General features: G+C 44.7%; 1 protein-coding gene across 1 annotated transcript; it reads right to left on the bottom strand.

Moving 5' to 3' along the window:
- Positions 1-6,267: 6,267 nt before the first annotated feature.
- On the bottom strand, positions 6,268-113,178 carry LOC115093265 (diamine acetyltransferase 1-like). The gene is made up of 6 exons (XM_029604930.1): positions 112,989-113,178; positions 95,058-95,109; positions 78,119-78,199; positions 42,437-42,535; positions 39,079-39,119; positions 6,268-6,509 (listed from the first exon to the last, which is right to left on the bottom strand). The coding sequence occupies exons 1-6, from the start codon at positions 113,076-113,078 to the stop codon at positions 6,486-6,488; spliced, it is 387 nt and encodes a 128-aa protein (XP_029460790.1). The 5' UTR covers positions 113,079-113,178; the 3' UTR covers positions 6,268-6,485.
- Positions 113,179-125,667: the final 12,489 nt, after the last annotated feature.

Raw genomic sequence — 125,667 nt, forward strand, 5'->3', positions numbered from 1 at the left:
AATATCTCAGTGCTTGGCGGAGTTGGATATTTCAGGGCCCAGCACTACGGTGCCATCTACACAGAACCCTCTGCTGGAAGGTCTTCGTCCTACAGCCCGCCATTTTCCCTTCTTGCAAGCCGCACAGCAACTGATAGATCTGGAATGGGCTGCACCAGCGGCCTCATTCAAAGGGGGGCGGGGCCTGATAGGCATGTACCCCCTGGATCCAGCTATCAAGGAGATGCTGGCGTGCCCTCAGGTGGACGCCTTGGTTAGCGCGGTGGTCAAGCGCACTACCATTCCAGTTGAGGGGGGGGGCGGCCCTCAAGGAACCTCACGACCGGTGACTGGACGCCATCCTGAAACAGATATTTGAGGTGGCAGCCCTGTCTTTGCGAATTGCAACCTGCTGCACAGTGGTGACGCGTTCCTGTTTGTCACAGGTCAGGAACAATGCTCCGGCGGCAGACATGGAGTCCGCTCTCTCGTTCCTCACGGATGCTGCATCCGACCTCGTCCGTACAACAGCCAAGGGGATCTCATCTTCTGTGGCTGCCAGGAGGCAGCTCTGGATACGGAATTGGGCAGCGGATGCTCCTTCGAAGACACGCCTCACCAGAATGCCCTTTAGGGGTTCTTTCCTGTTCGGCAGCAACCTTGATAAACTAGTCAGCACATGGGGTGCCTCTCCTATACCTCGACTGCCGGAAGACAGGTTCAAAAGGAATCAGCGCACCTTTCCTAGGCCTTCCAGAGGCAGAAGCTCCCAACGCTTCATTCCCTATAGGGGTCGCTATCAGGCACCCCGACCTCAGGCCAGGTACCAGTCCTTTCGGCCCAAGCAGCAGAAGAGGGGAGCTGGCTCGGGTTCAGGCCCCGGCCGCGCCTCCCAATGAGATTCAGCCGATCCATCTGGGGGACGGGGCCATAGGGGGCAGGTTAACCCTCTTCTACCCCAGATGGGTCAAGATTACGTCGGACCAGTGGGTCCTCGCCATCATCCGAGAGGGTTACTTTCTGGACTTCCATCATCTACCTCCGGACAGGTTTGTGGAATCTTCGTGTCCGATCCACAAGAAGGCAGCATTGGAAGCTACCTTGGCGAAGCTCCTGTCCTTGAAAGCCATAATCCCGGTACCTGCACGGGAAATGAATTCTGGGCATTATTCCATTTATTTCATGGTACCCAAGAAAGAGGGCACTTTCCGGCCCGTATTGGACCTCAAGTCAGTCAATCGATACTTACGGGTCCCGAGGTTTCGCATGGAAACTCTGCGCTCAGTCAAGAACGCAGTACAGCCAGGAGAATTCCTCACGGCCTTGGATTTATCAGAAGCCTACCTGCATATCCCGATTCACCAGGATCATCAGCGCTACCTACGCTTCAAGGTGCTGGGACGCCACTTCCAGTTCCGGGCGTTGCCCTTCGGGCTGGCCACGTCGCCGCGGACCTTAATCAAGGTGATCGTAGTGGTAGCAGCGGCGCTCAGACGGGAAGGAATCCTTGTCCATCCCTACCTAGACGATTGGCTGATCAGGACGAAATCGCGAGAGGAGAGCCATCGGGCAACCAACAGAGTGATCGCCCTTCTGGAAAGCCTGGGATGGGTAGTCAACCTAAACAAGAGTTGCCTACAACTTTCCCAATCTCTGGAATATCTGGGAGTCCAGTTCGACACCCAGGCAGACACAGTCAGTCTCACCACCAAGAGAAGATTAAAACTTCAGACGCGTCTTCGGTCCTTGATGGGAACCAGTCGGCCCACGGCTTGGGATTACCTGCAGGTTCTCGGTCTCATGGCATCCCCCTGGAAGTGGTACCCTGGGCAAGGGCCCATATGAGACCTCTACAACGCTCCCTGCTCTCTCGATGGAGCCCCCGCTTCCGGCATTACTCCATGCATCTACCTCTACCGGCCAGAGTGCGGACTCAGCTACGGTGGTGGTTGCAGTCCAACCACACGAGCAGGGGGTCAAGGATGTCCTCCCCCACGTGGACTCTGCTCACCACAGATGCCAGCCTGAGCGGATGGGGAGCACATTGCGAAGAACTCACCGCCCAAGGACGGTGGAGCATGGAAGAGTCAGGGTGGAACATCAACCGACTAGAGGCACGGGCAGTCCGGTTAGCCTGCCTGCAATTTGCTCACAGACTGAGGAACAGAGCAGTCAGAGTGATGTCTGACAATGCCACCACGGTGGCATACATCAACCGACAGGGCGGAACCAGAAGCCAACAGGTGTCCCTCGAGATAGCCCCGCTGATGGCTTGGGCAGAGGTGAATCTTCAGGACATCTCCGCCGTCCACATTGCCGGAAGGGACAACACCATGGCAGACTTCCTCAGCAGAGAAAGCCTAAATCCAGGGGAATGGCAGCTGTCCCCCACAGCCTTCCAGATGATTGTGGATCACTGGGGGATTCCGGACATGGACCTACTAGAGGACAGGTCCAATGCTCAAGTACCCAGATACTTCAGCCGCAAGCGAGATCCGTTCTCTCAAGGGATCGACGCCCTGGTTCAGCCATGGCCTCCAGGGGCCCTGCTATATGCCTTTCCTCCGTGGCCCCTGCTGGGCACCCTTATCCACAAGATTCAGAAGTACCGGGGCCTAGTTCTTCTAGTGGCACCAGACTGGCCAAGAAGACCCTGGTACGCGGACATGAGAAGACTACTGGCAGGGGAGCCCCTTCCCCTGCCTCCTCTCAGGGACCTGCTACGTCAGGGTCCCATCGTCCATGAGGATCCGGCTCAATTCTCTCTTACGGTCTGGCCATTGAGAGGGCTAGGCTGATGAAAAGAGATTACTCGGAGCCAGTGATAGATACACTCCTCCGAGCTCGCAGGTTTTCCACATCCCTCACCTACGTAAGGATCTGGAGAGTGTTTGAAGCCTGGTGCGACACTCATGGCACCAATCCACATGCGACTACTATCCCTATTGTTTTGGATTTCCTGCAGGATGGACTTCAGAAGGGTCTCTCCCTCAGCTCCATCAAGGTTCAGGTGGCTGCGCTGTCTTGCTATGGTCCCAGGAGGGATGGCAAGACCATTGCCACGCATCCGGGATGTTTCTCGCTTCCTGAAGGAGTCAAGCACATTCATCCGCCACTGAAGTGGCCAGTGCCTTTGTGGAACCTCAACATAGTTTTGGATTTCCTCGCGGGATCCACCTTCGGGGCCTGTCTCTCAGTTCTCTCACTTTGAAGATGGTGTTCTTGCTGGCTGTATGTTCAGCACGCCGCATCTCAGAGCTACAAGCACTGTCCTGCCGTGATCCCTTTCTCAGAATCACTCCTGAGGCTATCCATCTTCGCACGGTTCCATCCTTCTTGCCTAAGGTAGTCTCACAATTTCACCTCAACCAAACCATATCTTTGCCAACCACGGCAGGTCTGAAGAAATCTGAAGACGGGCGTTTGCTATGCCATCTTGACATTGGCAGATTGCTGCCCAGATATCTGGACATGACAGAAACAGTAACGAAAGACTGACCATCTGCTCGTCCTTCACAGCGGGAAGAAACAAGGTGAAGCAACCTCTCGGCCCACCATCGCCCGCTGGATTAAAGAAGTCATCAGAGCGGCCTACATAGAGGCCGGGAAGTCACCGCCTCTACAAGGCCCATTCTACCAGAGCCCAAGCAGCATCTTGGGCGGAATCTAGGATGCTGTCGCCTGCAGAAATATGTAAAGCGGCGACATGGTCCTCCCTCCATACCTTCTCCAGGTTTTACCGTCTGGGTGTCCAGGCCAGGGAGGATACAGCATTTGTCGAGGGCGGTCTTACACGGCCCTCAGGCAGCCTCCCGCCCAGTCCGGGAGTAAAGCTTTTGTACATCCCACTTGTTCTGAGTCCATCTGGCTAACGACAGGAAATGTGGAGATTACTTACCTGATAATCTCGTTTTCCTTAGTGTAGACAGATGGACTCAGCATCCCGCCCAGCTGCCTGTAGTCATTGGGTTCACCGATTCAAGGTAAGCCTTATCACTTCTTACATGAGTGCGTCCACTCTGCCAGGTGTCGACGCCTTCCGGTTGGGAATGCTGGCGGTCTCCAGCTACTATCAATCGGTCAAGGGAATCCTGTTTTCACTATTTTTCTTTGATCGTCAGTACACATATATCCATAACAGCTTTTGCAAGGAAGATTACTGAAGAGCTTCACTTCCTGTGGGGGTATATGTACCTGTGCTGACGTCAGATCCATCTCCAACTGCTAGCACGAGCACACTATACCCACTTGTTCTGAGTCCATCTGTCTACACTAAGGAAAACGAGATTATCAGGTAAGTAATCTCCACATTTTTTAAATACAGCTATACTAACTGCACTAACCACATCTTCTGGCAACAAATTCCAGAGTTTAATTGTGCGTTGAGTGAAAAAGAACTTTCTCCGATTAGTTTTAAATGTGCCACATGCTAACTTCATGGATTGCCCCCTAGTTTTTCTATTATCCGAAAGAGTAAAAAACCAATTTACATCTACCCTTTCTAGACCTCTCATGATTTTAAACATCTCTATCATATCCCCCCTCAGCCGTCTCTTCTCCAAGCTGAAAAGTCCTAACCTCTTTAGTCTTTCCTCATAGGGGAGCTGTTCCATTCCCTTTATCATTTTGGTCGCCCTTCTCTGTTATATCAAATTAGTAGGGCAGGATTGTTGTGGGGCTAAACTGTACCAGAGGTAGTTGAGATAGGGAACCCTCTCTGATAATGCAACTTGCCAGTCAGTCCTCTTCCTATGACTCAGGAGCAGGACCAGCCAGCAGCAGAACATGTCTGACACTGGCGCAACAGTGGTGCTATAATATGCTGGCACCCATTTGCCCTTCCCTTCCAACAGCTCTGTATTAGAAGAATACATGGTCAGCACATAAGTTAAGACAATGAGGGTAGAAAAAAACACTGATGATGGAAGCTCACAAAATCTAAACCGCATACAACCAAAGAAGTACAGTGACCCAATTTTGGCTATATGGCCCTTTAATTTCTTCCACCGAAGACTTCTTCAATCTAAAGTAACACTGGGTTGTAAAAGTGAATTGCTATTATAAAAACAAAGAGCTGTATTCTGATTTCTGTGCACAGTTTTGATAAACAAATTGAAATAACTCAAATGTATGGAGCAACATAACAAAAGTTTCCCATTCAGTACATCAGTAATAAATTCAAACACCAAATCTGGCCCTTTCCTAAGTTAAATGCCAACAGGAACACTGAAGACCTATTGAAAATGCTATTTATATCCATTGCCCTCAGTTTTTCAGCAGTGGCTCAGGGATAATTTCTACATTAGCTGCTACAGGAAGTACTCAGTACCACCAAACTAACAGTATATTGAACAAGCAGGGAAAGCATAAAGAGGCGTGGCTTTGGAAATGCTTTCCAAAATAGAAGGGAATGTGGGTTTCTTACATAATTACTATGTCTTAGTATGGCTTTTCCACTTGTTGCAACTTGTGTGTCTGTGTAATTGGAATACTGTTCTGGGTCAAGCTGCCACAGTAAGGTTTTTTTAATGGAGAGCTCCCAACATTGTGCAGCCTCTATTTCTATATTAAACCAATGAGGATTTTTTTAATGCATCTGTTCTCCAAAAATACTGACCCAATGCTTTGTTTTCTATCTCTTCTAAGACAGTGATCCCAAACCTGTCCTGGAGAAAACTACAACCAGTTGGATTTTTGGGGATATCTACAATGAATATGCATGAGAATTTACAATACTGCCTCCACAGTTGCAAATTTTTATCTCCTACATATTTATTGTAGATATACTGAAAACCTGACTGGGTGGGGGTCCCGCAGAATAGATTTAAGAACCTCTGGTCTAAGATATTCTTCCACTGTGCTAAATTTGGTGACTTTGTTTCTCCTTTGAAGAGTTATTTTATACCCAGATGGATGGACAAACAGACATGGATCCTTTTATATAATTATTTTTCAACTCTTTATTGGTTGGAAAGTGTAAAAAATGTAATCCTGTATTTTATATGTGGCATAATATACCTGATTACTGCATTTCAACCTGTTTTCTGCCTGCAGTATTTTAAACCATCAATAATATAAAGTGCTGTTTTATGTTGTGAAGCCATTGAAAGGAAAAATGTAAAGAAACCACACTTGATAGACTTTACTGCATCTTGGAAAAACATTTCTGGTTTTCATGTTGGCTTTTAAAGATCTAGTGTCCAAGGGACACGTAATAAGTGAACTAAGAAAGATTAAGCAAACTGCTTCTATACGTAGTAAATAAATGCCTTCAACATAAACTAGAAATAGTTTGTAATCAGTGGATTTTGTATTGAGCAAAACAAAAGCTGTACAACATGCTGATGCCACATTTATGTTCCAGTCTTGAACAAAGCTTTGGGGAGATTGCTAGAGTCTCCTTTACTCTTCAGCTGCCATTTGGATGAGATTGTCTTTGGTAAACCTGAAGAGATGCCAGCCCTCCTCAGCAGAAAGATCTATAGCTCCTCGGTGCTTGTAGTACTCTATAGATGGCTTGTTCCAAAAAGCTACAAGGAAATGCATACAGCTACAGTGGGTCTGAACTGCTACCCTGGTGAAAAGCAAACATACCACTTAGATTGTACTTACAATTTTTTAGATTGTAACCAATAAAACCAGTGAATTTAAAATCTGTGCAAATGTTTAATTTAAAAAAATACATCAAATGTTTGCAGTCCTGACAAATCGACTACTAACTGGAATATAATGCCCAATTTCATGTGCTCTGATATCATATAAGATGTTTTATTTATAAAAATACCGAAATAATTTATACCCAGAAATTCAACACTAAATGATACTAGTTTCAATTAAATATTAAATGTGAAATACAAGAAAGGAACATTAAAACATTGATAAAAAAATATAATGTTCAAAACAGATACTGAAATCAGAAAAACTATATAAATAGAAAGCAACAACATAATTCAACTTAACTCTCTGATGTAACCCTCTTCTGCATTGGTATTTTGGTATCAAAGGATGCCTAAGTTATTAACTTTTCAGATATCCTTACTGACCAGTTCTTTGGTGTCACTTAACAAATACTGGATAATTAATGCATGACTTCTTTTTTCTCACTATTAGTGCTTTTCTTTATACTTGGGTTGTGCCAAAGAGAGCTTTCCAGTCTATCCATTTCTCTTCCTCTCTGGTTTTCTATCACTTTGAATAAATAAGCATATAAATTCCCATACATTCCAAACACAGAACAAGGTTACCTAGATGCATGGTCACACATCTTTTATTTTTATACTCAAAAGATAATGTTAGAGAACTCCAGTTTAAGCACAATTCTTGTATGATTCTTATTAATCATATAAATGGACTAGATCCATGTCACCTATCTTATACCTTATATTATTTAAATATGTACTGACACTGAAATGGCACTTTCATAGATACTTCTGTAACCAAACTAAATATATGTGCCTCTATGTAAACCATTGTGATGGTGCATTACTAAACGACAGTATAGAAAAGGTTTTTAAATAAAAATAAATAAAAAACATAAACCAAAACAAGTTCCCACCCACGTCTTTTACCATCTTTTCAACACTATTCCTAACACTGTCTTCTATATCTGTCCCAAGCATAGTCACTGATATTAGGGTTGTAAGCATGGCTGCTCCCAGCTTTTTTGAAAGTCTGATGCAGTCAGCTACCACTCTGCTCACTGGCTTGTACTTTCCCTTCATTATCCTTCTACAATTTCATATGACTTAGTAAATATTCAAGCCCCTCTTTCATTTCTTCTACCTGTTAGCATCCACCTGCCTTTACCAATGCACTCTGTCTCGAGCATGTTTAAATTCTGTCATGGTTTTGGATGCCCTTAACTCTGCCAGTAGGCTATTCCAAGCATCTACCACTCTCTAAGTAAAGAAAGTTATTATCATGAAACTTCATTTCATGAGTCATTCTCCTTGAATTTCCTATTTATGGAAAATTTAACCTCCCATACTTTATTGAAGCTTGACAATTAATTGCTTCTATCATGTCACCCCCATCCCTTTTTTCCTTTGGCAAGTATATTTTGAGTATCTTAGCTTTTCTTTGTAATGATTGTGCTGCAATCCTAGTAAGAATTTTAGTAGCTCTTTCCTAATTGCTTCCTTCATCCCAATATCCTTGCAAAGTTTAGCCTTCATAACTGAACAAAATACTAAAGATGGGATCTTGCTGGTGCCTGAAACAAAGGACTCCATTTCATGCTGCTGATACCACTATTTACGCAATTGAATGGTACTGTTAGTTTTTCCAGTTGCTTTAATTCATTGACTGGCTACCTTGAGCCATCTGAGATCATTATTCCTAGTTCTTTTTTTTTATTGACAATTTCCAGTTCTTGACCTTCTGATATGTGACTAATGGATTTTTGTTCCACATTCATAATTCCACACCTTTTTCCCCACAGCTGTAAGGTTCCTGTAAGTTTATATGGTTTAATATATAAAGACAACATATCAAGGTGCACTTAGATTTCCTAGCTTAGGTCTGATAGCACCTAAGGCAACTGAGACTATTTCTGTATCTTTCTGTACATTTTTCTGATTGGCATCTCTTGGTGCTTGATGATCTGCTTTTCCAATAGTAGTACAGAATAGTCCACTTTATTTATTTATTTATTTATTTTTGGTTTTTATATACCGGAAGTTCCTGTATACAATACATATCACGCCGGGTCACATTTAAACATGGATAACTATCGCAGGGGAGGCGGTTTACATGGAACATATTGTGAATAATGAACGGGTACTAACATTTCAATTGGTACTAACATTTCAATTAGTAATGCCATGCTTGTATTTTAGTTCTTTTATCACTACATCTGGTTGCCTATTCTTGAGATAGTGTTTCCAAATGGTTTATTTTGCACATAGCATGACAGGAATGAACCTCAACCGTTAAGCCATGATATGTTGATTACCAGTCTCTAAAATTAAGGCTAATGCTCTTTTAAATATTGCATTGTGCCAAGAGAGTTCCCTTCTGGGGCTCACATGATGTATATATACTGACAGAAAAATCAAGGTGCACGTGGAAGTTCTTTTTAATCAGGCTAGAAGTGCCCAATACAATTGGAATTATTTCTGTAACCTTTTGCCACATTTTCTTGGTCTCTGATTGCAATTGTCAGTTCTTAATGATCTCTCTTCATAGTACAGCGTAGTCCATTGGTACTGACACTGCTGTTAATAATGTTGTTCCTCTACTTTTCTCCTTAAACAAAATGTCTGATTTTCTAGCATCAAGCTTTTTATTGGTTGGATTGGGAATGTTCCAAGTGATCACAACTTCTTCATTCTGTGCAGTTCTGTCATGGTCATGATCCCTGTGCTTTTCTGGTTCTGCTATGTTATAGTGTTTCCAGTTTTCAGTAGATGAGTCATACTACCTTACAGGCCGATGCAAAAAGATGTGTTCTGGCCAATGCATAGCTTTGCCCGCATTTGAACATTCATTGTGTGAGCGTAAACTTTACTGCTAATGCAGCAAGGGATTTTACGCTCACAAAATGGGCGTTCTAAAATGGGAGTACTACTAAGTGCCCTCACATGGAAATTCCATGCAAATGAGGGCATTAAGCATTACTCTCCAATGCAGAGACGTGTGTTATCCCAGCCAGGAGATTTTTAGTGCTGGAAACATAGCTCCAAGGTCAGAGATGCAGTTAAGTTTCCAATGCTACGGCGCTGGCACTTAAAACCATTTAAAAAAATGGAAAAAAGTCAAAAATACTTTGCGGATAAGTACTGACTTATCTGGGTAAGTGGCAATGAACCGCGCCAGGTAGAGCCACTTACCCAGACCCAATCCTCCTGTCAGGGACGCCCCCCTCCCCTTCGCAAGTGAAAATGTGCATTCGACCTGGTACCGAACACACATTATACAGGCAGCCCCACTTTTTTTTTTTTTAAACTCCCAATGTATTAACATAGTGTTAGTTGCTACACTGAGAGTTAAAAATAAATTAGCTAAGAGGTTAAAACTGTGCCGAAATCCAGTGCACAGTGTTTTACACCCAGATTGCTGAATCAGCCTGTTAGTGTCTTTCTGTATATAGGCCTTTTGACAATCAATACATTGTATCTGGCAAGTAGATGTGAAATCATTTCCAGCTCTGTGCTACAGAACCTGCATTTGTCTGTTTTTGCCTTATTTCTCAATGCTGGCTGTAAACCATTTTGTATGTAGTCCTTACTATCTTGTGTTGCCAATAATCAATCTCATCTAATAAGGTGAAGTTTAAAAGTCCTATGCACACCAAAGCTGGGATATATGCACAGAAGTCGGGCTGGGCGCACGCCACACAGATTATAAAAAGGTGTGAGTACACAGGTTATCTTCACCTACGTGCACACATTTTTTTTTCTCAAAAGGGGTGGTGGGGGATTGGTCTGAGTGGGGCATGGGCGTTCCTAGATTTGTCAACTAAATCTGCGCGTGAGTATTTATGTGGACAAGCGTGCGCCAGAGTCCCCATCCCGTAACTTTACTTCTGCTATGGATGGCCTGTAAGTCCTGAAATAAAAACTAAAGAGGTTAGCGGGGGTTTTAAGAGTTGGGGGCTAACAGGATAAAAGGCAGGCTAGTAAACTAGGGAGGTTTAGAAGTCCTAACCTTTACTTGGGTGAACTGGGAATGAACTCAAGAAACTGGTAATTGCAATCGGTGCACGTCTACTAAAAATCCCCCCTCTTGCGCGGTAGAGGTGGCATTTGTTTCACACAAGCACAGTGGCCGTAGCTAGACAATTTGGCGCCCAGGGCAAGAGACTTCTTCGGCGCCCCCTCCCTCCATCAATGATTTGCATCTTGCGTAAAAATTGAACGGTAACATTGATTCGCTCTGGTCCGCCTTCTAGTATGTGATCCTGAATTTAGGGAACCGATCCGCTCTCCTTTTTATATTCTTTGTAAAACTGGCAGACCGGAGTGCGATGGATCCCTGGTTTTGGGTCGGCTGAGGCTTAAGTAACAGAAAACCGATTTTTCTACTGACCACCCTGCAACCTGAAATAGGGTCAGGGCTGCTCCTACCCCTCGTTTTCCTAAGTTTCATGCTTGCTAAGTGGAACATGGATTGGGGCGTGGGCTAGAGCACAGGCGCCCCTAGTAATTGAATTACCATTACCAGGGACGGATTGAGGGAAAATAGTGGCCCGGGGGATTTTTCTCCATACTGGCCCATGGGTATCCAATTACATATACAATATAATTTACATATAATTTACATATATATGTACACACCCCTATATTCAGCATGGTCCTCCCGTATCAACATAGTACTATTGCCAAAACTCAAAGAATAACAACCCCACATATGAAAAAGAATACCACAATTATTACACCAGAATCTAAAATATCAATACACCTCCTATCAGGAAAACAGAACAGGCCAGCTACTACAGATCCTACAGAGAAAACCACTTGCTAAAAGAATGCTTCATCTCAGTCTTTCCATGCAGAACACAAACTCTCACCAAAAAAACGAATAAAGCCACATAAAGTCTAAATAGAAATGTGCAGACAAAACTAAAACTGTAAACATATCATGCCAGACTCTATACAGTGCAACAATGAAAAACAAAAATGTCACCATTCCTCATGAAACAATCAATAAATCAAGATATATAAATCATGAATCATAATTATAAAATCATACTAATAAAATAATTTCAAAACAGCTAATGAATAGAATATCCAATAATTAAAGACTCAAGGAAATTTTGATGAACCTTTACCAAACACCAATAAAATATTTCAAACAGCCAGACACATCACATACTACCCAATAATTAAAATGGTAATCAAGAAAAATGACTTAAAAAGGCCACCTTTACTTACCTCTCCAGCAGTTTCTCCTACTCCTTTCCCTTGCAGGCAACGCCAGAAGCAGCAGTAGCTGCTGAAGCTGTCCTCATGGTCCTCTTCCTTAGGGACCACAACCAATTCTCTCTCTCTCTCTCACACACACACCAGTCATACCCTCAAGACCAGTTTCTGTCTCTCACACACCAATCATCTCCCCAACCAGTCTCTCTCTCTCACACACACACACACACACACAACCAGTCATCTCCCTGATCAGTCTCACACATACACATGTCACCTCTCTGGCCAGTCTCTCTCAATCACACAATGTTCTCGCTCTCTCTTACTTACACAAAGGCTTTCAATCACACACATGCTCTCTCTATTTCACTTACACACAAGCTCTCAATTACACACATGTTCTATCTCACAGCCACAGGCCAGCCAAAAACATGCTCCATCTCTCTTGCACACACACACAGAAGCACCCTCCCCTGTCTCACACACATTACACTCACAGAAGCACCTTGCTTTCAGACTTGCAGCATTTTTCACTTTTACTAAAGTGAAAGTGATGATCCCCAACCATTAAATAAGAAAACCACATTCCTATCAGAAGGCGAAATGAACACCCTTCCTTCAGGTTCTGTCCTCCCACGGGACAGCCACCCACACAGTACCAAGCTTCTCTTGTTTTACGCTTCCAGGCAATAAGCAAGTGTCTTTCTTCAAACTATCAGTCATATGATTATTCATGTGGGAGATATGGAACCGAAAGACATCCTTAGTCAACTTCCCTTTTAAATGGGAAGATTCCAGTCTTAGTCATTTAAAAATATACATTTTCTAAAGGCTTAAAAAAAATAGCAAAACCATTTCAGATTGGTTGTTTAATCAAGCATTCTCCTAATCCCAATAACTATTCGGAACTTTTCAACAATCGACCTCAGGCCCGACACAGTCAATTCCGAAAATATATTCTCCTATTTTATATTGTATTTAAATTGTACTCTCCTTGCTCCGTTGAAATTATTTATTGCTTTCATTAAGTTATTTTATTTATTTCCAAGTTCAATCTTCCCTGTTCTCTGTAAGACATTATTCTATATACTGGTCAATTTTATTGTTATAATGTAAACCGAATTGATTAGTAACTTTTGTTACTAGAACTTCGGTATATAAAACTGTTTAAATAAATAATATAACTATTCTAGTCTTCATGCTTAAATTATGCTAAAAAAAAAACAAAACCTGGCATCAGTATCTTAAATTTGTGATTTTGCTGAGATGAACATTTTAAATAGTTTAATTTTTTTTGCTTTAGTATTTGTCTCTACCCACTTTGCTAAATTTTATTTTCTAGAAGAGGGATGCTTAACATCAGTAATTTAATCTTTCATCCAACTTTTCAAAAGTTTGCACTACCAGCACAAATTTTTTTTTTAAACTGGCAGATTCCTCTCTCACATACATACCATATATACACATACAGAAGCACCATTCCTTTCTCATACACACACACCGCTCCTTTCTCACATACACACAGAAGCACCCTTCCGATCCAAGGGTTGAACAGCTGGTCTCCGGCGGCGGTTAGCAGACCGGTGTTCACTTCTTCGGGCCCCCGCCGGCCTCGATTTTAATGTCATCGGCCCCCCGCCGGCCTCGATTTTAATGTCTTCGCCCTCTTGGTCTCCAGCGGGGGCCGAAGACATTAAAATCGAGGCCGGCGGGGGCCGAAGAAAAGAAGATGGGGGCCGCCCCAGTCGGCCCCCGCTTGAGGCTGGCTGGGAGGCACCCATCTTCTTTTCTTCGGCCTCCGCCACCCGCCGGCCTCGATTTTAATTTATTCGGCCCCCGCCGGCCTTTGGGGGCCGGCTGTCTCTGGCGGAGGCAGAAGAAATTAAATCAAAGCCGCGGAGGCCGAAGAAAAGAAGATGGGCGCCTCCCAGCCAGCCCCGCTTGAGGCTGGCTGGGAGGCGCCTATCTTTCTTTTCTTCGGCCGCCGCCGGCCCTCTCGATTTTAATTTCTCCAGCGGGGGCTGGCTGGGAGGTTCCCATCTTCATTTCTTCTTCATTTCTTCGGCCCGCGTGCCACTGGCTGATCTTCTTTTCTTCGGCCCCCGCCGGCCTCTATTTGTATTTCTTCGGCCCCTGCCGGCTTGGCAAAGGCGTTGAGGCTGGCTGAAGAAGAGCCTCGCGGTCGAGACCACGTGACCAGGTAGACCGGCCCACCGGGGATGCCCGATCCCCCAATAGGTCAATCCGCCCCTGACCATTACTATAAATCTCTCATAACAAAAAAAAAAAAAAAGACGCTCTGCCAGTATTCAACAACACTTACATCTGGCCTTAAAATACTAATTTCTTTTTTATTTAAATAGCTTTTTGGAGCCCCCTTAGACCCGGCGCCCGGGGCGGCCGCCCACACCCCTTGCTATGCCACTGCACAAGCATGCGTCTGTATAAAGTGTGTGCACATGTATGTGTATGCAGCCTGTTTTATACCATATATGCACTTTTGTTACAACATAGCTGCATCCATTAGCATGAGCCAGCATATGTGCATACATATGTGCCCGTGCGGCTATTTAAAGTTACCGTCATTTACTTTTAGGTAATTTCTCTCTAATCATTCCTGCAACAGGTTTGATCTACATGTGGTTGCGAAGTAAATACTTCCTTGTACATTAACACTTGATTGTCTTTGTTTGCTAATCCAACCTTTTTCATTTATTTTTATTTACATATAACCAAAAAATCATGTATATCAAGAAATATACATCAATGTAAATATACATCATGTAAATCAAGAAATATACATCAATGAAAAATTATACAAATTCACAGCTAACCAAGACCCCAAAGAGGATGGTTCAAAAGAGAGCCTAAGAGGGCAGCCATAGGTATATCAAAGAAAAAATCATGAAGAAATTTTTCATAAGAAAGTATATTACTGAGTATAATATAACAACCCATCGCCTTGCACAAGTACTTTCTAAAATTAAGCCTATTTCTTAAACCCCAAAAAAACTCCAAGCTGAGAGGTTCAAAGAAGATATATTTGATAAAAGCTAATACAACAATATATCAACAGGGAAAATCAATCAAATAAGTTCTGCCCAAAGCCAGCATTTCAGAGTGCATACCAGCAATTGTTTTCTACGACTTTGAGTTACCCCTGTCAAATCTGGAAAATCTGAATCTCAAACTTTTAAATAGTACAAGCCTATTCAAAAAATATATTCTCATAACAAAACTGTGATCTTGTGAAAAAACTAAAGTAACCAACAGAGTAACACGTTTAGGGGCAGATTTTAAAAAGGGTTACACGTGTAACTCTTTTGAAAGCCTCCTGCGTGCGCCGAGCCTATTTTGCATAGGCTCGGCGACGTGCGCAAGCCCCGGACACATGTATGTCCCAGGGCTTGAAAACGTGGGTGGGTAGGGGGCGGGGCCGGAGCCTCCAGACACAGCGGCCATTTGCTGCTGTGCCTGGGATCGCGGGCCAGCCGTCGCCAGCGCACTCAACCTACACTTGCCCAGAGGAAGGCGCAACTTAAAAATTTAAGGTAAGGGGGGGTTTAGGTAGGGCTGGGGGGCGGGTTAGGTAGGGGAAGGGAGGGGAAGGTGGGGGGAGCGGAAGGAAAGTTCCCTCCAAGGCCGCTCCAATTTCGGAGGAAGGCTGCGTGGCTCGGCACGCGCAAGGTGCACAATTTATTTATTTATTTAACACTTTTCTATACCGACCTTCATAGATAAAAACCATATCGGATCGGTTTACATTGAACAGGGTAAAAGAACTGTAGTGACAACTAACGTAAATCAACAAAAGGTGTGGAAGAGGCAAAGTTACAATCAACAGGGAGTAAGAACTTGGGGGCTTAATCAGCTGGAAAGATAGGATAGAGCAGGCAGCAATTATAAATATAAACCATTGATAAGATAGATCAGGCATAATGTGCTTAGGAGAGGTCAGGGTCTATCGTACAGGCAGAAATAAGGCCATCATTCAGGCATAGAGTAAGGGCAAACTAGTGAATGTCAGGGGGTTCGGAGAAGGCTTGACTGAAGAGCCATGTCTTGAGTTTTTTTCTAAATGTTAAGAGGCAGGGATCCAATCTGAGGTCTGCAGGGATGTTATTCCAGATATCTGGGCCTGCTATCAAGAAGGCTCGATCTTTAGTCGAGGTGAGGCGTGTGGCTTTAGTTGGGGGAAATTGCAGGGTTCCTTTGTGAATTTCTCTTGTTGGTCTATTGGAGGAATGTAGTTTGAAGGGGATTTCGAGATCGAGTTGAAGTTGGTGGTGGATGGATTTGTGTATTAACGTGATTGATTTGTGCAGGATTCTGAAATTCACTGGTAACCAGTGTAGGTTTCTGAGGATGGGTGAGATGTGGTCTCCACGATTGGTGTTGGTCAGTAATCTCGCTGCGGCGTTCTGTATCATCTGTAGTGGCTTGGTGGTAGATTTAGGGAGGCCTAGGAGGAGGGCGCTGCAGTAATCAATTTTGGCAAACAACAAAGGACTGGAGAACCGTCCTGAAGTCCTGGAAAAATAGGAGAGGTTTTGATTCGTTTTAGAACCTGGAGTCTGTAGAAGCAGTCTTTGGTTGTGGTATTGACCATTTTCTTCAGGTTTAGGCGATTGTCAAGAATTACCCCAAGGTCTCTTACATGTTGATGGGTGAAGTGTGTATTGTGGGTGACGGTGGGAGTATGTTATCTTGGTTTGAGGAGATGAGGAGGAGCTCTGTCTTCGAGGCATTGAGGACCAGGTTTAAGCTGTTGAGAAGGTTGGTAATGGATAGAAGGCAGTTGTTCCAGTGAGTGATAGCTTTTGAGATGGAATCTGTTATAGGGATCAGAATCTGCACGTCGTCTGCATAGAGGTAATGGATTAGATTGAGATCGGTTAGCAGTTGGCAGAGGGGGAGGAGGTAGATGTTGAACAGCGTAGGAGATAAGGAAGATCCTTGAGGTACACCAAGTGGGGATTTTGTCAGGGGTGATTCTTTATTATTGATTTTGACTTTGAAGGTTCTATTGCAGAGGAAGGACTTGAACCAATTGTGGGCTGAACCGGAGATACCAATGTCTGTTAGACGCTCCAGGAGGATGGAATGGTTGACGGTGTCAAATGCCGCCGAGATGTCAAGCAGGGCTAGTAAAAAGGAGTGGCCCTTGTCTAGTCCCATAATAATATGGTCTGTAAGTGATATGAGGAGAGTTTCCGTGTTGCGTGATTTTCGGAAGCCGTATTGCGATGGGTAAAGGATATTGTGGTCTTCTAGATATTCTGAAAGCTGGGTGTTTACCAATTTCTTCGTTAGTTTGGCTAAGAAGGGGAGATTGGAGATGGGTCGGAAATTGGATAATTTGTTGGGGTCTAGGTTGTGTTTCTTAAGGAGGGGTTTGAGGGAAGCGGTTTTAGTCTGTCTGGGTAAGTCCCTTGAGTTAGGAGGCAGTTTATGATACTTGTCAACGGCCCAGAAATCGTGTTTGGGATAAGTAGCAGGAGTTTTGAAGGAATATTGTCTGCTGGGTGGCTGGTTGGTTTCTGTCTTTTTAGAAGAGAGTCAATCTCCTTGGAGGAGATTGGTTCGAAAGTAGTCGAGCTTGGCTCTTGTGAGGGAGTGAGGATTCTTGCCTGACGTGAGAGGTGTAGTTGTAGAAGGGAGGAGGGCGAGCGTATTCGAGATCTTCTGTTGAAAGAATGATGCGAGCTCATTAGCCTTGGAAAGTGCTTGTTCATCTGGTATTGAAGGGGGGGCTGATTTAGTGATTTGTACTACATTTGAGAAAAGGGCCTGGGCATCATACTGAAGATGGTGGATTTTATTGGCGTAGTATTCCCTTTTTTTTTTCTTAGAATAGATGATCTGTAATGATGTAAAGTTCCTTTATATGCTAAGATGGTGGATGAATTAGGAGTTTTGCGCCATCTATTTTCCTTGTGCCTTAGGTCTTGTTTCATCTGTTTAAGTTCAGAGGTGAACCAGGGTTGATTTCTTTTTTTGTTGGATTAATTGTTTTGGAGACTACTGGGCACAGATTGTGCACGCCGACCCTAGATTTTATAACAAATCGCGCATAGTTTTTTAAAAATCTGGCCCTTAACTTTCTCTTGGGGGGGTGATCCTATTGCCTTCTTTTCAAGTAGGGAGATAAAAGCCTTACTGATAGATGGCAAACTTCCCCTAGGCACCTGCAAAGTCTCTTTAAGGTAAGTCTTAAAACGTTCCACAGGAGAGATAAATGGAATTATAGGAAAATTCAAAACATACAAATTTAAGCTCCTGGTCAACTTTTCCAAGTTCTCCAGTCTTCTGTGAACTACACTCTGATCTTGTACCAGGTGATATTATACAGATTTAACTTGCTCAAAGGAAGCCTCCATCTCCCAGTCTCTTTTCCAAAGAAACAATTTTAGATTACTGAGACTGTACAAGAATGAATGTCAAGGCAAATACAACAAAAGGACGAACGTATGCCGTGGAAAAATTTTTTTATTAATATAATTTGTTAAAACGACCGACTCTGACATATACGAATTCTGAGTGGCAAGTTGTTTCTTTTGAGAACTCCTATGCACCAAGGGACTTGAAAAAATTTAGAACTGAGATGGTACGGCTCCAGTCTTTTGTCTGAGAGCGACTGGCACAATAAGTCTGTGCAGCGGCAAAATTTACTCATTACACAGATTAAGGTCTCTCTGCGTTTATTGCTACATATAAGAACATTTATGTAGTTCTATATACAAAACAAAGAAAAACTGAGCCTCTGATGCAGCCAATTTGGCGAAACTCGGCCGGAGTCGGGCGTTTTAACAAATTATATTAATAAAAAAATGTTTCCACAACATAGTCATCCTTTTATTGTATTGCCTTGGCTACGTTGGACCGCCTTCCAGTTTGTTTTATTGGACCAAGAATAAATGTCTACAGTTAATAATGTCAGTGAAGAAATCACTTGTTCAAGAAAGACTAGTACATTCCAAATACCACGATCTTTGGGATTGAGAGATACCTCAGTGTCCTGCAGGTCAGATACTACTGCCCCCACAATGCAGGTATCCATCAACCTTTCACTCAGTAAAGCAAGAATGTGTTCTGCAATGGTAGTCTTGACACAACAGTGTTTTAGGGGGCTCCGAAGGCTTCCCCCTAACAAATCCTTTGCATTTGCCCATAACTTCTAGGCAAAATAAATAGAGCTAACCATTTGTGCATCTATTCAAGCCACCATCTTAAACCAAAACCGCTGTTCTGCTTCAATTCTTTCAAGTGCTTTTTCTCTTGTTTTTAAAATTTCATCACCTCTTTCCCCATGTGTTCTACTGGATTCTCCTTCCTTCTGTTCTTCAGTGTGCTTGTCCAAGTTAGAAAGATGGAGATTGTGGTCAGTCATATATTTTCACACTTCAGCACTTTTAGAGTATTTGGGTTTGTTGATGTTGTTAAGTAAGCTTGGAGGCCTATGATAGTAGCTCTTTATGTGTAATCTATTTGTATAAGAGCGATACTTCCTTCAACTTTGGAAATGTACAGTCTTGGCATGCACTGGTTCTTATAGATTAGCTGGTGGGAATGGAAGAGTTTTTTTGTTCTTACATCCAACTGGTTGAGGTACTTCTGAGGCCACTCTACGATTCCAACACTGTATGAGAGTGCAAATTGAATGTTGACTTGTATATTATTTCTTGCAGTTAAAGCACTTTTAAGTGTTAGATTGTTTCCTGTAGCACTCTTTTCTGATCTCATCTCTGTGTTTTATGCTGTTTTGTTGCATCATCATATACTCTTAAATTTTATATACATTCTCTGCTCAAATTCCTTTATATTATCTTAAAATCAGAAATATGCTTTCAGCATTTCTCTAATGAAAACCATATTAGCACATTTGTCCAAGTCAAATGCCATTCTTTTGTCATCTGAGAAGATTTTCATTACTCCAAGTTGTTGTGCTAAATGATAATCACAGGGGCTGTAAAACTTCAAATAATCTACAAACAGTAGATGCAATGTTATCTGTGGATTTTCTTAGCATTTAGTCAGATGAACCCAGAAGAAGTGGGTTTATGCTCCCCTACCAGCAGATGGAGACAGACCCAAACTGACATCACATTACATACACCTCTCTAGTGACACCAGCTTGCCAGTATTCTCTTCAAAAGCAATTGTGGACAGACTAGCAAAAAACTTGATTAAATACAGATAAGCATTTCAGTACTCAGCCAACAGACAACAAACACTGAGCTCAGACAAGAATGTACTAACACTGGTCTAGGGACTGGACTAACACCAGTAACCCTGTAACCACACAGAAGGACTATAATACAATCATTTGGCAGCCAAGGGAGGGAAGCTGGATTCATCTGACTGTGCTAAAGAAAAAGAAATTATCAGGTAAGTAGTAATTGGAATATCGCCCCGTATTTTCCTGAGACGTGGGAACTGGGACCACAGCCCTCAGACTGAGGAGCCTTGTAAACGTCTTTCCACTGCATGCTTCTTCTGCAGGGAATGGCAGGGAGACTCCATGAACACTGCAGAACTCCATCGCATATCCTTCTTGTATCGCTTCCAGGACCCACTGATCCAATATATCCTCCTATCCAGAGATGGGTTGGCAAACCTTCACTGCGAGGCTCGGGAGTTTCCACTATGCGAGCCTCGCAGTGAAGGACTTTCGGTAGGTCTCAGTCAAAAGACTGAGACCTACCGAAAGTCCAAGTCCTCTCAAAGATGGCTCCTCTATAGGGTCTAAAACACCTGGACACTCTAGCACGACCCCCTCATGGTAAAGGAGTGCTGCATCTGCTTTTTTTTTTTTATCAGTTTTTCAAATTACATAAATCAAGAACTTCTTGACATATTTCACATCATATGTTTGAACTGAAAACAATTGTTTAAATTAGACACATTTTTATAAAGAAAATAACTCCAAACCATAATTTCCAAAGTCCTCAATAAAGAAGGGGTATTACCATAAACATTTGAAGGTATTTAACTTCAACACTGTATTTTAAGAAATACTATACAAACCTAACCGAGGAGTTTCCTTTATACGTAGAGAACATATCCGTAGTACTCTAGGAGACTGTTATAACCAAACTTTCATCTTTAGTTCTGTCTGTAATAAATTTAGTCAATTGTGAAGGTTGATAGAAGCAGTACCTAACATTTTGAGCAAGAGGATACTACCCCGAGGAGCGGGGGAGTGCGGTACAGTCTCAGAGATAGGCAGGACGCTACCCCAAGGAGCGGGGAGCAGAACGTAGTAACAGTAGTATACAAGGCGCTGCCCCAAGGAGAGGGGGAGCGCGGCACAGTCCCAAGTTCACAACGCGCTACCCCGAGGAGCGGGGGGTGTGGCTTAGTTACAAGCGATGGCAAAGGCCCGTACAGCGGGGTACACCAGCACTAGGTCCCCACGAAGCAGAGTAGTGAGGCAGTGGCCCGCAAGGCGGGGTACACCTATGTTGGTGTCCACGAAGTAAAGTTGTATGGCAATGGTCCACAGACCGGGGTGCACCAAAGTAGAGTCTAACGGGAAGAGTAGTCCTGGAGGCAACCCCGAGGAGCGGGGAGATGGCAGACAGCGTGCGAGGCGCAGGGCCCTCTGAGGAACGGATAGTCAGAGACAGGAGTAGGGCCCTCAAGTAGCGGGTACCCAAGAGTGTCTCACGCCAAGAGGAGCAGGAACCAGCATCTGTAACGAGAACAGCAGGATTCAGCAAGGAGGAGACTTGTTGCCAAGTCGATTAGAGCCTGGCCCCAATGGTGCTTAAGAGTCCAAGGCTAGTGATGTCATCAAGGGAAGAAGCCCCTGAGGTTCCTGCTCTGGTGTCCTTAAGGAGAGCCATGGAGTGCACACGCCTAGGAAGGCTCGGGAGAGACATGGCGGTCGGCAGCGTCCTCGCCGCCCTGGGGAGTCCTGGAACGAAGCCATGAGTGTCTGAAGCGGCTAGCCACAGCCGCGAGTCTTCCCAAAGGAGAGAGGGCAGCCACACATGAAGTAAGTAATAGCAGTCGAAGCCGTCTGCGACTGACGGTCATAACAGTACCCTCTCTCTTAAGGCCCCCCCCCCCCCCAGGGGTTTGGGTTTTCTAGGATGTGTGGCATGAAACTGCCTGATTAGATCCTTGTCAAGGATGTTGGCCGCAGGCTCCCAGCTGTTTTCTTCAGGCCCAAAGCCCTCCCACGAGAGGAGATATTCCCACCTCTTTCCACGCTTTCTGACGTCCAAGACATCTTGCACCTGATAGGTAACGTCCGCCTCCGAAAACAGAGTTTGGGGCTCAGGTGGGTTTTTTGAAAAATCGGACAGTACCAGAGGTTTAAGAGGCGAGATATGGAAAGCATTATGGATTTTAAAAAATTCAGGCAGTCAAAAAATGTAGGTAACTGGGCCCAGCTGGCGAAGCATGGGAAAAGACCCAATGTATCTGGGGGCGAAGCAGGCCGATGGAAGTTTAAAATGAATAAAACGAGTGCTGAGCCACACTTTGTCTCCTGGGTTAAATTACGGAGCTTCTCGATGATGGGCATCGTAGAACCTTTCAGACCTTTGAGTGGCTTGCTGAAGGAGTTGTTTGGTGTGGTCCCAGAGTCGATGCAACTCCTGCGCGGTAGCCTGAGCCGCTGGGATGGCACTGACAGCATGAGTGGAAGAGGAGGCAGCAGCTGGCGTCTGTAGACCATCTGAAAGGGGTGATGACCCAGTGGATGTGGACTGGTGGGAATTTAGAGCAAACAGCCCACGGCCGAAGGTCGGACCAATCATTCTGCCAGGAATTTACATAGGCTCGAACGAACTGTTTCAAGGTCCTGTTGTTCTTTCAGTCTGACCATTGGCTTGGGGATGGTAAGCCGATGTGAGGTCCAATGCGATGTCAAACTTTTTTGCAGAGGGATTTCAAAAACCGGGCGGTGAATTGTTCTCCCCCGATCAGAGAGAATGTGTCTTGGGAGACCGTAGAGGCGGAATATGTGTCGGATGAACAGATTTGCTAGTTCCGAAGCCAAGGGAAGGCCAGGTAACGCCACAAATCGGTCCACGGTGACCCAAATTGTATTATTGCCACTTGAAGGAGGAAGGTTCACAATGAAATCTGTGGCTATGTGCGTCCACGGCTCACTGGACATGGGAAGAGGTTGCATGAGACCCCAAGGACGACCAGCCGGAGGCTTATGACGCGCGCATGTGGGGCAAGACTCAACATAAGCTTGTGTGTCCTTCTTCATGGTGGGCCACCAATAGAATTGTTGGAGAGTGGAAAGGGTTCTAAGACTGTCCCAGGTGTCCTGCTGTTAGGGAGTCGTGAGCCCAGCGGAGTATCTTCCATCAGAATTGTCGGGGAACTACCGTTTTCCCAGGCAACTCAGTGAACGTGGCAGAAAGGAGGACTTTAGAGGGATCAATGATGTGCCATGGAACGTCGGGTACATCTTCAGTGACAAAAGAGTGGGAGAGGGCATCGGCATGGCAGTTTTTATTGGCTGGACGGTATCATAACAGGTGTTGCGCACAGTGCAAATACTTGAGGTTCTTGTGGTCGGTATATACTGTAATCTGATGCTGTGCCCCCTCGAGCAGGATGCCACTCCTCAAAAGCCAGTTTAAATGCCAACAACTCCTTATCCCCGATTGCATAATTACGTTCACTGGAGAAAAGCGTTTTGAAAAAATGAGCAAGGGTGTAAGGTATGGGTGGCCGAATACTGGCTGAGTACTGCTCCTACGCCGACATCAGAGGCGTTGACCTCGACGATGAAGGATCGTCAGGGGTCTGGATGGCGTAGGCATGGCTCCTGAAGGAAGGTGGCCTTGAGGTCCTGGAAGGCGGTCATGGCCTCGGGCGACTACTGAGATGGATTGGAACCCTTGCGCGTCATGGCCGTGAGCGGGCATCCGCTTAGAATAGTGATGAATAAACGATCTGTAGTAAGTGGTGAAACCTCCACAAGGCCTTGAGGTCTGTAGGTTGAGGCCAATCGTGGATACTTTTGGATTTTTGATGATCCATTTGAAAGCCTTGGCTAGAGACCACATAGCCCAGGAAGGGAACAGACTCTTGTTCAAAAGAGCATGTCTCCAGCTTGGCATACAACTGGTTGTCTCACAAACGCTGAAGAACACTGCAGACGTCCTGGTGATGGCTCTGAAGATCTTAAGAAAAAACTGAGATGTCATCCAGGTAGACTGCAACACATTGGTAAAGCATGTCTCTGAAGACCTCATTCATCATATTCTGAAAAACTGCTGGAGAGTTACAGAGGCCAAACAGGTATTCAAAGTGACCATCACACGTGTTAAACGCGGGTTTCCATTCATCGCCCTGGCGGATTAGGACCAAGTTGTAGGCTCCTCTAAGATCTAATCTGGTGAAGATCTTAGCACCTTGAAGTCTGCCAAAGAGTTCTAAAATTAACGGTAGAGGGTAGCAATCTTTCAGAGTGATCTCGTTTAAGCCATGGCCGTCGATGCACGGCCGGAGAGAGCTGTCTTTCTTCCCCATGAAGAAAAAGCCCACTCCACGGGAGACTTGGAGGGCCGGATGAAACCCTTGGCTAGATTTCACGTATATATTCCAACATGGATTGCATTTCAATCAAGGGACAATGGGTAAATCCAACCCCGAGGAGGTTCTGTGTTTGGCAGCAAATTTATTGCACAGTCAAAAGAACAATGTGGGGGTAGGGTGTCCACAGCCTTTTTGGAGACGACATCCGCATATGAGGAATACTGTGACGGAAGGCCTGGAAGAGAAGCACAGGTGATACGACCTCCAAGCATTTGTCGTGGCAGGAGCTACCCCATTGAGATAATTGTAATGTGACCCAATCAAACTGCGGGGTATGCAGCTTTAACCACAGCAGTCCCAGGACCATGGGGTGTATAGCTTTTTTTTTTTAATTTTATTTTTTAATCATTTTAAACTTTACAGCAAGTCAACAAACTTACTTACAGAAAATGGAAATGCAATTATACATACATTAAACAAGGTAATTTCCAAATATTCATCCAAGAAATGAACACAAGTATAATTCAATTCCTCTTAAAGAAACTTGTGGAACAGGAGGCAGTAAATAGGAAGAACATAACACGAAACATTAATGCTAAATTGGCAATAACGTAGATTAAGACCTCTAATTTATTTGGATCCTTCTTTTGGCTTTACTCCGGGGGTAACAATTACCCTCCTAGCATTTAGGAAAGATTTTAATTGCTCAGGGTAGAAAAAAATATAACATTCTTTTAGAGCTTTTACGACACATTTGCACGGATACTTTAACACATAGGAAAAACCTAATGCAAGCACTTGTGGTCTCATTGCAATAAATTCATGTCTTCTTTCCTGAGTAACAGGAGCAAAATCTGGAAATGCACGTATCAGAGAACCTCTGAAGTGCATATCTACATTTCTAAAATATCTTTTCATAATCTCCGTTATATCTTTCTCAATTATGAAAGATACCATAGAGTGGCACATTCATAATATTCACTAGCAGAGTCCTCTAGAAACTGTGTCAAGTTCCCTTTGTTCGTATCCAGTTGTTGCAGTTCTCTATTCCTTGCGGTCACTGGCATATAGTATAATTTATTTACAGAGGGTAATTTTTCCTCCTGGAATTTCAAGACTTCTTTGAAATCTTCTTGAGGGTATGTAAGGGAGCTCTCCTACAATTTTTGGAAAGTTCAAAAATCTCAGGTTTAGATGACGAGAATAATTTTCTAAATGTTCCAGTCTTCTAGATACCATATTTAAATCCTTTATAATTTTAACATTACATTCTCTAGATTTTCCTATTTCAGCTCTACTGTTTCCAGTCTTGGCTTCAATTCCTGAATCTGAGTGTCTAAAACCTCCACCTTATGCTCAACACTTTCCAAATTATCTTGAAACTGCCCTATCGATTCCACCAATGCAGCCATAATGTCCCAAATCGCTTCCAAAGTTATTTTCTCTGGCCTGCCAGGCATCCAAAAACAGGGTTTATGAGTTGACTCGCCCGCCTTCGTTACTGGAGAAAATCCCGCCAGCGTACCTTCCTGTCCAGGGGCACCCATTGCTCCGTCGTTCCCTTCTGTTACTCTCTCCAGAGTCGGAGCAGTCGCCGGAGGTAGCAGATTCAGATGGTCAACACCTGAAAAATCCAGGCGTTCTGTGGATCGCAACGGAGATTCAGCGTCCTCCGCCCTCTGGTCTCCTCCTGCAGAAGTCGCACCAACCGCATCACGAATGTGCGACTCTGCGACCTGAGGGCTCGCGGGAAGTGGAGTCATTTCGGGTCTACACGGATCCGGGGGAGTAAGAGTGATTTCTCCAGGTGGAGCCGCCGCTTCCTCGGTGGACCCCGCAGCAGAGTTTTCTCCTCCCAATTCTCCAGTCTTACCGGGTACGTACGAGGTTATCAAACGCTGAGTGGCCATAACTTCCGAATCCGAGGGAAAGATTTGGAGTTTTCCCTTCCTTTTTGCGGGCATTGTAAGAAATTTTTGCAGAAATCAGGAGCTCAGCGCGTCCGTGCCTGGCTACGCCGCCATCTTGCCTCCCTTCCTCCAAAGTGTCGGGGTGTATAGCTTTATCCAGCACGAGAATTATATGGTCTCTACATACAGAGAGCCAGTACAGAGCTAGATACGGACCGTGGAGTGAGTAACCTCACCTGCTAGAGGTTCGCCATGAATAGAGGAGAGTAGTAAGGGCCCTGGGGAGCGGATGGTGGGGATTCAGAGATGTTCCACAAGTTGCCGCAGAATAAAATTCCCACCGGCCCCAGAGTCCACCAAAGCCAGTGTATGAAACTCTTGAGCGTCAAGTTTGATGGAAACTGGCAAGGTTAATGGAGGAAAGGGCGAAGTCAGGACTAGGAGCAGTCCTCCGGCAGAACCTAGGCCTGGGAGTTTCCCGGATAGACGGGGAATGAGGCTATGGCATGTCCGAGTTGGCCACAATACAAGCAGAGACATGATTGTTGGCGATGGCGTTTCTCTTTCGGAAAAAGCCTACTTGACCCATCTGCATAGGTTCTTCCACTTCTTTATTCTGAGCGATGTTGGGCTTAGGAGAGGGCATATGTCAAATTCATGGTGTGCTTGGAGCCATCCTTCTGGACACTGTAGCCTCTTGAGAATGTTCTCGAAGGCAGCAATCGATGCGACCGGCAAGGTCTATCAAGGAATCCAGGGATTCAGGAAGTTCCCAGGCCGCTAGTTTGTCCTTGATCCGCGGACTTAGGCCTTCGAGGAAGACAGCACGTAGGCAGTCCGAATTCCAGTGCAGTTCAGCGGGTCCTGAACTCAATGACGTATTCGGTCAAAGACCTGGAGCCTTGTTGGAGATATAGAAGGGAAGACCTGGATATGGTTTTCCGACCTGGATCATCAAAGACAGAGCGAATTAAGGTGATAAAGCCAGGCAGATCTCGAAGAACCAGGTCAGCTCGCCAAGGCCTTACCGTCCAGAGTGTGATGTAACTCGTCTTGGTGATCACATCTGGGAAATATGCTGGTTGTAGGCAAAAGTGCATATTACATTGATTCAGGAAACCCCTGCACATAAGAGGGTCTCCTGAAAAATGTGGGGGTACTGGCAAGGGTACAGTAGACCGGAGGATCAGTGTGTGTGTAGCAGGATTAGATTTGGCAGACGTCGAGGCGGAGTCCAACCGGGTACTCAGGTTATCTATGGCTGCTGACAGAGTTTGCAAGAATTTTTGTTGTTCAGAAATTCATTGCGCCAAGCCACGAATGGCCTGGAGAGCCGAGACCTCTGCCAGGTCCATGGATTTGGCAATCTGTTAGAATTCGTAGGTTATTGGGCCCTTGGCCTGAGGTGAGAGATGGTACCGCCCACGGGAAGAAGCCCCACTGAGCCTCACCGTTGGGAGACGAGGTCTGAGCAATAGGTGACACGCCCAGCGAGTACAGGAAGAACAGGAGGCTGGGGTGTGGATGGTTGCCAGAATAGGTCCCCTTAGTAGTGAAGTGCTGAACAGGCCCCGGGAAGCGGGGAATGCAGGCAGGGTATGGAAGAGTGCTTGCGAGGGCGACCCAAGTGGTTGAAGCCACAGAGAAAGTCAGCACAGGAGGTATGACATAGGCTTACCCAAGACATGGGAAGCCCAAGGGTTTCCTGGCAGTACAAGCGGACACTACCCCGAGGAGCAGGGGAGTGCGGTACAGTCTCAGAGATAGGCAGGATGCTACCCAGAGGAGTGGTGTACCCCGCGGAGCAGGGTACACCAGCGCTAGGTCTCCATGAAGCAGAGTAGTGAGGCAGTAGCCCGCAGGGCAGAGTACAACTACGTTGGTCTCCACAAAGTAGCGTCATATGCAGTGGTCCACAGAGCGGGGCACACCATGCTGAGTCTCCACGAAGCAGAGTAGAACGGCAATGGTCCGCAGAGCGAGGTACACCGAAGAGAGGGGGCAGGAACACGAAGTTAGAAATAGTGGTCGCAGCCATCTCACGGGTAGAGTAATTCCTGGAGCAATCCTGAGGAGCGAGGGAGATGGCAGACAGCGTCCGAGGCGCAGGGCCCTCCGAGGAGCGGATAGCCAGAGACAGGAGCAGGGCCCTCAAGGAGCGGGTACCCAAGAGTGTCTCACTCCCCAAGAGGAGCAGGAACCAGGAACCAGTGTCCGTAGTGAGAACAGCAGGATTCAGCAAGGAGGGGACTCGTTGCCAAGTCTATTAGAGCCAGGCCCTGATGGTGCTTAAGCCCAGGGCTAGTGATGTCATCAAGGGGAGACGCCCCTGAGGTTCCCGCCCTGGCATCCTTAAGGAGGCCATGGAGCATGCCCGTGCGCCTAGGAAGGATTAGATGATCAAGGAGTAAAAGGAGCACTTAGGCATGACAAAGCCATAGTAGAGAGACTAAATGAATTATTTGCTTCAGTATTCATGAGGAAAATGTAAGAGATATACCCATGCTAGAAACGATATTCAAAGGTAATGATTCAGAGGAACTGAAACAAATCTCAGTGAACCTGGAAGATGTACTAGGCAAATTGACAAATTAAAGAGTAGCAAATCACCTGGACCAGATAGTATACATCCCAGAGTGCTGAAAGAACTGAGAAATGAAAATGCAGACCTGCTATTGGAAAGTGTGAATAGAATCATCTATGGTACCTGAAGACTGTAGGGTTGCCAATGTAATGCCAATGATTAAAAAGGGATCAAGGAATTTATAGACCAATGAATCTGACGTCTAGAATGGTAGAAACAATCATAAAGAATAAAATTGCTGAACATATAAGCACAGTTTAATAGGACAAAGCCAACATGGATTTAGCCAAGGGAAGTTTTGCCTCACAAATTTGCTACATTTTTTTGACTGTGTAAATAAACATATGGCTAAAGGTGAGCCAGTTGATATATTGTATCTGGATTCCAGAAAGCATTTGACAAAGTCCTTCATGAAAGACTTCTTAGGAAATTAAATAGTCATGGGATAGGTGGCAGTGTCCTATTGTCGAATGCCAACTGGTTAAGAGAGTACAGCTAAATGGTAAATTTTCCCAATGGAAAAAGGTGAATAGTAGACTGCCCCAGGGATCTATTCTGGGACCAATGGTTTTTAATATATTTATAAATGACCTGGAAATGGGAACAACAAATGAGATGATCAAATTTACAGATGACACAAAATTGTTCAAAGTTCTTAAATCACAAGAGGACTGTGAGAAATTGCAAGAGTACACTGCAAAACTGGAGATTGGACATGCAAATGGAAATGAAATTTAATGTGGACAATGCAAACTGATGCACTTAGGGAAGAGTAACCTAAATTATACACACAATGCAAGGTTCCACAGTAGGATTCATCATTCAGGAAAAGCATCTAGGCATCATTGTTGATAATACGTTGAAATCTGCTCAGTGTGCAGAAGCAGCCAAGAAAGCAAATAGAATGCTAGGGATTATTAAAGGAAAGGAGAATAAAATGAAGAATATCATACTGTTAGGAACCCCAGCCACACTGGCCTGTGACCGGGTCCCCTCGCCTGCACCAGCGGACTCCTGGCTTAGCCGCTGCTGCTCCTGGCTGCCGACTCTGCTCGCGGCCTCCCGAACACCACTGACACCAGCTCCTCGTGGTCTCTTCTCTAGGCGCGCGCCGAGTCATGGGATTTAAAGGGCCAGCAGCAGGAAAGTTCCCTGCAGCCCGGCTGATAATGTCAGGCTAGGCGGGTATTTAAACCCAGCCTCTCTGCTCCCAATTCGCCTCAGCAACAGGTCCTGCTCTCCTGAGAGTGTGACTTGTCTGCGATCCTGATCCCTGCGTTCCTGACTCTGGCTTGCTTTGTTCCTGATCCCTGATTCTAGTGTTCCTGTTCCCTGCCTCCGGTTCCTGCCTTGCTCCTCATCCCTTGGATTGCTTTCTCGGTTCTGACTCCTTGCCTGGTACTTGATTCTGCTTGATCTCTGCCTGCCCTGACTCCGCTTGATCTCCACCTGCCCTGACTCCCTGCCTGGTACTTGACTCTGCTTGATCTCTGCCTGCCCTGACTCCTTGCCTGGTACTCGATTCTGCTTGATCACCGCCGGCCTCTACACCTGGACTCCTCCGACGCTGTCTCTATCCTCGCCTACTGATTCCATTCCTGGGAAGACCCGCACCTATGTCCTGCTGGCCCTGGTAACCAAGGGCTCAACCTGTGGGGAACGAGGGCTGGTATAGGTGGTCTTGTTGGGTCTTCGCTCCCAGAACTGCCGCCTGACGACGAGGATCTCCACAGGCCACCCCCTGGGGGTAGCAACAACCTCGTCTCGGCTCAAAGTTCCATTTTCCCAACATATAATGCCTCTGTATCACTCTATGGTGCAATCTTAGCTTGAGTATTATGTCACCACCTCTTAAAAAAGATAAAGCAGAATTAGAAAAGGTATAGAGAAGGATGAACAAAATTATAAAGGGGATGGAATGCTTCCCCTTGAGAAAGTCTAAGAGGTTAGGACCATTCAGCTTGGAGAAGAGACAGCTGAGAGGATATAATAGAGGTTTATAAAATAATGAGTGGAATGAATAAACATTAATCAGCTGTTTACTCTTTCAAAAAATACAACAACTAGGGGACACACAATGAAGTTACTAGTAATACATTTACAACTAATATGAGAAAATATTTTTTACTCAGCTCATAATGAAGCTCGAATTCCTTGCCAGAGAATATGCTGAAAGCTCCATATCCATTAAGGTGGAGTTGCAGATATCCACTGCCTTTTCTTGGGATAAGCAGCTTGGAATCTATCTACCCCTTGGGATCCTGCCAAGTGCTTGTGACCTGGATTGCTCTTTGTTGGAAACAGGATACTGGGCTTGATGGACCCTTGGTCTGACTCAGTATGGCAAGTCTTATGTTCTTATGTTTGAGTCAAAAACTGGATACTTCTAATTTGTGGCTGTTCTTATTCTGGTTTTCAGCTTTTTCTGTTACATCCAGCCTCTCCATAATTTTGATATTTGTCTTATTACATATTCTTCTGTATGCTGGGTAGCCATTCTGTTTCTCTACTGTGCTCTACAGGATCGTCATATAAATGTCTCCAGAAATTTTCTGTTTCAGATTTCTTTGGTCATTTTTTAACTGCACTTATGCTCTTCCCCAATGCCCTGTATAATTGCTTTGGGTTCAATCTAAACATTTATTTCATCTCTGTTTCTTTGTATCACCACAGGTTTTTGAATTTTAATGTTTTAATTTATTTGAGCACATGAACTGAAGATCTTCCTATTTTAGAGCATCATCCTTCATCTTGACGTTCTAGATCTTTCTTAGAATTTTTGATGTCATGGATCTTCTAAGATATTCGTCTACCATAACAATTCTGCATACAGTGATTTAATTTTTCCTCTGTATGTTGTTTCCAGGAAGGAGGCGGTTTTTTTTTCTTCTAGTCTTTGTTGTTAACATTTTCTAGATAATTTTTGCTGTTCAATATTGAATAGTTTTTAATTCTGTAATATCATTGATGGATTTTATTAATGCAGGTTATGGCCTTGTTACTGATCATACATTTATACCTATTCATCTTCATACAACCCAAAAGCTCAGCTACAAGTTCTTCCATCTCCTAGTCTTTTATTTGCCTTCCTGCTTGACACCTTTTCCTGACAACAAAACACTTCCAATCCACAAAAAGTGGGGGTAATTACAATAAACTCACTTCAACAGAACCCACACTGCAAACAAATTGATTACTTAACACTTAACCAATTTTTATCACTTTTTTGTATATTTTTAAGAATTTTTGGAACACTCAATAATTAATTTTCAAAAAAAAAAATTTCTTTAATCGCATTCATCACATTCATTTATTAATCTCCCTCAAACTTGAAAAATGTTTATATATAAAAATGTTTGTTTTAAGGAAAAAATGATGCTTCATAAATTTTCAGGGCACCATCCTGGTGTACCATGCTTGTTCTCTGTTTAATCATAAGCACCAAACTCTACCCTTTCACACACTGTAATCCAGCGTAATTTATATGTGAACCCACAGAACCAAAAACAACTGTTACACTGGTAGTCAATTCATATATATTAATTTCGCCAAATATATGTAGGCCCCTCACTCAAAGGGTCTGTCAAAATCATACAGACTCCTAATTAGGTATAGGGCCACCTTATATATAGGTGGCCCTATACCTAATTAGGAGTCTGTATGATTTTGACAGACCCTTTGAGTGAGGGGCCTACATATATTTGGCGAAATTAATATATATGAATTGACTACCAGTGTAACAGTTGTTTTTGGTTCTGTGGGTAATCATAAGCACCACCATCCACCCAATAGTCCTTTTATTATTAATTTAAAAAAAACATTTTTTAATGTCATTTAGCTTGAAATCCAAATCCTGAAGATGCCTGATGAAGATGAACTTCGAAACTGGGCCTTGTCGGGGATAGTTTTGCCAATGGGTACACTGGATCTTCAGGATTTGGATTTCAAGCTAAGTGACATTTTCTAACTATGCTCCATGTTTGATGTGGGCTTGGTGAACCGCATTTCTTTGTCATAGCGCTTTTCACACTTGCATGTGAGGATCATTCGTTTAACAAGCGCAAAAAGTATATATAAATTAAAACATTTTTTTTGAAAATTAATTATTGAGTGTTCCAAACTTTCTTAAAAATATACAAAAAAAAGTGATAAAAATTGACACCTTTTCCTGGCATATCCTACACTGCTCTCATTCTCCTCTCATCAGTGTCTTACCTATGATCAACTCCAATTGCTCTGGCTGTTCTGGCATCTCTCTTCCATCATCTCTCTCTGCAGCATCACTCGTTTGTTTTAAGATGACATCATTTATGTATCTTTTTATTTCTATTTGTCCAATCATAGTTATTAAATTAGCATTAATTACTTTTCCTTTGATAGTATTGTTCACTCTCCCAGTTTTTTGCAGATTATCTTGTGTACCCTCTAGATTTAAATATAGGGTTTATTAGATAAAATATCAGTACACTATTTCCTTTCAATCTCCAGGAATCAATGTGACTATATTCAGTCCTCTTAATTTTGTCATCAGCTGTTGTGGTCTGTTTACAACTGTAAGTGGGTCCATGAACAGATTTACCATGCCCTGTAACAGGGATAGTATTCTCACCTGAAGATTCTGCACTATTGCTATCACCATCATTGACCCTAATGCAGAGACTACAGATGGGCTCTTTTCAATCCTGGGCAAAATGTGGCCATTATGAATTGTATCTTTTTCCTTCTTTTCTTACTTAAATAGTAGTGGTCATTTTGCTGAGTTTTGTTCTAGACATTATTCAATGAAGTCACCATGTGACGGTACCCAGCAGGGTAAATTTACTCTATTCAATTATCCTCTGTCTCACAGGTCAATGCAATAAGGTGTGCACAGCCTAGCGCCCAGGTTTACTTGCAGTTGGGCATGCGTTTCATGCACATAATAATAGCATCGGAGGCAGAAAGATTAGCATGTCTGAAATGTGTGCCCTAGCAAAAGCATACTGGATAGCATCCATCGCATTTAAATTCCATGTAGATGAAGACAATAGCTATTATCGTCCGATGAAGGAAAGCACACCCAAAGGCTGGTCAACCCAATACACATTTTTTAACACTGGGAATTTAACTCCTGCTCTGGAAGTGAAGTACGTTAACTTGCAGTCAAGGGCTCTTGAGAAACATAAAAAATATGGTGCTCTGTGTTGCAATAATATGTCCTCCTTAATATCATCCTGACTCTTGAATTTACTGCTTTCAGTGGAGAAAAATATATATACATTGATTTGATTTCAAAAAAAGTGCACCTTGTATGACTGCAAAATTTAGACACATGAAGCAAAGGACACCTGATATAATAAACTTCAGCATTAAACTCAGCAAAAGTCTATGAACTCAGCAAATAATCAAAAAGAGAGTGCGCTCAAAACGGAGGCTTGCATTGAGCAGCCCATTGCAATAAACTTCTTTAAGTGCCAGAAACCCAAAATTCTCCCCTCAGCGTGGCCCTTTTCTACAGTGCCCTAATTTCACTCTCATTTAAATACTGCATCAGGCACACAAGGGATGTGGATATGCTCGCATTACAAAAACGGCCACTCAGTATGCATCTTATTGCATCAACTCTCAGTTTCATCCTAAGTGATTAGAACAAGCTAGAGCAGCAGTATTATTTTGATTACTCTAAACATCAACTTGCTTCTTGGTTTGCTTGCTTCTTTCTTAAGTTTAAGTCTTAGGTCTCTTCTTTCCTTTTGTCCTAATCTACTTTTTTCTTATGATTTTACAGTTTGGGGGGGAAAACTGTGAACTACTTTTATGGTCACTTCTCTGCTAAATCAACAACACACTGAAAAAACACCCCAGTGATAAACATAAGAAAATCCTAAGAAAAAGACTGTTGCACAAATTTTTATTTTTTTTCAATTTATAAATATATTGCTCTTTATTCATAACAGCAAAGCATAGAAAATTAATTCTGCACAAAATAAAAAGAAAGGGAAAGACCCTCAGGCAGTTAATGCTGGACTAACTTAATTCACCAGTGTCAAACAAGAGTTCTGGTATGTCATCATGAGCAAAAAACCCTTTCATATGTAAAATTCAAACAAGTCAACAATTCCAAATTCTAAATTAACAACTTTACTAAACTACAATGATACAATTGTATTATTTGCAGTACTTATCTGAAAAAAAAATGCTGATATGGGCCACATTTCCCTGAGGCTGCTTCAGGGCAAATGTGTTGTATAACTCAACAGGGTTTTGCAGTATTAATTTTGTGTTGTGTTGTTATGAATAAAAGCAACATATTTATAAACTTGAAAATAAAAATTGTTGAACCAGTGCGTATTTGGGAATTTTTTTGCACTCCTCTGATAAGACAGTTTGCATTTGTTTTCAACAGTCCTATAAGGAACAATTATGTTAATATGCAACAGTTTCTTATTGAAGGGACTGAAATTTGGTGTTACAGTTTTACTGTTAGGTTTTTAGACTTTGTTTTAATTTCTGTCTGATAAGGTGAGCAGCTAGGACAGCCTTTCTCAACCAGGGACTCTGATGTTCCTCAAGAGGTTGCTAGGAGTTCCACGAGAGATCATAATTGAACACTTTGGCTGCAGTTTTCAGCTTCTTAAATGTGTGAGCAAGCTTTTTCTTGTTTAACAAGCATCACGAGTAAGGACAGAAATTATTTCATTTCAGTTGAAGATTAAATCCATGTGTGCTTATCTCAAGTTCGACACAAAATTAAGTATTTGTTGTAGCAACAAACAAGCATGGTTTTGCATTAATGAGGTAAATTTCACTCTTTATTTTTAGTTTCAAAAATAACACTTTTCAGGCATATATAGGCTATAAAAGAGATCAAGAGTTTTTTTAAAATTTATGGAGGCGGAAACTAAACAAAAGAGTAAGCTAATAAGTTGGCCAAAATAAAAAGATCCATCGAAAATATTCTCTACTCAAAAGAGCATTGACACTTACTGTATTTATTTATTTATTTGGAACTTTTATATACCGACATTCATGTACAAGATTACATATCACATCGGTTTACATCGAAACGAGAATCGCATGGAAGAATTACATTAAACAAGGGATACAAGAACTGGGATCAACATTGTAGTAAATGCCGCGCTCATCCTGCGAGCAGAAACGAAAAAACGCACGCTATCACATTTCCTGGCAATACGTAACAGGGGATCTAATCAAACTTTGCTAGAATCTGAAGAATGAGAAGACGAAAGGGGCAAAAACATGTGAACTGGGTAGGAATGGACAAAAAGGTAAATTAACAGGGGTGATGGGAAAAAGGTGGAGACAATAGGCCAGAGGATGATAGCAGATTTACTAACATGGGGGATAGAAGGATGCATAGCCTGCCAGCAAGTTATGCTTGATCAGAGCATGAACAGCTTGATTAAATAAGTCAGTCCAATTGTTAGGGGTAGAGGTGGTTCATCTGAGTTAGGGAAAAGCTTGACCAAACAGCCATGTTTTGAGTCTTTTTTTTGAAGGTTGTCGGGCATCTTTCTTGCTGGAGATCCGGGGGGGAGAGCATTCCATTGCGGAGGGCCAGCTGTGGAAAGAGCTCGTTTCCTTAAAGAAGATTGGCAGGTGGAGCGTAGAGAGTGTCTTTATGAGCAAATCTAACAGGTCTAGAAGGTTTGTGGAAACGAAGAGGGATCTTTAGATCTAGTGGTGAGATTGTGCAGGGCTTTGTGTATTAACGTTAGGACTTTGTACTGGATTCTAAGAGTACTGAGAGTGAATTTGTAATCGGGATGAGAATTTGCATGTCATCAGCGTATATGTAGTGATTTAACTTTAGATTTGCGAGGAGCTGGCGAGCGCGGGAGAAGGTAAATGTTGAAGAAGGTTGGGTAGAGAGAGGAACCTTGAGGGACTCCCAGGGTGGAGCTAACAGGGAGGGATTCTTTGTTATTGATTTTGACCTTGTAGGACCTGTTGCTAAGGAAGGACTTGAACCAACTAGTGACAGTACCCTTGATGCCTATGTCAGCTAGCCGATCCACGAGAATTGAATGATTCACTGTGTCGAAGGCGGCTGATAAGTCAAGGAGTGCGAGAAGACAAGGTTGTTTATTTCCAGACTCAGGAGTATGGTGTCTGAGAGTGAAATTAAGAGGGATTCTGTATTTAGAGATTTGCGGGAACTGAGCTGGGCTAGGGATTTTGTTTTCGTCCAGATATTCGGAAAGTTGCTTATTAACAATTTTTTCCAAGAGTTTAGAGATGAATGGTAGGTTGGCTATAGGGCGGAAGTTAGCCGGATCCGCAGGAGACAAATTGGGTTTCTTCAAGTAGCAGTTTGAGAATGGCAAGTTTTAGAGCGTCCGGTACTAGACCCTGTGATAAAGAGTGGGTTTATGATTTCCGCAATGGGCTTGGCGATGGTTTTGGGATGGAGATGAGTAGGTTTGAAGGAATCGAGTCCGATGGGTGTGAGGAAGGTTTGTACTTCTTGAGCAAGGTTTCTATCTCTAGGGAAGAGGTAGGCTCAAAAGATTCGAGACTTGTGCTTTGTTGTAGAGAGCCGGAGTAGGGGGGAGGGGCTGTCCATTGTTAGAGTTTAGCGGGGATATCATATTGTTGATTTTTTTCTCAAAGTAGGAGGCGAGCTCTGAGGCTTTGCTGAATGCTTGGTCGTCCGGAATAGTTTGGAGGAGAAGGTTTGGTGAGGGCCCGAGAACATATGAAAACACTGCTTTAGAGTCGAAGATGAAGTGATGGATTTCTGGGTGAAGAAATCTCTCTTTGTTCGGAGGATAGAGGTCCTGTAGCAGTGCATGAGGGATTTATACGCAGCCTGAGTCGTTGAAGAAGGGTTTTTTCGCCATATGTGTTCTCTGCTTCTTAGTTCTTGCTTGAGAGTTTTCATTCAGGTGTGTACAAAGGTTTCTTGTTATCTGAGTTAGTGTGTTGAACTTTAGTGGTTATGGGGCAAGTTAGGTCAGCTACTTTATTGGTAATCTTGAACAGGAGGAGGTAGCTGCAACTGCATCAGAAAGGTCCAGATGATCTAGTTCTTTGGATAGAAGGGAGCTGAGGTTGTCCGTGTTGCACAATTTCCTAATTGGACCGTGGATTTATGGGGAGATGGGGTGTGGACTGATTGATTTTCAGGACTGTGGTGATCATCCTATGATCGGACCAGGGGACCGGTGAGCATGTAGGTGTGGAGCAAGGAGTGAGACCTTCATTTAAGAAAATTAGGTCAGTGTGTGTCCTGCTTTATGAGTAGGGCTGTTAATGATTTGTTTGAATCCCATGTAAGCTAAGCGTAGAGAGAAACGTATCACAGTTGGAAGAGAGAGGAGTTGTGTCAACGTGAAGGTTGAAGTCTCCCAAGATTATAGCAGGGGCGTCAGTGTTGATATATTTGGCTATGTGTTCAATTAGAGGGGGGCGGGTCTGATTCTAGAAGCCCTGGAGGGGGCGTAAATTAGACAGATTTGAAGATGATTAGATTTAAATACGGAGAATTCAAGAGTGGAATTTGAGTTGGAATGTTGTAGGGATAATCCTAGCTCTTTTTTGCAGCTAAAGAAGACCGCCACCTCTTTTTTTAAGTCTGTTGGATTACTATATCTACAATTTACTGATCACACTAACGTACCATGAATTGTAGATATAATACATTTATGCAGGGGTTCCCTAAGACCTGAAAATTATTTCAAGGGTTCCTACATTGTGAAAAAGTTGAGAAAGGCTGAGCTAGAAGGCGAGTTAACCTGTAAATCATGCACAGAAAAGGTGTTACCCTTGGTAAGCAGTTATTACCTGATGTTTACATTACTATGTTTATCAAAACTCCCAAATTATGTATCTTTGGATCAAGTTTCTATCCTCAATGTCACAAACCAACTAATTTTATGAAAGCAATTAACACTGCTTGCAAACTGAATTAGACAGTGTTATATAAATGTACATTTTTGTGGTGTCAGAATGATCCTTGCAGCATTCCAGCGCTATTTCCTTATAGGGCTATTGTGGAAAATTGTTCCATAATATTTTGTAGGACTCACTCTGATCCCCATGTTGATCCTCTTGCAGAGGTTTGTAAACAAAGTACAAGCAGGAAGGAGAGTTGACAGGAGGATTTCACACAAAATATTTAATACTTCTTTTTCACACTTTCTGAGTATTCCTGGCCTTATTATATCTTATTTTCAAAGCAAGGTCCCACTGACAGACCTGTGATATTTTAATAAAATCAAGTAATACGTACCTGGCTTAGCCTCTTCAGAATTTCAGAACCAATACCTAAACCTGTTAAAATTTTTCAAAATGGAAAATTACATCACCATGTTTAATAAAACACTTTACAGAACTGCTTTCACTTCTTATTCCTCACTAGCATACATAATGAACATCTGTACAAACATATGGCCTGAATTATGAACCTCGGCTTTAAAATCAAGAGAAATTCTTATCAGTAACCTTCAGCTCATATACAACTAATTTATGCACAAATGCTAATGAATTGAATGCCTGTGTGAAGCCAAATAATGTAGACAAGGATTGAGACGACATTAGACAGTAAGTTAGTTTCATTTAACATGAGAAATGCCTGCTAATCTCTGTGGGGGCAATTTTCAAAACTGTATGCTTTGTTGCACAGTGTGAACTTTGCACCAGATTTCCTTGGAAAACTGCCACAGATACTTGACATTTGCACCTACTTCTTATGCAGGTACAGTTTGTATAGAAAATATCATATGTAGATTTTAAAATGCAATCTATGCACAGTATTTTCTGATGCTGCCAAGGCCCAGAGAACCACCTTCCCCAAATGTTACTAAAATTTCAGAAGTTGTGTAAGACATTTTCTCTATGAATGCTGTGAGAGAATACAAATTCCCCTGACACAGGATGATCTCTGAAATGCGGCCCGTATTGGAACTTTAAGTTTTGAAAGATAGCTGCTTTTGGAATGAACATTAAGAAAAGAGATTGGGACTTCTAAGTTCTGAAAAATAACTGCTTTTGGAGCATTCACTATGGGGTAGATTTTAAAAAATAGCGCGATCGCGTACTTTTGTTCGCGCACCAGGCGCAAACAAAAGTACGCTGGATTTTATAAGATAGCGCGTAGCCGCGCGTATCTTATAAAATCCAGGATCGGCGCGCGCAAGGCTGCTGATTTTGGGCAGCCTGTGCGCGCCGAGCCGCGCAGCCTGCCTCCGTTCCCTCCGAGGCCGCTCCGAAATCGAAGCAGCCTCGGAGGGAACTTTCTTTCGCCCTCCCCTCACCTTCCCCTACCTAACCCACCGCCCCGGCCCTATCTAAACCCCCCCCCCTACCTTTATCCATGGATTTACGCCTACCGGAGGCAGACGTAAATCCACGCGCCAAGACTCGACCCGGGGGCTGTTCCGCAGGGCACGGCCACGCCCCCGGAACACCCCCGGGCCGGCGCCACGCCCCCGGGCCCGCCCCCAAATGCCGCGTCACGCCCCCGAAACGCCACGTCATTTGGCGACGCCCCTGACACGCCCCTTTTTAAAAGCCCATGGACTTACGCGCGTCCCGGGGCTCTGCGCGCGCCGGCGGCCTATGCAAAATAGGCGTGCCGGCACGCGAGGGCCCTGCTCGCGTAAATCCGGCCGGATTTACGCGGGCAGGGCATTTAAAATCCACCCGAGCATCATTTAATAGGGGGGTGATTTAAATGCATAAAAAATTCTATCAAAATGGACAGTGGACCAATGACGAAAGTTCCAGTGAGTAAAGAGGTGTAAACGAGTTGTATACTTGAAGCACACTTGCCAGTTCTGAAGATAAAAAAAAATAATTTAAAATCCAAAAAATTAATTAAATTATTTTTAAAACTTTTAAAAACATTATTAAAAAATTATCAAAATATAAATCCCAATTCAGTACAGTGTGATGGTAATCTCTGCAAGATATAAAAAAAATTGTGACCGGAAGGAGTACTTCTGCTTTTGACTTTCTTTATTTAAATAATCTAGTTCCGTCATGTGCTCCCGTACCTGCATCTATAATGCTAAAGAAGTGTATATTGCTCAGTTCAAAGTAGAAGTTTCACAAGGAAAGCTGCAGTTCAGCCCCATCCAAGTCATTTAATAAAGCAATCCATAAATGATCCAAGTCATTCTGAAGAAGGCAGCTCATTGTAAAAGACACTGTTGCAGTAACATGCATTGGTTCCAAAAAGCAGTTTATTCTAAAAAAATAAAAGGGTCCCCAAACTATGGTCCATCAAGCTTCTTTTAGTAGTCCATCATGTTTTTCCATTAAAAGAAAGTATTTTTAACATGTGATGGCAGCAGTAGAAAGGCTGGGAGGGATAACCCAGCCTTGCCTACAAGGAAAAACACAGCCTGGCCTGCCAGTGAAGACAGCTGCTGGTGCTGAGGCAAGGCTCTACCAGCAGCTGGACCAGCTAGGTAAGGGAGGGTGGCTAGAAGGAGAGGGAGGCAGGTGAGAGTGAAGTGAAAGGAGTGGAGGGGAAAGGGGAAAGAAATGAAGGAAGAAAGAGGTGAGTAAGAAGGAAGGGAATGAATGAAAAAAGTGGGGGAAGGAAGAGAAGAAGAGTGGGTGAGAGGGAAAGGGGTGTACCATACACCCTTACCTACCTATCTCAGTAGGCAGGGAGCTGGTTCCTGGGGTTCTGGCAGGGTTGCCAACTTCCGAGAAATTTAGAAATAAACTGGCACACCCCATGAAACCTTGTCCCCTTCTTTTCCCAGCATTTCAAATCATCCAAAGGACCAGACATTCCCCCTGTCCACAAACTTTGAGTGGGAGCACCCTCCCATCCCTTGTGGCCCTCTTGGTGTTTTGAAATGTCCTATGTGGCCCTTCCATTGAAATATTTGGGGACCCTTGTTCTGAAAGCATAATACTATCACTGCATTTGCTTACTGCAGAATTATTTAAAAGACCTGATTCGTTCAGAATATGTTACAGCTCTACCAGTCAAAACCAGATTTATCATACAAGAAATATGTGCCCTATAACAGTGCTTCCCAACCCTCTTCTGGAGGCACACCTAACCAGTTAGGTGTTCAGGATTGGCACAATTAATATGCTTGAAATAGATTTGCATTCCCTGGGTCTGCAATGGATGCAAATCTATCTCATGCATATTCATTATGGATATCCTGAAAACGGGACTGGTTAAGTGTTCCTCCAGGAAAGGGTTGGAAAACGGCCTTATAAATAAGGTTATATACATAACAAGGGACTGAACTAGCGCGAGTCTGAAACTTGTATATAACAGCCCCAGTCAACAAGTCTTCAACATAGTTATTAACCACTCATGCATCTTTCATCAGTATTCATTAATCAATTACTTTAAAATAATACAAATAAATATATCAAAAGAACAAGCTTATATTAAAGCTTTAAAACAGGAGTAGGCTATAAACAGGTCTGGTTTTCAGGAAATCCACAATGAATATGCACGAGATACATTTGCATACAATGGAGGCCACGCATGCAAATGTACCTCATGCATATTCATTATGAATATCCTGAAAATCAGACCTGTTTGTGGCACTCGAGGCTTGAAGTTGCCTATCCTGCTTTAAAACATGGTGCTTAGCTGTTCAGTGCATTACCTCGATATTGTTCCATGACAAAGAAATCCTCCAGGTACAGTACTTTGCCAACCCATGGGTCATAGGTGAAATAATACATAGCAAAGCCTACAGTGTTTCCTAAAAATAAATAAACAGAAAATACTTAAAGGTCTGTCATCATGTGAAAAACAATTTTTTTTATTTTTTATTTATAGTTTATTGAATTTCATAACATTTACAATGAAAAGAAATTAGGATTTTTAGGGATTACATATCACTTTGTACAAGAAAAAGAAAATTACAAGGAAACATTATATGTTTCCCTAATTTTTAGTCCACTTTATCTGGGAAGCTACATAAGAAAATATAAAGATAATACGTCTAATCATAGAACATGTGAGTGAGATCCTAATTTGATCAATCAATTAATTAACCCAACATGTAGGCTGTTCATGAACCCCAAATCCCTCCTTATCTGAAAGAAATACCTCCAGGTGATCGGGTTGCTGAAAAACAAATTTGTTTTTTTGATGAAAAATAATACATTTGCATGGGAATTTGAGGAAGAATGTAGCACCAATAGCTAGAACTCTTCCTCGCATTGCCAAAAACTGTTTCCTCCTCAGCTGGGTAGGTCTAGAGACATCGGGAAAGACCTGGACAGTTTTACCACAGAATAAGAAATTTTTATTCCTGAAATATTTCTGTAGAACAATATTCTTTTCGATTTCTAATCCAAAGACTACTATTAATGTTGCTCTAGTTGCTATATCATCCCCAGATGCTTCTAAAAAAGATGTCAAATTAGGGCTTTTATCATTTATTACATCCATCTCACCCTCTTTTACTTCCCCATTTCTCTTATAACTAGATATATAATAAATATTCGATATCAATAAATCATTACTTATACCCAATACTTCCTTAGTATATTTTTGAATAACTCTTGCGGTGAGAGCAATCTAGTATAAGGGAAATTTAGGAACCTTAAGTTCTTACTTCGTATATTATTTTCCAACGTTTCAAGATTTCTATAATCATTAAAGAGTCTTTGATAAATGCATTCCCACTCGCTTGTAAAGAGGTAATTTGATTACTCATCATTTTATCTACAGTTTCCAAACTCTCTATCCTCTTCCTGTGGTCGTCCACCTTTCCCTTGATCTCAGCTGCAAAAACAGTGGATTGAGTCATGGATTGAGAAAGTCTCTTTTCCATTTTCATTACAGCCTTCCATATATCTGCCAAGGAGATATTTCAGGGTCTGCCAGTTCAGCTTCCCCTTCCATTATTTCAGCATATGGCCTAGGCCTCCAAGTCTTTGGTGCCTCCTTCTGCTGAAATTGGCATTTCAGTAATAGCGGTGGTATTCAAGTTACTTACCACCCCATTACTGTGGTCCATGATGGGTCTTTGATCCTGGACGGGACTAGCGCTCATCCAGAAGAGAAAGATAATTCCTGGGCAGTCTCTCCAGTTTGCTGATTCCCTCTACGGATAATATGACTATCCATAGGGCCTTTCATCTCTTTAGAGGCTGGGGTAGACGTTATTGGTTTTATCTTCCTTTTCTTCCCCATTTGGAGCTCTCCTCAGATCTTCCTCCAGGGCGCGCCCCTTTGGCGCGTGGCTTCAGCGCGCCGGCGACTGCGCGCCGCTGTGCTGGTCTTTTGTAGCACAGCCTCGTCAGCTGTTAATGACGTCGGCGTTAGGAGGCGGGTTCAGCGTCTCGCCGGTACGGTCCCCCCACGTCCTCTCTCGGGTCTCTCTCACCAGGTAGGCTTCCAGTTTCTCCGGGGCTGTGCTGGTCTTTTATAGCACAGCCTCGTCAGCTGTTAATGACGTCGGCGTTAGGAGGCGGGTTCAGCGTCTCGCCGGTGCGGTCCCCCCCGTCCTCTCTCGGGTCTCTCTCACCAGGTAGGCTTCCCGTGAAAAAACAATTTTGATATAAACTTATGTAGATACATATATATATAGAAACCCAAAATTCAGGCAGTATCCTTGTTCCTTCATGCTTAACAAAAGCTGTGAGAATGATCAATGGAGGGTTGAAGGAGTAAGCGTTCTGAGGAGAAACCGCTGTGGAGAATAAGCAATGGAAACATGAAGTTTTTGCAAGATGTGGAGGATGTCGGCAGTAGCCATATGAAAAAAGGCATTAGGTGATAATCAAATTAAAGAGAGAAAAATTATGCATTTTTTGATGATGATTTGAGGTTTGAAGATAGCGGTCGGTGATTAGCAGTGCAGATAAGTGAATTGATTTTCAATCAAGTGAAGTTGGAGCCTCAAGAAAGACCAGTGGTGTATCTACAAAACGATTATATTGAGAACTACTGTACGCTAATAACTGTTTTCAAATTCCCCTGACGAAGCCAGGTGAAATTAGGACCCTGTTGGGATTGGTGGAAAGATCAAGGGATTGATGTAAAGAAAAGAGTGAGAAAAAAGTGTACGATGGTTAGATTTGGTGGGTTCTAATGTAATGGGATTTTCTAACTTTAAAAAAACATTAAAAAAAATGTTATGAGTGGATTATGTGTGTTTGAGTGTGAATGAGTATGAGTGGGAATGTTTTTTATCTAATATGTGTTGTGAAAAATATACAAGTATAAATTACATATTTTATAATTGGTAAAAGTTACATGAATGTTTTTGGATATTTTTTCAAAAAATAAAGAGAATTCATTGTTAAATATTGATATGTGCTTGTATTCCACTCCAGTAGGAGTGTTTTTTTGATAATCATATATATTTATTTATTTATTTATTTATTTATAGATTTTTCTATACCGGGGTACGTAAATAACATCACCTCGGTTTACATTCAAACAGTAATTCAGCATTGCGCTTTACAATATAACAAGGTAACTAAACGAAAAACAATACAGTATATAACTTTATATTATCAGCAATAAATGAGAGATTGTGGCAGTTAGGAAGAGTAGTTGAGGATTTAGATCATTGATAGTAGGCTTTTTTAAATAGCCAGGTTTTAAGGTTTGTTTAAATTTTTTGTAACAGAGTTCCTGGCGTAATTCAGAGGGCATGGTGTTCCATATTGTTGATCCAGCAATGATGAAAGATCGTTCTTTTGTACTAGAGAGTTTAGTCAGATTGGGTGCTGGGATATTTAGTTTGGCTAAATTCTGGAATCTCGTTGGGCGGGAAGACGTTTTGAATTGTAGTTGATCTGTAAACCAGAGCATTTCTCTGTTTTGAATGGCTTTGTGTATCAGCGACATAGATTTATAAATTATCCTGTAAGCCACAGGTAGCCAGTGCAAAGACTGAAGAGCTGGAGTGATGTGATCATGGCGGCTTGTGTCGGTGATAATGCGGGCAGCTGCATTTGCAGCATTTATATTAAGCCTTTCAAAATGTTCAAATAATTTCACATAAGCAACTTTCTGTGGGTATTTGTGTATTAAGGCTGTTTTATACAAATGCAGGAAATGATTTAATACTTACTTTTTTGGGGCAAAACTAGTAATCACAATTAATCCCTGGGTTGGGTTTGTGGCATATTGTGGACTCTTGGTCAAAGTGGCGATGACTCCTCCCATGGGGAGGAGCCCCGTGGGGAACCACAACGATTGGCTAGACTCTAGTAAGCAGACACTGAGGAAAGAAAGCTTTATTATACTGCAGTTGATGAATAGAATCTTGCCCAAGGAATGGACAGTGCTTGGTCCAGAGATATCACAGTGCTCAGACAGTCTCTGTAGCTGATGGTCTCACCCAGATGTAGCAAAGGTCCGGTAGTGTTCCGCAGCGCGGGATAGGCTGTGAACCTGAAGGGTGGAATGAGGAGAGCTGGAGCGTAGCGATACTCACAGAGTAGCAGTGCTGATAACTTCCTTTGGTAGATAGATGGGAAGAGGGACCCGAGGTCCGAGGTGCAGGATATCCTGAGCAGAACAGGCCCTCGAGGAGCGAGTACCTAGGAGTGCCGAAGGGTTCCTGAAAAGAAAGCAGAAAGGACCCCTGAGGAGCGGGTGTCCTTAGGTTAGGCAGATTAACCCCAAAGGGTGAGTAGAAGCGAGAGGCCCCCGAGGAGCGGGTACCCAGAGCTTCCATGGTAGCAAGATACCCTGGAGGTTAGTGAGGAATCCAAGCGAGCAGCTTAGAAGCGGGTCAGAGTAGCAAAACCGTAATCCTTGCTAACTCGTTGAATTGGAGCGGAGCAGAAGTTTAAATAACCGGAGGTACTGACGTCATGCGGTAGAGCCGTCCCCAAGGTTCCTGCCATGACATATTCAAAAACATAGGCAGCGTGCGTGCGCGTGCCCTAGGAGCACGCACACGCACGCTGGCTCGGAGACGCCGAGGGTTTTGGCAAACAGCAACAGAGGCAGCCATCCTTCCAAGGGAGGAGGAAAAGGGTAGAAGAGAGGTGAGGCAGAGTGGTCACAGCCATCTGCGACCAACACCCTGAGGGCATACATAAGAAAATGGATATTTACTTGGAAAGACAAGTAAGGAAATCACTTGTAAAAGACATGTAGAGGAGGTCTGAGGTATGGTCAGTAAACAATACAAAGCATACATCTGAGTCTTGAAAGTAGTGCTCAGTGTGGAACAGGATCCGCAGTCTATCTAGATACAGCAGGATATACTAATACAGTGTAAGAGAGAGACAGTGCGGCATTTCAGTGGAGTGCTTGGTTTTCCTTTCATTACTAGCAAAATTCTTGGTGAAAACAGCAAATGTAGACATGTTAAATATGCCAAAGAAACACAAGAGTGAACTAAATCTGGCTAGTACAAGCAATAATATTTAAAACAAAAACCAGGAGTGTAAGGGCTGCTCATTCATTGTGGTGTCATGGATTGTGAAGTACTGTGATATTTTGGTCTATACTTTGCCATCCACATTTTACCGGCTGTTTGAGCTGGTATAATATACTGTATAGTGCTGAGTTGCTACAAGAGCATCCAAGAAAAGTCTAAACCTCAAACCTATCCCTATAGCCACCCCACCCAGGCTAGAAATAGGCCTCTTCAGGTCAGCCACCTTGCAAATTTGTTTGATATATGCCCCTCCCACTTGCCTAGAAGCTAACCCTTCTCCCCTAATCGAATTCATCGTAGATTGGATAAAACCTGACATCCCCTCCTTTATCCTTGGAGATTTTAACCTCCATGTGGACTCCCTCCCTCAAACTGCTTCTTGTGAATCCTTACTACAATCCTTATATGCTTTAGGATTCCGGCAAATCATAACATCGCCCACACACAAAGCCGGACACACCTTAGACTTAATGTTTATCAACTCCGCTATCAGAGCCACCAACCAACCTACTTCCACCCCTATACCATGGTCTGACCACTTCCTGATAGAAGACCTTTTCTCTATCAACACCCCTCCACCCAGCAACAACAACAACAGTAAGACCATAACATTCAGAAAATTCTCCCCTAGCACTGACCTAGCGAATGCACTGGCCACGTCACTATCCAACCTAAATTGCTCAGATCCGGATACAGCACTTGCATCCTGGAACAACCTCACAGGCGACATCGCCAATAAACTCTGCCCATTCTCCAAAAAAGTTATAAGGAGCTCACCTAAACCTTCCAACCCATGGTACACTCCAGAACTTAGAAGCCTAAAAACGACTTTAAGGCAAAAGGAGAGACAATGGCGCAAAGACCAGACCCCTCAAAACTCCGCCATCTTCAAATCAGCTCTCCACAGCTACAGAATCTCCACCCAAAAACATAAACGAGATTATTACGCTAAAAAAATCCACGACCTCAGATTCAATCCCAATGTACTATTCTCATATGTCTCAAGTCTCACCACCCCTATTCCTCCCACTATTCCTGACCATGATGCCTCTGCCAAATGCGAGGAACTGGCCAACTACTTCTTCAACAAAATCGCAACCCTCCTAAAGAAATTCCCCCCCCTCTTTGAACAGTCCCTCACCCATCCTGCCTGCTCCTCCCATCCCCACCCAACCAGCTATGCCCGCTCTTGACTTTACCTCCACCGTAGAAATCCATTCGATCCTCAAAAAGATCAAACCTTCTTCCCATCCTGAAGACCTTATACCTTCCAAAGCATTACTAGCTGTTCCTGACGCAATAGTCAAAGCCATAGCAGACATCATCAACTGCTCTATTGCACACGGATCTGTCCCAGATTCACTCAAGCACGCAGTAGTCAGACCTCTCCTCAAGAAACCTTCACTTGACCCTAAAGATCCTTCTAACTTCTGCCCAATCTCCAACCTCCCCTTCATTGCCAAACTATTGGAAAGAGTTGTCAACTCACAGCTCATGGATTATCTTGAAGAACATCTGATCCTCCACCCGGCACAATTTGGATTCCGGAAACACTTTAACACTGAATCCCTCCTCCTCTCCCTTTCTGACCATCTCCTCCGAGACATGGGTCAAGGCCACAGCTACCTCCTTGCCCTCCTTGACATTTCATCAGCCTTCGACACCATTAGCCACCATCACCTACTAACACGCCTGGAAAACATTGGCATCTCGAATCTGGCTCTTGCCTGGTTTAAATCCTTCCTCTCTAACAGAAAGTTCTCTGTTAAAATCGGGAACTCCACATCCACCCCACAGCCCCTCCAGCAGGGAGTCCCCCAAGGCTCTTCACTCTCTTCCACCCTCTTCAACATCTACATCACCCCTCTATGCCACCTCCTCTCTGACCTCAAACTTAAGTTCTACCTTTACGCTGATGACGTCCAGATCGTCATCCCTATACAGAACTCTATCTCTGATGCCCTAGAACATTGGGAGAAATGCCTCACAGCTATTAACTCTCTCCTCTCTAACCTCCATCTTGCCCTCAATACGAACAAAACTGAAATTCTGCTCATCTCCCCCCACTCATCCTCTTCCCCCCTCCCGTCTAATACTACCAAACTCAACCTTCCCTCAACACAACCCTTTGTGAGAGACCTTGAAGTTATCCTTGACCACCAATTAAGTATGAAGAACTACGTAAACTCCATACTCAAAGCCTGCTTTTTCAAACTTAATGTGCTTAAAAAACTCAGACCTCTCTTACACACCCAAGATTTCCGTACTGTTATCCAGGCCACCATCACATCCAAAATAGACTACTGCAAAGCTTTACTCATAGGGCTCCCCCACTCTACCATTAAACCTCTTCAAATGTTGCAACATGTGGCAGCAAGGCTCATTGCAAACTCCCGCAAATATGATCACATCACCCCTGTCCTCAGAGACTTACACTGGCTCCCCATAGCATCACGCATTATCTACAAAACCCTCACCATAATCCACAAAGCAATTCACACTCACAACTGCAACTGGTTAGATTTCCCATTTACAACTCCTAAGGCCAATCGACCCACCAGAACAGCCAACTCAGGCACCCTACTTGTGCCCTCCCTGAAAACAGCCCATCTCTCCTCCACACGCGATCGTGCCCTTTCAATTGCAGGTCCTACTCATTGGAACACGCTACCGCCTGACATACGCCTTGAACCATGTATGAACAACTTCAAAAAGAAATTAAAAACATGGTTATTCAACCAAGCCTACCCAGAATAAAAAGCTATCCCTCCGTGCCAAAGTAGACCACAATACGTCTACTCCTTTCCTCATATTGAGGAACTATATTTTGTTATACTCCCTTTCCTCATCTTGAGGAACCATGTTTTGTTATCCTATCTTTTCTCAGCTATCTTTCACTATCCCCTCTCCCAGTTTGACTTCCCTGTTAAAATGTAATTTCCAAGCTTAACCTGTTTATTGTAAACCGACATGATGTCCACAACTAATGCCGGTATATAAAAATGTTTAAATAAAATAAATAAAATAAATAAATAATACTGAGCAGACATTATTTCACAAGCTTTATCAACAAAGGAGCCGCTTCAGCAGCAAGGCCAGTCTCAAAGACCCACAAATATTAATATTTTTTTTTAATCTTAAAATTTAAACATGGGTTCCGATTGATTTAGCGAAGATTTGAAAATGTAGCCGAGTACTATTGTTTAATGAAATACCACACTGAAAGGTGAATTTTAAAAGCCCAATGCGTGCCAAAACCAGGAGGTACGTGAATATGTTGGGCAAGCAAATTTTAAAAGCCACCCAAGTACGCACGAATGAAAAGTTCCAAAGAAAGGCGGGGAGTGGGCTTTCCTGGATTTCAACTTCAAATTAGTGCATAAATACTTACGTGCACAAGTGCGTGCTGAGGTCCCCTGCTAGGTAACTTTACTTCTGCTATGGAGGATTTGTAAGTAATAAAATAAAGATAAATTGATAAGATTGGTGGGGTTTTAAGGGACAGGGTTAACAGGGGAGAAAGGAGGCTACTAAACAAAGGGGGTTTGGAAGTCTATCCCTTATCTGGGTGAACTGGGAAATCTGATAATGGCATCAGCGCACATGTCGTTTAAAATCCCCCCCACTTACGCAGTAGAAAAGAAAATTAGGTCTTACCTTAGTTAATTTTCGTTCCCGTAGTACCACGGATCAGTCCAGACTCCTGGGTTTTGCCCCCCCTCTAGCAGATGGAGACAGAAGTTTACAAACAAAACTCCGCCTTATCTAGGCTGGTGCCACCTACAGTCTGGCAGTCTTACTTAATGTCAAAGCAGATGAAGCCCTAATACAAACGAACTATATACAGTAACCTAACAACTAAAACCACTGGCTCAACGACCCCCCAAATGGGACCAGAACCCGAGCCAACGATAACGAATAGAGAGAACAGACTCAGAAAAGGACAGAGAGAAAGCCGCAACCACACCGGACTCTCCCTCCTCACAGCAGAACCAACGGGTGGGACTCTGGACTGATCCGTGGTACTACAGGAACGAAAATTAACTAAGGTAAGACCTAATTTTCTTTTCCCTGTACGTACCCGGATCAGTCCAGACTCCTGGGATGTACCAGAGCTACCTTATATGGGCTGGGATCCGGAGAGTCCCGCTCTGAGCACCCCTGTCCTGAAATTCCCGCTGCCTGAAGCCTGGACATCCAGGCGGTAATGTCGGGCAAAAGTATGCAACGACTTCCATGTTGCCGCCCTACAAATCTCTTCCGCCGATATCCGGTTGCACTCCGCCCAGGAGGTAGCCTGGGAACGCGTAGAATGGGCCTTTAGACCCACAGGGGTAGATCTGCCCTGTAGCAGATACGCCGAATTAATTGCCTCTTTCAACCAACGGGCAATAGTAGTCTTTGACGCCGCATGACCGCGACAAGGACGTCCCCACAACACAAAGAGATGGTCAGACACCCGAAAGGCATTCGTAACCTCCAGATAGTACAACAGCGCCCTTCTCACATCCAAACGACGCAAATCTCGATGACCAGGAATCGACTTATCCACCTCCGGAAACGAAGGCAATTCCACCGTCTGATTAAGATGAAACGCAGACACCACTTTAGGTAAGAAGGAAGGAACAGTACGAATCGAAACTCCCGATAATCCTTAAGAAGGGTTCCCGACAAGACAAGGCTTGAAGTTCCGACACCCGTCTCGCCGAGACAATCGCCACCAAAAAGACCACCTTCAGAGTTAAATCCTTAACGGTAGAATTGCGAATAGGCTTGAAAGGAGCGGCGCACAACGCCTTCAAAACCAAATTCAGGTTCCATGACGGACAAGGAGTACGGAATGGCGGACACAAGTGTTTAGCACCTCGACGAAAACGAACGACATCTGGATGTGAAGACAATGATACTCCTTGAATCTGGCCCCGCAACAAGGCCAGAGCCGCTACCTGCACTCAAAGGGAACTACAAGACAACCCCTTAGCCAATCCATCCTGGAGAAAACGTAAAACCTCCGGCACCGAAGTCCGCGTGGGCCTTGGATTCTGCGCAAGGCACCACGACTCAAACACTTTCCAGACGCGCACATACGCCAGGGATGTAGACGCCTTGCGAGACCTCAAAAGAGTCGCGACGACCGCGTCCGAATAGCCTCGTGCTTTCAGCCTATGCTTCTCAAAAGCCATGCCGCTAGACAAAAGCATTCGACCCGGTCGAAACAAACGGGACTCTGATGGAGCAGGTCCAGCACATACGGAAACCGGATGGGGTCCTCCAACGCCAGGTTCTGGAGATCCACGAACCACGGCCGCCGCGGCCACTCGGGTGCGACGAGCACCACGGGCGACGGATGTAGCTCTATGCGCCGTAGCATCCGGCCGATGAGCGGCCACAGAGGGAAAACATAAAGGAGTACCTCCGTCGGCCAGGGTAACGCCAGGGCGTCGACGCCTTCCGCCCCCGTTTCCCGGTGGCGAGCGAAGAATCGCGGAGCTTTGGCATTCTTGAATGTCGCCATCAGATCTAGGACCAGTGTCCCCCACCGAGCACAAATGAGCTGAAACGCCACGTCCGCGAGCTCCCACTTGCCGGGATCGATTGCGACTGAGAAAATCCGCCTGAACGTTCTCTACTCTGGCAATGTGCGACGCCGCTATGCCTTGTAGGTGCCCATCGGCCCAGGCCATCAGCTGTCGAGCTTCGGCGGCCACAGGTTGACTCCTGGTTCCGCCCTGTCGGTTGATGTAGGCCACTGTTGTCGCATTGTCCGACAGAACTCTGACCGACTTGCCTCGGACCAGCGGGAGGAAAGCCCGGAGAGCCAAGCGCACTGCCCTGGTCTCCAACCGATTGATGGACCAAGACGCTTCCTTTGGGGACCACATGCCCTGTACCGACTTTCGGAGACACACCACGCCCCAGCCATACAGGCTGGCATCTGTGGTGATCACTGTCCAAGACGGAACCGCCAACGAAATTCCACGGGCCAAGTTGACTGGACAAAGCCACCAATCCATGCTGGAGTGCGCCGACTGTGGTAGAGGCAAAGGGAGATGGAACTGCTCCGACACCGGTTTCCATCGGGAGAGTAATGCCAATTGTAAAGGTCGCATATGAGCGAACGCCCAGGGAACCAGTTCCCGCGTGGAAGTCATAGACCCCACCATTTGCAGATAGTCCCAGACTATTGGCATTGGTTTGCTTAACAACCGCCTGGCCTGAACCTGCAACTTGTCCATGCGCTCCCGCATAAGGTACACCATGCCCTTCCGAGTGTCGAACAAAGCTCCCAAAAACTCCAGAGATTGCGAGGGCACCAGGTGACTTTTGGCCAGATTGATCACCCAGCCAAGCCTTTGCAACAAGCCGACCACCCGCTGGACTGCTAACTGGCACAGGCGTTCGGACTTCGCCCGGATCAGCCAATCGTCCAGATACGGATGGACCAGAAACCCTTCCTTGCGAAGGTGGGCCGCTACCACCACCATGATCTTGGTGAACATCCGCGGGGCTGTGGCCAACCCGAATGGTAGGGCTTGAAACTGGAAATGCTGCCCCAACACGGCGAACCTGAGGTAACATTGGTGCTCCACGCGGATCCCGATATGCAGATACGCCTCCGTGAGGTCCAGGGACACGAGAAACTCCCCTTGTCTCACCGAGGCAATGACCGACCACAGGGTTTCCATACGAAACCGGGGAACCCGCAGGCACCTGTTGACGCTTTTGAGGTCGAGGATCGGGCGAAACGTGCCTTCTTTCTTTGGCACCAGGAAGTAAATGGAATACCGGCCACTGCGTACCTTGTGGGACGGCACCGGAACAATCGCGCCTAGCTCCCGCAAATGACGAATCGTTTCCCGCAGCGCCCGCCGTTTTTCCGAGAAGCCACACGGCGACACCAGGAAACACGGCAGGGGCCGCTGTACAAAATCTAACGCGTAACCTTGACTTATCACCTCCAGGACCCACTGATCCGAGGTGATTCTGGCCCACTCCCCGTAAAATCGCGCCAGCCTGCCGCCGATCACCGGAACGAGGAGGACCGGCAGCCCATCATTTGGAAGGCTTACCAACCGGCACACCCGTACCGGTCCCTGGCCTGCCAAAACGGCACCCGTGAAAGAACTGAGCGTACGACTGCTGCCGAGTGGCACTGTGCCGAAATGAGGAGGCCGACCCCCGGGAATTACGAGGTCTGCGACCCCCCCGAAAACGGAATCTCGAGGATGGAGCCCCTCTAGGCCGCGGTCTATCCTCCGGCAAGCAATGTACCTTGTTCTCACCTAGCGACTCAATCAAATCCTCCAGCTCCTTCCCAAAGAGCAACTTTCCTTTAAATGGCAGTGATCCTAAACGAGCTTTAGATGACACGTCTGCCGCCCAATGACGCAGCCATAGCAAACGGCGCGCTGACACCGCCGAAACCATAGCACGCGCCGAGGTGCGAAGCAAATCATAGAAAGCATCGGCACTATAGGCTATCACCGCCTCCAAGCGACCTGCCTGCAGCACTTCTTCTGCGAGAGAGCTTCATTAGCGGATATTTGCTGAGCCCACCAAAGTTCTGCCCGCAAGGAGAAATTGCTACAGACAGCCGCTCGAACCCCGAGAGCGGAGACTTCGAAGATTTTCTTAAGCTGTATCTCCAGCTTGCGATCCTGCAAATCCTTAAGAGCCGTCCCACCCGTCACCGGGATGGTGGTCCTCTTCGTAACGGCCGCCACCGCCGAATCTATTTTCGGAACCTTGAACAACTCAAGCGCATCCTCCGTCAGGGGGTATAGCTTATCCATGGCCTTGGCCACCTTCAGCCCCAAATCTGGGGTGTCCCATTCCTTGAAAAGGAGATCCGACGCCGAAAAATGTAAGGGAAACGCCGACGGGGGTCCCCTAAGACCCAACACTACGGGGTCCGTGCGCCCGAGGCGGGACTCCTGCTGTGGTAAGTTTATGGCCAACTCCCCGAGAATGGCTGGAATCAAGGGCGCCAACTCGTCCCGGCGAAACAAGCGCACTACCTTGGGGTCGTCCCCGTCCGCCGCATGGGAGCCGCTCGGACCAGTTGCCCCCTGCTCTCCGTCCCCTTCAAGGCCTCTTGGCTGGGACGGCGGATCCTGCTCCTCCGGATCATCAGATTCCGTTTCGGTATCGGGATCCCCCCGAGGTGTCCCCAACCTGAGAGGGCGGACCCCCTTCCCGGGGGATCCGAGACCGGAGCGGGCCTAGCCTGCTTTCTGGGCTCCAACCCCCGCTCCACATCCTGCGGACCCTGCGCTCTTTTTCTGGCCAGACGGCGCGCCTTAAACGCTTTGTGCATCACCAGCACAAAGTCAGAAGAAAAAGAATCAGAGGAGCTGTGATCCGGATCCTCTTCCGGATCACTTTCCAAGTCTGGCCGCGGAGACTTGTCCCCCTCAGGGACTGTCCGCTGAGGGGACAGCGCAGGAGACAAATCCTCCCCACCCCTCGCTGCCGGGGGCGCCGAAATCCCGGGCCCTGAAGAAAACAAAATGGCGGACGTTCCCGCCGCCGGCTCCAGGGCACTCAAAATGGCGCCCGTTCCCGCGCTTCTCGGAGACGGGCCAGCCATTACCCCCGACTTGCTCCCCGGAGCCGCGGTCCACACCTGCCGGGCCTCCCGTGATGCCTCCTGAAAGGCCGAAACTCCTTCCCCTCCCGAGACGCAGCCAGAACACAGGCTGTCGCGGGAGAGACGTCGGGCCGCCCCGCAGGCCCTGCAGACCGGCCGCCGTGGCATGCCTCCCTCAGAAAACGGCACACTAAAACCAAGTTCACGCCGCCGCCCGTGTCCCCCCCCCCACAAACGAAACGCCCGACAAAGGAAGGGACAGGAGAGAGAAGAAAGAGAGACAGCCAAAAAAAACAAAACTTTTTTTTTTTTCCTTTACCGTTCGCCGCCGGCTCCGGGTCCACCTGGGGGGAGTGAACCGAGCTCCCCGGTGTCACCCCCAGGACAGGAACAAACAACCAACGCTGGCAAGGGCCCCCAGCCCACTTTCAGCGAGCTCAACTCCTAGGAGGGATGGTCCCAACAGAACCTCACCTCTTCCTGGGAGGAGATAAGGCCGGACCTGCAGGAACCCAACTGCGGTCTCAGCCTCCTACCCACCTACCTACCACTCCTGAAAATCCCTTCTCTTTACTTTCTATTTTTTTTTTTAACTAGGCCTCAGCTCAGACTGTAGGTTTTGCACCCTCTCCACCTGCTAGGAGACAGAAGAAGACTGCCAGACTGTAGGTGGCACCAGCCTAGATAAGGCGGAGTTTTGTTTGTAAACTTCTGTCTCCATCTGCTAGAGGGGGGGGCAAAACCCAGGAGTCTGGACTGATCCGGGTACGTACAGGAAAGCAGGATTTGCATGCACAAGTGCGCTTCCACTTAAAATTGCACGCATATGTGTGCACGGTCAGGCTATTTTATAATGTGTGCATATACACGCGTATGTTATAAAATGGCTGTGTCCCTGGGCGCAGGCTGATGAACACATGTACATGTATGCCTGCGCGTCAGTTTAAAAGTTACCATCATAGTTGGGAGGAAAATTCCACAAAGCACACAAAGCAATTAAAGGGTAGTCATAACACACCCACTTATAGTTCTCTCATGAAAGGAAAAGGGAATTAAACAAGTTTGTCTACTGTAAACAGTGTTTTCCATAGATATCAGGATGAATTAGCCATTATCTGTGGATGACGTCATCTAACAGCACTGAACAGACTTGTCTTTGAGCTCAACTGAACATGTGAGGGAACTCCTGCATAGTTGTTGCCTCAGGAGCCTCCTTATCTATTTCAAAGCTAATCAGCTACATAGTTGACTCTCCAGAGAGGGCGAGCATCTCATGGCTGATTCATCCTGCCATCTATGGAAAACACTTTACAGAAAGCAAACTTGCTTTTTACATCAATAAGCAGGCTGAATTAGCCATGGTCTGTGTAGTAGACTACTGCAAAAATAGATTATGCCAAACTGCTTGTTCAACACTACTGTGAGCCCTACAGAGGATGTCCAGACAATAATGGAACATAAAGGTATGAACTGATAACCAAGTGGCAGCTTTGCAAATGTCCTCGAAAAGTATTTCTCTAAGGTGAGCAACAACAGAAGCCATAGCTCTGATTTGATGAGCTTGGACAGAGTCTGTGATCTGCAAGCTTCCTAAGATGAAGAAGCACTGAATGCAATCCGCTATCCGGGTAGACAATGTACGTTTGGCGACTGTGATACCAAGTTTGTTAGAGCCATATGTGATGAATAATTGCAAAACCTGGCAATGCAGTTGAATTCACTTCTTATACTATGTGAAGGCTCTTTTATTGAATAGCGTATAGTAAACACGAACCTGGAGCTTTCTAACTCTCATAGGTGAGGTAATTGCGATAAGGAATGCTGCTTTCCATGTCAGAAGAATAAGAGAATCTGCCTATAGTGGCCCGAAAGGCAGCTTCATGAGTTGAGAATGGACAACATTCAAGTTCCACAGGTTTCTGTGTCAGGAGCTTAATGCGGCACAAACCTTTCATAAATCTCAATATCAGTAGATGAATAGAGATGGGTTTATGAGTACCTGAACATGGTAAGCTGCTAAGGCACTGAGTTGTACTTTCACCAACTATGTGGCGAAGGCCTGAGTCAGAAAAAAAGAACAAGTACTTGAGTGAGTGCTTGGGCTCACAAGAAAATGGGTCCAAGATTTTCTGCTTATACCATTTGGAAAAACCGATCTAGCTCATTCTTGTGGATGGTTTTCTGGCTGGAGCCAAAATATCTGTGATAGCTCTACAGAAATCAAGATGAGCAACTACTGAGAGTTCAACATCTATGCCATGAGATTGATGAACAGAAGATGTGGACGATAGGGCATGCTTCCGTCCTGAGTCTACAACATAGGTTCAGTCCCCAGATATTCGGGGGGACTGCTGGGAAGCCATATGAGACATCCAAATCATGTGTATCTGGGCCATACTGGAGCTATAAGAGTCAATCGAGCATGGTCTTGCAGCAGATTTTGCATTGCCCCAGCATTGAGCGATATTGGTGAAAAGCATCTATGAGGCTTGTGCCCTGGTCAAGGAGGAAGACACACTGAGCCAATCTGAGATCACTGGATAGAATTAAGGAAAAAAATTGATCTAGTTTTCTGCTCTGCTCCAAAGACGGCCAGTCACCCAGTTGACAGTCAAATGCCCAGTGCAATAATCTATCGGCTGTTGACTGTCGCAAAGATCACTTATGCAGTCAGAATACTCTGCTGAAGTGAACCACCAGCATGCTTGACTTCTGGAAGATAGATGGCTCATAAGATAGGCCAATGTCTGGTGCACACTGCCAAACCTTTAACACTTTCTTGCAGTGAGGCCATAATACTGTATCTCCCTGTATGCTGATAAAAAATATAGCAACCTGGTAGAACTCATCTTGGTTGCTACTTCCTCTGTGCCACATCACACACCAAGCTCCAATTGAAGCTAAGAAAGTTCTTGCAAATGGAATCAAAGAAAAAACTCAAACAGAATGGAGAGAGTGACAAATACACTCTTTTGCCTTTAAAAGCGGCTATGAGTCCAGAGGTTGTAAAAAAAACAACAAAACAGAATCTGAATATAGCCACAAGGATATTGTACTCTCTGATTCATAGAAACCTGGGCAGTAAGCATGGTGCTTTGGAAGATTTTCTTGGCAAAATTTATAGCAGTCTTTTCCAAGATGGACTCTAGGGAGGTGGATGACTCCGGCCCTCTGAGATATTTGGATTCTGTATTTGAAATTTGGCTCCCTAGCCATAAGAACTCCAGTAATGGGTGTTTCCCACATTCTTATGTACAATTAATCTAGAATGTTGTGGACTGTGAATGCTGCTGAGTCATACATGGTATCCAATATTTGGAGAGACCCAAAGACTTCTATGAAGGGGGCTTCAACACCAAGCATTGTCCCCACCTTTTCCATGAACTTTGATTATGCTATGTGTTCTGGAGTGATGTATGGTGGAATATCTGAGAATAGGGTAGAAGCTCATCTTGCAAATGTGAGGGTTTACTAGTCAAAGACGCCAAGGATGACAAGCACAAATCAGGGTTATACTAATTGTCTCGGAGGGGAAAAAGGAAAAAATCCCAGTGAACCAGCTCTGAGCATCCTGACTCTTCTGTCATTGAGTGGAAAGATGAAGAACCACATAATAAGGGTTCTGATGATGTGTCCACCCCAATGGGTGACTATGGAACATCCATCTGAGATACTGAGGCAGCAATACTGGTGAGGAGACAGTCACTTGACCTGCAATATGGTCAAGTTACTGTTGTGACTTCTGTCTTGGTGTGATGGAACATCCTTTTCAGGGACAAGGATAAGTTCCCACAACTCATTAGGAGGTTTCCTCTTTTTATTCTTTTTTTATTTTTTGTGGAAGCAAGTGACAATATGGAGCACACTAGAGCTGAAGTCTCTAATGGAGCGCAGAGTGACGATGTGTTTCTTAAAGCAAGCATCAGTTGCATTGAAGTGACAAGCATTAAATAGGCAAACATGCTTGTTTTTGTGCTGTGCTTCAGCCCCTTTTGGTGTGCTTACTGCACACTATCGGTGTGCCGAGTGCTTCCGCGTGTTTCCTCATGCTTCCGCATACTTAGCACACACTTGCTGCACACTTAGCACGTGCTTACTGCACACATACTATGTGTTTCCATGTGTTTCCAGCACGCTTAGTACATTTTTCCAGCATACTACTGGCACACTTCTTTCGTGCTTACGGCTCACATCAACACTTCCTTTCTGCAACGAATGCATCAGGGGTCCTCCACATCAACCACATTGAAAGTTCCTCTGCATGAAGTGCATCAAAGGTTCCACTGCATCAATACTTCCTGTGCATCAGTTGCATGCATCAACCTACAGTGCATCATAGGCATTGGCTTCAGTGCACCATGCGACAGCATCGGCACAATGTATCCTGAGTGCATTGGTACATTGGTACACCAAGTGCACCGATATGCTTTGCGCTGATGGGTGTTTCTTCGAGGCAGGCTCCGGTTCAATACAAGGCAATTGCACTACTCAACCCCGTGGCTTCAATTTGGGCTGATGGGGGATAGTTCCTGCTCAACTCATTTCCCAGCAAAGTGGGTAAACACTGCACTGTGGGAGAAGGATCTACTGCAGCTTCTGAAAGACTTACGCAGTTCTTCTGCCCTGGAGCATTGAGAGCACTGGACCTCTGTCTACACGCATAAAGTTTGCCTGACTATGGTCTGAGCAAAATGTGGATAATCTTTGGTAAGGAAAGCTCCTTACCATAAATGCAGATCTTGTCCTCATGCTACCATTTTGAAAAGACAAAAGTCCAGATCTTTTTTGAAGCACCAAAAGGTGCTGCTGTAAATGCTGCAGTGTAGCAAGGCAACTATAAACTATAACTAAAACATATCTGGAGAGACCGAGTACATGTCCATGCAGGAGTTTCCACACATGCTCAGTAGAACTCAAAGCTTTATTACCCGTGCTTCTCCGAAAATAAGACAGGTCTTATATTCTTTTTTAGCTCCGAAAAAATGGTTAGGGCTTATTTTCAGGAGATGTCTTTTTTTTTCCATGATTGGTGAATGAGGACAAGGCTAAGCCCGCCTCCTCTTTCATTCACCAATCAGATTCAATTCGTTATCGGCGCGCCGCAGGAAATTTTGTTTTCCCACGGTTCGGGCCGATTTTATTTCGTCTCCCCCCCCCCCCCCCCCCCCCAAAACCCGGGGCAGCCGATGGGGGTTGTAAAAAAAAAAAAAACCCAAACCCACCCCAACCCTTCAAATTTAATTCATTGCAACCCTCCCCCCCAAAAAAACTTGCCAAAATTCCCTGGTGGTCCAATGGGGGTCCCGGGAGCGATCTCCCGCTCTTGAGCCGTTGGCTGCCAGTAATCAAAATGGCGCCGATGGCCCTTTGCCCTTACCATGTGACAGGCTATCTGTGCCATTGGCCGGCCTCTGTCACATGGTAGGAGCAATGTGCCGTCCATCCCAATTCCTGGTGTTACCTCTGTTTCCAGGTGGACAACCGGCATTTCCAATACAAGGTACTACCATTTGGCCTCTCCTCTGCCCCCAGGGTATTCACCAAATGTCTGGCAGTAGCAGTGGCACACCTTCATCATCAGAGGGTGCAAATATTTCCTTACCTGGACGACTCGCTTTTAGTAGCACCCAACCAGTCTCTCCTGCAAAAGAATTTACTTTGCACCATTTCTTGCCTCGATAATCTGGGTCTCCTGATCAACTACTAGAAGTCAAACCTTTAACCAACACAAACCTTGCAGTTCATCGGAGCCTACATAGACACAATTCAAGACAAAGCATTCATACTGCACCTGTGGGCACTCGCTATTCGCACGCTGTCTTCACTTCTTCTGCAAACCATGACTGTTCCAGCCCGCCAATTATGACCATCCTAGGACACATGGTAGCTTCTATCTATGTGATCCCGCACATACGTCTACACATGCATCGCCTCCAATGGGGCCTCAAACAATAATGGACTCAGTTCCTATATCCATTATCGACCCCTGTACACATAACGTTCAGCATGAAGAAAGACCTACAATGGTGGCTACTTCCATCCACACTATCCACGGGATCACCTCTGCGACCCCCTCGACACCAGGTAATACCACAGATGCCTCTCCCACAGGATGGGGAGCTCACCTACACCATCTTCAGATTCAGGGGTTATGGTCCATGACGGTTCACAACCAACACATAAACCTGCTGGAATTCCGAGCGGTACGAAATGCCCTTCGAGCCTTCAAACACTTCTTGCAAGGACAAACGGTCATGATTCACACAGACAACCAAGTCACAATGTTTTACATAAACAAAGAAGGAAGGTCAGGTTCTTGGAACCTCTGCAAGGAAACAATCCAGATCCTGGAATGGGCAAAAAGCAGGTCCATCCACCTACAAGCAACTTACTTGCCCGGAGTCAACAATTCCAGAGCAGACAAATTGAGCAGAATATTTCACCCCCACGAATGGGAACTACATCAGGAGACAGCGCATCACATATTCTCCAATTGGGGTCTTCCCTGAATCGATCTGTTTGCGACGGAATGCAACAGAAAAGTAGACACATTTTGTTCAGTGTACCCAAGCACTCTCCGACTAGCTCCAGATGCTTTCCTCACAGACTGATCTCAAGGTCTACTGTACGCTTTTCCTCCGAAACCACTCATTTCTCGCACAGTCCAACGATGCATCGAAGACAAAGCGGATTTGATTCTCATAGCGCCAGCTTGGCCACAACAAACCTGATACAGCCACCTCATACAACTATCAATAAGGGACCCTGTTCCTCTGGGCAACAGCCCTCAACTACTTACCCAGGAGAACGGATCACTCCTTCATCCTCTACATTCCTCCCTGCACCTCATGGCATGGAGATTGAAAGGCTCGCTTTCCAAAACTTAAACATTGCTCCTCCACTCCAAAACATCTTAGTCTCCTCTAGAAAACCGTCCGCTAGACTCAACTACCAAAGAAAGTGGTCACGCTATACTTCCTGGTGCTCAACTACAGGTACTTATCCACTTACCTGCCCACCAGAATGCCTTCTCTCCTACCTTCATCTACTCAACACAGAAGGCCTAGCGACAGCCTCTCTACGAGTACATTTAAGTGCTAAAGCAGCTTATCATACTCCCCTGAACAGTGAACCCATATCCTGTCACTCTCTCGTATCCAGATTCATGAAAGGGGTATTACGCTTCCACCCCCCGACCAAAAAACCGCCAGTGTCTTGGGACATCAACATAGTCCTAGAGCAACTAATGCTACTGCCCTTTGAACCGATGGATACTTGTCACCTAAGATACCTCTCCTGGAAAGTACTCTTCTTGACTGCCCTAACATCAGCTAGATGGGTTAGTGAGCTTCAAGCCGTAGTTTACTACCCTCCTTACTTACAATTTTATCATGACAAAGTGACATTACGCACACACCCAAGTTTTCTACCGAAGGTGGTTTCCAGTTTTCACTTAAACCAAAACATCACGTTACCCATTTTTTATCCAAAATCTCACACCGATGACATTGAGCGAAAACTTCACACACTTGACAGTAAGCGTGCGCTTGCCTATTACAAACAGCACACCCACATACCTAACAGACCCTCACAACTCCTCCTTTCATTTAACCCAAACGCTACAGGATTTCCAGTGACAAAACTAACTTTATCTTCCTGGATATCCAATTGCATACAGTTCTGCTATCAAAAACGTTCAGAACATCTATCAACAACACCTAAGGCGCATCAAGTTCGTGCAATGGCCGCATCGATCGTCCACTTCCATGAAATGCCTCTCATAGACATCTGTAAGGCAGCGACGTGGTCATCTCTCCATACTTTCACATTCTATTACTGTTTAGGCAAACAGACTGCGGACGATGCATACATGGGCCGGACTATACTATAGAAGAGCACATGTTCTACACATAAAACGCCTTCATGAGAACTGTCCACTATAATTAACGTATTGATCAAAAAATAAAAAAATAAACTACACTTATATCTCTGCTCAATACGACAACTGGGGACTCCCAGACAGCATGGCTAATTCAGCTGCTTATCTATGTGAGAAAAGCAGGTTTGCTTACCATAAATGGTGTTTTCCGTAGATAGCAGATGAATTAGCCATGCTAACCCGCCCGGCTCCCCAGACAGTTCCGACATAGCATACTAACTTGCTTTCATATGGACTGAGGAGCCTCAGGCAAGCCCGGGAAGATACAAGAGGGAGCACCTAGCTGAAAGACTTTACTAGACTTAGAGAGCTCCGCCACCTAGTGGCACGGAAGACGTACCCAGACAGCATGGCTAATTCATCTTCTATCTACGGAAAACACCGTTTACGGTAAGCAAACCTGCTTTTATCCTTGCTTCAAGGAAATACTGTACCAAGGCACACACTATCGTCCCCCCATAGCGCCTCTGCAAAAGGTGTAGTTATTTCCAGCTCTACTGTCGGCGATAATGTGTAAACCATTATCGCTCGCAGCGCAACCGGGCCCAAAATTTTTCAAATCCCGCCTAAACCCCTCCCCTTTCCCTCATTTAAATTTTGTCATGATGCGGTCGTTATTGAGTGCGTTAGGGCGTTATCACACGCGATAAGGGTCCATCACATTTTGAAAAATGACCCTGTAACTCTGGTGTAAAAAATAACTTCATCAGAGTTCATCTTAGTGCTATAGCAGCATACCATGAAGACTGTGATGATGCTCTTATTTCATATCAGCCTACAGTTGTTAGATTCACGTGTAAAGAAAAGCAACCTAAGATCCCAAACTATCCAGAAATTGGGATTTCTCCTTATAAAACAAAGGCTGGAATCTTGTTCTTGGGCCTTTCTTTCCCTGTACTGAGCTAGCAAAGAATCACACCCCTATATTTATGAGCCACAGAGGAACTCTAGTTCATTATGTGACCTTCAAAATCAGAGAGGGGTGTGAATGTGCTGGTAATGATAAAGACCTGATGAACATGAAGTACTGTCTTAGCAAATGATGAAGTCATGGGAACTAGCAAGAGAGTATCTACGCGACTGCATATATGAAACAATTAGAATGACTCTACTGTGCTAGCAATAAACTAGATATAGCTGCTACCCCAAGAAGGGGAGTCTGCAGCAGGACAGGAGGGAACATCTGTCCGTAAAGAAAACGAACTCCTGCAAATTCCACCTTTGTCTGGAAAGGTAATGCTTGAAGCGATATGGCAAGCAGTTAACAACTTAAATACAGCTGTGGCTAGATTGGAAGGAAAGATTGATTGTGTGTCCTCAGATTTTCAAGGAAAATTAGTGACTGTCCAAAATCAAAGTCATGAATTATTACATAGAGTAAATGAGAATGTAAAAGATATACAATCTTTGCAGAAAGTTAATGTTTGTCTAATTAAAGATCAGATGGCTAGTGCAAGGCGCTTGGAGATGTTAGAGAACCGTGCACGACAACTAAATGTAAGGATAACTAATTTTCCTCAGGTCCTGGGGGAAATTCCATTTATTTCTCTAAAAAAGTATTTTAGAGAAATATTATCAATTTCTGAGGAAGAAATTCCTCCAATTAATACATGCTATTTCCCAACACAGAGACCCCCAGTACCTGTAGATCTTACCAATTTCTTAGAAGATTCAAATTTAGATGTCCTGCATAGGAATACACTGATTGTATCATTTATAACAACTAAAGATATAAACAGTATAATGAAAACATATTTTAAGAAATTTCCTACAAGCTTTCATGGCCAAGTAGTAAAACTGTATCCGGATCTAGCGCCAATCACTAGAACTAGGCGAAGAGAATTTTTAGCCTTACGGCAACAGATTATTTCACTGGGATTTACATTCTTTTTACGGTATCCTTGTAGGTGCGAAGTAAAGAAGGGAGAACATGCATATGTATTTTTTCACATAGATCCGATTCAACAATTCATAGAGGCCCAACAATCTATGGTTTCAGCAGTAGTACCTATAGCAGAGTCATCTCCTTCAAATGTAATACCAAATAGTGAGTAACTTAACAGGGCATATGTATGTAAGTAGTCCAATTGACTAGGTTATGGTTTACATATTATTATATTTTCAGATAAATATCTCCATATGTTACTTTAGTTCCTAAATCAGCCTCTTTTTTTGTCCTAATGAAAGTTGATATTTTGTTTTAGGAGTTCAGATGCACAATTTAAGATGGATTTCTTAATTGAAATTACTTTTGAGAATTATCGATGTATTTGTTATGATCTGAATTGTTTATGTTTTTCTGTACATGTGAAATGAAAATAACATAAATAAAGAATTATAAAAAATAAACTAGATATAGGTGAAAGGTATTTGCTGGATGGCAATATATACCAAGTAATTCTGGGATGATTTTTCCAATCAATATAACAATGTAGATAGTGATATCACCAGATATGGGTGTAGATGTTATGTTAGTTTGTTACTATAAATGGAACATTAGAATAGTAAGCATATATATATGTAAATGTATGATTCATCTCCTTCATAATGTATAATGCAAAAAAGATTTCAGCTTGCTTTTTCTCTCTCCCTCTTGGCATGCTTTTACAATAAAACTCTATCATATAGTAAAGTATATGTACTAAAATATACACTAATTATTCTATGGAGAACATCTTCTTGTGATATCTAAGGAAGAGAGGGGACCTTGCAGACAGAAACCATATTTTCAGGGGATTCACAATTTACACAAGAAAGGTCTCATGCATCTGAAACCTCCAATAAAAGATCCTCCTGTTCCTTGGGATCTAAACATAGTCCTTGCTCAGCACATGAAATCATCATTCAAACCCTTGGCAACAACTAAAATTCCTTTCTTGGAATTGTTGGCTATTACTTTTGCTCGAAGAATAGGTCATTTGCAATTTTTGTCTCATACTCTCCTTATACACCATTTTTTCACAACAGAGTAGTTTTGAAAACTCATTTCTCCCGGAAGTGGTTTCTCAATTTCAATTAAATCCATTCATTGTGAAATCTGTCCATTGTGTTGCCAAATTTTTTTTCATGATCATGAACTCATAAGGGATGAGCAGGATCTTCATACACTGGACTGCAGAAGAGCTTCACTTTTCTATTTACAAAGAACAAATCCCACAGAAGGTCCTCACAGCTGTTTCTTTTAATCCATGCAATGGGGGATTTTTTTTCATTTACTCTTTGGATTTGATCTCTGATTGCATCACTTATTGCTATAATCAAGCAGGACTATATCTTGAAAGTAAAATGAAAGCCCATCAGGTTAGGGCTACAGCAGCTTCTTTAACCTATCTTTGCTCTGCTTCCATACAAGATATTTGCAAGGCTGCTACATGGTCTTCCATTCATACCTTCACTGCTCATTACTGCCTGGAAAATGCTTCACATCAAAAAAGCAGTTTGGGACCAGCAGTTTTTCAAAGTTTGTAGAATTAATTCCTTCAGCACTTCCCTCAAATGATAGACAATAAACACGGGTTGCAATAATCCACTGCTAACATGAAAAAAACAACAAATTATATGCAACCTTTGGCTTGCGAGTCCCCACTTGTGTGGTTAATATTATCTTGCTTATTCATAAAAAAAGCTAATTTGCTCATCTGTAATAGGTGTTCTCCATAAACAGCAAGATAAATTGGCTACACAATCTTTCCCTTCTCCCATTTAGCTTTCCATAAAGACTGAAGAGACTCACTAACAGGCCGATACACGTTTGTCCGCGTGTTTTCGACGCGCTATTTTTACCCCTTATACAGTAAGGGGTAATAGCGCGTCGAAAACGCGCAGCCAACCCCACCAAAACTAATCATGCCCACAACATGCAAATGCATGTTGATGGGCCTATTAGTTATTCCCGCGCGATACAGAAAGTAAAATGTGCAGCCAAGCCGCACAATTTACTTTCAGAAATTAACGCCTGCCAAAGGCTGGCGTTAATTTTGGCCGGCACCGGGAAAGTGTACAGAAAAGCAGAAAAAACTGCTTTTCTGTACACCCTCAGACTTAATATCATAGCGATATTAAGTCGGAGGCTCCAAAATTTAAAAAAAAAAAAAAAAAGACGCCGGTAAAATTGAGCGTCGGCTGTCAAACCCGCTGACAGCCAATGCTTCTGTCAAAAAGGAAGCGCTAGGGACGCGCTAGTGTCCCTAGCGCCTCCTTTTACTGCTGGCCCTAATTTACATATCTGGGCTTTCTGAATCACGCGCCCAGAAGAGTGGCCTGTGCACGTCGGGAGAGTGGGCGCTCGCCGGCTCTCCCGCGCGTTTTTCTGTATCGGCCTGTCAGTAGGCAGCTACATAGGAAGATCCACACTTGCTCAGAAAAACCTTGAGCTTTTCTGAGCTCTAAGAGAGCTTTTCCATCTTGGTAATGGCATATGATGTCACCCATCTGTTTGGCAGATTTATCCTGCTGTCTACAGAAAACACCTGTTAGAGGTGAGCAACTTAGCTATATGTGTATTGTGTCTGTTTAAGAAGAAGTAAAGATTTACTGAATACCTACACCCTGGATCAGATTTATGGAACAGTTAAAGCCTTGCCCCATAACATAAGTTGTGTAACTGAAGCCTGATTTGTATTCATGAATAGCCTGCAATATACACCAGGTCCTGCCTGAGTTCGACTTATATTAAAATAAATCCTTACTTGAAATGGTACTAGTGTTACTTATCATTATGGGCCCCAACCTGACAATGGCACATACAATCTGCCTCAGAATGAAAGAAAATAACTTCAAGTTATGTTGAAGTACTATTCTAAACTTTCTTCTCAACGTTCATCACATGCAGGCTGATACAGAAAGAAACGCAGGAAAGCGGGTAATCCATATTGAATGCCTGCTCTTCCGATGCTCACCCAGCCACCTCTCCTGGGCACGCGATTCAGTATTTAAATGAGGGGTCGTGCTAATAAGGAGGCGCTAGGGCCAATAAGGCGTCCCTAGAACCTCCTTATTAGTAGTAGAGGCGGCTGTCAGCAGGTCCAGATAACTGATGCTCAATTTTACTGGTGTCGGTTTCCAAACCCGCTGACAGCCACAGGTTAGGAAAACGGTCACCGGTAAAACTGAGCATCCGTTTTGCTAACCGCTGACTGGCGGGCAGATTTTTTTTACTTTTTTTTTATTTTATTTTTTTTACTTTTGGTTCCTCCAACTTAATATCGCTAGGATATTAAGTCAGAGGGTGTACAGAAAAGCAGTAGCTGGAAGATTACACTCAACCTCTGAATTCTCTATACAGCTTTCTTGCTGTACAGTAAGTGGAAATCACATACCAGACACCAAGTAAACAAAAGTTGCTGGGGCCAAGCAACATCGAGGTTGTGCCGTAAATGTCATTTAAATAAAACATTTTCAAATTTTCTGGGACTGAATTTAGAAAAAAAGACAGCATGAACTGACATCATATGCTGACTGACAAAGGGGCACAGAAAACATTATAAGCCTGCTTAACAAAATTAAGAGGAAATGAAAAACAAACTAATATTGTGAGGATCCAGCAAGAGAAAGAAGTCTAGTTTCAGAATTCATTGTTATGTGTGTGTGATGAACTGGTATTAACTGCTCACAGAATTTATTAAACTGATTTCCAAGCTGTGTAGACAGGGAAGTGTATGCATGCCCTGCTCAAAGAGTTATTGCATTGTTAGGTCACCACCTGAAGATTGTCAGGTGTCCTCTTGATGAGGAACTTCACACTAAACACTTGATTATAAATGCGCAATAAAGAAACAATCACAGATACCTCCTATTATGTAGACAGCAAAGCAGAACAAAATAATGGGGAACTCAATATCAACAATATAATACTAATTCAGAAAACCAGTGTACCAAGTCCAATTTCACACACCAATAACTTGGAGCACCATGATACAGAAACCCTCACCTTAATAGCTATTTATTTGCTTGGTGCAGAGTAAATCCAGACACAGTAAACGGAGTTATGCACATTTTATGCTTCTTCTATTTCTCCTATCCTGTAAAGTTTCTCACTTTTCTGCTCTATCATCTGGTTCTCCTTGGGTCAATCAAGCACTGTGTCCATACTAATCTCACATTTACACACTAGGTACCTGTGTGTGAAAAGAATGAATCTGCTTGACCTTGAGTTAAGTGACTATAGATGTTAAGTTCCCAAACTTTCCTGCACTCATAATTATCCATGCACTTTACATGTATGATAGCCGAAGATTCTTTTCAAATACACTTCAAGTTTACGATCCTGGATGTCTTTTAACGCGGTACCACCAGTAACCGGAATAGTAGTTCTCTTGGTGACTGCGGACACCGAAGAATCAACGCTGGGTACCTTGAGGAATTCCAAAGATTCCTCCGGGAGTGTATAGACCTTGTCCATGGCTCTGCGATCTTGAGAGAACCATCAGGAGCATCCCACTCTTTGGACAACAGTTGAAGCAGTCTGTGATGAAAAGGAAAAGTTTTCGCCGGCGGACGGAGACCCACAGAACAGGATCCCCCTTCCTACCAGTGGTATCGGGAACAGCAGGCTCCTGAGGAGCCTCAATGTCTAATTCCTCGAGGACCTGGGGGATGAGAAGATCCAATTCCTCCCTCTGAAAAAGTCGTAAGACACGGGGATCATCCCCCTCCAGTAGTGGGGTCGGTTCGCCCGGATCCACGTCAGGATTCTGAGGAGGTGGGGAGTCTGCATTGGGTGGGTGTGAGGTCACCCTTACCCTAGAGGCGCCAGACGGCGGCAAGTGAGGGACCCCTGTCCCTGGGATTGCCAGGAACTGGGATAGTATCCGGAGAATCTCCACTCCCTTCAATCCTTGGAATTTTGGGTGGAGGTAGGAGCCCTGCTGCATCTTGAGAGAGGAGATATGCATTATGAATTAATAAAATGAACTCCGGGGTGAAGGGCCCCAGGGGGGCCACGGGGGGGGGGTCATATTTAACTGCCCCGATGTTGAAGGGACCTCCGGTGGGACCGCAGGAGTTAAAAGAATCGGAGCCGGCAGGGAGATTGGGATGCAAAGAAGCAGGCAGCTGTAAATCCAAGATGGCCGCTGTTCCCGCCTCTGACGGGAACGGGGCCGATGTGCCAGCAGGTGGACGCGCTGAAGTGCGCAAAACTGAACGTCCCCCCTGCCTTGAGGAGCCCTCCCCACCGGGGAGGCATCGGAGACAGAGGCCCTCGCGGGAGAGTCGGGACCCAGACTCCCCGCAGGCCAAACATCGAGAAGTTCGCGGCATGGGAGAGGTAAACTACCTCTAACACTCTCCCGAAGCTGTCAGCAGCAAGAAACAGGGGACAGAGGATTGGCGCTTCTCTGTCCCAACTGCCCCGAGGAAGCGACTTCTCAGGGCGGGCTGTAGGGGGGGGGGGGAGAGATCGGATCCACCAACTTACACCCCAGGACAGCAAGGTAAGCTAACTGAAAGGGAAAAAGACAAAAATCTTACCCCAAAGGAGAAAACAAGTAAACAACTGTCCCTGACAGTTCAGCCTGCAAGCTCAAGTGTGAGCAAGGAAAGGAAATACATAATTTATTTATTTATTTATTTTTTAAATTTGATCCATACCAAGAAATTAAAACTAGAGAAGGAGAGGAAAAAAATCCCAACCCCTTAACCAAGATCTAATGGGGGACCACAGGTGCCACCTTTCATCTGCTGGAGTCAGAGTAATACTGAAGGGACGCAGGGGGCGCTCCAACCTATTAGGAGCTGTCCTTACAGTTTTTGCTCTGACTCCATCTGCTGGAAGGGGGACATAACCCACTGTCTGGACTGATCCAGGTATGTACAGGGAACTTGTAAAATACTTGCTTTATCACTAATCACTGCTTAAAATCCTCCCAACAGAGGAAGTGACGTCATCCCGGGGCAATGGCAGCTTGATCTCTTTGCTCGCTGTAGCAGGGAGGGGAAAAAGCATGTAAAATTAGCGAATCGGCACCCCGACGGCTAAGACGAGCAGGGCAAGCAGGGGGAAATGCCGGGCTATGAGCAGGATCAATTGTAGGCAGAGAGAGGCAGCCGGCAGTGAGAACGGAGCAGAGGAGGAGGGAGCCCCGCGGGAGATGAAGACCGCAAGTATGGCGCCGGACCACGTGGTGGGGTCCGGGATCTCGGCGAACTAACTCCCCAGCGCCCCCAAAAAGGAATGGTACTTGCAGGGAAACGGCACCCCCACGACCACGACGAGCAGGGTGAACAATTTAAAGACGAAATCGGCTGCTGGCAGTGAAAGCGTGGCGGAGGAGGAGAGAGCCCCGCGGGAGGTGAAGGAAGCTAAAATGGCGCCGGGCCACGTGGTAGAGCCGCGGCGAAATAATATCCCAGAGTCCCCGAAGTGCAGCGGGAACAGTGGGGAAGCAACAGCTCGATATATTGGGCAGTTTCAACAGCTGGCTCTGCGCTGGACTGGAGTGGGTGCGAGTATGCCGGTAAGAGAACCCCCTGGGGGGCGGGCAGATTTTTTTTACTTTTTTTTTATTTTATTTTTTTTACTTTTGGTTCCTCCAACTTAATATCGCTAGGATATTAAGTCAGAGGGTGTACAGAAAAGCAGTAGCTGGAAGATTACACTCAATCTCTGAATTCTCTATACAGCTTTCTTGCTGTACAGTAAGTGGAAATCACATACCAGACACCAAGTAAACAAAAGTTGCTGGGGCCAAGCAACATCGAGGTTGTGCCGTAAATGTCATTTAAATAAAACATTTTCAAATTTTCTGGGACTGAATTTAGAAAAAAAGACAGCATGAACTGACATCATATGCTGACTATCAAAGGGGCACAGAAAACATTATAAGCCTGCTTAACAAAATTAAGAGGAAATGAAAAACAAACTAATATTGTGAGGATCCAGCAAGAGAAAGAAGTCTAGTTTCAGAATTCATTGTTATGTGTGTGTGATGAACTGGTATTAACTGCTCACAGTTAATACCAGTTCATCACACACTGATAAGACACTGATAAGACAGGCTAAGAGAGACTTTGAAAAGAAGTTGGCCGTAGAGGCAAAAACACACAGTAAAAACTTTTTAAAATATATCCAAAGCAGAAAATCTGTGAGGGAGTCAGTTGGACCGTTAGATGATCGAGGGGTTAAAGGGGCAATTAGAGAAGATAAGGCCATCGCGGAAAGATTAAATGATTTTTTTGCTTCAGTGTTTACTGAAGAGGATGTTGGGGAGATACCCGTATCGGAGAAGATTTTCATGGGTAATGATTCAGATGGACTGAACCAAATCACGGTGAACCTAGAAGATGTGATAGGCCTGATTGACTAACTGAAGAGTAGTAAATCACCTGGACCAGATGGTATACACCCCAGGGTTCTGAAGGAACTAAAAAATGAAATTTCAGACCTATTAGTAAAAATTTATAACCTATCATTAAAATCATCCATTGTACCTGAAGACTGGAGGGTGGCTAATGTAACCCCAATATTTAAAAAAGGCTCCAGGGGCGATAAGGGAAACTACAGACCAGTTAGCCTGACTTCAATGCCAGGAAAAATAGTGGAAATTGATCTAAATATCAAAATCACAGAACATATAGAAAGACATGGTTTAATGGAACAAAGTCGGCATGGCTTTACCCAAATAAGTCTTGCCTCACAAATCTGCTTCACTTTTTTGAAGTAGTTAATAAACAAGTGGATAAAGGTGAACCGGTAGATGTGGTATATTTGGATTTTCAGAAGGCGTTTGACAAAGTTCCTCATTAGAGACTTCTAGGAAAAAGAAAGAGTCATGGGATAGGTGGCGATGTCCTTTCGTGGATTACAAACTAGCTAAAAGACAAGAAACAGAGAGTAAGATTAAATGGACAATTTTCTCCATGGAAGGGAGTGGGCAGTAGAGTGCCTCAGGGATCTGTATTGAGACGCTTACTTTTCAATATATTTATAAATGATCTGGAAAGAAATACGACGAGTGAGGTAATCAAATTTGCAGATGATACAAAATTGTTCAGAGTAGTTAAATCACAAGCAGATTGTGATAAATTGCAGGAAGACCTTCTGAGACTGGAAAATTGGGCATCCAAATGGCAGATGAAATTTAATGTGGATAAGTGCAAGGTGATGCATATAGGGAAAAATAACCCATGCTATAGTTACACAATGTTGTGTTCCATATTAGCAGCTACTACCCAAGAAAGAGATTTGGGCGTCATAGTGGATAACACATTGAACTCATCGGTTCAGTGTGCTGCGGCAGTCAAGAAAGCAAACAGAATGTTGGGAATTATTAGAAAGGGAATGGTGAATAAAACAGAAAATATCATAATGCCTCTGTATCTCTCCATGGTGAGACTGCACCTTGAATACTGTGTAATTCTGGTCGCCGTATCTCAAAAAAGATATAGTTACGATGGAGAAGGTACAGAGAAGGGCGACCAAAATGATAAAGGGAATGAACAGCTCCCCTATGAGGAAAGACTAAAGAGGTTAGGACTTTTCACTTGGAGAAGAGACGGCTGAGGGGGGATATGATAGAGGTGTTTAAAATCATGAGAGGTCTAGAACAGGTTAATGTGAAAGTTATTTACTCTTTCGGATAATAGCAAGACTAGGGGGCACTCCATGAAGTTAGCATGTGGCACATTTAAAACTAATCGGAGAAAGTTCTTTTTCACTCAACGCATAATTAAACTCTGGAATTTGTTGCCAGAGGATGTGGTTAGTGCAGTTAGTGTAGCTGGGTTTAAAAAAGGATTGGATAAGTTCTTGGAGGAGAAGTCCATTACCTGCTACTAATTAAGTTGACTTAGAAAATAGCCACTGCTATTACTAGCAACAGTAGCATGGGATCTTCTTAGTGTTTGGGTACTTGCCAGGTTCTTATGGCCTGGATTGGCCACAGTTGGAAACAGGATGCTGGGCTTGATGGATCCTTGGTCTGACCCAGTATGGCATGTTCTTATAAGAAACTCCCTCAGATCACCTTAAAGAATCAGCTGCAGCTATCTGGACCGTCCTGTTTAAGAGCCAGCCTAGCAAGGGATACTGGGCCAGAGAGGATCTTTGCAGCCTTGGATAAGAAGGCAGCCTTGGATAAGAGAGAAGACAGAAAGCCAGCCTAGGCAAGGACTGCATATATTTGATTGCTGTGAGATTGCTGAGGTAAGCGGCCTCTACACTGTACTCTGGGTTTTGTTTGTGAATAAAGAGATTGTGTGGAACCAGTCAGAATTTAGCCTCTTTTTTGTACTCCTGGCTGTTGAGAAACACTCCTGAGCAAGCACATATGCTGGTAGCAGTGGGACCCCTATTCTAAGTGGGGAGCAAAGACAGGAGCACACAGAGACAAGAAATAACATTTTTTATAGTGCCTGATAGCAGGGATAGCACAGGACTTTGTTATATCAGGCCAAGGGGGCTAGCCCTGCCTGAAGCAGCTAGTGAAATAACCAGTTAGTAAGAGCCGGACAGGTGAGAAAAGTTTTTTGTTTTCCTGCAACTCTCGTACTCACCAAGTGTGTGGCTTGTTCAAAATCTATCTGAACAGTTCATCCAACTGCAAGCTGCCACAACCCAGATGAATCCACCACCTCCCGTCCTGTTTAAGTTGAAGGCAGGGGACCCAGAGATATTCTTGAGAAATTTTGAAAGGACTGCCTGCATGACAGGTTGGCCAGTAGCTAACTGGAACACTTACCTGGCAAAATTGCTTCAGGCAAAAACCAAGTGGCCTTCCAAGCAGCCACTTCAGAAGGGCCACCTAAGGGGAAGTCAAGACCACCATCTTAGAAAGGGCAAGATATACTTCCTTCCAACAACAGTTTCGGTAGGGCATTATGCAGCTTGGGGAAAGTCCCCGAAATCTATTTCACCGACTGAAAGACGCCGGGTGAAAATGGCTGCAGTCCAAAGCATAGTCCAGCCTCAAGGTAACCAGCCACGTGCTTCTGGAACAGTTCCTAGACATGCTTGACCGGCCCATGCAGAACTGGAGTCTGTCGGCACCCCAGGTTCACTTTGGAAAAAGCGCTAGAAATAGTGGACACCTTCCACCAAGCACAATTAATGCCCGACATGGCACAGAGGCTAGAAAGACAGCCCACACAGCCTCCTTGGTGCAGCAATGAGAATGGAGGACCCCCAGCAACAACCCTCTGAGGCAGACAGCTCATCTTCTGCACCCAGACCTCCAGCCACAGTTTCTCCCACATGCTTTAACTGTGGAAGGAGAAGTCATTTGGCAAAGGACTGTTGTATGAGGGAAACAAAGTTATGGACATTAGCTTAGTGATGCAGCCAGCACTAGAGGTAAAGTTCACTTGGATAAAAGTGAATCTCCAAAGCAGGGACGATCCTCAAATCAAAGGTAAAAAGGAATTTTGAGATACTGGCACAACCAAGGAACAAAGCTACGGATATTTTTTCCTTCTGTGCAAGGAATGGACATGAGGAAGACCACTGTCCATATGGAAAAGCTAAGAATGAAGAGCCTTTGAGAGGAACAGGTAAAGCCAAGAGGAAACTGCCCCACCAGCATGCTCTTTTTGTAAGACAGAGAACCTATGGCTTGAAGACATGGAATGGGAATGCAAGCTGGTGGAACAGCACAAAAAGGAGCAGGGGGCAGAGACAGAGCCCCAGAATAAGAATGGAAAGTGGGAACACAAATGGATGATTAGTATTGCAAAACTTCAAAACCATAATTTGGTGGATATTCCATATTGGGATCTTAAGGAATTTGTGATCTAGGTGGAGCTGGATAAAGTTCCTACCCAAGCTTTGTTGGATTCAGGGTCTGGCAAGACTCTCATTTGTGAATATCTGCTCTAAAAAGACCTCATCAGTCATAAGAGGAAAGAGACACTTGCCTGTATACATGGGGACAAACAGAAATATTCAATTAGTCAGGTCCTACTGATTACCACAGCAGGACAAGCCATTATGGAAACAGGAGTCTTTACCAAGCTCCCATACCTGGTTGTTCTGGGCCGTGTCTGCCCCAGTTTGCAACCTTATGGGGCCAGCTTACAGGTAGCTAGGGCTGGACATCCTTGAGGAGGAACCATAAATTAGCCTAGGCACAGCTGGACACTCGACCTGACAAGGCTGAATTGAGGGGGAGGATATGTGAGGGCTTATGTAAGAAATTTCCTCAGACCACATTAAAGGATCGGCCACAGCTATCTTGCTCGGTCCTCTTTAAGAGCCAACCCAGAAAGGGATTCTGGGCAAGGGAGGATTCCTGCAGCCTTGGATAAGAAGGCAGGGCCCAGAAGGCTGGGAAGAGCCCCAGAGAGAAGACAGAAAGCCAGCCTAAGCAAGGACTGCATATATTTGATTGTTGTGAGACTGCTGAGGTAAGCAACCTCTACTCTGTACTTTAGGTTTTACATGTGAAAAAAGAATTTGTGTGGAACCAGAGTTTGGCCTCCTTTTTGTACTCCTGGCTGTTTTCCAACTTGTGGCTGCTCCCAAGCGACCACACAGGGGTAATACTTGCACAAATGGTAGTCTTGTGCAAGGGTAATAAAATTTTTGAAGTATGTTGAGCTGTTGAGCATAAGATATTAAGCATATTGGGGAACGAAAACTTTCTTGACACTGGACTTATGCTTGCTCGGATGGTGGAGGAACAGGCCCTGAGTTTGATTAAGAGGCTATTGGCCAATGAAATAATACACACAGCATGATTTACTTTTGTGATAATACGGAAAACATCCTTTACAATGGAATATTGATACAAACAAGCTCATGAGATGGCTGAGTTGGGGTGAGGATACTCTGGAATGAAGTAATTTTGAGCAGGAATTTTTATTGTTGCTCATACAGGTGATTGTATCTTGAGTTGTTGAGTTTATAATTTACTGTTTCAATTGTGTATGTTTTCCCTATGTTCTCCGCCTAAGGCCTTGGTATGGGCAGTTTATAAATACCAAATAAATAAAATAAATGACATAGCCCTGATTGAAAATCTAACACATCTGACGAAAAATTAGGGAGGTATTCATAGTACTATAGGAGAAATTTTGAAGAAATGTAGTCTGTATCATAACAATTGTGTTTATTGTTGACACTAAAGCTATTATACAGTATTTGCAATAGTGTTTGTACTTGGTGTGAAAAATGATGAGAGAAATGATGGAAATTGACCTTTGAGAGGTTCATTTGTTCAAATGCCTTTGTTCTGGTTTAAAAGGAATAAAAAGTTAAAAAAAGGTACTGTGCCAACTTTTTTTTCTGCTTCTTATAATAACTATGATAAACATTGAACCTTGAATTCCTAAAGGGAAAAAATTATTCATCCACAGCCACTAAATATTAAAACACACTTTGGCATTCTGTTTAACATTCAGAAAGACAAGGCATTAAAAGTAAGGGAGATGTCAGTAAGCAAATATTTAAAAAAAAATAACCTACCTTTTGTTTCTTTCTCTTTCGACATCTCTGCAAGTAGACAGTGATAGAAAGGGTGCTCTCCAAACCCATCTTCTAGTAAATCTAAAAATAAAACTAATGAGCATATGCCAAGCTGCAAGTATAAAGCTGTAGTCAGGAGAATATTTTGATTTGCTTAGAAAGGGCATACTAACCAAGCTGGCCCAGAAGTCAACTGGGTGTAATGCCCTCAACAGTATATGTAACAAAAATGAGGATCAAAAAATAAATGAAAGTCATGCAGTAAAAAATTGGGACACACAGGATCAAAGCAGACATCAAAAGATAAGGCTCAATTGATTCTATTTGGCACTAGTTAAAGATATACCCTGGCTATCAGCCATACAAGCTTGATCAACTGCAGAATATTTACCAATATTTATTTGCTGTCTTCCCTTTTTAATCCTCCAACATCCTGGGTACAGGACGGTGTATACAAGTTTCCATATTTAAACTCGTAGGCCCCGTTTTTATACCCAGCTTCTCAACCTTGCTCCTACCACTAACCTCTATATACTGTATATTGATAAAGCACAGTAGAAATTTTATATAAACCCAAAAGGAAACTGTAGTATAGAACTAACATAAACCCAACACATGTTTCAGTCTTACATGTCTCAAGGATGATGGACATCAGATAATGAGAGAATTGTAAAATATCTTTTTCTCAGTTTAGTGAACCAATATGGAGATGATGCTGAGTGTGTGTTATGATTCTACCAGCGGCCGGAGCCGCGGGTAGCCTCTCACCTCTTTTTTTTCAGCTCCTTTAAGGCCCAGAGGCCGCTGATGTCCTCTCCATGTGGCTAGAGCCACCCGGGTGCTGCCCTTGCAGCCAGGATGCCGCCGACAGCGTTCCTACGCGGCCTGGAGGCCACCGACATCATCTTCTCCCCTCCGGGGGGGGGGGGGGGGGGGAAGGCCTCCACCGTCGGCTTCTTTCCTGCGGCAGAGACCGCTCCCAGCTTCTTCTTTGCGGCTTGCACGCCGCCGCTCCACCGTCGGGGCCTGTTCCGCGGCCCAGCCCTGCTCCTGCTCTGTGCTGCGGCAGGGACGCTGCTCACCAAGGTCCTGCCCCTTCCACCTTAGGCGCGAGGCCGCGCCTCTCTTCATTTCTTAAAGTGCCCACGGTGGGAGGATCCTGCGGCCCCTCCTGATGACTTCATCTTGGGTGTGCCTTTTCAGCCCTATAAGAAGAGCCTGTCTTCATTGCTTCGGTGCCTTCACAAGGAGCCAGTCCTCCTTAGGACTTCTCTTCAATCCAGCTTCTCCTAGGCACTCTGTTCCATTTTGGAATTCCATGTCTTCGTCTTCATCTTCGTCAAGGTCTCTCGTCGGATCCCGTGTCTTCGTCCGTCCAGTTCCTGATGTTCCAACGTCCTTCTCTTCAGATCTCCTGATGTTCCTGATGTTTCTGTTATGGTTAAGCGGTGTTTGGGTGGATCCTTGGGTACTGTGGCAGATGACCACACCCACGGGGAGGAGCCCCGTGAGGAGCCACAATACTAGGCTAGACTCAGAACGCACAAACACAGTTAGTTCTTTATTATACAGCTTGAAGAGTACCACCAGAGGTGGCAGTAGTGAGGCAGTCTGATGGTAGCAGTCTCAGGGACCTCAGCAGAGGGAGCCCTTCTCACCCCCTTGGTACAGGAATGTTCCAAAGCAGGTTTCCCAGCTAGGTAGCACTGTGGATGAGACAGACTGAAAATTAGAGTACTCACTAGGTGTTTGCTGTAGATATGCGATTCCACCAGGTTGAAGTAGAAAGTGCAGGCACCGGGGCAGGGAGAGCAGGCCCTCAAGGAACGAGTACCTGTTCCCTGTAAGGCACCTGAAATAAAGCAGAGGGCCCCCGAGGAGCGGGTACCCAGGTTAGCAGTTACCCTGAAAGGCAGAGAGAGAGCTTCCAGCGGCAGCACAGAAGCGGCAGAGTAGTGTAGACAGGAATGGATATGAGTCCAGATTCAAGTCCTTGCTAACTCGATGAGCTAGCAAATTAGAATAGGTTATATACCCGGATGGCGTGACGTCAGCAAGGGGTAACGCCCTCGAGGTTCGCGCCAAGGTTGGAATAAAGACATGGGTGACTCGCGCGCACCCTAGTAGGTACCTGGAAGGAGCATGGCGGGAGGCTGCACCATAGCCATTCTGGGGATGCCGGAGAGGTCGGCTTGTAGACGCAGTGGTAGCCATCTTTCCTAGGTAAGCGGGAGGAGCCGTGAACAAGGTGAGGCAAACGGGGTGAAGCCGTCTAGCACCGACGGACGCAACAGTTTCGACCTTCAGATCCCCTGAAGTCCTGATATCCTCTTCTCCGGATGTCTTCACGTCCTGATCTTCTTTTATCCAGATATCCTTCACCACAGCAGCATAAGCCTCCAGAAGATCCCAGCTTTTAATGTTCCTTGCACTGAGTCCCGACTGGTTTCCTTGCTCTGAGTCCCATCTCCAAGCTCCTACTCCAAATCCTGAATCCTGTCCGGGTCTCCGGAATCCCTTGCGTCTGCCTCTATCTTTGACTAAGAACTCTGCCTAAACCTGTTCCATGCCAGCGTGGTCCATGCCTTGCCTTGACTGGCTGTGGAGGGTGTGCCTCGGTGCAGGCCTCGCCGAAGTCTTCATCTTGAAACCTCCAAGCAACCTGAGTCGGGAACCACCAGCGTGGTCCGTAAACTGCCTTGACTGGCTGTGTACTGCGCGTGGTGTGGCAGTACCAATTCAGAATTCTTGATTTGTGACTCCGTCTGAGTTCTTCAAGCAATCTCCCAAGTTCTTTCTCAGGCTTCAAACCTCCTGAGTTCCGTCTCATCCTTCAAACCTCCTGAGTCTCGTCTCATCCTTCAAGTATCGTGAGTCTCGTCTCATCCTTCAAACCTCCTGAGTCTCGTCTCATCCTTCAAGTATCAGTGGCATCCGTCGGTGCTAGACGGCTTCGCCCCGTTTGCCTCACCTTGTTCCGGCTCCTCCCGCGTACCTAGGAAAGATGGCTACCACTGCTTCTACAAGCCGACCTCTCCGGCGTCCCCAGAACGGCCATGGTGCAGCCTCCCGCCATGCTCCTCCCAGGTACCTACTAGGGTGCGCGCGCGTCACCCACGTCTTTATTCCAACCTTGGCGCGAACCTCGGGGGTGTTCCCCCTTGCTGACGTCACACCATCCGGATATATAACCTATTCTAATTTGCTGGCTCACTGAGTTAGCAAGGACTCGAATCCGTTCCTGTCTACGCTACTCTGCCGCTTCCGTGCTGCCACTGGAAGCTCTCTTTCTGCCATTTGGGGTAACTGCTAACCTGGGTAACCGCTCCTCGGGGGCCCTCTGCTTTATTTCAGGTGCCTTACAGGGAACAGGTACTTGCTCCTCGAGGGCCTGCTCTTCCTGCCTCGGTGCCTGCACTTTCTACTTCAACCTGGTGGAATCGCATACCTACAGCAAACACCTAATGAGTACTCTAACTCTCAGTCTGTCTCATCCACAGTACTACCTAGCTGGGAAACCTGCTTCGGAACATTCCTGTACCAACAGCGTGAGAAGGGCTCCCTCTGCCAACGTCCCTGAGACTGCTACTACCAGACTGCCTCACTACTGCCACCTCTGGTGGTACTCTTCAAGCTGTATAATAAAGAACGTTTGTGCGTTCTGAGTCTAGCCTAGTACTGTGGCTCCTCACGGGGCTCCTCCCTGTGGGCGTAGTCATCTGCCACAGTACCCAAGGATCCACCCAAACACCGCTTAACCATAACAGATTGCTAACTCCATGGATCCAGCTCAGCTCACCGCATTGCAGGCCATTCCAGCCCTGGCCCAGCGAATCTCCGAACAGCAGAATGCGCTGGAGGGTTTGACCGCTGCATTCAATCTACTGCACACACAGATGAACTTACCTACCACCACAGGTAAAGAAGCTACACCGTCTGAAGTGACGGTCAAGACTATTGCACCTCTATCTGCTCCTAGCCTCTTCTCAGGGGAAGTTTGGAGATGCAGAGGTTTCATTAACCAGTGCTGCATGCACTATTCCCTGCAACCCAGCCATTTTCCCACAGCTTATGCCAAGACCACCTATATCCTGTCGTATCTAGACGGACGAGCATTGTCTTGGGCCTCTTCGCTGTGGGAGCAGGAGGATCCAATTCTTCACGACCTTGAAGGATTCCTCGAACTGTTTAAATCAGTTTTCGATGACCCTGCCCGGTATACCACTGCAGGATCGTCCTTGGTTCACATGATCAAGGTAATAAACCATTAGCTGACTTCGCTATCGCGTTCAAGACACTGGCGTCTGAACTATCCTGGGACCCGAAGTGCCTGAAGACCCTCTTATTTGAAGGACTGAACTCTCTTCTCAAGGAAAAGCTTGCCACTCGTGAGATGCCTGAGACCTTGGCTGAACTAGTGAAGTTGGCAACAAGGATTGACCGCCGACTTCGTGACAAGGTTCAAGAGACCAAGACTCCCAGAAAACCCTTTCAGGGTGAAGCTCGAGTTAAGTCCACACCCAGGCCTGTTCCTTTGGTCCCAGTTGCTGGCGAAGATGAACCTATGCAAGTAGGCCGCAGCCATCTGACATCCAAAGAGAGAAGAACACGGAAGAAATTGGGGCTGTGCATGTACTGTGGACAAGCTGGCTATACTGTTCAAACATGCCCTATATGTCCGGGAAACTGGCAGACCTAAGTCCTGCGGGAGGACTCTTCTTAGGTCTTACTGCTCCTTCTCCTCCACTCTCTCTTCCTGTATCCTTGATCTGCGGACCCTTAGAGTATCAGACTCTTGCCCTAGTGGACTCAGGGGCAGGAAGCAATTTCATTCTACAACGATTAGTGGGGCACCTACGGATCCCCACTACCACTATGAAGTCTCCACTACTTCCTTCGTCCATTCATGGAGAGCCCTTACCGGGTGAAGTAACCCAACTCACCGAACCAGTATGTCTACAGACCAGTGCTCTCCATTCTGAAACTATCTCCTTCTTTGTTTTAGAGAAGGCCATGCACCCTATTGTACTGGGATTACCGTGGCTGCAGCAGCATATGCCTCATTTCAATTGGGCTACACTGGAACTTTCACTTTGGGGTCCAGACTGCCATGGGAAATGCCTGATGGAGGTTGCTCCGTTACCCTGCATGCCAACCATCCCAGTAATGCCGGGGTTGCCGCCTCAATATGCATTATTCCAAGATGTCTTTTCAAAAGAAGCTGCGGAAGTACTACTACCTCACAGACCTTATGACTGCGCTATTATTCTGAAGCCGAACACTGAACCACCCAAGGGATGGGTGTACCCCCTCTCCATGGCAGAGAATAAAGCCATGTCCGAATATATTCAGGAAAACCTCCAAAAGGGCTTCAAAAGACCCTCCAAGTCTCCTGCTGGCGCAGGCTTCTTCTTTGTGGAGAAGAAGGACGGAACATTGTGTCCATGTATAGATTACAGGGGTCTCAACGAGATAACAGTGAAAGATCGTTATCCCCTGCCTCTGATTTCAGAGCTATTCGACAGACTACAGGGAGTCAAGATATTCTCCAAGCTTGATCTGAAAGGACCCTACAACTTACTTCACATTCGCGCTGGCGATGAGTGGAAAACTGCCTTCAACACCCGGGACGGTCACTTTGAATATTTAGTGATGCCCTTCGGCCTATGCAACGCCCCGGCTGTCTTTCAAAATTTAATGAATGACATTTTCCGGGATCTCCTCTATAAGAGTGTCGTTATCTACCTAGATGACATCTTGATATTCTCTCAAGACATGACTACTCATTTTGAGGATGTCAAAAGAGTGCTGCAAAGACTCCACGAGAATCATTTATATACCAAGCTATCCAAGTGCGAATTCCACAAGGAATCAGTGCCTTTCTTGGGCTACACTGTTTCCAACCAAGGCTTTCAAATGGACCCACAAAAGCTGGAGAGTATTAAAAAATGGGCACAACCCACCGCTCTAAAGGCTCTCAGACGTTTCTTAGGTTTCTTAGGTTTCACCAACTATTACAGGACTTTCATCAAGAACTACTCCTCACTTACGGGTGAGGAGTAGTTCTTTGTCATAGCTTACAGCTATGACAAAGAAAGGTGCCAATGTTGCAAATTGGTCTCCGGAGGCAATAGCTGCATTCCAGAAGTTAAAAGATGCCTTTTCGAGCAAGCCGTGTCTCTGACACCCGGATCCCACCAAGCCCTTTATCGTTGAGGTCGATGCCTCAGATGTTGGCGTAGGGGCCGTACTAAGCCAGGCCAGTGATTCAAAAGCCTTACAACCATGCTCATTCTTCTCCCGTCGCTTCTCTCCAGCAGAGAAAAATTACGGAATAGGAGATAAAGAGCTCCTGGCTATAAATATGGCATTCAAAGAATGGCCCCCTTGGCTCAAACAAGTGCAACATCAAGTCACTGTCTTTACAGACCATAAGAACCTGGAGTACCTCTGCCATGCACAGCGCCTAAATCATAGACAAGCGAGATGGTCTCTGTTTTTCAACAGATTCAACTTTGTGCTAAAATACTGCCCTGGAGATAAGAATATCAGAGCAGATGCCCTATCTCGCTCATTCCTCTCTGAGGACATTCCAGAGGAACTGCAACAGTATCCTGAGTCTTCGTCTGAATCTATTTGTTCCAGCCCTCAGCCTCTGTTCATCCTGTCGCATCTGCCATTCCATACGGCAGGTGGCCGGAGAGCTACTCCAGAGACCAACATTGCATTGCTGGGTCTCTTCGATGCGATCAAGTTCGGCATAGGCCAGGGTCCTGCATCTCCAGCCTGTGCTTGGACACTCCTCGCCTGCCTCAGCGCTTCCTGGAGCTCCTCTGCGGTCGCGACGTGGCCCAAGGGTACACAATCTCCTCAGAAATGGGACCGCTCCCAGCGTTCCCGTAACAGCGTGGAAAAAGAAGTAGGGGGCCAGAGTGGCAGAATTGTATACTGCCTTGCGTAAGGACCTAGGCTTGATTCCCAGCTCAGACCTTCTGCTCCCTGGGTTGGCTGAGGCTAGAGATGTCATGGTGCACCAGTGACACCTAATTATGCATTCTGGTTCATTATAATTATTTTTTATTTTAATTTAAAAATTTGTATCTTGCACATAGCTATTGTTCAAGGTGGGGAAAGTCAATAGCACACACAGAAATTAAAACAGTTAGCATGGCTTAGCACCAATGTATCACAATAAAATTCCTAGATCTTAATATCAAAAACTACATGGACATAATGACCCAGATACCTCCTTACGAACTGTAATAAATCCTAGACTCTATAATATGTCCATTTAATTTATCTATTAATGTTCTAGAATAAAAGCCTACTGAAATAAGAATGTCTTTAATGCTTTTTTAAAGGACTGGGTGTCCTCAAGCATCCATAAAGAATCTGGGAGACCATTCCAAAAAAACAGGGCCTTAGATAAGGCTTTGTTGTGAATCTCTGCTAGACAGGCAGAGCGGGTGGAGGGTATCTCCAATAGCCCTTACTGCATAAATCTATAAGTGCATGATGTTTGTATATACAGAGCACAGCATTAGCCCAGGAAAAAGAGTTTAAGTTCAAACATTCATGGGTTAGCACTGTCATTTTGTACTTAATCCTCCACTGGACTGGTAGCCAGTGGAGGGAACTAAGTATTGGAGTAATGTGTTCATGAACAGCTGCAACTGTCAAAATTCACGCAGCTGAATTTTGTACAGTTTAAAGTGCATGGGGGGAAGTTGCTGGTAAATGCTCATTTCTTACTCAGGACATATATGTCATAGATCCTATTGCCTAACAAAACATCTATGTATCTTCTTTCACAAATTTGCAGATAATGGGCATTTTCTATTGTACAATAGCTGTCTCAAGGTGCTATTGCTAACTCCAACTTCCTTTTCCACAATCAGCACCCTTCCCTTACTATAGCTCTAAAATTGGAATGAGAAATAAAACACGTTACAGTTCTTTCACCATCTGGCACAAATATTCAATTACTTACCCTTGAGACAGGCTGAGGTTATGTGAGCTCTGTACTTTATACTTTCATGGTTTTATGCACATTCTGTACCTTCTGTCATTTCACCAGACTTTCTTCTATCTTACGCTTTATCTTGCTATCTCATATCCTTTATTTCTGACTCATAAGATATATCACATTAAAATATAGCATTATATATTCTTTATAGAAGAAAATACCAAGAACTCATTTTCTCCCCAGCATCATTCTATACTTTACCAAGCCTAGCAAATGGTCTTGTTCTACAGCAGCTCTCTGATGAGACCAGATCTAATATCTATCATCTCTCTCAGCGCCAACCGGAGGAAGCAGCAGCGCCGAACGGAGGAAGCAGCAGCGATCGGGGTGCAGCTAGGCCTGCGCGATCGGCGCCGGAGTCCCGCCGGGGTAAGGCCAGACTAATCCTCACTCACCTCCAGCTGCTCCAGCGCCGACCACGAGGCAGCTCGGTCCAGGAAGCCGAGCCCTCCTCCTCTTCACTCCTGATCCTATCAGGAGACGCTCCGACCAGCAGCCAATTGGGGGACAGCCCCAATTGGTCTTTAAATCCAGCGCGGCAGCTCGGCGTCGCGCGCCGAGCGCCGAAGGAGCGCGACAAAGGGGCCCGCCCCTTCGTGCAGCCCCAGAGGGCAGGCTATACACCTCATTACAGCCGCACTTCAGCCTCTTCCCTCAGACTCCCTGCAGTGCTCTCATGCAACTATAAATCTTCACATCAGCTCCACTTACCCCTGCCAGTAAACTTTAGCGGCGTTTCTCCCCTCAACTTCTATATCTACACGGGGCCAACCCCTTTCATCCAACACAACAACATCCACCATAACAGACCAACAACCTCACTACAACAGCTCTTCAACAGTCTCACATCATCAGTCCCTGAGGACATACTCTCTTCCTATTCTCAGCCAATTCTCTACCATCCCCCTCCTGCTACCTCTATATACCTCCATTCTGGTCCACCACTCTTGCCAGATCGACTACCCAGAATGCATCCAGTTTTCACAATCCCTATTCTCCAACACTGCCTACCATCAATAGGAAAATCAACCAGGCAAGCCCAACACCGCAACATAAAATCCCTCACTCCAATTCTTTTTTTTTTTTTTTTTTATTGTTTTTTAAATTATTTACACAACATATCATTGTGAATGAAAATTAGAATGATACATAACATTTATACTAGCAACTTAGAAATATATCCCCAATAAGGTAAATAAACTATGTTTATATCATCCTGCTAATAAGAAATTATGGGGGCAGATACATATACATCTTTCTCTGAGCGAGAGAATCTTAGGCAATTTGAAACAGGGATTTAATAGCGAATGTGAGGACGCCTACTTCATTCCTACTGTACTGCTGATGCAGCTGTCTTATGTGAGTCAATAAAGAATCGTAATTGAGAAGGTTCAAAAAATACATAAACCAAGTTTTGAAAGTTAACTACACATTTACATGGATAGCGTATAACAATTTTAGAGCAAACGGTTAAAGCTTCATTTCTTAGTTCAATGAACTTTTTCCTCCTCTCCTGGGTTGACCGGGTAATGTCGGGGAAAATCCAAATTTTTTTTTTTTTTGTCCATAGTATTTTTCATGTCTTTTCCGGAAGAAAATTTTCATCACATTGTTTTTTTCCGAAGCAAAAGCGAAGGTCACAAATAGTACACCTCTATTTGTAACTGTGTCCTCAGTTGATAATTCTAACAAGTCCGAAATATTCATCTGTGCTAGGGGCTCTTCTTTCTCCTGGCCAACCTCACTTTTTTTCTTTGGGGGTAAATAATAAGCTTTAACAATCAACGGCAAAGCTTCCAATGGTATTTTCAGTATCTCTGTCAGATATTTCTTAAATAAATCAAGAGGAGGCATTATAGGTATAACCGGGAAATTTAGTACCCTCACATTTAAACTTCTAAGAGAGTTCTCAATATTTTCCACCTTTTTATTTAGCACAGTCTCATATTGCATCATAGTTAGCTGTTGTTTCTCTATATTTTTCATCTTATTTTCTATTTCACACATTTTATTTTCTTGCACCTCCATCTTTTTCTCATTCTCAATGCATCTTTTATTTGAGTCCATACATACTTTGGACAGTTTCACAATGGCAGACTCGATGGCTGCCATTGCTTCCCAAAGGCTTTCCAGCGTAATTACCTCAGGTTTCACCAGGAAGGGAGTTATTTCTGGGTTTGACTCACCCTTTTCAGCTGCTGCAGATACAGTGTCCCTTGTAGTACTCTGCGATAGAGTCTCGGGGCTATCTCTCAATATCGGAGGTATGTACCCTCCTAACTGAGTAGTTCCTTTCGTTTCTGCCAGGACCTCTCCTCCTGCTACTTCCTGGTTCAGCGATGAACTTTTGGGTGTTGACTCCCGATATTCGCCCTCTCGCAGAGGCGGGGACGGCATCTCAGGCGCGCCGGGGCTAAGCGATATCTCTTCTGCCTGGGCAGGGGACGCTCGCTCCTCACCCCATACCGTCGTGGCACTCGCTCCCGGCTGGTTCGGCGTCGCGGCAAAGAAGGTTGGGATGACACTCTGTCGAGCCTCCATGTCTGCCTGGCTCTCTTGGAGTCGGGCCTTCCGTTTCGTGTGCGGCATTCTTACGGAAAGAAACAAATTCAAGGCTGAAAAATACAGGCTCTGCAGCACGACTTCCTCTGCTGCTCACTCAGATGCCATCTTGGACTCCGCCCCTCACTCCAATTCTGATTGCACCGATCACCCAATTCCTAGGCCTTACTCTATTTTCTCTATCATTATTCAACGCGCAATCACTAACCAAGAAATCACTGATCCTCACCGATTATCTCACCGACGCTAAGCCCGATATATGCGCAATAACGGAAACATGGCTTAAGCCCTCAGACACAGCCATAATAAACCAACTACCGACACTGACCTATGACATCTTCTCCCTCCCCAGACAGAAAAAAAGGGGAGGGGGAATTCTTTTAGCAACTAAAAAAAACTTAAGATTCTCTCAACACCCATTCAATTCAGACTCTAAACTAGAAATCGGCTTTTTCACATCAGACCAACTTCAAATTCTACTTGTCTACGCCCCTCCGGGCCTCCTGGAAACAGATGCCTCCCCTATGGTGGAAATAGTCACATCTCTCCTCAACTTGGACGCCCCAGCCATTATCCTAGGTGACTTTAACCTGCATGTAGACAACCCCACACTTTCATCCAGTTGTGAAGCCTTTCTCACAGCCCTTTCAGCAATGGGATTCAAACAGATAGTGAACAAACCTACACACAAAGCCGGTCACACTCTGGACCTTATCTCTGTCAACAAAGACATCAAGCCTGAATCTCCCCTCAATTGCAAGAAAGTACCGTGGTCAGACCACACTCTTATTTCGACTTCATTCTCACTGAAAGAATCCAGCACCCCCCACGTTCCCTCACCCACATTTCATTACAGAAAATCATGCTCCTCAGAAGACCTTAATATTCTCCTGACCTCACAACTTCCCTTTATAGACCTCACCATTTCGAACACTGCTCTTCGTTCCTGGAACAAAATCACAGAATCTATAGCTAACAAGCTCTGTCCTCTAGCAACAAAAAGAGCCCACTCAAACGCTTCCAAAAGACAACCTTGGTTCACCAATGAACGTAGAAAGCTAAAACAATGTTTAAGGCAGAAAGAGAACAAATGGCGCAAAGCCCCATGCGCCAGCACACTTTCCGCCTACAAATTCACACTACACCAGTACAAGTCCTCTACCTTAAAATCAAAAAGGGATTTTTACGCGTCCAAGATCCATGACCTGGTCTTCGATGCCAAAGCACTCTTTGCTTATGTATCTAGCCTTACTCAAATCAACCCCCCGGAAGTTCCCAGCAACCTAGCACAAGCTAAAGCGGAAGAACTGGCTCTATTTTTCCAAAACAGAATTATCAGCCTTCTAACACAGTTGCCCTCCAATACCTCCTCACACTCGACTTCATTTAATCCCTCCATCAATAGCATCCGTCTTGAAGCTTTCAAACCCATCTCCTCCACTGAGATACAAGTAGCATTAAGGAGAATGAAACCTTCCTCTCATCCTGCGGACCACATCCCCACTAAACTCCTCTTGACAATTCCTGACTCCATCTCCAAAACACTGGCGGACATCATTAATTGCTCTCTATCCCAAGGATTCTACCCAGATGACCTCAAACTGGCTTCACTCAAACCACTCCTAAAAAAACCTAATCTGGATCCTAAAGACCCCAATAACTTCCGCCCGATTGCCAACCTGCCCTTCATAGCAAAGGTTATGGAAAAATTAGTGAACACTCAACTATCAGACTACATAGAAGATAACAAACTCCTATTCCCATCCTAACACGGGTTCCGCAAAGCCTTAAGCACAGAATCACTCCTCATTTCCCTGACAGACTACCTCATCACGGGCCTCGACAAAGGCCAATCATTCTTATTGATTCTACTGGACCTCTCGGCAGCTTTTGACACTGTCAATCACTCCATCCTCATAAACCAGTTAGCTGCCATAGGAATTACTGGCGCCGCACTTAATTGGTTCAAAACTTTTCTCAACAATAGAGGCTACAAGGTTAAAATCCAAAACAAAGAATCATCACGATATGACTCAACCGTAGGAGTCCCACAGGGTTCCTCTCTGTCTCCTACGCTCTTTAACATCTATCTTTTACTGCTATGCCAGCTCCTCTCCAGCCTCAATCTAAAACATTTTCTTTATGCAGATGATATTCAGATATTGATCCCCGTTAAAGACACATACTCGAAAACACTAGATCACTGGGAAAACTGCCACCAAGAAATCAAACGCCTCCTCACCAGCCTAAACCTAGTATTAAATTCCACCAAAACCGAATTCCTGGTCATCTCTCCAGAGAACAGTAACATCACCTCTACTCATCCAGGCAACCCACAATCCACACAAGTGAGAGACCTAGGAGTGTTAATTGAAAATCGGTTGAACTTGAAAGCCTCTATTAACAAAACTACCAAAGACTGTTTTCACAAACTCCAAGTTCTGAAAAGGATAAGACCTCTCTTTCACTTTCAGGACTTTAGAACAATCCTTCAGGCAATAGTTTTCTCAAAGTTAGATTATTGCAATTCCATCTTATTGGGCCTCCCTTTCTCTTATACCAAACCGCTTCAGATGGTACAAAATGTGGCAGCACGAATATTAACAAACACTAGGAGGCGAGATCACATCTCCCCAATCCTAAAAAGCCTTCATTGGCTGCCAATTCACTTCAGAATCCTCTACAAATCTATTTCCTTTATTTACAAAATCATCCATCAACATACTACAATCGACCTGCAAATACCTCTCCTCTTACACAACTCTTCAAGACCTACCAGAGACGCATACAGAGGATCACTCCAGGTACCTCCAACCAAAGCCACTAGACATATTACCTTGAGGGATCGGGCACTCTCTACAGCCAGTCCCCCTTTATGGAATTCCATCCCCCCCAATCTCAGACAGGAGCCCTGCCTCCCAACCTTCAGGAAGAGACTTAAGACTTGGCTGTTTAAACAAGCTTTCCCGGACTCCAACTAATGTCCCACAACTTCAAGATCCATAACACAGCCAGCTCAATTTTCCGTTCACTGTAAATATTTTTACTGCTATTAACCTTTTCTTTATTTCCCTTCTCTCCCAGTTTAAGCATCCTTGTTTTTTGTAACTGCTTTCTTCCGCACTATAGTTCCTGTTTGTATTTTTATGCAGCCCTGTTTAACTGTAAACCAGCATGATGTGATTATATCATGAATGCCGGTATATAAAAACCTTAAATAAATAAATCTATTACCATCTGAAGTTCTGTCATAAGCTTTATTTAACTTTTATCAACCACTGTATATTAGAGGGCAGATAGGTGTGCAGAAATTGGAACTGTCAAAAAAATTATAGAGAAAATAATTATCTCTGAAACATTGTTTCTTTCCTGTTCATAGGGTACTGTTCTGTAATTTAACATCATGTTACTGCATGAAGCATTTTGTTGGTGTTGTTTCAAGCTTTTGAAAGTGATAGGAATTCAGGGGGAAGTTTGGAGCCTTGAGAAAGAGGAGTGGTGATTGGAGCCAGCTGCATATTTCTGGCTATGGACTGTGAGTGTTGGTGTGCTTCCTTTCTCCTCCCCTCCCCCATGCAAAACAACGTCAACAATCTGGCACACAGCGCGTTGCCAAAGCTGTGCTCCAAAGGGTTCACCCCTAGGCTTCGATGGCAAGGAACAGAAAAAACAAAGCCCTGGACATCTTCGCCAGCTCCTCTACCAGCAACCCATGGTCCCATGGATGACCATGTTCATTGATTGGGTGAGACCTAATAGGAGATCTACATAGAGTTCTTTGTCTGGAATCTCTCTAAGTCCCGGTACTAACCAGCCACCTTCCCAACCTGCTGCTTTGCTATTTGGTGAAACCCAACAGTACATATTAATCTTTAAGAAGCAGTTATGGTTCCCATACATTTTGAACAGGCTGTAGGGACACTGATACCTACCTTAAGCCTGAAAGACTCTTTAGTTAATCTAGTGAGACTTCGCTTCCTATGGTTATACCCAATATGACTAGAATGGTTGAAGAGACTGAGGAGCCCACTGAGGTTAATTGTTGAATGTATGGAGATTGATTGCTAAACTTGAGAAAAATCTATCTCTCTCTGTTTTTCAAATGCATACATTTTCATCAGAAGTGAGATCTAAGATGGAAGAACAGGAGACTAGAATATTAGAAATGGAAGGAACTTGTCAGGTTCTTGTTATGATCCTACCCGCGGAGTACCCTGCGAGCAGGTCTCTTACCTCCCATGCTGCCTTCCCCAACACGGCATGGAGCCGCTGATGTTCTCCACGGCATGAAGCCCCTCTTGGGGCCTTGCCCGTGCGGCCTGAAGCCGCGCTCTCAACCACCCATGCGGCCGGAGCCGCTGACATCAAGCCGCGTTCCGCGGCAGCCGGAGCCCGCCTCCTTGTTACTTGCGGCAGAGAGCCATGAGTCTTCATCCTTGTCTTTAGCGGCATGGAGCCACCACCGCTGGGGCCTGTTCTGCTGCCTGGGCCGCCCCTGAAGGAGTCCTTGCAGCAGGGACGCTGCCATCAGGCTTTCCCTGCTCCTGCCTGTGTCTCTGCGGCAGCATGGCTGCTCTCTTGGTCCTGCCCCCTTCCTAAGGGGCAGGCCCATGTCTTCTTCCCCTTCTTAAAGGGGCAGCGTAGGTGGGGTCCACCTGGCCCCACCGGAAGTCAGCTCTCCTGATTTCCTGTGCCAGCCCTATTTAAGGGCTTCTCCTGCACTTCAGCTTTGCCTTGTATTGGAGTTACTTGTCTCTGGAAGTCTCGTCTTCCAGCGCTCCGTCAGGTCTTTGTTCTCCGTTGGAGCTCCATGTCTCGTCCTGCTTCCAGTGTCTCCTGTGACTTCCTGTGACTTCCTGATGTTCCATGTCTTCATGTTTCAAGGTTCCTAGTCCAGGCTTCCTGATGTTTCACTTCCTGATGTTCCAGGTTTCCTGTTGTTCCATTTCCTGTGTTTTCAAGTTCTCCTGGATCCGCCAGCTCCTGTGGTTCTCCAGATGACACCTTGCTTCGTCATTGGAGTCTCGTCTCAGCTGGAGCCCTTCCTGTGTTTCCTAGATCTCTTGACCTTCCAGCTCCGGCTGGAAGGTCAAGAGAACTTCCAGCCGGACCTTCCAGCCGGACCTTCCAGCTCCGGCTGGAAGGTCCGGCTTCGTCATTGGAGTTTCATCTCAGGTGGATTCCCTTCCTGCGCTTGTCCCACTCTCCGCATGGTCTGTGACCAGCCTCTTCAGGTTGTGTAGGGCGCGCAGTGGGACAGGGTGGTCCACGACCAGTCCCACGGGTGGACTGTGTAGGGCGCCCTGAGAGACAGAGCCAATGTCTAACCTTCCCAGCTTCTCATCTCGTCCAAGAGTCTTCCAAGTTCTTCGTCTCGTCGAGAGTCTTCCAAGATCCTCATCTCCTTCCAGTGTCTTCTCGTCTCGTCTTGAGTCTTCTGTGTCACAAGGCCTCCGTCTACCCTCATCCTCAGTCCGGCCTGCAGCTTCTTGCCGACACCTAGCAGCAGGTCTGAAAGGGCTGGGAACGGTCGGAGGACTGTTCAACAACCAACATAATGTTGTTGGCTTTCCAGGAGCATGCAGGTCCGGCGGAGGGTCAGACTTTGTCTTCTCCCATGCTAGGACATGCCTCACCAACCCTCGGTGCTGTCTTGGATTCGTCTGGGATCGTGCCGAGGTCCAAGGGCACACATATCCCCTCAAGTTGGGATCGCTCTCCGAGTGTTCCCGTAATATAACAGAATACAAGACCTCTCATGGCCTCCCGTCTATAACAGTTCTTTCTTCTCAAATGACGTTAATTGAAGCTTCTTGTTCTTCCTTTATTAACAATAATCTCATTATTCATAATCAGCAGAATGTGATGGGAGATGTTAGCAACCTTATTTAACTTAGCTGGTATAGATGATAAATAGCTGGTATCCTCAGGTCTTTGTTCGGATATAATATTCTTGTGTAATTTTGCCATTTTTATTCTCCCTCATTTTTCCTCTTAATGTGGTCCAATACAAATATTTGATTCTGTTTCCTTTGTTTATTATTTCTTATGTTATTTTTCTGTAATTCCTGGTTATACATTTTCATTAAATATAAATGAGATAATTAATAAAGAAATAATTGAAAATGATAGTAATTCAAGATATGACAAAATTAAAATATTGTAAAAATATTAAGGCAACTCTGATTTGATAAGTATAGAGGAAAAAGAGCAAGATACATCAGCATCTGTTAAATCACTGATAACTTCAAGTAGATGAAAATATACATGGAAAACCTATCTTTGGGAAATCTATGTGGCTTTGCGCATGCTTTGTTACTCCACCCTTGCTAACAAAATTTCTGCTCTCACCTTTTTCTGTCAGTTTAACAGCTTGGGCCATGTTTTCATAAGCAGCTAGTTCCTAGGAAATAAGGAAACCAGTTTTAATTCATATCAGTAATTCTTCAAACATTATGCAAAAGATTACTGAGTTCTTTGTCTCTGAAATACAGCATCACAGACAATATTTACGTCACATGATCTTTTTCTGCCTATCTCCTATCATTGCTAGAAAGCTTTGGGGCGGATTTTAAAAGGGTTACGGGCATAATATACGCTCGTAACCCTTTAAAACCACTCCTGCATGCGCCGAGCCTATTTTGCACAAGCTCGGCGACCCGTGCAAGCCCCGGGACGCGCGAATGTCCCGGGGCTTGGAAAAAGGGGTGGGGCGTAGATGGGGCGGGGCCGGAGACTCCAGGCACAGCGGCCATTTGCTGCTGTACCCGGGATCACGGGCCGGCTGTTGGCTGGCGTGTGCAACCTATGCCTGCCCAGAGGCAGGCGCAACTTATAGGATAAAGGTAAGGGGGGGGTTAGGTAGGGCTGGGGGGCGGGTTAGGTAGGGGAAGGTGGGGGGGCGGAAGGAACGGAGGAAGGCTGCGCAGCTCAGTGCGCGCAAGTTGCACAAAACAACGACCCAGTTGACATCCCCCCTCCCATCCACACATGGTCACAATTCACACCCGTTGCTTCCACAGAAATCGAGCCTATCATCAGAAAAACCAACCCTGCATCCCACCCTCTAGACCCCATCCCCATCAAAACCCTAAAACTCATCAGAGAGATTATTGTCAAACCAATAACCTACATCATTAACTTATCCCTAGAACAAGGAATCTTCCCAGAAAAACTCAAAAACGCCATCATCAAACCTATCATCAAAAAACCTCAACTCGACAAATCCGACCCAGCAAATTACAGACCAGTCTCCAACCTCCCATTCCTAGCAAAAATCATCGAAAAAACAGTCAACAATCAACTCACAGAACACCTTGAAACCTATAATGTTCTACAGCCTGCACAACATGGTTTCAGAAAATTCTTCAGCACTGAAACCCTCCTCCTCTCTCTCACTGATACCATCCTCAGAGGCCGCGACAAAGGCAAATCTTTCCTCCTGATACTTCTTGATATATCTGCCGCCTTTGACACCATCAATCACAGAACTCTCCTCACCAGACTTAAAGAAATTGGTCTCCAAGACACCACAATCAAATGGTTCAACTCCTACCTCTCAAACAGATCCTACATCGTCAAAACGAACTCATCTGAATCCTCTCAAGTGCCCCTCACTCATGGAGTCCCACAAGGTTCTTCACTATCCTCAACCCTATTTAACATTTACCTCATCCCACTATGCAAATACCTTTCAGAGGCAAACCTCACCTACTTCATCTATGCAGACGACATACAAATATTACTCCCCATAAACAAGTCCATCCAACTAACCATGGAAAAATGGAACAAACTCAGCTCAAATCTATCCCACTTGCTATCTCAATTATCACTATGCCTCAACCAAGCCAAAACAGAAATCATTCACATCCACGATGACCGTCCCTCTCATCCACTCAAGTGCACCCCCTCCGACCACCCAGGAAGCTCAACCAACCCGGGAGTGCCACAAATCTCACCCACGCCGTCCACAAGAAACCTAGGCGTAACAATCGACAGCCAACTCAACTTTAAACGACACATCTCCAATACAATCAAGGATGGATTCTTCAAACTCCAGACACTAAAAAAACTCAAACCCCTTCTCCAAGAGCACGATTTCCGAACAGTCCTTCAATCAATTATCTTCACAAAACTTGACTACTGCAACTCCCTCCTCCTTGGCCTACCAGAAACCCACATCAAACCCCTCCAAGTGCTACAGAACGCTGCCGCCAGAATCATCTCTAACAACAAAAAATCCTCCCACATCACACCCACTCTCAAAGAACTCCACTGGCTACCCATTACACAAAGAATCCAGTATAAAACCCTCACCCTCATGCACAAAAAAATAAACAACAACAATATGAACTGGCTAAACAACGGAATACAACCTTACCCTACTCAAAGAACTCTCAGATCCACCAACACTGGCCTCCTAGCCGTACCCAATCTCAAATCTGCACACCTCAACGTCACCCGCAAACGAGCCATAACAATAGCGGGCCCCACCTTATGGAACTCCCTCCCCACCTGTCTCAGAAATGAACCTTCATTGCAAGTCTTCAAAAAACACCTCAAAACATGGCTGTTCCTATAAGCTTTCCCACCTGACACGTAACCTGCCCAAATGCAACTGCAACACACCACGCCCCCTACACAAGCATCTCGCACCACCATCATCCCTCCCTTGCACCACCTTCCTCCCACCTATCCCCCCCCCCCCCCCCTTTCAACCCTCCTTGCCAACCTTAACCTTAAAATATCCTCATCAACAAGTCATTTATGTACATATGTTATATACTATATCAAATGTTCCATGTAATCCTGTTATTTCTGTTACAATTCGTTATATTTTATTACAATGTTATAATTTATTATATTTATTACAATGTTATAATGTAAAATAGGGCTGTTACTACCATATTCTTTTAGTTATCTGGAAACCGATGTGATATCTCGATCGAACGTCGGTATATAAAATAAATAAATAAATAAATAAATAAAATAAAATTGTGCACCCCCTTGCGCGCGCTGACCTTGGATTTTATAACGTGCGCGCGGTTTCACGCACTTTATAAAATTGGGTGCACATTTGTGCACACCGGGTTGAGCGCACAAATGTATGCCCGCGCGTACCTTTTAAAATCTAGCCCTTTGTGTACAAGATTTGCTTGTTTGGTGCTTACATACGCACATTAAAACCACAAAGTACTATCAGGCTAATTTTAAAATAAGTGAACGTGCGCCCATATACAAGTGGAGATACATTTGAATTTTAAATCATGCGTGCACTTGCATGCGTTTGATTTAAAATACACCTACCACACTTAAGTATGCTTCCAATTTTAAGAGGTTACTCGAGCAAACCTATTTTGCCTATCTTCAATAGGACTTTGCTGGCTTTAACACATGAATGTAAGTGTATTTTAAAACAAGCTCACGCGAGAGACATTCCCAGTTTTTCAAAGTAGTCCACCAGTTTGCCCAGTCAATTTTGAGGTCATCCAGACCCTCTAGTTCTTCATCCTGCATGCCCCCCAGTTGACCAGAATCCCTCACCTTGTTATGTAAACCCTAAAACACAAAATCTGCAGACTTGTTTCTCATCAGGAGCAGCAGTAAAATTGCACAGCTAACAAGCTGCCACATGCTGCGGCCTCCGTTTTTAAAATACAGAATTATGTAACAGTTGGCCCTGCCCCAGAATACCCATTCCCCACCCTTTTCCGCCCCCTTATATTTTGGCTCACACACATGCATATACACACGTAAATCGCAGCATTTATAAATCCATTTTGCTCATGCATTGCCCACATACTTGTGCATATGGAACTTTCTGTGCGAGCAACACTTTTAGAAGCGACCCCTATAGAAGATATAAAAGTAGGTTTGCTCGAGTAACCTCTTAAAATTAGGAGCATACTTATGTGCAGTAGGCGTATTTTAAATCATACACACACAAGTATGCGTATGATTTAAAATTCCAGAGTATCTCTGCAAGCGCACCGATACACAGGTGTATGGGCACATGTGCGCTCGTTTTAAGATTAGCTTGTTTGGATTCATTTCAAAAACTGTTCTTCGTGTGCACCCCTCAGTTATTTATTATCTTTAAATACTTCTTCTCTATATGGAAATTTACAGGAAAAAAGGTTTGAGTCATGCTCTTGTCTATAATGTAAGAATCGCATACTACTTTTTTCTCTTATTGCTCTGAAGGTATTAGAAATCTATCGTCTGCTGTAAAGCAAGTTTTCTTACCATAAATAAGGTTCTCCATAGACAGCAGGAAGAATTAGCCATGACAAGCTTTTTCCCAAATGGGAAAATGCAAAAGTTTTTGCTCAGGTATTGCCTCATGAGCCCCTCAGTCGATTACAGAGCTAAGTTTAGCTAGGTAGTTGTCTCTCCAAGAAGGTGGGTGAGTACTTAGCATGGCTAATTCATCCTGCTATCTAAGGAGAAACATGCTTACAGTAAGCAAATTTTCTTTCTCCATTGACAAATAGAACTGAATTAACTATGACATGTGAGGAGTCCCAAGCTGAGGAATGCAGCAGAACATTTTCTGAATAAGCAACCCGGACCCCACCATGGAGAGTAAACTACTGGATGAATAGGCTACACAAAACTATTTGTTCAAATTTACTGTTGTTTTTTGATAGATTGTCAGACAGTAATGGGACATTAAAAGGTGCACTGATGACCAAGTTGTAGCTTTGCAGATGTCTTCAATAGGTACGATTCATAAATGAGCTACTGTTGCAGCCATGGCTCTCACCTGATGAACCTTAATTGAGTCTATAACCTGTACGCCTGCTAGCACATAACAATGCATGGTATAGTCTTCTAGCCCTTTTGACAATGTACACTTGGCAACTGCTAAGCCCAGACGGTTAGTATCATAACAGACAAATAGTTGTGAGGCTTGATGATTTGCTGAATTCTCTTCCGGTAATAAGCCAAGACTCTTTTACAGTCTAAGGAAGGAAGGGCTTTTTCATCTTTATGTGCATGTAGCTGGAAAAGAACGTGGGTAACATGATGGCTTGATTTATATCAAAAGCTGACACCATCTTTGGTAGACACTTTGGGTGAGAGCACCAATCTATTGTGGAAGACGTGCATGTAAGGAGAATGATAAACCAATGCCTGAAATTCACTGACACTTCTTGCTGACATGATTGCAACAAAAAATATTAATTTCTATTTGAGAAACTTCAAAGAAACTGGTTCCAAAGATTCAAAGGGCTTCATAAGCTGTTCCAGATCCACACTGAGGTCCCATGGACCAAGTGGCTTGGTCACTGGAGGTTCTCTGGAGGTTTAGAATGCCACAGGCAAATTGTTCAGAGTAGTTAAATCACAAGCAGATTGTGATAAATTGCAGGAAGACCTTGTGAGACTGGAAAATTGCAGGAAGACTTTGTGAGACTGGAAAATTGGGCATCCAAATGGCAGATGAAATTTAATGTGGATAAGTGCAAGGTGATAAGTGCAAGGTGAAGCATATAGGGAAAAATAACCCATGCTATAATTACACAATGTTGGGTTCCATATTAGGTGCTACAACCCAAGAAAGAGATCTAGGTGTCATAGTGGATAACACATTGAAATCGTCGGTTCAGTGTGCTGCGGCAGTCAAAAAAGCAAATAGAATGTTGGGAATTATTAGAAAGGGAATGGTGAATAAAACGGAAAATGTCATAATGCCTCTGTATCGCTCCATGGTGAGACCGCACCTTGAATACTGTGTACAATTCTGGTCGCCGCATCTCAAAAAAGATATAATTGCGATGGAGAAGGTACAGAGAAGGGCTACCAAAATGATAAGGGGAATGGAACAACTCCCCTATGAGGAAAGACTAAAGAGGTTAGGACTTTTCAGTTTGGAGAAGAGACGACTGAGGGGGGATATGATAGAGATGTTTAAAATCATGAGAGGTCTAGAACGGGTAGATGTGAATCGGTTATTTACTCTTTTGGATAGTAGAAAGACTAGGGGGCACTCCATGAAGTTAGCATGGGGCACATTTAAAACTAATCGGAGAAAGTTCTTTTTTACTCAATGCACAATTAAACTCTGGAATTTGTTGCCAGAGGATGTGGTTAGTGCAGTTAGTATAGCTGTGTTTAAAAAAGGATTGAATAAGTTCTTGGAGGAGAAGTCCATTACCTGCTATTAAGTTCACTTAGAGAATAGCCACTGCCATTAGCAATGGTAACATGGAATAGACTTAGTTTTTGGGTACTTGCCAGGTTCTTATGGCCTGGATTGGCCACTGTTGGAAACAGGATGCTGGGCTTGATGCACCCTTGGTCTGACCCAGTATGGCATTTTCTTATGTTCTTATGATACTAAAGGATGAGTGAAATTCAGTTTATCCTCTATCTGAATATGGTAGGCCTTCTCAGCTCTCAGTACCTTGACTGATAAGGTACTGAGAACCTAGAAGGAAAGACACAGCAAATACTGAAGCAGCTCCAGCGGTTTGCATGCAAATAGGTCCAGGAAGCTTTGCTGACACCAGGATGAGAACCATTTCCATTTAATGCCATAAGCCGTCTCAAGACTCTGAACCTTTAGCCTTTCCTCATAGGGGAATTGTTCTATTCCCTTTATCATTTTGGTTGCCCTTCTCTGTACCTTTTCTAATTCTGCTAAATCCTTTTTGAGATGTGGTGACCGGAACTGCACACAATACTCAAGATGAGGTTTCACCATGGAGTAATACAGAGGCATTATGATACTGTCTGTTTTATTCTCCATTCTTTTCCTAATAATTCCTAGAATTATATTTGCTTTCTTGGCTGCTACTGCACACTGAGTAGAAGATTTCAACAGATTAACTATGATGCCTAGATCCTTTTCCTGAATGGTGACTCCTAATATGGAACCTTGCATTGTGTAGCTAGAATTTGGGTTACTCTTCCCTAAATGCATTACTTTGTACTTGATCACATTAAATTTGCCAGTCTCTCAGTTTTGCAAGGTCTCCCAGTCTCTCAGTTTTGCAAGGTTTCCCAGTCTTTCAGTTTTGCAAGGTCCTCTTGCATTTTCTCACAATCTTCTTGTGATTTAACAACTTTGAATAATTTTGTGTCACTGACAAATCTGATCACCTCACTCACTGTTCCCATTTCCAGGTCATTTATAAATATATTAAAAAGCAGTGGTCCCAGAAAAGATCCCTGGGGCACTCCATTATTCACCTTTCTCCAGTGGGAAGATTTACCATTTAGCCCTGCTCTCTGTCTTTTAATGAGTTCACAATCCACAACAGGACACTGCCCCTATCCCATGACTTTTTAATTTCCTAAGAAGTCTTTCATGAGGGACTTTGTCAAATGCTTTCTGAAAATCCAGAAACACTATATCAACTGGCTCACCTTTAGTTGCATGTTTATTTATGATCTTAAAAAAATGTAGCAGACTGGTGAGGCAAGTCTTCCCTTGGCTAAATCCATGTTGGCTTTGTCCCATTAAACTATGCCTATCTAAATGTTCAGCAATTTTGTTCTATATGATAATTTCTACCATTTTGCCTGGCTCAAGCATCATCAGACTCACTGGGCTGTAGTTTCTTGGACTACCCCTTGATCCCATTTTAAAAATTGGCATTTCATTGGCAACCTTCCAGTCTTAGGTACCATAGATGATTTTAATGATAGTTTACAAATTTCCAAGAGCAGGTCCACAATTTAATTTTTCAGTTCTTTCAGCATCTTGGGATATATACCATCTGTTCCAGGTGATTTGCTATTCTTTAGTTTCTCAATTTGCCCTAGTACATCTTGCAGGTTCACTGAGATTTGCTTCATTTCCTATGAATCATCACATTTGAATATTATTTCTGGCATGGGTAACCCTCTTACATCTTCCTCAATGAAGACCAAAGCAAAAAATGAATTTAGTCTCTCTGCTATTGCTTTGTCATCCCTAAGTGTCCCTTCTAGCCCTTGATCATCTAATGGTCCAACTGACTTCCTCTCAGGCTTTTTACTTCAAATGTACCTGTAAAGGTCTTATGAGTTTTTGCTTCCATAGCAAGCTTCTTTTCAAATTCTCCCTTTGCCTTCCTTATTAGTGCTTTCCATCTAACTCTCCAGTACTTATGCTGTTTCCTGTTTTCTTCATTCGGATTCCTTTTCCATTTCCATTTCTTGAAAAATGTTCTTTTAGCTATTATAGCCTCTCTCACCTAACCTTCCAACTTCTTCACCTATAAAAGAATACCAATCACACTCTGGGAATACCCTCTCTTGGTAAACAAATCATCTTAAAGGCCAGGCCATAAGCCAAAACCCAGCTGGATCCTTGTGAATGACTGGACCCTGGATCATCAAAACTCTGAGCAGAGGAAATACCAGCAGACTCCCTTCCAACATCCTTATCAGATCTGCATACCAAGGCCTCCTAGGCCAAACTGGAGCAACCAATATCACCAGGCCTCAATGCTCTGATATTTTCTATACTACTCTGTCCACTAACAGCCACAGCAGAAAAACATACAGAAGGCCATGCTCCAGCCACTCCTGAGTCAGAGCATTGAATCCTGAGGACCCTTTGTCCCTTCTTTGACTGAAAAAGTTCCTTCCCCTGGTGTTGCCACCAGAAGTGGTCAAATCCATCTATGAAATCCCCATCTGTTAACTACCAAGGTGAAGGCCTCGAGATCCATTTCCCCGGGATCCAGAGATTTTTGGCTGAAAAAATCCACTTGAACATTCTCCACTCCTGCTATATCAGCTGCTGAGATCATCCTTACATTCTCCTCTGCCCACTGCATTAGGAGTCTTGCCTCCAACACCACTTGAGGACTCTTGGTTCCACCCTGCCAATTTACATATACTACCATCATCACATTATTGGAAAGTACTCTGACTACTTGTCACTTCAAAAGAGGAACGAAATGTAGAAGTGCCAAGCTTATTGCCCTCATTTCCAAGAGAGAGATCGACCACCTGCTCTCTTGCCATGTCCAAACTCCCTGAGTCACTTGACTTTAGCAATATGCCTCAATCTACAAGAATGGTGTAGGTCAGCACAGTAATCCATATAGGAAGGTGGAGATCTACCCCCTAATCCAGGTTATTGTGAAATAATCACCGTACAAGACTTCTCCCTACAAGAATCAGCAATACCAGCCACCGAGAATATACTTCAGACTGGGAATGTTATGGGAGTCTCTGTTTAGTGGACCCTTGGGCCGACCTGCTGGAGACTGGGAAAGGTGGTCAATGTCTCTAATGGATAGCAGGCCGGGAGGCAGATGTTCAGGCAGGACGTAGATGCTCTTCACCCTGGAAGCTGGTACTCCCCCTGGAGGAGCCCATAGGAGCCCAACCGCTGGGATTTAGGTGGCTTCACCCTTGGAAGCCGAAGCCCCCCTGGGAGGAGCCCGTAGAGGCCCGGCCGCTGGGACTTAGGCGGGTTGTGGATCAGGACAGGTAACTGGAACCAGACTAGGACAGTAGCAATACTATAACTGGGTTCGGGTTCTGGAACCAGGCAGGAACTTTAGCAAGACTCGGGTACTGGAACCAGGCAGGTACGGTAGCAGGCAGGCTGGAACCAAGCAAGTACTATAGCAGGCAAGTAGGAACCAACCGGTACTGTAGCAAGCAAGCAGGAACCAAGCAGGTACTGTAGCAGGCAGGCAGGAACCAGGCAGGTACTGTAGCAGGAATGGAGCGACGAAGCAAAGCAAGTCACTCCGGGGCACAGCGCAACAGGAAACCGAGAGGCTAACCCGTTGCAAGGCAAAGACTGGATGGCTGCGGCCAGCTTATCAAGGCCGCGGCGTCTGACGTCAGGAGTTGGGCGGAGTCACCACTGGCGGGAAACGGCCTAGAAAAGCGCCCAAGTGGTGCGCGCGCGTGCCTAGGAGCCAGGCATCCATGGGAGACCTCGCAGCAGCGCAGCCCCAGCGGGAACGCCGCCAAACAGGCCGCAAACCAGGCCTCTGGAAGCGGGAGCAGGTCCGGGAGCCCGGAGGTAAGGGCCTGGCCGTGGTGCTCGTGGCCAGAACCGCAACAGGGAAGACCATCTAGACAAGGCCTTCTGAAGGGGATGCATATGGACCCTCGCCCAAGGAACTAAATCCAACGTGGCAGTCATGGAGCCTAGAACCTGAAGATACTCCCAAGTTGTGAGAATCCAACATGGACAGACCTGAGACTGCATCTTTTGATTCCTCTCCTCAGTCAGCAAAACTCAACCCTGCCTCATGTTGAAACACCCCCCACCAAGACACTCCAACATCTGTGATGGACACAATTTGCTCTTATCGAAGTTCACTACCCAGCCTAGTTCCTTCAAGAATTGCATTGCCACTTCACTCTCCTGAGCTGATTTTACCCGAATCAACCAATCGTCCAGATAGGGATGCACTAGAATTCCTTCACAATGAAGATTTGCCGCCCCCACTACCACTACCTTGGGAGCAGTGGCCAGACTGAAAGGCAGAACTCGAAATTGAAAGTGATTCCCCAGAATGGCAAAACAAAGATACTTCTGATGGTCCTCTCGTATGGGGGTATCCAGAGATGTTAAAAATTCCCCTTCACTCACCATTAACAAAATGGACCTTAACATCTACATCTTGAAATGAGACACCCTTTAGGGCTCTTTTGATCCCTTTCAAATCCAGAATGGGCTAAAAACATCCTTCCTTTTTCAGTACTACAAAATAAATTGAATATCTCCATTGACTTCTTTGAGCCTCAGAACTGGAATCATGGCCCTAAATGCAAATATCTGTCTAAAATCACTTGCACAGCCTCCACCTTTCAAGCAGTATGACAAGGGGACATTATAAAAGAATTTGAAATAGGGTGGGAAAATTGCAGATCATAGGCAGATATGACTATCTCTAAAATCTATTGATCATAAGTAATCTGGATCCATCTCCAGTAAAAGACTGACAACTGCCTTCCTGTCTCCAATAGTAGAGAACAGGTCCCCAATCCTTCACTAGGAAGTCTGAGCATCCTCATCCAGTATCCTTACCTCTTTATCTGTTACTATGAAAGGACTGAAATCTGCCTCAAGATCTAGGTCATTGTGGCCAATCGGCCTCCCAAACCTGACCTGCTTCGGATCCCAGAACTGAATCCAAGACGACATGGAATGAGCAGCACCTTTAGGCCTATTTTCCAGCAATCTGGGTGCCTTACATTCTCCCAAGACCTCAAAAACCTTCTCCAAATCCTTTCCAAAGTGCAGTTTTCCCTTTAGAAGAGAATTTGACCAAATGAATCTTGGAAATGGAGTCAGCAGACCAATTATACAGCCAAAATACCTTGCTGCCACAATGGAGGACATACAATAATCTGTGGCTCATACTAAATCATAAAAGGCATCTGCCAAGAAGGCTGCCTCTGGTTCAATCTGAGCATTGTCTTCCATGGCAGCCCATTCCAGAGTTGCTTCCTTTATGCCCTGGGAAATGTGAAGCCCAACTTTAATCACAATGTCACTACAAACGGAAATTTGAAGAACAAAATTAGAAGCTTCAAAGGCATGTTTGAGAACTGACTCAATCCTGTCCTGGGCATCCTTGAGGAACAAATTTCCCTCCACCAGAATCATGGTCCTCCTAGTCACAGCTCAAACAAGCGCATTGACCTTCAGCACACTCAGCCTCTCCTTTTCCTGTGCATTCAGGGTACATAGCTTAGACATCACCTTGACCCCCTTAAAGCTAGCCTCCAGAGAGTCCCATTCACCAGAAATTAATTCCCTAATGGACCTGTGCAGTGGAAATGATTTGGAAGGTTTCCACAAGCCCTCCATGATTGGATCTTCTTTGGGATTTACTACCTCTTCTTCCTTGTCCTCCGCAATATGTAAAACTCACAAGGACTGGAAGAGCAAACCTGCCAATTCCTCTTTATGGAAAAAGCATACCATTGGGGGATCGCTCTCCTCCTTAGAAGTAAACACTTTCTCTTCCAAATTCTCCTCGCTGTCCAAAGGCTTTCAGCCTGCAAAATCCTCTATAAAAGCTCCAGGATCAGAGAACTCACCCTCTGAGATAACATCCACAACTTGCATTCTCAGTCTCTTCTTCGAGGGTCTAGCCAAGGGCTTGCTGGAGGCAGAGGAGGAGGAAGGGGCTCCAGGGGCAGCAGTCTACCCCATACAAAATGTCTGAAGTAAACATTTTTAAAACTTTGCAGATCTCAACGACCAGGAGGAGGCCACATCAGCTGAAACCACTCTCCTTGTCTTAACCATGACAGTGCCACTCGAGTCTGAAGCTCCTGATGTGGATTCCAGGGCTGTGGAAAGCAAAGGAAGCCTCAGCTCCCTGCCAATTCTTCTCTGCACATCCAAAATGGCCATCGTTCCCGCTGCCGCAGAGCAATGGTTCTGCAACGTGCACTGCTTCATCCCTCACACTACTGGCAAACGTTTCCTCCCCCAACAGCCACTCTGCGCAAGGCACATGTGTGGCACAGAAAGCAACTCTTCCTGCACTCCGAGGAACCCGGTATAACCCCCTCCTTGATTCTGCTCCAATCCGAGCAACCACAGAGGAGAAAAATACCTGCCGACTTACTTGTATCACCTAATCGCAAAGTAGCAGTCCTCAGCTAATGGTTTGGCACAGTTCTCCCTTCACCATTTCTTTTATATTTTTTAAACTTTACTGAGGTTCTGGACAGGAGGTAGAAAAGGAAGGAAGGCCCAAGAAGAAAAAAGGAATCCTGCTCCTCTTAACCTTCTTTTCCTATATCCTGATCCCTTTTATTTTTTTTATGGGAAGACGGTCCAGGTAAAAAAAACACAAAGAAGGAGTGGGGGAAGGAATTCACAAATAACTGAAAAAGCCCTAGGAAGCGTCCCCATTCAAGCCAACAGGCCAAGATCAATCAGGGGAGGGAGCCCAAGCTATTACCCCAAGAGCGGCTCAACTGAGGGAGGAAGTCTCAGCATTAATCACCCAGGAGCAGCCACCTGCAAGTCCTGCTTCACCTGGCCCAAACCAGGTCTCAGACATAGCAGAAGATATGCTTGTCTACCATCTGCTGGAGACAGAGAATACTGGCAGAATGAGTGCAGCACAAAATCATAAATGTGGTGATGTCAGCAAACCAGCTGTTCTTTGTCTCCATCTGCTGGCTGGGGAGTATAACCCATGTGCCTGGACTGATCTGGCTGATGAAAAGAAATGGTTGGGTATACAAGCCCCACTGCAGGATTCGCATGTGGAGATGGATTAGCGACACTACATGAACTATTGCTGCCATGTGGCCCAGAACTAGCACTACCCTGGTTGTTGTCTGCTCCATGTTCACCAATCAATCAAACATGAACTTGAGAACATTCGCATGATCTATCAGAAGAAATGCTTTCTCTTGCAGAAAATCTATCCATGCCTGATGAAGTTGATTTTCTGAGATGGGATGAGGGTCGACTTTTCAAATTTCACTAGGAATCCCAGGGACTGTAGGAGTTAAATTGTCTTCTGCAAGGAGGTCAATATTCCTTCCTGGGAAATTACCTTAATCAGCCAGCTGTCTAGGTAAGGAAAGCACAGATACCCTAATGACGGAGATGCTCTGCTACCTTAGCTAGGCAATTGGTAAAGACCCTCATTGCCAATGAGAGACCAAAGGGGATCACCCAGTACTGGTAATGAGAGAATTCCACCACAAAGCTTAGATAGTGCCAGTGGGAGGGATAGATGGGTATGTAGGCATTTGCGTCCTTCAAATCCAGGGAACACAACCTCTTTCCTACCTGGAGGAAGAGGAGAATGATGTGGAGAGAATTTATCTTGAATTTCCCCCAGATTCTTGTTCAGATTTCTTAAATCCAGGATGAGTCTCAATCACCCAGATTTCTTGGAGATAAGAAAATAGCAGGAACAGAACCCCTGGCAATGTGATTGGGCGAGACACACTGAGGAGCGACTCTATCTCCAGGTGGAGCTGCACTGAGTGAGAAGGATCTAAACTGAAGGTTGAGCAATGGAGTAGCACAGGAAGTCAGAAGATATGCAAGCAGTAACTAAACTCAACAATCTTGAGTACCTAGCAATCCTTGGTGATATTGTGACACTCTTCTAGGTAAAGACAAATTCTCCTCACCTACCAGAAAATTTGACTACTGGATTCATAGTAGTTCCTCATCCCACAATAGAGCCAGCTCAAAAGAATTATTCATCAATTCATATGGATTTTGACCTGGATTTAAGGCAGTGTTGAATGTAAACAGCACATCACACTCCAACCAATATCTCCCCAGTTTTCCCTAGGGAGATATTGGTTGGCTGGTTGGCTGCAGCTCGACAGCTGCAGCCAACTCTGGATCTGTTCAGGACTCCTCTGCAATTGCCGCTGGGATAAGCCTGGACCTGGGGTCTGCTCTACCCTCTTTTGCAGCTCCTGCTAGGATGAACCCAGACCTATTTCTATCTCCTCTGCAGCTGCTGCTCAGGTGGACTTGGGCTCTCAGTTGCCGGCCTTCTCCTCTTCCTGCCTCTTCCGCAGCTGCTAAGTTCGCTTTTTCTGCCATTCTTGCATACAGGGGTTGAAGCACTGCACGTGCTGCTGACACTTCCTTCCGTCTCTGTGCTTGGACATGTTGTTATGATTCAGAGTGGACCCCTGTTCCAAGGTAGAGTCAGCGCTACAAAAAAGGGAGTCAATCCTCTTCGGGCTCTACGTCGGATGGCAAGGCCTGCTGATGTAGATGTTAGATGAAGGCTTCACCCTGGAAGCTTGTGATCCCCCCAGGAGGAGCCCGTAGGGACAGGGCCGATGGGACTTAGGAGACTCCCTGAAGACTGAAGATAGTCTGGATGCAGGCACCTCCTGCAGGTCGAGGGTTCCAGACGGCTGGCGCCTGCAGCAGGTCGTAATCAGTCCGGGAGTAGATGTCAAAGGATAATCCAAAGCCGGTCCAAGGTAAAAGTCCAGAGAGAGGTCTAGAGCTGGTCCAGGAGCAGACAGGAGAGTGGTCCGAAGCCAATCCAGGGGCACCACAGGAGAGTGGTACGAAGTCAGTCCAGGAGAAATGCAGGAGAAGGGTCCAAAGCCAGTCCAGGTCAACACCAGAAAATCACCACTGCCGGTCCGAAGGTCAGAAGCCAAAGAATCAATCCAACAGGGTGGAGAAGCAGAAGCGGGACGAAGAGCAGATCCAGGAACACGGAACACAGGAACCAAGCACAGAACCTCAATATCAAGGCAAGGTCTGAGTATCAGACCTTGCCTTAAATACAGGAACTGGAGGGAGGAGTTTCAGGAGAAGCCATGACAATTTCCTGTCATGGCTCCTTTAAATTTTCTCTTCAGCCGCGCGCGCGGCTCTTAGCAGAGGCAGAGGGGGAGGAGTCAGCCCGGCCGAGAGGAACCATGCGGCCGGGCTTGGCAGTGGCAGCGGCCGCGAAGAGCCCGACACCTCGGGTAAGGTTTAGTGTCGCCGCGGCCGGCGGTCCTAACACATGTATTCCTGCAAGACAGAGTGAAAGGTTGAAAAGCCACTGTGGGAGATCACCTGGTCTAAGGAGTCCTCCTCCACCTCTGTTTCTGCCTTTCTATTCCAGCTGAGCTCTGCAGCCTCCTGTCTCTTTATGGACAGCGGGAGTTCTATCAGTTAGCTTCCCGGCTTTTGCAGGGTAACGTGCGATCGTTTCTGAGTTGTGGCTGCCAGCCAGCATTCCCGAGTGGGTTAGTTGTTTTCCCCTTGTGCAGGAAACATTTTTTAGGCAAGTTTTGGCTGGACCACTAACTGGGTGACCGAGTGCTAGAAATCCTCTTTGTTGCTGGCATCATTTTCTCTTTGCTGCATCAAGGATCAATGCATGGATCCTCACTCCATGGCTCAAGGCAATGAGGGATGAAGGAAGCATCATTGGTGTCAAGACTCAATGTGTTGATGCTGCCAGAGCATAATGTGTCGACGACACCAGGCCTGATGCATCAGCGGCGCAAAGGCTTGACGAATTGACAGTTCCAGGCCTCAATGTGCCAGTGGATGGTGCAATGGCATCGGTGTACTGTGTTGCCTGAGCTGAGGCTCAGTACTTCTGTGGTGCCGGTTGTGACACTAGCTCCAGGAAATGTAACTTTTTTTTTTTACTAGGCCTTGAGCCCCGCAATGCACATGAAGGGTTTTCCAACACCTGAAGATGGCACTTTTTCTGCTTACTCGACTCTGACGAGGTGAAGGGGCCTCAGGCCTGCTCTGAGGGGAAGGCTTGAAGATTTTCTGCTCAACTCAGCACCTGGTAAGTCAAAAGAGGCTTTGCTCTGGGAGGAAGAACAGCTGTGGCTTCTCAGAGACTTACACAGTTCCTACATTTTCCAAGCTTTGGACTTCTGAGACCATGGAGATATCCGGCCACAGTGGCAGAAGTTTACCTGGTCATGGTTTGTTCCTGAGCACCGGTAACAAATGTCGAGTCCATAAGTAATGGACATTTTCCTATCACATAGGCAGGCTCTGAGTCCACTAATAGTGGGCTTCTTAGCAGTAAACATTTTCTGTTAATTTTTTTTTTAGCCCTAAATTTGCTATTTAGGCAGCGAGGCTACGAAATAATAGAAAAAGTTAGAAAAATTAAAAATTCTAAGAGATATCACTTCAAAAAAAAAGAGAGGGTGCTTAGACAAAAAAAGACTGAGGGGTTTAAGAAGTAACACCTGTGCAGGAACTCCCGCTCATGCTCAGTAGATCAAATGTTCTATGAGCTAAGAGAAAAGGGTCTATTCAGGGATGTCTGATAACCTTACCCATGTGTCATGGATATTTCAGCCCTGCTTGTTGATGGAGAAAGGTACAAAAAACTGCAAGACTGGGAATCAATTCCAGTCTCAAACCTCTCTAGGTTTCCAGACAGCTTCTTGTGGATATTTCCAAGGATCCAGTTTTATTTTAGGCTTGGCAGTTGATTATACATGGGGCATGCTCTGCCAAAGAAAAATTAAGTATTAATATTTTGTTAATGTCTACATAATATATCAGCATATGTAGTCATGAATTAAATATTGCCCAGGACTTTATTCAGCAGATAGTTTGAAATGAGATTAACCAATTGGGACTCCTGGTGATTGAAATCCTGATGTTTGGCCATAAAATGTCATGTAAAATGTTTGAATTTGGTGTCTACCATATTTGTTACAATTGTCCCTTCACTGTCAGATCTCCTTCTACAAAGTTCTAGGTAAACTTTGACTAAATTATTGAACTGAGCCAATGTTTAACCAGAATATAGTGAAAAAGACAGACTTTACCTCAACGTAATCAAAAGACAAAGATCCTCTACTTCATACTGTATCCCATAGAAAACCTGGAAGGCCCCCAAGAGCTCAGAAAGCTGCTTTAAGTCAGACATTGCTTTTAAGAAGGACTGAAAGACTCATGAATCACTGAAACCCAGCAAGCAGGAAAAACCCTGAATTAGAGACAATCAGTGGAAATTTTCTAAAAAAAAATAGCAAGTCAGGGCCAGAGGCAGCCTCCACCTTTCACTCCAGTTACAGTGGTTAAAAGGAAGCAAGTGCAAAAGATTCCAGGTCAGTGACAAAAAATGTTCCAGTTGGTGACCTCATTCTTGAAGGCACTGTTTCAATGATTGCAATCCTTTGGCCCATAATTATCAAACATTATATCAATATTTTTGCCAGGTACAGCTGTTATAATTATCCAAGCACTACATAATCTGTTTTCTTTCTGAGCAAAAGTGTCAAAACCTACAAAGATTCTTAGAACAGTGTATTTGAATTAATGTAGAGATTTAAAACAATAGTCAACATAACTGAAAATGAAGAGGATTAAATACATAAATGCAGTTTTACAGTGGGCTACTTTCATGTAATGTACATTTTTGAAGCCTTCTTTCATTATATAAGGTTAACAAACCAAGCTTCCTCGTTGCAAAAGACTGCGTTTTAGCGGCTACAGAACTATATAGCTGTGTGCCAATAACAATTTGCATTTGCAAATAATAAACTGGCCAGCTTTCACTAGTCCTTCCATTTTCCTTATGAAGTTTTATAAACCCCAATATCTTCCCTCTCCCCCTTAATTCTCAACAATATCCAAATACCGACACCACCCTAATGAGCACAATATGGGCAAATTAAAACAGGAGAACATTGGTGGCTGCAAAGCTGCAGGTGCCATAAGCCAATACTTGGACAGCAGAAAGTCGGCAACTGCGTCTAAAATGCAACGCAAAGTGCTGCCGGAGTCCCGTTGCTCTTAAAAAGGTGGTAAACGTGCCCGCATAGCGCGCCCCGGCTCTCCCGTCTTAACCCGGGGAAGGTGCACTGCTTTACTTTGATGAGGCGCAGGATGTCGGCGCAGTCGTCGGGCGCCGCCTCCCTAACGCGGAACGTGGCGCTCATGTTCTGGCCCGTTCCCGCCATGGCCTCGGCCTTGGCCACGTCCTCTTCCTCATGGGCGCTGCCGAGGGCTTCCCCTCCCGCGCCTTCCAGCAACTGCTGCCAGGCCCCCGCGGCTTGCTCATGCTGTCCGCCTCCCCCACCCCCGATCCAGCTGCAACCCTGCGGCCTCCGCCTCAGTGACTCAGCTCACGCGGACGGCAACCTCACAAAGGCTCCGCCGGCAGGGGTGGAAGGGGAGCCGGGCCTGGACTTTAGGCTCCCATTGCAAAACATACTGGAAGCATCTCGAAAGAGGATTTGGACAGGGCATCCGAGAATCCCTGTCATTGCAAGCATTTCAAATGTCACTAGAATATTTACCACAAGGAATGTGGACAGATGTGCATAGGAAGTTACAACTTAAGTCTTGTAAGAAGGGTCATGTTATATACGGAGGTATTTATGAGGCGTTTAAAGCCGCGTAATTACCTTCTTAATAGTAATCCTGTTCAACAGCATTACTATTGAAACTATTCTCCCCGATACAACCTCGGCGAACCACGGTCCATTGTCGGGGGAAAAGGTTTTGCTTTACAACTGCATTTCACTTTGAAGTTTAATGCAAAAACTTTCCAGTTGTTAATTAAAAATGTTTGCATTGGAAACTTCATAAGTCTCCAGATCAGAAGTTTGTTCGCATTACACACACTGCCTTTTACTGGAATATTTACCCCAATAAAAAAAGGAAAGGAAAAACAAGAGCCTTGCCGCCATCCCGTTAAATTGACCCCCTCTCATAAAGACATTAAAATTAAATTAAATATGCCCATAAAACATCTGAATATTATTTATTTATTTTTAATTTTTATATACCGATGTTCCTGTATACAATACATATCGCACCGGTTTACATGGAACTGAACTGTCGCCTTTAGGGCAGAATACATTGGAACAAGTTGAAAAGAACTTACAGGGAGACAAATGGACTACAATCAAAAACACAATTAGCTGAAATAAAGTACAAACTCAAAACATATGTACAGTGGGATAGATGGACCGGAGTCTATAAAGTCTATCCAGGGCCGCCGGAACCACTAGGCGACCTAGGCCTGTGCCTAGGGCGCCGAGACTTAGGGGGCGCCGCGGCAGGCAGCCGAATTTTGAAAGGGCAAAAAGTGCCTTTCAAAATTCTGCCAGACTTCGACTCGCCTAGATGGAGACCAAGCGCCGAGATTTAGGGGGCGCCACAGCAGGCAGCCAGCTCCCGACTCGCCTTGCCTCCCCCCCAGTGTCACCCTCCCAACACACTCCCCTAGTGGTCCAGCGGAGGTCCCGGGAGTGATCTGCTGCTCCCGGGGCCTCGGCTGCCACTAAGCAAAATGGCGCCGGTTACATTTAGCCCCTACCATGTGACAGGGGTCAACCAATGGCACCGGTAGCCCCTGTCATATGGTAGGGGTGAAGGCAACCGGCGCCATTTTGCTTAGTGGCAGCCGAGGCCCCGGGAGCGGCAGATCGCTCCCGGGACCTCCGCTGGACCACTAGGGGGGTGTCGGGAGGGTGTCACTGGCGGGGAGGCAGGGCGAGTCGGGAGCTGGCTGCCTGCCGCGGCGCCCCCTAAGTCTCGGCGACGATCTTCTTTCTGTGAGTGTGTGTGTATGTGAGAAAGGAATCTGCCAGTTTAAAAAAATGAAATATGATAATACATATACCTGAACTTTTGAAAAGTTGGATGAAAGATAAAATTACTAAATTTTAAACATCCCTCTTCTGGAAAATAAAATTTAACTTAAAGTGGGTAGAGACAAATACTAAAGCAAAAAGAAATAAAGTATTTAAAATGTTCATCTCAGCAAAATCTCAAATTTAAGATACTGATGCCAGGTGGGTTTTTTATTTTATTTTTTTTTTAAGCATAATTTAAGCAATGAAGATTAGAATAGAATCTGAAATGGTTTTGCTTTTTTTTTTTTAAAGCCTTTAAAAAATGTATATTTTTAAATGACTAAGACTGGAATCTTTCCATTTAAAAGGGAAGCCGACTAAGGATGTCTTTCTGTTCCATATCTCCCACATGAATAATCATACGACTGATAGTTTGAAGAAAGACACTTGCTTTATTGCCTGGAAGCGTAAAACAAGAGAAGCTGTACTGTGTGAGTGGCTGTCCCTTGGGAGGACAGAACCTGAAGGAAGGGTGTCATTTCGCCTTTTGATAGGAATGTGGTTTTCTTATTTAATGGTTGGGAGCATCACTTGGTTGGGAGCATCACTTTCACTTTTAGTAAAAGTGAAAAATGCTGCAAGTCTGAAAGCAAGGTGCTTCAGTGAGAGTGTAATATGTATGTGAGACAGGGAGGGTGCTTCTGTATGTGTGTGGTGTATATGTGAGTCAGGGAGGGTGCTTCTGTGCATCAATGTGTGTGCGCTAGAGAGATGGAGCATGTTTTTGGCTGGCTTGTGGCTGTGAGAGAGGGCATGTGTGTGATTGAGCCTGTTTGTAAGTGAGATAGAACATGTGTGTGATTGAAAGCCTGTGTGTAAGTAAGAGAGAGCGAGAGCATGTGTGATTGAGAGAGACTGGCCAGAGAGGTGACGTGTATGTGTGAGAAAGGCTGATCAGGGAGATGACTGATGTGTGTGTGTGTGTGTGTGAGAGAGAGACTGGTTGGGGAGAGATTGGTGTGTGAAAGACAGAAACTGATCTTGAAGGTGTGACAGGTGTGTGTGTGAGAGAGAGAAGAAACTGGTTGTGGTCCCTAAGGAAGAGGTCTGTGAGAACAGCTTCAGCAGCTACTGCTGCTTCTGGTATGGCCTGCAAGGGAAAGGAGTAGGAGAACTGCTGGAGAGGGTAAGTAAAGGTGGCTTTTTAAGTTAATTTTTCTTGATTGACTATCATTTTAATTATTGGGTAGTATGTGATGTGTCTGCTGTTTGAAATATTTTATTGGTGTTTGGTAAAGCTTTCAAAATTTGCATGAGTCTTTAATTATTGGATATTCTATTCATCAGCTGTTTTGAAATTATTTTATTTGTATGATTTTATAATTATGATTAATATATCTTTATTTTATTGATTTGTTTCACGAGGAATGGTGAAATTTTTGTTTTTTCATTGTTGCACTGTATAGAGTCTGACGTGATGCGTTTTACAGTTCAGTTTTTGTCTGCACATTTCTATTTATACTTTATGTGGCTTTATTCTGTATTTGTTGAGGGTTTGTGTTCTGCATGCAAACACTGAGATGAAGCATTCTTTTAGCATGTGGTTTCTCTGTAGGGATCTGTAGTAGCTTGGCCTGTTCTGTTTTCCTGATAGGAGGTGTATTGATATTTTAGATTCTGGTGTAATATTTTTGGTATTCTTTTTCATAGGTACGGTTGTTATTCTTTGAGTGTTGGCAGATAGTATTGTGTTGATATGGGAGGACCATGCCGAAATATATCATAATAGTTATGATGCCATATGAATTCCAAGATGCAAAGTTTTCTTGTTGGCATCACAACAGTGCATTAAATTATCACAACAACTTGTATATTAATTTTACCTCAGAATGTCATTTTTCTTGTAAAATATGTTATAAATGCATAATTTAAAATTGTGTATGGGGAGGGGGCGCCGGACTGTAAGGTTTGCCTAGGGTGCCTAATACCCTTGCACCGGCCCTGGCAGCCGGAGACCAGCCGCCGAGACTTAAGGGGTGCCGCGGCAGGCAGCCAGCCCCCGACTCTCCCTGCCTCCGCCCCAGTGCCGCCCTCCCGACGCCCCCGCGGAGGTCCAGCGGAGGGCCCAGGAGCAATCTGCCACTTCCAGGGCCTCGGCTGCCAATAAGCAAAATGGCGCCGGTGGCCTTCAGCCCCTGTCACATGGTAGGGGCTAAAGGTCACCGGCGCCATTTTGCTTGGTGGCAGCGGAGGCCCCGGGAGTGGCAGATCGCTCCCGGGACCTCCGCTGAACCACTAGGGGTGTGTCGGGAGGGTGACACTGGCGGGGCGGCAGGGCGAGTCGGGAGCTGGCTGCCTGCCGCGGCGCCCCCCTAAATCTCAACGCTTGGTCTCCATCTAGGCGAGTCGAAGGCTGGCAGAATTTTGAAAGGGCACTTTTTGCCCTTTCAAAATTCTGCTGCCTGCCACGGTGCCCCCTAAGTCTCGGCGCCCTAGGCACAGGCCTAGCTCGCCTAGTGGTTCCGCCGGCCCTGCGGGCTGCACCAATCTTTCTTTCGTCGGCCACGTGATCAGCTAGACCGGCTGCGCCAATCTTCTTTCTGAGTGTGTGTGTGTGTGTGTGTGTGTGTGTATGTGATGTGTATGTAAGAAAGGAATGGAGCTTCTGTGTGTGTGTGTATGTGATGTGTATGTGAGAAAGGAATCTGCCAGTTTAAAAAAATGAAGTGTGATAATACATATACCTGAACTTTTGTGCTGATTTTGTTGAAAAGTTGGATGAAAGATGAAATTACTGAATTTTAAGAATCCCTCTGCTGGAAAATAAAATTTAACAAAGTGGGTAGAGACAAATACTAAAGTAAAAAAAAAAATTAAAGTATTTAAAATGTTCATCTCAGCAAAATCACAAATTTAAGATACTGATGCCAGGTGGGAGTTTTTGGGGTTTTTTTGAAGCATAATTTAAGCATGAAGACTAGAATAGTTTCAATCTGAAACAGTTTTGCTTTTTTTTTTTTAAGCCTTTAGAAAATGTATATTTTTAAATGACTAAGACTGGAGTCTTCCCATTTAAAAGGGAAGCTGACTAAGGATGTCTTTCTGTTCCATATCTCCATGAATAATCATACGACTGATAGTTTGAAGAAAGACACTTGCTTTATTGCCTGAAAGCATAAAACAAGAGAAGGTGTAGGTGGCTGTCCCTTGGAAGGACAGAACCTGAAGGAAGGGTGTCATTTCGCCTTCTGATAGGAATGTGGTTTTCTTATTTAATGGTTGGGAGCATCACTTTCACTTTTAGTAAAAGTGAAAAATGCTGTAAGTCTGAAAGCAAGGTGCTTCTGTGAGTGTAATGTGTATGTGAGACAGGGAGGGTGCTTCTGTATGTGTGTTGTGTATTTGTGAGACAGGGAGGGTGCTTGTATGTGTCAGTGTGTGTGTGCGAGAGAGATGGAGCATGTTTTTGGCTGGCTTGTGGCTGTGAGAGAGGGCATGTGTGTGATTGAGCCTGTTTGTAAGTGAGATAGAACGTGTGTGATTGAGAGCTTGTGTGTAAGTGAAATAGAGAGAGCATGTGTGTGATTGAAAGCCTGTGTGTTAGTAAGAGAGAGCGAGAGCATTGTGTGATTGAGAGAGACTGGCCAGAGAGGTGACTGGTATGTGTGTGTGTGTGTGTGTGTGTGTGAGAGAGAGAGAGAGACTGGTTGGGGAGATGAATGATGTGTGAGAGACAGAAACTGGTCCTGAGGGTGTGACTTGTGTGTGTGCATGAGAAAGAGAAGAGACTGGTTGTGGTCCCTAAGGAAGAGGACTGTGAGGACAGCTTCAGCAGCTACTGCTGCTTCTGGTATGGCCTGCAAGGGAAAGGAGTAGGAGAACTGCTGGAGAGGGTAAGTAAAGGTGGCTTTTTAAGTTCATTTTTCTTGATTGATTACCATTTTAATTATTGGGTAGTATGTGATGTGTCTGCTGTTTGAAATATTTTATTGGTGTTTGGTAAAGCTTTCAAAATTTGCATTAATCTTTAATTATTGGATATTCTATTCATCAGCTGTTTTGTAATTATCTTATTTGTATGGTTTTATAATTATGATTAATTATTTATATATCTTTATATTATTGATTTGTTTCACAAGGAATGGTGAAATTTTTGTTTTTCCATTGTTACACTGTATAGAGTCTGGCGTGATGCGTTTTACAGTTCAGTTTTTGTCTGCACATTTCTGTTTATACTTTATGTGGCTTTATTCTGTATTTGATGAGAGGTCTGTCTCTGCTCTGTATGTGTGACCATGATGAGAGATTCTGCTTGCATAGTGTCTGTATAGGGATCATTAGCAATCGGGTTTGTTTTGTTTCCTCAGTAGGTGGTGTATTGGTATTCTAGGACCCAGTGTAATATTTATCCTTGCTTATTCACAGGTAGGGATATTGTTGTTTGAGTCTTGGTGTTATTACTGTTATGTTGCGATGGGATCGCAGTATAGATTTTGAGTGTCTTTTTTGCGGGGTTTTGTGTTAGTTCACAATGTGCCTGGCAGTGGAAGGTGTTTGTGCTGCTGTTACTGTGAGGTGACACCAGAATTTGAAAATATCTTTTAGTATGATGAGCTGTAAGGAAAACATCCAAGCTCCATTGTTTAGGGGAATTTCAGTGGATGCACAGAGTTACAGAACTGGAGGTGCAGGATTTGTATTGACATTCTGTTCCTTCCTATATATTCCTGACTTCACTCTCATAGCCCTATAGGATTAGTTGAATGAGGCTATCAAATAATTTTATAGTGTAAAACTGGCCAGCTTTTTTAAATTACCCAGAAGAGCCTTTGGACTTTTTTATTAACACTTTTTTTTAATAACCAATTTGAAAGCACGATCCATGCTATAGAGGTGGGTGTGATGAAGAAATGTCATTTTGACTCTCCCCCCCCCCCCCCCCCAAATTCTTCTGTCTAGAGATGCCACTGATTTTCTGTGACCTTAAGCATCAGTACAAGGATTAAGGGGGCGATGCTGGAGAGGCGCACAAATGCATTGGCCCCTGGGTGCCGGAGACCCTTGGTGCGCCACTGGGTGCGAGTCATATGGGGCCTCAAGCGGTGGCAAAGAGGAGTGGAGATTTGGCAGGCCGCGAGCAGTGCCCAACCTGCTTGTGACCGGAAAACCACACAGTCAACGGGCGTGATCGAGAATGAGGTACTGCTTGAAGTTAATTAGTAACTTTCTGCAGAAAGATGTTATAAAGCATTTTCAGAATCCATACTCTTTGACCTGTTGCAGCAAAAAGGCAATATTCAACAGCTCATTTGAACTCAAAGGATTTATTTTATTGAGTTCCGTGTTGTGCAAACTGCTTGGAAATGTCTTCTTTGGCTAATCTGCTCCCCTGGGTTTTCTTGCTTGCTAGTTGTTTGTTGGTTACACCAGCTGCAGAACGTAAGACAACTTTACAAATGCTTTCTTCCTTAATTTGCCTGAATTGTAAAATTTATCAGGACCTTTCGTACATAGTTTTATGTGGTGAGAGACTGCTGAAGTTAGCTGGAAGTGGTCAGATCAGAAGGCAGACAATAGATTGAAACTAGGAATTTTACTTTAAAAGATAAACATTATTGTACAGTTTGAGCAATTATCCTCTTCTGGATCTAATTTAAGGATTTACCACGGGGGCTTTTGATAAAAATTAGTTGTGTTGAAATTGTCAGAGAGCACAGTGATAACAAGCTAAACAAGTGTCTAGAACAGGAGACTGGTGAGTACGATGGACAGTGGCAGGAAAGGAGGTTCATCAAAATACATTGTCATTTTATTGTTATTTATAAAGCAGCATTAATGTACCCTGTGTAGTGAGTACTGTGCATGAACCTTGCATACACTTTGCTGCTGGTGACATTACCAAGGAGATAGCGCTATGAGATAGAATGAGATTCATAAGCATAACTTCATGTTGTGTCTGCCATTTTCCAGGTTTTTTATTATGTTGAGGTGAAACATTTATTTAATGAATTTTATATACCGTCATTCGTAAACGTCAAAACAACGCCATCATAACGGTTTACAAAAATAAGGTTACAGGGATAAGGGGGTTAAACAAGGGTTTCAAAGTACAAACTGTTATTAAGCATAGGGGATAACATGTGTAAGGATTTAGTTCAGTTTTTTGTTTCACTTTTTATTTATGAAAACATAGATGAGATGAATTTCATTTATTCATGAGGTTGGATTGGAGGGCGATGATGTGGTGTTGTTCATTGGGTGAGTTCCGCTGCAGGCACAGTGTTGTAGATTACCAGTGGCATAAACATTACCAGAATTTGTAAGTAAAATAAAAATCATAATGTTACAGTGTTTTACCCCTTGGACTCCGGAATATAACAGATATGGGATTGGTCTGTTCTTATTTCTCCAAGGGAGTAAAACTATTATATGGTAAGTAACATAACTCTTGGGGCCACCTTGGTGGAATAGTAGTAGTCTTGTGCACTGCCGGGTAGAAGATCTCCAGATCAATCCCTGAGACTCATCTTCTGTTCCCTGGATCGGCTGCGGCTGGAGATGATGTGGAAACGGTGTTTACAGTCTGTAAGGGGAAGGGAATCATAGTCACTGTGTAATGGCTGGATTCGGGGTTCATGACTGCAGGGTTCTGGAAAAGCCCTGGAGCATGGCTCCTGGCCCAGGCCCATTACTGCAATGGCCAGACTGGATATGTTGCAAGGGACATAAAACAGGTAAAAATCTCAGGTTGTGTCAAATGAAGGGTAATGGTGCCATATCCCAGCTTTGGTTTCAGTTGAGCTGGAAATACAAAGGTGCAGAAGGAAACTGGCAGGTTAAAAACATTCTCCTCTTCTTCTGACAAGGCTTTGTGGAACATTGTGAATTTCTTTCAGTTTTGTTCATTTTCTCTTCTTTGGGATTTTTGTCTCTTTCTCTTTTTAATTTCTTGTAGGGGAGAGGGGAGTGGCAGTATATCTGCATGCCTTTCCCAGGTGCCTCAGTGGTCAACTTTGGAAGTCACCATATCCCACCTCAGAGCTGGGCCCACATTCCTTGAGCAGTTGGCTGGGTGCAAAGGAGACTGTAGTATATCTGCATACTTCTCCCTGTTGCCTTGCTGGACTCTAGAGGACACCATAACTCACTGGGCTTCCACCAACTGGCCAAGAAGCACATGCCATAGCATTATCTAAGGTCCCTAGATTTTTCCCTTTCTTTGTTTTCTTATGGCTTTACTACGTTTAATTTTCCTGATGCTAACCTCCCAGTCTTATTCCCTACTGCAAACCACTATTAACATCATGTCTATTGTACATATTTTATACATTCTTCACCTCACCTGCCATTCTGTCTTCTGCTCCAGTTTTCTTCCTGTTATCCAGGCATCTCCACTCTCCATCGGGCCGATTCAGTAAAGTCCGTGGGAGAGCGGGCGAATGCCCGCTCTCCCGGCGCGCGCACAAGCCACTCGCCTGTGCGCACGATTCTGTATTTAAATGAGGCCCGGCAATAGAAACAGGCAAAAGGAGGCGCTAGGGACACTAGCGCAGCCCTAGCGCCTCCTTTTGGCCAGGAGCGGTGGCTGTCAGCAGGTTTGACAGCCGACATTCAATTTTGCCGGCGTCAGTTCTCAAGCCCGCTGACAGCCATGGGCTCGGAAACCGGACGCCGGCAAAATTGAGCGTCCGGTTTTCGACCCGACAGCCGTGGGCCAACTTCAAATTTATTTTTTTTTTACTTTTTTTACCCTTCGGGACCTCTGACTTAATATCGCCATGATATTAAGTCGGAGGGTGCACAGAAAAGCAGTTTTTGTTTTCTGAATCATGCGGGAATACCTAATAGGGCCATCAACATGCATTTGCATGTTGAGGGCGCTATTAGGTTCGGCGGGTTGGACGCGCGTTTTCGGCCCCTTACTGAATAAGGGGTAAGGGAAAACGCACGTCCAATGGCGGGTTAACAGTGTGCACTGTACTGTATCGGCCTGCATGAGAGCATCTCATCCTCGTCACACCTCCACATCTCTTCTCTGATTTCTCCTGCTCCTTCTGCTCTCAGCTGGGGATATCGATCCCAATCCTGGCTTTCTAAGGCAATTCTCGCTCCATCTGTGCACATCAAACCATTACCCCTCCAATCTTATCCCTATACCCCTCCTCCCTCTTCTCTGTCTTTCTCATGTTCCCTGCAGAATGCCCACTCTATTTCTAACAGGCTTGTCTACATTCATGACCTCTTTATGTCTCATACTCTTCATCGTCTTGCCTTGACTGAGACTTGGCTTCTCCTTGAGGACTCTGTTTCAGTTGCTGTTCTCTCTCATAAAGGTTATCTTTTCTCCCTTATACCTTGCACAGTAATATATTTTAGAGTGATACATTTTTTTGATATGCAGTGACCAGAACTGCACACAGCAGTCTAGGTGCAGTCTCACCATGGAGCAATACAGGTCTTTTACAACACTGTCTTCTGCTTTAGATACTCTTTCCCCTTCCCTTATCTTACCTATCTTATAAGGCACACCAAATCCCAACCTTGGCTCACCCCCAGATTTTACTTCCTACGCTCCTAAGACAGCTCTGCAGAGCATTTCTGGTTAAAGCTCTGTGTTCATGCTGACTTCATACATTTCAAATTCATGCTGACCTTCTTCCAGTCTTAGGTCCCTACATTGGCTCCCTATCCATAAGAACATAAAATTGCCATACTGTGTCAGACCGAAGATCCATTAAGCCTAGTATCCTGTTTCTAACAGTGGCCAATCCAGGCCACAAGTACTTGCAAGATCTCAAACAATAAATAGATCTCATGCTGCTATTGCCCAGGGCTACATAATGGCTTTCACCAAATCTACCTGGTTAATAATACTTTATGGACTTCTTCTCCTCAAACTTGTCCAAACCTTTTTTAAACCCAGCTACACTAACTGCCTTTACCACATCCTCTGGCAATGAATTCTAGACCTTAACTGTGCATTGAGTGAAAAAGAATTTTCTCCAATTTGTTTTAAATATGCTATTTACTAGGGATGTGAATCGTGTCCTCGATCGTCTTAACGATCGATTTCGGCTGGGAGGGGGAGGGAATCGTATTGTTGCCGTTTGGGGGGGTAAAATATCGTGAAAAATCGTTAAAAATCGTTAAAAATCGAAAAATCGAAAAACCGGCACATTAAAACCCCCTAAAACCCACCCCCGACCCTTTAAATTAAATCCCCCACCCTCCCGAACCCCCCCCAAATAACTTAAATAACCTGCGGGTCCAGCAGCGGTCCGGAACGGCAGCGGTCCGGAACGGGCTCCTGCTCCTGAATCTTGTCGTCTTCAGCCGGCGCCATTTTCCAAAATGGCGCCGAAAAATGGCGGCGGCCATAGACGAAAAAGATTGGACGGCAGGAGGTCCTTCCGGACCCCCGCTGGACTTTTGGCAAGTCTCGTGGGGGTCAGGAGGCCCCCCACAAGCTGGCCAAAAGTTCCTGGAGGTCCAGCGGGGGTCAGGGAGCGATTTCCCGCCGCGAATCGTTTTCGTACGGAAAATGGCGCCGGCAGGAGATCGACTGCAGGAGGTCGTTCAGCGAGGCGCCGGAACCCTCGCTGAACGACCTCCTGCAGTCTATCTCCTGCCGGCGCCATTTTCCGTACGAAAACGATTCGCGGCGGGAAATCGCTCCCTGACCCCCGCTGGACCTCCAGGAACTTTTGGCCAGCTTGTGGGGGGCCTCCTGACCCCCACGAGACTTGCCAAAAGTCCAGCGGGGGTCCGGAAGGACCTCCTGCCGTCCAATCTTTTTCGTCTATGGCCGCCGCCATTTTTCGGCGCCATTTTGGAAAATGGCGCCGGCTGAAGACGACAAGATTCAGGAGCAGGAGCCCGTTCCGGACCGCTGCCGTTCCGGACCGCCGCTGGACCCGCAGGTTATTTAAGTTATTGGGGGGGGGGTTCGGGAGGGTGGGGGATTTAATTTAAAGGGTCGGGGGTGGGTTTTAGGGGGTTTTAGTGTGCCGGCTCACGATTCTAACGATTTATAACGATAAATCGTTAGAATCTGTATTGTATTGTGTTCCATAACGGTTTAAGACGATATTAAAATTATCGGACGATAATTTTAATCGTCCTAAAACGATTCACATCCCTACTATTTACTAACTTCAAGGAGTGTCCCCCAGTCTTTGTATTTTTTGAAAAAGTAAATAATCAATTCACATTTACCCGTTCTATTCCACTCATGATTTTATAGACTTCTAACATATCTCCTCTCAGCTGACTTTCCTCCAAGCTGAATAGCTCTTTAGCCTTTCCTCATAGGGGAGCCATACCATCCTCTTTATCATTTTGGTCATTCTTCTCTGTACCTGTTTTACTTTAACCATATGCATACAGATCAAGTTCCTCTTACTCACCTACAAGAGCCTTCACTCTGCAGCTCCTCACTATCTTTCTTTTCTTATCTCTCCCTATGCCCCTCCTGTAAACTCTGTTCAGGGAAGACGCTCTTATCTATGCTCTACTGCCAATTCCTGAATCTGTGCTTTCCACCTGGCTGCACTTTATACTTGACATGGACTTCCTGAGTTGTGCGTCATGCTCCCTCTTTTACCTTGTTTAAATCCAGTCTAAAAACCCACCTATTTGAGGGTAGTTTTAAATCTTAATCCTAGATTTTCCCACCCACAGTACTAGTCTTAACCGTTTTTTTAATAAACGAAATTCCCAAATTCTTTTTTGTCCTGTATATTATTGAAATCTGCCATGGGTGATTTGTATCAGAATGTGTGGGATACAAGACAGATAAATAAAATAAATAAATAAATAAATAAACAAATAAAATAAATACATAAACATTAGTCTGGATTAGATTGCAAACTCCATAGAGCAAGAACTGTCTCTTATGTGTGTTTGTACAGTACTACATATGTCAAGTAGTTTTATAGAAGTGATGAGTAGTAAAAATAATAGTAGT

Source organism: Rhinatrema bivittatum, chromosome 6 (genome assembly GCF_901001135.1).
Source record: "Rhinatrema bivittatum chromosome 6, aRhiBiv1.1, whole genome shotgun sequence".
Taxonomy (NCBI): domain Eukaryota; kingdom Metazoa; phylum Chordata; class Amphibia; order Gymnophiona; family Rhinatrematidae; genus Rhinatrema; species Rhinatrema bivittatum.

What these genes read in the sequence shown, in the direction of transcription:
- LOC115093265 (XM_029604930.1), bottom strand. Translation starts at nt 113,078, where the DNA reads ATGGCGGGAACGGGCCAGAACATGAGCGCCACGTTCCGCGTTAGGGAG. An exon ending in GAAAGAGAAAGAAACAAAAG is followed by an intron (nt 42,536 to 78,118) that starts GTAGGTTATTTT and finishes ATTTATTTTTAG; the next exon opens with GAAACACTGTAGGCTTTGCT. An exon ending in TTCTGAAGAGGCTAAGCCAG is followed by an intron (nt 6,510 to 39,078) that starts GTACGTATTACT and finishes ATTTCCTTGTAG; the next exon opens with CTTTTTGGAACAAGCCATCT.